Source organism: Rhinopithecus roxellana, chromosome 3 (assembly GCF_007565055.1).
Source record: "Rhinopithecus roxellana isolate Shanxi Qingling chromosome 3, ASM756505v1, whole genome shotgun sequence".
NCBI lineage: Eukaryota > Metazoa > Chordata > Mammalia > Primates > Cercopithecidae > Rhinopithecus > Rhinopithecus roxellana.
This window is the reverse complement of record NC_044551.1, coordinates 97,161,951-97,306,129: the sequence shown is the minus strand read 5'-3', so window position 1 is coordinate 97,306,129 and position 144,179 is coordinate 97,161,951. Positions and strand designations below refer to the sequence as shown.

At 38.3% G+C, this 144,179-nt stretch overlaps 1 long non-coding RNA gene across 1 annotated transcript; it reads left to right on the top strand.

The window, feature by feature from the left end:
- Positions 1-23,975: 23,975 nt before the first annotated feature.
- Positions 23,976-119,855, top strand: LOC104670752. Its single transcript, XR_749184.2, has 3 exons — positions 23,976-24,127; positions 60,863-60,981; positions 119,046-119,855. It is a non-coding gene; the product is annotated as an uncharacterized LOC104670752 (long non-coding RNA).
- The last annotated feature ends 24,324 nt before the right edge of the window (positions 119,856-144,179 follow it).

Sequence of the window (144,179 nt, the reverse complement as noted above, 5' to 3'; positions counted from 1 at the left end):
ATGTATAACTCCCCAGTGTAATCCCTCCCCCCTCCCCCCTCCCCATGATAGGCCCCAGTGTGTGATGTTCCCCTTCCCGAGTCCAAGTGATCTCATTGTTCAGTTCCCACCTATGAGTGAGAACATGCGGTGTTTGGTTTTCTCTTCTTGTGATAGTTTGCTAAGAATGATGGTTTCCAGCTGCATCCATGTCCCTACAAAGGACGCAAACTCATCCTTTTTGATGGCTGCATAGTATTCCATGGTGTATATGTGCCACATTTTCTTAATCCAGTCTGTCACAGATGGACATTTGGGTTGATTCCAAGTCTTTGCAATTGTGAATAGTGCCGCAATAAACATACGTGTGCATGTGTCTTTGTAGTAGAATAATTTATAATCCTTTGGGTATATACCCAGTAGTGGGATGGCTGGGTCATATGGTACATCTAGTTCTAGATCCTTGAGGAATTGCCATACTGTTTTCCATAATGGTTGAACTAGTTTACAATCCCACCAACAGTGTAAAAGTGTTCCTATTTCTCCACATCCTCTCCAACACCTGTTGTTTCCTGATTTTTTAATGACTGCCATTCTAACTGGTGTGAGATGGTATCTCATTGTGGTTTTGATTTGCATTTCTCTGATGGCGAGTGATGATGAGCATTTTTTCATGTGTCTGTTGGCTGTATGAATGTCTTCTTTTGAGAAATGTCTGTTCATATCCTTTGCCCACTTTTTGATGGGGTTGTTTTTTTCTTGTATATTTGTTTGAGTTCTTTGTAGATTCTGGATATTAGCCCTTTGTCAGATGAGTAGATTGCAAAAATTTTCTCCCATTCTGTAGGTTGCCTGTTCACTCTGATGGTAGTTTCTTTTGCTGTGCAGAAGCTGTTTAGTCTAATCAGATCCCATTTGTCAATTTTGGCTTTTGCTGCCATTGCTTTTGGTGTTTTAGACATGAAGTCCTTGCCCATGCCTATGTCCTGAATGGTACTACCTAGATTTTCTTCTAGGGTTTTTATGGTATTAGGTCTAACATTTAAGTCTCTAATCCATCTTGAATTAATCTTCGTATAAGGAGTAAGGAAAGGATCCAGTTTCAGCTTTCTACTTATGGCTAGCCAATTTTCCCAGCACCATTTATTAAATAGGGAATCCTTTCCCCATTTCTTGTTTCTCTCAGGTTTGTCAAAGATCAGATGGCTGTAGATGTGTGGTATTATTTCTGAGGACTCTGTTCTGTTCCATTGGTCTATATCTCTGTTTTGGTACCAGTACCATGCTGTTTTGGTTACTGTAGCCTTGTAGTATAGTTTGGTTAGGTAGCGTGACGCCTCCAGCTTTGTCCTTTTGACTTAGGATTGTCTTGGCAATGCGGGCTCTTTTTTGGTTCCATATGAACTTTAAAGCAGTTTTTTCCAATTCTGTGAAGAAACTCATTGGTAGCTTGATGGGGATGGCATTGAATCTAGAAATAACCTTGGGCAGTATGGCCATTTTCACAATATTGATTCTTCCTATCCATGAGCATGGTATGTTCTTCCATTTGTTTGTGTCCTCTTTGATTTCACTGAGCAGTGGTTTGTAGTTCTCCTTGAAGAGGTCCTTTACTTTATAATGTTTTAATTGACACTTCATGTATTTGCAATTGAACTCATTAGACAATGTGTTAATCAGTCCTGGCTGCCATAACAAAATACAATAGACTGGTAGGCTTAAAACAACAAACATTTGTTTCTCATAGTTCTGGAGGCTGGAAGTCCAAGATCAAGGTGCTGGAGGACTCTGTGTCTGGTGAGGACCCCTTTTCTGGTTCACAGATACCATCTTCTCAGTGTGTCCCCACATGGTGGAAAGAAGGTGAGAAAGCGCTCTGGAGTCCCGTTTATATGAGCACTGATTCCATTCATGAGGGCTCCACCTTCAGGACCTTATTATTTCCCAAATGTCCCACTTCCAAAGGCCATGACATTGGAGGCTTGGATTTCAACATATGAATTTTGGGGGACACAAACATTCAATCTATTGTAACAATCTCAAGAAAAGTTTTTATTTTCCCAGGTGGCTCAATGCTCAGTGATAAAAGACATTATGGTTTATATCACTATGTTTATAATATATTATTATGATATTTTCCAAATAGTAAATCAATGTACAAATAGGGTTTCTGTGTGCCTGTGGAATTTTTAGATGATAAGCAGTACCATCTATGAATGAAAGAATACAATTAATTTGAGTAGAGTTTTAGTATTAATATCCCACTCACCCTTTGAAGCTCACTTAAACGCCAGCTTCTCCACAAAACTTTCCTGAACTCCCCATAATCTCTTCCTTCTCTAAAACAAAGGTCTCTATAAAGGGCTACTGCCCCCTCCCTGGGGGTACTTTACACACCCAAAGGTGGTGTTAAGGGAATTATTTTTCAGATTCACCTTAAAATTCTTGGGAACACTCTAAGGATGCATCTCCCATGGGGGTACAGTTTCACCTTTTTTTTTTTTTTTTTTTTTTTGAGACGTAGTTTCACTCTTGTTGCCCAGGCCGGATTGCAATGGCGCGATCTTGGCTCACCACAACATCCCCTTCCTGGGCTCAAGCGATTCTCCTGCCTCAGCCTCCTGAGTAGCTGGGATTACAGGCATGCACCACCACGCCAGGCTAATTTTGTATTTTTAGCAGAGACGGGGTTTCTCCATGTTGGTCAGGCTGATCTCGAGCTCCCGACCTCAGGTGATCCACCTGCCTTGGCCTCCCAAAGTGCTGGGATTACAGGCGTGGGCCACCACGCCTGGCGGGTTTACCTGTTTTACTTCCCACTTCATGATTTACTGTCTCTCACTTTACTCAAGCAGGTACACACCTTAATAAGGAGCTCTGTGCAGATGGTGAAAACCTGGGGTGCCCTAAACAAAGAATTCATTCAAAACAGTGGTGTAGGAGTTCTTTGAGTGGTAGATGGGTTTCCAAGTTAGAAGGAATTCAAGAATTGACAGGCAAGGCAATAATAAAAATACTCTATTTACTCATGAGAACCGTTTTTCATACTTTGCATCTATCTGATTTATAAAAAAGAGTAGAGCTGATGCTACATTTTGTCTCATTTTTTTATCCATGGATCCATTAACTAATTTTTAAAAAGCATTCTCACCTAACTCATCAAAAGATGCATTTCCAGCAAAATTTTTCTTCTCAAGTTTTAAAATTGTTTCACAAAATTTGTAATATATTTATGTTATGTTGGTAAATTGTAAACTGAAATTGAAAATAAAATTGAAACTCTTAATGGTTTCAATGATAATCTGGAAGATATTCTATTAACTTTAGGTACAGCCACAAGAAATAAAAGCATTCTAGATTTTATATTTATAACTATAATTTTGTTGCAGAGTAGCAGGACAGGGTGACCAAATTCCGAATATAAAATATATTATACTAGAAGGAAATTCTGTGAGAAAGCAAAATAATAATGCAAGTTGAAGAAAGAAAAAAAATAGAGAGTTTAAGGTTTTCCACGAAGAATTTGTTCATATTTTGTTAAAATGGATGATGTGGGTATCAAATCAACAGATAAATTCTTTTCGATACACTTAAAAGAGTGAAATATTTGTTTGTATTTAAAATGTCAATATTTATAATGCATTGGAAATAATATCTTTTGCTAGTATTTAATCATTTGAGTTTTTTAGCTTTCATTGTAAACTGTATGTCAAGGGTAAAGTGTTTTACATATTTGGGGGATATTGAAATAAAAACATTTCCCAAAAACCTGTTGATATAACGAATAAAAAATAAAAGAGAAGAAAATTAGGAAGATGAAAGAGCTGCTTCATTCAGTTTTCCTAACAATAACTGGCAATGAGCAGATAGAAAAATGGAGAGCAAGACAGATAAATCCAAAAAGCACTACTTTTAAGGGGCCACTTGGAACAGAAATGTTTTTAAAAAGAAAGAAAACGGTTTAAAATTCCTACTCTAGCATTCTATGACATATATTGCTGACACGTACTCTGGATTTCAAATGTTTTGAATTGTCCTGGAAGGCAGGATAGCTTTGTGTGTCCACTTGGGGGCCCTGGTCCGGGAGTTGGCTGGCGGTGGAGCAGTGCAGGGATCTGTGTTTTTAGGGGAATCCAAATGCAGGCTGTGGGTCGAGAGAGCTGCCCGAATAAGCCTCCCTTGGTGCTGTATCCTCGCTGGGCCTGTGTGCCTTCCTCTTCTCCTTACGTCTGGTGCCTCCTGCAACTTCCAGGTATACCCTGGGATTTTCATTGCCTGCTCCCTAGTATTTAAGTCCTTTCAATATCTTTCTCATCGCTCATCCTCTACTGGGTGAATTCATAACATCCCTACCATCATTCTTACTCAGAGGACATCACTAGTCAATGACAAAAGCCCTCCCCATATTTTGTCATGTGTTCCGTTCAACCACTGCCTAATGACAATGATGGAAGTTACCCCTTGAGTTGAAGCTCGTTTGCCTTTCCAGGTTGCACCTTGTGCCTATTCCCCACCCTATAACCCCAGAATTGCCCCATTTCTGTATTATTCTATTTCTCTATCTGATTTGGTCGTACTTATGAGTATTTGTTGCTAGCATTGTAAGAAGCTATTTCCAGCTGGACATATGGCTCTCATTAAGCTTAGAATATTTGGATCTTCTCTTATTTTTAGTGGCTTTCTGTTCTGCAAGTTGAAGTATATGATCACTACAGTAATATAGGATAAAATATTTTAATCTTCTCAATCACTATGTCCATCGAAAGAATGCAACTTTTCAAGCCTAACTACAGGACAAATGGCATTTGCCTCTGAACTGCTAAAGAGACCCAAAAGACAAAAAGCAGGAGAACATGGGACAATAGAAACAATTATTTTTCTATTTTATTTAAAATACCTCATGCCTTAAAGATATAAAGTATATAATGTACATTACTTTTTAAATTGGCAGTAAGGCAGGTACATATTAATGGAAAAACAATATTAGAGACTACATTTTGGAGATGAAAATTTTCAATATTTTGGAGAATAAACAGTCACTGAAACTAAAGGACCATTTAGCAAAGACTTTTAGGTGACATTTCAGTGATAAGAATGATACAAAAAACAGACATTTTTCCTTTTTTTTTTTTTTTTTTTTTTTTTTTTGAGACAGAGTCTTGCTCTGTCACCCAGGCTGGAGTGCAGTGGCATGATCTTGGCTCAATGCAGCCTCCACCTCCTGGGTTCAAGACATTCTCCTGTCTCAGCCTCCTGAGTAGCTGGGATTACAGGCACACGCCACCACACCTGGCTAATTTTTGTATTTTTTAAAATACAGACAGAGTTTCACCATGTTGACCAGGCTGCGCTCAAACTCCTGACCTCAGGTGACCCGCCCGTCTCGGCTTCCCAAGGTACTGGGATTACAGGCATGTTTTTGTACTTCTAAGCATTGGAGAATACTCAAAATGTTCCTCAAATGCAGTCATAATTCTGTATAAAATTTTGTGGATACAAAAAAAACATTCTTAGAAAATTTTTTGAGTGTGGTACAAAGGCAGATGTCATTTTAAATTATTAATGGTTAGTAACATAATCATGTCAGAATTAAAGTTCTTTTTCTGAATGTGTAACGGCAACAATTGTCTTTATTAAGGGTATAGAGAGACTGAATACCAGAGCTTGTTATTATTAAAATTCTACTTTGATTTGGACACTTGAAAAAATATGATAAAATGTTTCTATTGTTTTTTTCCATTTGAATCTTAATAGTTGAATATAGAGAAATTTCATTTAGTGCAGCAATGCTGTGTGAGCTGAAGCGTGATTCGTGGAGCTATTGAAGCCTAAACCTGCTGAGTATCTGCTATGGGGCGACTTCCTGAACATTTTTTATAATTGGTCATGGCAGTGATGATTCCCATCTAAAAATGTTGTGAGGATTAAATCAGATGATGCATACAAAGCGCCCAGTGCATTCCAAAATTATCATGACACATGAAACATCAACGCAACTAAAAACTTGCAGTGCACCAAAATAGAGAATTGGTTAAATAGATTGGCTACTTCTCAAAGATGGGATATTATGCTTCCATCAAATGTTATACTGAAGACGAATATTTAATAATCTATGAAAATATTCACAGTATTGTTTTATGAGAAAAAAACAGGTTTTTACTTCAGATTATTTTATAATTGAATTTATAGGCATGATACTCCACAACTTTGTAACGGGCTAGGGGTTTTTGGAAAAGAAGAAAGCTAAAATTTCTGAATTGAGCAATGGGTTCATTGGAGGTACTGTTTTGCTGAGAAAGAAAAGAGAAGAAGAGCAAGTTTCTAAGGAAAGCATTAAGTTATGTTACAGAACCAGTAACCCTTCCTTCAGTTCTTCAAAGTAGGTCACGGAGGAGACACAGCTACGATGTTTTCCTTGAAAGCAAGCCTGCAAGGCTGAAGCCACTACCACCTTTCAGCTATAGAAGCTGGGGAGAGCTCAGGCAGCCCAGACACAGCTGTCTGGGTCCCTGCAACATGTGCTTGTTCAAGCCCCAGCTCTGTCACTTATCTTCCTGACCTTGGGCTGCTTCATTAGCTAATCTGCACCTCATTGTCCTCATCTGGAGGGTGCAGGTGATAGTAACAGCACCTACTCAGAGACCTGCCATTGCAATGCACTTAGAACAGTGATTCACAACCGGGACTGATTATCCCTCTGGCGTAATCATTTGGCAATGTCTGGATACATTTTTGGTCGTCACAACGCGGGCAGGGATGCAACTGGAATTGAGGGAGTGGAGGCCAAGGATGCTACTAGACATCCTACAGTACACAGGAAAACCTCCCCTCACCCACTAATGTCAATGGTGCCAAGGTTGGGAAATCCTGCGTAGAACCTGTCATAGACTAAGCTCAAAGAAAGTTAACTGCTATTATGTTATCAGCTTGTGTACCTCTGGATATTCGTTTCCTTGCTGACATTAACACAATTCTTATCTGAGCACTCTGAAACAGTATCCATTTTTGGTTAGCAAATAATTTCACTCTTCTTCCTACACATAAAGTACGCTCACCATCGCCCTCTAGAGAGAAAACACAAAATCCCACCCTGTCACCGTGTGCAGCTATGGTTCAGGATCTATGGGTAGGGCTGTGTTCTACTCATCAGTCCTACCCAGATGTGGCACTAATCTGGTTCCTGAGGACTAGAGAGACAAATCATCTGCTTCCCCTCACCATAAGCCCCAAGGCAGGAACCTCGGTGTTTCTTAAGCTGTGAGGGAGGACTTGCTTTACTTGGCTGTTAGGTTTTTTTTTCACCCCCTAATCCATCATGGACTAATATTTTTTAATAATTGACAAAAATGGAAAACTGGAAAAAATAAAATAAAGCAATATACAAAATACAAGTCTGATCTTTGATTATTAAATTCAATAGTCACAAAATTACGTTTCCATAGGTATAACGATAATAAACCTAGCACAAACAAACCAAAAAACTTAGAAAATTGCTTATTGAGAATGTATTTTGGGAAGACTAATATAGAGAATTACTGTGACACTCGTTATGCGTAAAACAGCGGTTCCTGAATAAAACACCTTTATGCTTGAATAAATATTGTGCATGTCAGTAAAGTTTTCCACGTGAAAAATAAACTTGTCTCTGGTTTGTTCATTTACATAATCTAGACTGGATTGGTGACAGCCCTTCTCAAGGGATAATGTGTATCTAAACTGTTCTTATGTTTTGTGCTAATGATTCTCAATCATAGGGACATTGCAGTCACAGAGGTATCTTTATGTAAGCAGGAGAAGAAATCATAAAGTATTTTCAGCAAGCTCAAAATACTCATTTTTAACTTTTATCTAAGTGAAATAAGTAACATATTCTCAAAATTCAACTTCAATTCTTCATCAGTAGTCAGTTTCAATAATTCATCTGGTAAAGATACAGTAAAATTTAAATTATTTTTTAGTAAAAGAAAGGGATTTTCTATTACATATCATCATGCACCATATAACAATTTTTTGGTCAACTACAGACAAGGTATACAATGGTACCATAAGATTATAATAGAGCTGGCTAGGTGCAGTGGCTCACGCCTGTAATCCCAGCACTTTGGGAGGCCGAGGCGGGTGGATCACAAGATCAGGAGATGGAGAGCACCCTGGCTAACATGGTGAAACCTCGTCTCTACTAAAAATACAAAAAATTAGCCGGGCATGGTGGCGGGCGCCTGTAGACCCAGTTACTCAGGAGGCTGAGGCAGGAGAATGGTGTGAACCCGGGAGGCAGAGCTTGCAGTGAACCGAGATCACGCCACTGCACTCCAGCCTGGGTGACAGAGCAAGACTCCATCTCAAAAAAGATTATAATAGAGCTGCCCTATACAGGTATACCGTTTTTTTTTATCTTTTATACTTTATTTTGTCTGTACTTTTATATTTAAATATGTTTAGATACACAGATACTTACCATTGTGTTAAAGTTGTCTACAATATTCAATACAGTAACACACTCTACAGGTGTGGAGCCTGGGAGCAATAGGCCACACATTGTAGTCTGGGTGGGTAGTAGGCTATGCCATCTACATTTGTGTAAGTACACTCCTTGATGTCCACACAATGACAAAATCACGTAACAACACGTTTCTCAGAACATACACCTATTGTTAAATGATGTGTGACTGTATTTTCTTCTGATGGAAAGCAAAACTCAAAATGAAAGCACTCATGCTACTTTCAACACGTGGCCTTCAAAGTCACTGAGAATAGAGAAAAAGAGAGGGATTGTGTGTGGAAGGATCATGGGCTAGATTTGCAATGCTGCACATCAATGACCCACATTTTGGGGTGAGAAGGAACTACGCAGGCCCACCTGGCTAAGCAGTATTAGAAACTCAAGTATTCAGGCCCACTGTTATGTGCAGTCTATGATAGAGAAAGATCTAGATTCTCTAGGGTTGCCTCCAGGGACCACTAAACCAAATCAAAATGAGAAGTCAGGGAAGGCTTCCTGAAGGAATTGGTTGCTGATTGTTATGAACTAACATTCATGTCCCCCCCATCCCCAGATTCATATACCCTAACCCTCAATGAATGGTAATTAGGAGGTGAAGTCTTCGGGAGGTGATTAGGTTTGCAGGAGGTCATGAGGGTGGAGCCCCATGGTGGGTAGGATTAGTGTCCTTGTAAGAAGAGGAAGAGACATATGATCTCTCTCTCTACCCTGTGAGGACACAGCAAGAAGGTGGCCATCTGCAAGCTGGGAAGAGAGCTCTCACCATTAACTTAATCTGCTAGCTCCTCAGTCTTGGACTTCTAGCCTCCAGAACCATGAAGAATAAATACCTATTGTGTAAGCCATTTGTTGTACGATATTTTGTTACAGCAGCCTGAGCTGACTAAGACACTGATCAGGTAAAGGAAATCGGGTAGGGGAGGAGGGGCAATGTGGGATGTCGTGTGTAAATTATCCCCAGTGACCCTGAGCAAGTGATGTAATCTCCGAAATTCTGTTTCCGTAACCACTTGTGTCCTCTGAGAACCAAATGAGAAAATGTATTCGATAATTCTCAGGAAGTAGAAGGCATAAAAAGGCTTGGATTATTAAGAGAATGATGTGACCTGTATTATTCCACTTACAATCCACATTTTGACACTCGTTGTACCACAAAGCAAACTGTATTTTTTTCCCTGCAGAATAAAGGTGACCGGCAGCTGCAAAACTGAAAAACCAGTTTTAGAATAAAACCAACTTTTATTCTAAAATTCAGTACATTCCCCTTGCAAAACAGTCACACATTTAGGTCAGATGTTATTAAGCCAGTGTCCTAACTGGGGGGCCTAAATCTGCAGAAAGGATTAAAGCTCTTGCCTTTTATCTAAGATGTTTCTCTAACTTTGCAGGTGCAAATCTTTAAGCTGCCTCTGGTAAGCAGCCCAGGGTTTATTGGGTTATTTGGCAGTTTTTCCTCAAGGAGGTAAGAGCTGGACATTAACTATAGCAAGATAAATTCTGTGCCTGTCAACCTTTTTGAAACTTAGTGAGCAATTTCAATAAGTCTAAACTTTATTTGACATTTGTTGCTTTTTCATTTCATTTGAAGTTTCTATTGGCTTTCTCTTCTAACACGATTTCCAACTCTAGAAACCACTTTCTGTTCAGTGAATTCGTAAGAAGAATGATAAAACGCTGCAAGACTGATTTAAACTAGATATAGAGAACCTCATAAATGTTTGAAATAAAAGGTTATTTTGCTCAAATTTTAGAGTTTTCTGGAAGTGATAAAATTTTGGTCACTACGTTAAAATTATGTTTACCACAAAGTGAATAACAAGTTGCAAATTTCCTAAACAACTGACTTCTCAATACTGCATAGACTCAATACTAGGTTTTTTTAGTTAAAAGAGAAAGATGTATTTATCTACATATAGATGGTGGAAACTTTTTATGTTTATGATTTAGGCTTAACTTGTTATTCCCAGTAAGTCATTCACTTTAGACTTGAATCCCCACCCCGCCACCCCCCCCCCAAAAAAACTGTATTCGAATGAATTTAGACATTAGGTACTTACCAAATTTTGATTATGTTTCAGATGTGTTTATGAACCTACATATCAAATACAGCTTTCAAGGAGACAAGTCTGAAAGATAATGTTCATGTTGTTTTATTTCCCATTATAAACATAAGAATCTTAATTCTAAGAGATAGAGTCTGCATAGACCAGGAATATTTATAATAATGATGCCAGTTAGGTTGCCTAAACCTAGCTTTGAGCTTGTAAAACCAGGGCCAGCTTTTCTTGAGTCCCCTGCTTGGTGCAGCAGCTCCCCTTCTTTGAGTGGCAGTGCAGGTGCCTACCTGTCTGAGTGAAAGAAGCAGACTGCGAGGAAATACCAGCAATCAGCAATGCTTCGTGAACATTTTAAAGTGTCAGCATGCCTTGACACTGTATTTTTACTAAACTGGTTGTAGTTTCCACAGAAGATGAATAATGCCAGATAGGCTAACTAAACCTAGAACTTCATTTGAAGTTCATTGAAGAACTTCATTCTCTCACTTAGGCAGGTAGGCATCTGCACCACCGCCCGCAGAAGGGGAGCTGCAGCACCAAGCAGGGGACTCAAGAAAAGCTGGCCCTGGTTTTACAAGCTCAAAGCTCAGAGAAAAGGCACAAACAGTAGACTTGGGAGAATGTCTATTAAGTAAAAGCATATCTGCTCTATGCTCCTCCTTTACTACAACTAGGAAAAATTCTTCCTAGTCCTTGGGGATAGGAGAGAACCAGAAAGATGGCCGTGAGATGCTAGAGGATCTCCAGGGAGGAACATAGACTCTGCCGTTTCCCCCCTTGTCCTACTCATCCACAGCAGAGAAGGTCACATGGTCTTTTCCAGAGAGCTCTGAGGAGGTGGCAAGACCCTGCAGTAATAATGCTACAAGCACATGTAAGTAGATGAGGCCCTAGGCAAAGTCAGTGTGGCCATGGCCCTGGGTTGAGCATGATCAATGGAAAAATTCCCAAGGGGCCCTGGAGATAGCTGCAGAGGCTGTTTGATGGGGTAGCATGCTAAGCAATGGCCCTGGAATCATAGAAGAACTGAGATGGGGAACCTTGTGTTAAGCCTGGGGAGTGAGGCCAGCAGTAACCTTGGATGGCCCTCCAGTGACCAGAAAGGATGACAAAACACGACAGCCAGATGGGTGGAAAACCAGTTTCTTCCCCCTAGCCTAGTAAAGAGCACAATACAGTCTCCTGAGCATGTAGACATAGATTTGGAGAAAAAGAGGTAGAGGTGGAGACATAAACTTGAGTTGTCTGAGATTGAATTTCTACTGCCTGATGGCGCAGAGGCTCCAAACAGAATTACATTCATTTAAAAAAATATAATTCATAGAGCACTTGCATTTGCGATTTGAGATTCCTATGTACCTACTTAAGAATACATTTTAAATAATGTGATATCAGTCCACAGTCCCTCCTCATGAGGGAGCATAGAGTAGCTTTTATTGAGGCTAAAGATGTTGTGTTGGTTGAGTCTGGACCCTGTCCTGATTGCTGGTATTTCCTCGCAGTCTGCTTCTTTCACTCAGACAGGTAGGCACCTGCACTGCCACTCACAGAAGGGGAGCTGCTGCACCAAGCAGGGGACTCAAGAAAAGCTGACCCTGGTTTTACAAGCTCAAAGCTAGGTTTAGGCAACCTAACTGGCATCATTATTATAAATATTCCTGGTCTATGCAGACTCTATCTCTTAGAATTAAGATTCTTATGTTTATAATGGGAAATAAAACAACATGAACATTATCTTTCAGACTTATCTCCTTGAAAGCTATATTTGATATGTAGGTTCATCAACACATCTGAATAAAGGTTCAAAGTGTCCTGGGCTGTTCCCATCAAACATGAGATGGTATGAGATGGCCATCTCCAGCTTTGAGCCTGTGTGATGAAATCTTAGTAAACATATCCCAGTATATGCACTCAAAGTCCATCATTTATGGACTGAACCTTTACCAATTGATTTCAGTGGAAGGTTTTGCTTTCATCCAAAATTCTATGCAAACTCCTGGCACTGGCTGTGTTTCCTCACTGCGTTTCTCTCTGATCTCAGGGATCTGTGTCTGCCAGCAGCTTCATTCAGTCTCTTTGTGAGAAGCGGTGCTCACTTGCTCTGACAGCTGTGTTCTCTCTGTAGGATCATCAGTCTGCTGCAGGCTGTGGTGATAGGATGGATTTTTAAACTCTTTTGGCAGAAGAAGTCATTTCCTGCTTGGAGAGAAAAATAAAAGTGAACCCCACATTGTGCAGAAACATGGACACCATGACACTTCCTGCACAGCACTTCAGCCACCCCCAACCCCCACAGTGACTCAGAACCTAACTGCCTCAGCCCTTCTTGACCTGGACCGTGTGAGCTACATCCTCCTCTAAGCCGATGTCACATCCACTCACATCTGGACTTAAAGACTAGGTCCAGATACTTGGATACTCAGCTTCATAGCCTTAAAAGTTCAGATTAGTTACTGCATTTCCCAACGTTATCTGCAGAGATTTTAATACAGGATATCATCAGTAATTGAAATGTGTGCACCATATATTAAAAAAAAAAACCTGCCCTAAAATCGCAAGTTAAAATCATTCCCTGCAGTTGTACTATAGAAAAAGGTGGTAAGTTATAGTCACTGATTATTGGAATGCAAAGATCATGCAGGTCTTGATTCCTTTCTGTGGCTTGACTTTAAGTCATGACAAGTTATAGAGACATTTCAGAATTTGTTGCTTGTCTCCCCAGGTAGAAAAGAGCCATGGGAGATCTTTGGCATATTTTGCATAATCCAAGGAAACAGCTTGTAGCTGTGGAAAGAGTCCTAGGGAGAAATAAGGCTACCTAAGCCTCCTATAGTCACTCATGTAGACCTTTCCTTCTTTCCTGTACGCCCACTGTCCATGGGCGTTTGGGAGTTATTACTAGATATCTTCACTTTTTTTGGTGACTTCATCCCATTCCTCTCTCTCCCCATTGCTCCAAGTTGCCACAATGCCTGGTATATTGGAAGAGTTCAGTAGGCATTTAGAAATACGATTGAACTGGAGATGGAGCTCTTGGTAGAGCCTGTGTCTCCCTAGACACAAGTGATGCAACCTTGACCAGTGGATGTGATGCGTCTCTCTGATGGTGAGAACATTGCCTACTCTTGAACAGCAGACCGTCCACCTGTCAGGTAGCTCACCAGGCTCTGACCCTCATGCTTTAGTGGGACCCCGTGATGATTTAGGAGGGCCAGGAAGACAGATTCATGCTCCAAATAGAAGATAATGGAAGAGCACAAACAGCTGGTTTCCACTGAAGGTAGTTCCTCCATTTAGAATCAGTTCATTTCTGAAGCTCCCAGCTTTGGCCAGACTCTAAGATGGTCTGGAAGGATGTCAGCGAAGTCAGAGGCAGAAGAAGCCAGGAAGGCAGGTGCTAGAACCGTAAACCTAAAGGAAATGTAGCCACATGGAGGAAGTAACACCTAACAAGCCTGTCTCAGAGCACTTGAGGTTAAACAAAAACTTTGCTAGTCCTCTACTGTAGCTTTGGCTCACTTCAGAGCTTTTGTCTTGTGGTGTGTGAACTAGGCATAGCTGGACCCGAAGCATAGAAAAGATATTGGGTGCAGCTATGGTTATTCTCCTTCTCCCGTGGGGGGTTTGGCCTCTACTAAAGGGGAACCATTTGTTCTTTGCTTAAGTTCTGTTAAAAAGTCCCAAGTTATTAACCTACTGTGGTCAGCCCACCCGGGGCACCCAGGATGGTCATGGCCATCCCTGTTATGACCTCATGGATGTTATCTGTGTTTGCAGTTTCTACATTTTGTTTATGATGAGTTTGGCTTTTTAAACATTAATTTTAATTTTTAAGAAAGATTGCATCAAAATGTTGTTTCTGTTGATTACAGGGTTTTTTGGCACTCTCATATTTTGTACCTATATTAGCTTCTAAGGGCTGCCGTGACAAATTATCACAAACAACTAGGTGGGTTAAAATATTAGAAATTTATTCTCTCATGGTTCTGGGGGCCAGACATTTGAAATTGTGGTGTCGGCAGGGCCACACTCCCTCTGAAGTCTCCAGGAGAGGATTTGTCCTTGCTTCCTGCAGGTTTTGGTGGCTCTTGGTGTTCATTGGCTTGTGGTGGCATCAGGCCAATCTCTGCCTTCATTTTAATCAAATGGCCATCCTCCCTGCATCTCAGTGTGTCAGCCTGCCATCTGTCTTCCTCTGGTAGGACACCTGACATTGGATTTAGGGCCCACTCTTAATCCAGGATGATGTCATTTGGAGATGCTTAATTCCATTTGCAAAGACTTTGACCAAATAAGGTTACATTCTCAGGTTCCGGGGGTTAGGACTTGGACGGGCTTCTTGGGGACCACTATTCAACCCACTACAGCACAAAGACCAGCAACCTCACTCTCCTCACCCTAGTCTTAGCCGTGCCCCAGGGATGTGTGTCCCTTGTGGATTCTGTCTCATGACTAGAGAGCCACAGCTGGTCCTTGTAGGTAGTGTGGAGTGAGTGGATGGGACACACACACAAAAACAATAGGGACTTTCTGTAGCCCTTTCCACCCCTACGGAGAGAGTATGGCAAGGAGGGAAGGGTGATAGTTTTCTATACTGAAGTTTTCCTTCAAGGTCTTCAAAGTAAGTTGTGCAAAAGTTACCAAAGTTCTGTCATTACATAACACACCTTTGGGTTTTGTTTGACATAATTTTATTTGTCCCTTGACTTGTTTTCTTTCAATATCTGCCTTCTTTATATATATATATAAAAACACACACACACACACACACACACACACACACACAACTATTGATTTTTTTAAACCACAGCTGCATGGCTATTATAAACTGAAATTCTTAAAGCATGATCTTCTTCCTATGATCGTGGGAAAGAGCAAACTACTTTAAAAACACACACATGCACAGCTTCTTGAAGCCATATGGAGATTTTATTCATGCAAATAGAGGCTTGGTTTCTTCCCAGTTTCCCACAAGGCACTCGGCAGCATTGGGAAGATCTTCGCCCCTCAATGGGACCTATCAGGATGGTCTGCTGCTCGTCTTGGCTTTGAGGTATGTTCTCCCTGATTTCTAGCACAATGGCAGCAAGGTGCTATACAATGTGAATAAGGACCACAATCAGTTCTGTTGAGAACCTGCATTTTTTAACTTAAAATAAAACATCAGATGAATCTGGATGTAAATTCCCACAATATTAGACAGGCCGTGTTATCTCAAAAAAAGAGATACAGTTTCAGAATGAAGTCATATATAAATACAGAAATACTATTTTGAATAAATCTGTAGGTGAATTTCCATGACATTAAACAAGTTATGTTATCTCAAAAAAAGTGTACAGATTCATGTGTTTGGGTAAACCTCTCATATTTAGTATGTTTAAAAATTGGCATCGTGTGAGAAAATTGTTTGCAGATTGCTAGACAGAGTGAATAATCTGACACCATATGGAGACTATTTATGAACCACAGCAACTTCCACACTGTTGATCATGTGTAATATAAACAATGTAACCAAAGTGAATTATTACTTTTCCATTATTTTCTTGTTCTATTACATTTAATGTTTAATTTGAGAGAAACTGTTTTTGAGATATTCTCTTATACACATCTTACTATTCATTAGCTAAGGAGAAATTGTGTTTGCCATTTTTTTACTTTAACACAAAACATGCTTTCCTTTTCCTAAGTATCGACTGATATTTCATAGAGAAGAGGATTAACTATCAGAACATTAAATGAATATGACTTTAACTCATGTAATGTAAGTCTTAGAGAATTCATTCTGAGGGAAGATGTCCAATAGAGACTGTGTAGAAATGGGTTCAGAGATGGACTAGAGTCAGAGAACAAGAGGATCCTGTTTTGGCATGCAGATGCTTCTCCCAAGCCACACGCTCACAAGTTGTCTGAATCGGGGGAGAAGGTATCGGTGAAAATTGCAAGAGCCTTTAGGTTACAACACAGCAAGTGCTAGGTTTTGAGCCTCTTAAGTAGTTTTTGAATCTATCCTCTCTTCTTCAGTTTCAATGCCACATTAAAGCCTGAACTTAATTGTTTGAATAGCATATTAGCTGCTCCCTGCTCTGTATGAATCCCCTCAAACTCAGCTTTCACACACCACCAGAATTATCTTTCCAAAAGGCAAATCTGATCGTGCCATGCCACTGATCAACATTTTCAATAGCTCCCTACAGAATAAAATCCTAAATCCATAGCATGACCCACAGGGTCATTTATGCGCTAACTCAGCCTACATTTCCAGTCTGTGTCCTACTCCTGTGGACAAATTGGATCATCAAAAATTTCGCAGTAAAGAGTAGAGACATAATAGTTTGCAAGTGGCGATGAGAAGTGAGAGGAAACACTTCTTCTTCTTCCCAACCCTGAGGCACCTGGAGTGCAGGAGAATGAGCAACATTTACATAAATGCTTCAGGAGAGTTGCGGGGGAGAGAAGAGGGCAGTCCAGTAGGATCAGGACCGCAACCAAATCTGGAGGGTTTTTTTTTTTTCTCAGCATTTTGTTTTCAGAGAAGGGGTTACTCTAAGTAATTCAATCTACCATTATTAAAAATATAATTCTATCTTTCTTTTTTCTTTTTTTTAATTTGACTCTTATTTGAAGTTCAGGGGTACATGTGCAGGTTTGTTATTTAGGTAAACTTGTGTCATGGGGGTTTGCTGTACAGATTATTTCATCCCTCATGTATTAAGCCTAGTGCCCATTAGTTATTTTTCCTAATCCTCTCCCTCCTCCTACCCCCCACCCTCCAATAGGCCCCACAGTCTGTTGTTCCCCTCTTTGTGTCCATGTACTCTCATTATTTAACTCCCCCTTACAAGTGAGAACATGCTGTATTTGCTTTTCTGCTCCTGTATAAGTTTGTTAAGGATAATGGCATCCAGCTACATCCATGTTCCTGCAAAGGACATGATCTTGTTGTTGTTTTTGGTTTTTTTGTTTTGTTTTTTTGTTTTTGTTTGTTTATGGCTGCATCATATTCCATGGTGGATAAGCATATATTTTCTTTTTTTTTTTTTTTTTTTTTTTTTTTTTTTTTGAGACGGAGTCTTGCTCTGTCGCCCAGGCTGGAGTGCAGTGGCCGGATCTCAGCTCACTGCAAGCTCCACCTCCCGGGTTCACGCCATTCTCCTGCCTCAGCCTCCCGAGTAGCTGGGACCACAGGCGCCCGCCGCCTCGCCCGGCTAGTTTTTTGTATTTTTAGTAGAGACGGGGTTTCACCGTGTTAGCCAGGATGGTCTCGATCTCCTGACCTCGTGATCCGCCCGTCTCGGCCTCCCAAAGTGCTGGGATTACAGGCTTGAGCCACCGTGCCCGGCCAAGCATATATTTTCTTTATCTAGTCTATCATCGATGGGCATTTGGGCTGCTTCCATGACTTTACTATTGTGAATAGTACTGAAATGAACATACACATGCATGTGTCTTTATAAGAAAATGATTTATATTCCTTTGGGTAGATACCCATTAATAGGATTGCTGGGTCAAATGATATCTCTGTTTTTAGGTCTTTGAGGAATCATCACACTGTCTTCCACATGACTGAGATAATTTACACTCCCACCAACAGTGTATAGGTGTTTGTTTTTCTCCACAGCCTCACCAGCATCTATTCTGTTTTGACTTTTTAGTAATAACCATTCTGATTGGTTTGAGATGGTATCTCATTGTGGTTTTGCAAATCTGGAGTTTTTAATAACACATACTTAACCCTTCAGAGATTTATCTCAAACTTTATTGTCATGCAAACTTTTTTCTTTTTGCTTTTTTAACAGATATATTTGAAAAATATAGCAGATGTTAAACTCCTCTCCCCATGGGGGAAAAATTTACAGGAGCTGATTGATTAAGCTCCTGTGAATTGCAGAGACTGGTATAAGACTTAAGAACTCAAAGATGAGTTCAGACATAGCCCCTACACTTAAGGAGTTCACGGAACCTTTACAAGCTTTGGATTTTTCAATGAGAAATTCACTTACTGCCAGAAATCATAGCTCAATATCTCCTGTCAGTTTCATATAACCAAAATCCTGGACAAAAGGAGAGAGAGGTTGGATATGATGAAAAGAAACATGTTCTGAGAGAAAGTATAATGAATGAGGTTTGGAAAGCAGAGGGCAGGCAAGGCTGGGTTTCCGGAATATGGATGAATGACAGAATGGAGCAGGCAATCAGTGGAGATCTCAGTATGCAGGCACAGGCAGGCAGCATGCACTGTCATTTTTACCTCTCTGAATCTTTCTCCACATCAATTTCCACTTTAGAGTAAGAGACAGTTTTTAGCATTTAATTGGCCCTACACCTCTGAAACCCTTACAGTAAGACTCTTAGTCCATTGAACTGTTGTAAGAAAATATCATAGACTGAATAACTTACAAAAAAACAGAAATGTATTTCTCATAGTTCTAGAGGCTTTAAAATCTGGATGCCACCATGGTTAGGTTCTGGCAAGGGGTCTCTTGCAGGTCGCAGGATGCCAACTTCTCCCTGTGTTCTCACATGGTAGAAAGAGGCAAGGGAGGTCTCTGGGGTCACTTATTTAAGGTCATTAACCCTATTCATGAGGGCTTTGCCATCGTGATCTAATCACCTTCTGAAAATGCCACCTCCTAATGCCATCATCTTGGAAGTTTAGATTCCAACATACGAATGTCGGGGGAACACAAGCATTCAAACCATAGCTTGACACTCACTGTATCTGCCCTGAGTCTGCATGAGATAAAAGACTACTTAAAAACCATCACTGGGGGCTTCTGGTTCTCCATGCATGTTCTTAAACAGATATTTTTCATATATGTAGTGCAATAAAAAGAAGCCAGGTATGATACTCAGTTGTCAACGAATGCCGTGTAACAATCCACCCCCGCAAACTCAATGGCTTATAACAGAGCATTTACTTTGGATATAAAGATATTATCTGGCAAGGGAATAGGACTACAGACCATTGCTGGGATGATCAAGTGTGATTATTGTGATTAATGTGATCAAATGTGATATTGGCACATTTGCAACTTCCTCAACATCTTCTCCCAACAAATATTTCCCAGTAAGGATTAGTAATGAAATCCTTACAAAGGGAAGGATTGCATGGCAGGTATGCTTGCAGTTCAGAACTTTATTTTCCACATGTCAACTTAATTTCCATTTTGGACCTCCCTTAGCAAGATAGCAGAAACAAATTTATCTTCTTTCAGGTTAGTCCTGGGATGATCCTAAGTCCTGGTTTGCCTGGGACAGTCCTGGCTTACCCTAGCATAATTATATGGATTAGTCCATTTTCATACTGCTATTAAGAAATACCCAAGACTGGGTAATTTATAAAGAAAAAGAGGTTTAATGGACTCACAGTTCCACACGACTGGGGAGGCCTCACAATCATGGTGGAAGGTGAAGGAGGAGCAAAGGCACATCTTACATGGTGGCAGGCAAGAGAGCATGTGCAGGGAACTACCCTTTATGAAACCATCAGCTCTCCTGAGACTTATTCACCATCACGAGAACAGTACAGGAAAAACCCGCCCCTATTATTCGATTAACTCCCACCAGGTCCCTCCCATGACACATGGGGATTATGGAAGCTACAATTCAAGATGAGATTTGGGTGGGAACACAGCCAAACCATATCATTATAAGTACTCTCAAATGTGTCCTGGTGTTCACATTTGGTCACCTTAGTGAATCACCTCCCCAGTCCTCATGCCATCTCAAAGTTCCAAGAGGTTGACATATTTTGGGAGGAAGGGAGAAGGGTCTAATTATTAAGTCACTCAGGTGTTCTCTGAAATATCCATAATTTTGACTTGTGTGGGCAATCAGGGCTGGGGACTGGGACTTTGTGTCCCATACTTGGGTAGTGGCATCTTTCCAAGTTTGTTTATGTCCTAATGCAGAGAGGCTGTGTGGGATCTACTGCTTCCCTGATGCAATGCCAAGAAATTAAACCCTAGTCCACGTGGGAGGCAGTCTGGTATCCATGCTCTCCTTGACTGTGGAAAGGATCTACTGATACTTCTAATAGACATGATATAGCAAAAGTGATGGGCTGTCACTTCTGACATTGGGTTATGGAAAATGCTGGCTTCCATCTTGCTTTCCCTCTCTTGCTCTCTTGCATGCTCACTGATGGAAACAAACAGCTATGTTGTGAGCTGACCTAGGCAAAGACCCACTTGGTAAGAAAGGAACCCTCAATCCAACAGCTCAGCAGAGCTGAACCCTTCTAGTGATCACGCGAATGAGCTTGGTGGTAGATCATTGCCCAGCCAAGATGCGAAATGACTGCAGCCGTGACCAACATCTTGATAGAGGCTTTGTAAGAGGCCCTGAACAAAGATCCAGTTAAAGCAAATTTAGATCCTGACCCACTAAAACTGTGATATCATAAGTCTTTGTTGGTTTGAGGTGCTAAGTCTTGGGGTAATTTTTGACACAGCAATATGTAACTAATGCAGCTCTTTCTGCTCTGGGGCCTTGCATATCTGTCTTGGGTCTTACTGATATAAAAAATTAGAGAGAAAAACCCTTCTTGAAATAACAATGGCTTTTATTTTTTGTATCTGATGCTGTCATATCTGGGGTCCTGCTAGCCGTGCTCCTCCCAGGGTTAGCCAATACCTACAGACAGTAAGCAACTTACCCATAGATGTGCTTTGTGAAATACAAATAAACCAATAAGGAGCCCATACCCCAACCACCTTTTTTATTGGACTGGCCTCTTATACTCTGGGCCACTATCCACTGGTCCTAGTCACCCCAGAGCCAAGTGCCGGACCAGCAGGGACAGCCCTTATGCCCCAGAGCCTGCTAAAATTATTCAGACTAGCCATCCTAAATCAGCTGACCCTGCTTAGCCTGTTTCTTCATTAGAAACCATGATAAAACCTCTTGCCCCATTTCCCCCCATCTCTCTGCCCCCAATCAACCCTGCCCTGTTTGGGCCCCCTACTTCCCTTTGGGAAAAACTATGAATAACAAACTGTCTTTTCAACAAAAATCATCTCCTGATCTGTTGCCATTACTAGACCTCAACTTTTCTATTAATTCACTATATTTTAAAAGTCTCCCCTTTTCTTCTTTCCTCCAATCAGGAACATCTTTTGTAGTTTTGTAGGTTTAGAGGGAAGCTTCATTTTCCCTCCTGCTTCTGGTCAAATATTTTGTCTTAACCACTAAATGTCAGAGATCAGAGGTCTCTCCTGCTCTTAGTCCTGTCTGTGAGCCTTCTTTAATGTAAAAGGGGGAAAAGGAAATATTGGGTAGAAAATGCAGACGTAAACACCACAAGATATTCTGCCATAGCTGTGCATCTGCCTTCAAGAATGAAGGTGAAGCTTCTCCAAAGACAGTCCTGAAAAAGAGGACCCCAGAAAATAACTGAACAGGAAATAGATACAGAATGGATCTTTACGAAGCAGGCTGGGCGTGAAGACGACCTTAAGCATTTACATGGCAAAGAGGACCATCAGAAGTTCAGTAAACTGATCAAAAATGCACAAACAAAGGGGATTCTACATGTAGGCTTTATTTTTAAAAGAACTAGTTTCTTCTGTGCTCCAGCACTAGGAATAAGCCTGTGACTAAAATAAGTTCTGCCAAATAATGTTGACTTTTGAATACCAAAAAGTTTTGAAAAAAATGCCCTTGGATATAAAATTAGAAGAAAGAAAACACACAAAGGCCCATTCTAAGTGCACATGTATTTTTCCATTTCCTCCCACCCCCTGCAGTAAACTTATATTGAGTAGTTCATTTAATAGAAGACTTCTTGAAAACCACAGACCATGTGGTAAGGTTTGTTTTACATGGGTCACTAATGTGGAAGGCTTTGATACCTTGTGTTGAAAGTCGAGCAGTCAATTAATTCCATGAGTGTGAACTTGGCATAGTATCCAATTTACCCTTAGGGGAAAACTGCCAGGATCCAAACACTGGTTTCTAAATAAAATAAAATACTCAGCTCTCTGACTTGAAGCAAAAGCATGTTGCTTTAATTCATGAAGCATGAACTGAAAATTCTGTCTTTTCTCTGTTCTCTTGTTTTCCTTAAAGGAATCCTGGGCATAACTTGACTGCAGAAGGATAGGAATTCTGCTTCCTCATTCTCTGTAGAAAAACGCATGCTCATTTTACTCGCATTCTGTATTAGTCAGTATATTATGGGTTATGCTTCAGTAACAAACAATTCCAAAATCTTAGTGGCTTGAAGCAGAAATTTATTTCTCCCTCACACTGTATAAATAACAGAGGTTGGTAGTCATTTTTGATTCTGTATAATGGCTTGTGATCCATGCTGATGGAACAGCCACATTTCAAATGTTGCTTGTGTCCATGCCAGAAAGGAAAAAAATAAATAAACATTCTGGAGGATCCAAAACCTGCAAATAAATGCTCGAGTTCTCACCCCATTGGCCAGTACTAGTATTATGGCCCCACTAAAGCATAACAGGGCCCCAAATTCAATCTATATAAGCTCAGAAGGAGAGGATAACTGGATTTAGGGGAGTTGTCCCAGTGACTACCACAGGGACATTTCAGAAAACCAACTTGAAGCACACAAATAGACATCAGGCTCTGTTGCCTTGCTCGTTGTCATGCTAGACCCCTGTTGACTTCAGTAGGGATGGTACCACATTCTAGAGGCTGAAAAGAGATCTGGAGCCAGCAAAGAAGACAGAGGGTTCATTGAGGAGACTTACATACAGGGCAGTTCAGTGGCAGCAGGCTGGACAGGAGAACCACAACCACTTGTAAAAAGCATATGATTTATATAGCATCTTCGCTTAGCATCCTCCCCCTAGCAACCTCCACCTGGCCGCTTTCATTTAACCCAAAACAACAGGCCTAGACCCCTGTACAGCCTGCATTTCACAAGATGAGCTAGGGATTCAGATGCTCCTCATAGACAAGGAATAAAATGCTGGGTTGGCCACTCCCAGATTCCTTAGCTGGGAACTCTGAGCACACATTCTTCTTAGACCACAGGGCCACTGTCAGGGTATACTTCAGTTAAGTTATTGCTGTCAGGTGTGTCTGCTTCATGCCTATGGAGAATTCTACTACTCTGCAAATGTTCCAGGCACTTTTTTTTTTTAATCTCCATCAATTAATCATTATTTCCTCTTTTGCTCATTTTAGAATCCTCTTTTTAAACACTAAACAAGTGGTCCTTATACATGGGTGCACATTATAATCACCTGGGGAAGTTTTAAAACATAGTAACCCTCAGACTCCACCCAAAACCAATTAAATCAGAATCATTTGGGTATGGGAGCAGCACCCAGTCATCAGCACCTTTTACATCTTCCCAGGTGAATCAAATGTGTGACAGAGTTGGAACGCACTGTTTTAATGCCTTAAATTAATAACCTGATTATGGCCTTCATTTCACTATTAACCCTTTGGGGGAGGCCTGAAGGGGAAGACACCAAGTCCCTGGACAAGGGGAAGACCCCAAGTCCCTAGACTCGACTCAGGCCTCACATGATTGAGTGAGAGGAACTCTGCTGTCAGACCCTACAATGCACTCTTCAGTGGAGGAGGATCACACATTCCAAACATACTCCATCAGGTGACGGCCCCTGCTTTTCTTCCCACTACCATACCAAACTGCCAGAAAATGTCATTTCTAGAGGGGAAAAAAGGAATAGAGTCAATCACTTGACTTTAGAAACAGAGAGTCATCCTATTCCAGTTCATTATTGTTACATAAGAAGCATCTCTGTAATTTAAAAGCTGAAAATATCAATTACTTATTTTCATGACAAATATGGAGACAACAGTGCCCTATGCAGCGTTATCCTGGTGCTGAATGACTTCACCTAAATAGCTCACTCACCTGGCTGGCCAGTTGGTGCTGTGAGTTCCTCTCCATATGGGCCTCTCCATGGGGCACCCTTACACCTCCTCACAATATAGTGCCTGGGCTCCAAAAGAGAGAATTCCAAGGGAGAGACTCTCAAGAGAATCAGACTGAAGATGTATTTTTTATGACCTAGAAATCACATACTGTCACTTTTGCTGGCAACCGCAAGTCTGCCCATATGCAAGTGCAGGGAACAGAGATACCATCTCTCAATGGGAGGAGTTTCCAAAACACGTAAGCAGAGTAAGTGGATGGGAAATAGTATTGTGGCCATTTATCAAAATGCATTCTGTCACATATTAAAAGTTATCCTTTAAATGAGAGGTAAAATTCTACTGTGATTTAAAACATTAGCTCTAGGATAAAACTTATAGGTTCTTCTTACTGGATGCAGAAACTTGGTTGAGTTTCTTACCCTTTGCTCTCAACCCTGCCCATGGCTTAATTTTCAGTTGTAAAATGGATATTCTTATTAGCTAATAAGAACAGTCCCAGCTCACATATAATGTGATCATAGAGCTTTCTTTCCCTGCATTCACTATATACCTATTATCCTGACACCCATATACATTAGCATTTGCCCTGTGTGTGTGTTTTATATATATATGTATATATAGATGTGTGTATGTATATAGATGTATATATGTGTATATATGCATGTGTGTATATATATGTGTATATTTGTATATGTATGTGTATATATGTATATATACACACATATGCATATATATGCACACACATATATGTATGTATATAAAATACATTTTAATTAAATTATAAAAACTTAGGGCAAATGCTAATGTGTATGAGTGTCACGATAATAGGTATATAATGAATGCAGGGAAAGAAATATCTATGATAACATTGTATGTGAGCTGGGTACTATTCTTATTAGCTAATAAGAATATCCATTTTACAACTGAAAATTAAGCCATGGGCAGGGTTGAGAGCAAAGGGTAAGAAACTCAACCAAGTTTCTGCATCCAGGATGTGCTAAGTAGACATTGATTTCATACTTTCAACTTCTTCTATGTCTTTTCTAGTATTATATATGAGATTCACATATGTAATGGATAGTTTTTACTGTAATATGTGTTTAAATCTATGAAATGACCACCAATATCCCATCTTTTTTGCTAATCTCTTCCTATAACCAATACATTCCTTTCAAATACAGAATATAGAATAGAATAATGGCCTCCCAAAGATGTGCATGTCCTAATTCCCAGAACTGGGAATAGGTCACATTATATAGCAAAGAGGAATTAGGGTTGCAGATATAATTATGGTTGCTAATCAGCTGAACTTAAAATACAGCCCTTAAAATATGGGCCTCTCCATGGGGCAGCCTTGCATTTCCTCACAATACAGTGGCGGTATCATCCTCTAGGATAATTTGGGCAGGCCAAGTGTAATAACAAATTACTGGGAGGGCTTAGTGTAATCAGTCATAATGACTGAACTAACTACTATTGGCTTTGAAAATGGAAACAGCCATTAGCCAAAGAATATGGGCAGCCTCTAGAAGCTGGAACACACAAGGAAATGAATTCTTTTTTTTTTTTTTATTTTTTTTTTAATTTTTATTTTTTATTATACTTTAAGTTCCAGGGTACATGTGCATAACGTGCAGGTTTGTTACATATGTATACTTATGCCATGTTGGTGTGCTGCACCCATCAACTCGTCAGCACCCATCAATTCATCATTTATATCATGTATAACTCCCCAGTGCAATCCCTCCCTCCTCCCCCCTCCCCATGATAGGCCCCAGTGTGTGATGTTCCCCTTCCCGAGTCCAAGTGATCTCATTGTTCAGTTCCCACCTATGAGTGAGAACATGTGGTGTTTGGTTTTCTCTTCTTGTGATAGTTTGCTAAGAATGATGGTTTCCAGCTGCATCCATGTCCCTACAAAGGACGCAAACTCATCCTTTTTGATGGCTGCATAGTATTCCATGGTGTATATGTGCCACATTTTCTTAATCCAGTCTGTCACAGATGGACATTTGGGTTGATTCCAAGTCTTTGCTATTGTGAGTAGTGCCACAATAAACATACGTGTGCATGTGTCTTTGTAGTAGAATAATTTATAATCCTTTGGGTATATACCCAGTAGTGGGATGGCTGGGTCATATGGTACATCTAGTTCTAGATCCTTGAGGAATTGCCATACTGTTTTCCATAATGGTTGAACTAGTTTACAATCCCACCAACAGTGTAAAAGTGTTCCTATTTCTCCACATCCTCTCCAACACCTGTTGTTTCCTGACTTCTTAATGATTGCCATTCTAACTGGTGTGAGATGGTATCTCATTGTGGTTTTGATTTGCATTTCTCTGATGCTGAGTGATGATGAGCATTTTTTCATGTGTCTGTTGGCTGTATGAATGTCTTCTTTTGAGAAATGTCTGTTCATATCCTTTGCCCACTTTTTGATGGGGTTGTTTGTTTTTTTCTTGTATATTTGTTTGAGTTCTTTGTAGATTCTGGATATTAGCCCTTTGTCAGATGAGTAGGTTGCAAAAATTTTCTCCCATTCTGTAGGGTGCCTGTTCACTCTGATGGTAATTTCTTTTGCTGTGCAAAAGTTCTTTAGTTTAATTATATCCCATTTGTCAATTTTGGCGTTTGCTGCCGTTGCTTTTGGTGTTTTAGACATGAAGTCCTTGCCCATGCCTATGTCCTGAATGGTACTACCTAGATTTTCTTCTAGGGTTTTTATGGTATTAGGTCTAACATTTAAGTCTCTAATCCATCTTGAATTAATCTTCGTATAAGGGGTAAGGAAAGGATCCAGTTTCAGCTTTCTACTTATGGCTAGCCAATTTTCCCAGCACCATTTATTAAATAGGGAATCCTTTCCCCATTTCTTGTTTCTCTCAGGTTTGTCAAAGATCAGATGGTTGTAGATGTGTGGTATTATTTCTGAGGACTCTCTTCCGTTCCATTGGTCTATAGCTCTGTTTTGGTACCAGTACCATGCTGTTTTGGTTACTGTAGCCTTGTAGTATAGTTTGAAGTCAGGTAGCGTGACGCCTCCAGCTTTGTCCTTTTGACTTAGGATTGTCTTGGCAATGCGGGCTCTTTTTTGATTCCATATGAACTTTCAAGCAGTTTTTTCCAATTCTGTGAAGAAACTCATTGGTAGCTTGATGCGGATGGCATTGAATCTATAAATAACCTTGGGGAGTATGGCCATTTTCACGATATTGATTCTTCCTATCCATGAGCATGGTATGTTCTTCCATTTGTTTGTGTCCTCTTTGATTTCACTGAGCAGTGGTTTGTAGTTCTCCTTGAAGAGGTCCTTTACATCCCTTGTAAGCTGGATTCCTAGGTATTTTATTCTCTTTGAAGCAATTGTGAATGGAAGTTCATTCCTGATTTGGCTCTCTGCTTGTCTGTTACTGGTGTATAAGAATGCTTGTGATTTTTGCACATTAATTTTGTATCCTGAGACTTTGCTGAAGTTGCTTATCAGCTTAAGGAGATTTTGGGCTGAGACAATGGGGTTTTCTAAATATACAATCATGTCATCTGCAAACAGGGACAATTTGACTTCTTCTTTTCCTAACTGGATACCCTTGATTTCTTTCTCTTGCCTGATTGTCCTAGCCAGAACTTCCAACACTATGTTGAATAGGAGTGGTGAGAGAGGGCATCCCTGTCTTGTGCCAGTTTTCAAAGGGAATTTTTCCAGTTTTTGCCCATTCAGAATGATATTAGCTGTGGGTTTGTCATAAATAGCTCTTATTATTTTGAGGTACGTTCCATCAATACCGAATTTATTGAGCGTTTTTAGCATGAAGGGCTGTTGAATTTTGTCAAAAGCCTTTTCTGCATCTATTGAGATAATCATGTGGTTCTTGTCTTTGGTTCTGTTTATATGCTGGATTACGTTTATTGATTTGCGAATGTTGAACCAGCCTTGCATCCCAGGGATGAAGCCCACTTGATCATGGTGGATAAGCTTTTTGATGTGCTGCTGAATCCGGTTTGCCAGTATTTTATTGAGAATTTTTGCATCGATGTTCATCAGGGATATAGGTCTAAAATTCTCTTTTTTTGTTGTGTCTCTGCCAGGCTTGGGTATCAGGATGATGTTGGCCTCATAAAATGAGTTAGGGAGGATTCCCTCTTTTTCTATTGATTGGAATAGTTTCAGAAGGAATGGTACCAGCTCCTCCTTGTACCTCTGGTAGAATTCAGCTGTGAATCCATCTGGTCCTGGACTTTTTTTGGTGGGTAGGCTATTAATTGTTGCCTCAATTTCATAGCCTGCTATTGGTCTATTCAGGGATTCAACTTCTTCCTGGTTTAGTCTTGGGAGAGTGTAAGTGTCCAGGAAATTATCCATTTCTTCTAGATTTTCTAGTTGATTTGCGTAAAGGCGTTTACAGTATTCTCTGATGGTTGTTTGTATTTCTGTGGGGTCGGTGGTGATATACCCTTTATCATTTTTTATTGCGTCTATTTGATTCCTCTCTCTTTTCTTCTTTATTAGTCTTGCTAGCGGTCTGTCAATTTTGTTGATCTTTTCAAAAAACCAACTCCTGGATTCATTGATTTTTTTGGAGGGTTTTTTGTGTCTCTATCTCCTTCAGTTCTGCTCTGATCTTAGTTATTTCTTGCCTTCTGCTAGCTTTTGAATGTGTTTGCTCTTGCCTCTCTAGTTCTTTTAATTGTGATGTTAGAGTGTCAATTTTAGATCTTTTCTGCTTTCTCTTGTGGGCATTTAGTGCTATAAATTTCCCTCTACACACTGCTTTAAATGTGTCCCAGAGATTCTAGTATGTTGTATCTTTGTTCTCATTGGTTTCAAAGAACATCTTTATTTCTGCTTTCATTTCGTTATGTACCCAGTAGTCATTCAGGAGCAGGTTGTTCAGTTTCCATGTAGTTGAGCGGTTTTGATTGAGTTTCTTAGTCCTGAGTTCTAGTTTGATTGCACTGTGGTCTGAGAGACAGTTTGTTATAATTTCTGTTCTTGTACATTTGCTGAGGCGTGCTTTACTTCCAATTATGTGGTCAATTTTGGAATAAGTGCGATGTGGTGCTGAGAAGAATGTATATTCTGTTGATTTGGGGTGGAGAGTTCTATAGATGTCTATTAGGTCCGCTTGGTGCAGAGATGAGTTCAATTCCTGGATATCCTTGTTAACTTTCTGTCTCGTTGATCTGTCTAATGTTGACAGTGGAGTGTTGAAGTCTCCCATTATTATTGTATGGGAGTCTAAGTCTCTTTGTAAGTCTCTAAGGACTTGCTTTATGAATCTGGGTGCTCCTGTATTGGGTGCATATATATTTAGGAGGGTTAGCTCTTCCTGTTGAATTGATCCCTTTACCATTATGTAATGGCCTTCTTTGTCTCTTTTGATCTTTGATGGTTTAAAGTCTGTTTTATCAGGAGACTAGGATTGCAACCCCTGCTTTTTTTTGTTCTCCATTTGCTTGGTAGATCTTCCTCCATCCCTTTATTTTGAGCCTATGTATGTCTCTGCATGTGAGATGGGTCTCCTGAATACAGCAGACTGATGGGTCTTGACTCTTTATCCAGTTTGCCAGTCTGTGTCTTTTAATTGGAGCATTTAGTCCATTAACATTTAAGGTTAATATTGTTATGTGTGAACTTGATCCTGCCATTATGATATTAACTGGTTATTTTGCTCGTTAGTTGATGCAGTTTCTTCCTAGCCTCGATGGTCTTTACATTTTGGCATGTTTTTGCGATGGCTGGTACCGGTTGTTCCTTTCCATGTTTAGGGCTTCCTTCAGGGTCTCTTGTAAGGCAGGCCTGGTGGTGATAAAATCTCTAAGCATTTGCTTATCTGTAAAGGATTTTATTTCTCCTTCACTTATGAAACTTAGTTTGGCTGGATATGAAATTCTGGGTTGAAAATTCTTTTCTTTAAGAACGTTGAATATTGGCCCCCACTCTCTTCTGGCTTGTAGAGTTTCTGCCGAGAGATCTGCTGTTAGTCTGATGGGCTTCCCTTTGTGGGTAACCCGACCTTTCTCTCTGGCTGCCCTTAAGATTTTTTCCTTCATTTCAACTTTGGTGAATCTGGCAATTATGTGTCTTGGAGTTGCTCTTCTTGAGGAGTATCTTTGTGGCGTTCTCTGTATTTCCTGAATTTGAATGTTGGCCTGCCCTACTAGGTTGGGGAAGTTCTCCTGGATGATATCCTGAAGAGTGTTTTCCAACTTGGTTCCATTTTCCCCCTCACTTTCAGGCACCCCAATCAGACGTAGATTTGGTCTTTTTACATCATCCCATACTTCTTGCAGGCTTTGTTCATTTCTTTTTCTTCTTTTTTCTTTTGGTTTCTCTTCTCGCTTCATTTCATTCATTTGATCCTCAATCGCTGATACTCTTTCTTGCAGTTGATCGAGTCGGTTACTGAAGCTTGTGCATTTGTCACGTATTTCTCGTGTCATGGTTTTCATCTCTGTCATTTCGTTTATGATCTTCTCTGCATTAATTAGTCTAGCTGCCAATTCTTCCACTCTTTTTTCAAGATTTTTAGTTTCTTTGCTCTGGGTACGTAATTCCTCCTTTAGCTCTGAGAAGTTTGATGGACTGAAGCCTTCTTCTCTCATCTCGTCAAAGTCATTCTCTGACCAACTTTTATCCGTTGCTGGCGATGGGCTGTGCTCCTTTGCAGGGGGAGATGCGCTCTTATTTTTTGAATTTCCAGCTTTTCTGCCCTGCTTCTTCCCCATCTTTGTGGTTTTATCTGTCTCTGGTCTTTGATGATGGTGACGTACTGATGGGGTTTTGGTATAGGTGTCCTTCCTGTTTGATAGTTTTCCTTCTGACAGTCAGAAGGACTGTCTGTTGGTCTGTTGGAGATTGCTTGAGGTCCACTCCAGACCCTGTTTGCCTGGGTATCAGCAGCAGAGGTTGCCAAAGATAGAATATTGCTGAACAGCGAGTGTACCTGTCTGATTCTTCCTTTGGAAGTTTCCTCTCAGGGGTGTACTCCACCCTGTGAGGTGTGGGGTGTCAGACTGCCCCTAGTGTGGGATGTCTCCCAGCTAGGCTACTCAGGGGTCAGGGACCCACCTGAGCAGGCAGTCTGTCAGTTCTCAGATCTCAACCTCCGCGTTGGGAGATCCACGGCTCTCCCCAAAGATGTCAGACAGAGTCGTTCGCGTCTGCACCGGCCCCCGCTGCTTCCCCTGTTGGTCTTCAGCTGTGCGCTGTCCCCAGAGGTGGAGACTACAGAGACAGGCAGGCTTCCTTGAGCTGCTGCGAGCTCCACCCAGTTCGAGCTTCCCAACGGCTTTGTTTACCTACTTAAGCCTCAGCAATGGCGGGCGCCCCTCCCCCAGCCTCGCTGCTGCCTTGCGGATAGATCGCCGCAGACTGCTGTGTTAGCAGTGAGGGAGGCTCCGTGGGCGTGGGACCCTCCCGGCCAGGTGTGGGATATATTCTCCTGGTGTGCCTGTCTGCTTAAAGCGCAGTATTGGGGTGGGAGTTACCCGATTTTCCAGGTGTTGTGTGTCTCAGTTCCCCTGGCTAGGAAAACAGATTCTCTTCCCCCTTGGCTTCCAGGTGAGGCGATGCCTCGCCCTGCTTCAGCTCTCGCTGGTCAGGCTGCAGCAGCTGACCAGCACCGATTGTCCGGCACTCCCTAGTGAGATGACCCCAGTACCTCAGTTGAAAATGCAGAAATCACCAGTCTTCTGTGTCGCTCGCGCTGGGAGTTGGAGACTGGAGCTGTTCCTATTTGGCCATCTTGCTCCGCCCCCCGGAAATGAATTCTTAAGAGCCTCTGTTGGGCATCTCACCTCCAGAACTCTAAGATAATAGATTTTTGTTTTTTTAAGCCACTAAGTTTGTGGTAATTTGTTACAACAGCAATGAAAAACTAGTACAGTTATTTATGCTTTTTAAAGCAGCTTTATTGAGATATAATTAATATGCAAAAAACTGCATATACTTAATGTGTACTGTTTGATGAGTTTGGACTGCTCACCTAAATAACAAACAGAGATAGATTCTTCAAGATAATGAGCTTACTCAGAAGTGCACAGGGGATTTGCAAATCTGAGATATGTGGGTTATGGGAACCACAGACATAGCCAAAGAAATTGAGGGAAGGAAAAGTTTCAGCAAAAGTTTCTATTATGGGCTTATGTGTACGAGAGCCTTCCAGAGAGGCTTTGTACTAATTCTTATCATAGGCATATGTGTGTGAGGGCCCTCCCTTCTTAAACTCCTGCCTTCACCTATTTTTTTGTTAGGATTTGATATAAGTAACACCATTTCCATCCTGAAAACTTACACAGGTCATATACACATACCTGTATCATCACCACAATTAAAGTAGTAGACATATTCAACCCAACACCTTCCAGTGCTTCCTTGCCTCTCTTTGTTTTTGTTTTCTGCATGTGTGTGTTGGGGGTGGGTGGAGTGGGGTAAGAATTTTATTTATTTATTTATTTATTTTTGAGATGGAGTCTCACTCTGTCACCCAGGCTGGAGTGCAGTGACGCAATCTCAGCTCACTGCAAGCTCCACCTCCCAGGTTCACATCATTCTCCCGTCTCAGCCTCCTGAGTAGCTGGGACTACAGGCACCCACCACCACACCCAGCTAATTTTTTGTATTTTAGTAGAGACGGGTTTCACCATGTTAGCCAGGATGTTCTCGATCTCCTGACCTGATGATCTGCCTGGCTCAGCCTCCCAGAGTGCTGGGATTACAGGCGTGAGCCACTGTGTCCTGCTTGTGTGTGGTAAGAATTTGAAACGTGAGCTCTACCATCCTGATAAAGTTTGAAGTGCACAATACTGTATTGAAACTATAGGCACGATGTTCTACAGCAGATCTTTAGAACTTATTCTAGAACTTGTGTAACTATAACTTCATACCCACTGAGCAACAACTTCCCATTTTCCCCACCTACCTGCCCCTGGCAACCACTATGGTATTCTCTGTTTCTATAAGTTTTATTATTATAGATACCTAATATTAAGTGGACTTGTACAGGATTTGTCCTTCTGTGACTAGCTTATTTCACTCAGCATAATGTCCCATAAGTTCATCTATATTGTTGCATATAGCAGGATTTCTTTCTTAAGGTTGAATAATATTTCACTGTATTTATGTATCACATTTTCTTTATCCGTTGGGTTTTATCCAACGTTATTATCCATTTGGGTTTTCTTTTTGGCTATTGATCTGTAGAAGTTATTTCTATATTTTGGAAATTAATCCCATGTCAGATATATGATTTTCAAATGTTTTTCTATCATTCCATAAGTTGTATTTGCATTTTGCTTATTTTTTTTTTTCCGTGCAAGCTTTTTGGCTTGATATAATCTCATTTGCTTATTTTTACTTTTGTTGCCTATGTTTTGGTGCCACATTAAAAAAATCATTGTCAAGACCAATGTCAAGATAAGAAGATATGTATCTTCCAATATATAAACATAGAATGCCTTTCCATTATTTGTGTCTCTCTTAATTGCTTGTGTTAATGTTTTATAGTATTTACTGGATAAGTCCAACTTCCTTGGTTATGTTTACTCCATAGTACTTAATTCTTTTTGATGCGATTCTAAATTGAATCATTTTCTTACTTATTTTTCTAGATGTTATTCTAAATGGAATTGTTTTCTTAATTTTTTTTCTTATTGGAATTATTTTCTTAATATTTTCTAGTGGTTTATTGTTAGTGTATAGAAACTTATTTTTGTGTGTTCATTTTGTGGCCTATGATTTTACTGAATTTACTAGTTCTAAAACTTTTTGGTGGAGTCTTTAAGGTTTCCTACAAATAGGATCATGTTATCTGCAAACAGAGATAATTTTACTCTTCCTTTCTGATTTAGATGCCTTTTATTTCATTTTCTTTTCTAAATGCTCTGGTTAGAACTTCCAGTACTATGTTGACTAGAAGTGGCATGAGTGAAGTGAATATCCTTGTCTTGCTTCTCATCTTACAAGAAAAGCTTTCAGCTTTTCACCAGTTATTATATATTAGCTTTAAGCTCAATATATATTGCCTTTATTATATTGAGATACATTGCTTCTATACTTATTTTCTTGAGCATTTTTATCCAAAAAGTGTATTAAATTTTGTTAAATATTTTTTCTGGGTCTATTGAGATAATCAAGTGATTTTTATCCCTTATTCTGTTAATGTGGTATATTACATTTCTTAATTTGTGTATATTAAACCATCCTTGCATTACAGTGATAAATCCCCCATCATTGTGGATGTGATCCTTGTGTGTGTTGTTGAATTTGGTTTGCTAGAATTTTCTTGAAAATGTTTGCACTTATGTTCATCAAGAGTGTTGGCCTGTGACTTTCTTTTCCTGCTGTGTCTGTCTGGCTTTGGTGTCAAGGTAATGCTGGTCTCATAAAATCAGTTTGAAAGAGTTCCTTCCCTTCAACTTTTTAGAAGATATGTGTTAATTCTGCTTTAAATGTTTGGTTGAATTTATAAATGAAACCATCTGTTCCAGGGCTTTTCTTTGTTGGAAAATTATGGATTATCAACTCAATATCTCTACTCATTATTGATATGTTTGGATTTTCTATTTCTTTATGATTCAGTGTTAGTAGGTTGTATATTCCTAGGTACTTATCATTTTCATTGAGATTATCAAATTTGTTGCATATATAATTGTTTATACAAGTCTTATATGATCATTTCTGCAGCATCAATTATAATGTCTTCTCTTTCATTTCTGATTTTATTTAAATGAGTTGTCTCCTTTTTTATTAGCCTAGATAAAGGTGTGTCAATTTTATCTTTTAAAAAAATCTCCTGGTTTTGTTTATTTTTTTTTCTATTTTTCTGGTCTTTTTTTATTTATTATTGCTCTAATCTTTGTTATTTTCTTCCTTTTACTAATGTTAGATTTATTTTGTTTATTATTCTTCCTGTTTTTCTTTTTCCAGTTCCTTGAGGTGAAAAGTTAAATTGTTTATTTCGCATTGTTATTTTTTCTTAAAGAAGGTATTTATCACTATAAACCACCTTAGAACTACTTTTGCTGCATCCCATAAGTTTTAGTATAATTTGCTTTTATTTATCTCAAGATGTTTTCTGGTTTCACTTTTTATCCCTGTTTCATAAGTATGTTGACCCATTTCATAAGTATGTTGTGTAAATTCCGTATATTTGTAAATTTTCTAATTTTCCTTCTGTTATTGATTTCTAGTTTGACATTATGGTTAGAAAGGATGGTTCATTTATTTTAATCTTCTTGAATTTGTTAATATTTATTTTGTGGTCTATCATGTGATCTGTCCTGGAAAAATTCCTGTGTGCACCTGAGAAGAATATAGAGTGTGCTGCTGTTGGATGGAATGTTTTGTTTATGTCTGTAAGATCTGTTTGGCCTATTCAAGTCTCCCACTTCCTAACTGATTTTCTGTTGGGATGTTCTATTTGTTATTAAAGTGTTATGTTGAAGTTTTCTACTATTCTTATATTGCTATCAATTTCTCTCTCAGTTCTGTCAATATTAACTTTATCTATAGGTACTCTAATGTTGGGTACATATATTTTTACAAACGTTGTATTTTCCTGGTGAATTGATCTTATCATTATATTATGTCTTTTTTATCTCTATGATGGTTTTTGACTCAATGTTTCTTTAGTCTGATATAAGTATAGCTACCCTGCTTTCTTTTGGTTACCATTTTCATGGAATATCTTTTTCTAACTCTTCATTTTCAGCCTTTGTGTGTCCTTACATATAAAGAGAGTCTCTTATAAATAGCCTATAGTTGGGTCCTGTTCATTATTCATTCAGCCATTCTATGTTTTTGATTGAGAAGTTTAATCCATTTAAAGTGGTTGATATAAAAAGCCTTACTATTGCCATTTTATTCATTGTTTTCTCTCTATATTGTAATTATTTTCCTCTCTTGTTATCTTCCTTTGTGTTTTATTGATTTATTGTAATGCTATTGACTTTTTTTCTTCTTCTGATGTGTATATTTGTATGTATATTTTTGATTACTCAAAAGCTTACATAAAACATCTTATTATTATAATACTATATTTTAAGCTGATTAGTAATTATAATTTCTTCTTATTTTTAAATTTAGTGACCATATACTGTTAATTGGAATTAGTGTGGTACATACATAATTCATAATTGCATCTAAATAAGCTGTGATATTTTATCACTCAAAATGGAAGCTGCAGCTGCCAAAAGGTATAAATATTTTGCATATTACAGTTAGAACGACCAAACTACTATGGTATTTCCTCTGTGCTCAAAAACTTCAATTCTTTTTTTCTTCCTAATTTCAAACTCCTCTGTCACCTGGACCAACATTCTGCCTCTCAATTCCCTGGTTTTTAACCTTCCGACTTAGGATGCATCACAATCACCTGCCATATTTGTAAAAAATGTCCATTCCTGGGTCCTACCCCTGAATTGCTGAATTATGCTTCTAATTCAGTAAGTCTGAACTGGAACACAGGAGTTTGCATTTTGGTAGGCTCTCTGGATGATCCTGATACAGTTTTATTATTCAAGGACAAGGCATCACAGTTTGAGGAACACAACTTTAGTTTCTCATCTTCTCCCCATTTCACGTGGCTACTAGAGTGATTCTTTCAAAATCCAAGTGACATTTCATTGCTGTTGGATTGAGTCCAAAGTTTTTAGTGGTGCATAGAAGAATCTTCAATGAAGGGGCCAATGACTGGCACCCTCCCCTCTACCCTGCACCCCTCTGTATTCAGGATGCATCTGCCAAGGATGTGTGGCATGGTGGCATGAGCTGCTTTGGTCTCTGCTGTGCATGCATACGGCCTGCAGAATCCACCATAGGGCAGAGCTTAGCAAGCCTTTAAAGCTCTCTTACATCTAAGAAATATCTGCTAACTCTCTGCCTGTTCTTCTGAATACTGCTTGCCCCACATGGGTTCACAATCTCATGCAAACAGAGCTGCTGGTCCTCCCTGTTCACTTACCACCAAGTTGCCCCTTTAACTGGCAATGCTCCAAATTAAATGACCCTCTTTGCCAGTAAGTGGACTCTTAGGGCCCTGAACCAGGAAGGGTGCCCTCACAAGGCACTGAATCTGTCAGTGCCTCATCCTTGATCTTCTCAGCCTCCAGAAATAAATTTCTGTTGTTTATAACCCTCCTAGCCTATTACAGCAGCCAGAAAGGATGAAGACACCATTTCTGCAGGAACAGTTAAGCTGGAGGGTTTTATGAATGTCCTGCCTGCCCTGGTTGAGCTACTACACTGACAGAGTTGGGAGGCTAGAAATGGCCCCTGGGAATAGAGTCACAGGTTCATTCCATTCTTAACCAAGATCCAGTAGTTCTCATGAATAAGCCCTTCTCAGTAAGTTGCATGCTTTTGATCAGATTCTAGAGTGCTGTGAAATGGTTGTGTTTGACCATTTTGTCCACTGTTAGAGTTGCTTTTGGGGGAAAGGATTTGAATTTCCCTAGGAGGAACCGCTCCCATAGCAGATGTTAAAGTCCCATGAACTCTTCAGAACAGCTTTTATGGGTGTGCACGCATGCACACACATGTGCGCACATTTGCACACGCATACACACACCCTGTATTCCCTTGGGCATGGCTATATAATACTATTAATCACCAGTGAAGCATGTGTTTGAAATTAATGTTTCCCCTGGTAGTGGGGAGGATCACACAGAAATATTCACCCTCTTCTCATCCTTGTGACCACCACAATTCATTTGCATGGTGACTGTTCAAGACAAGAAGCATTGTCTATCCTTTCAGTGCAAAATTCAAAGATCCCTCACCCCTTCACCTCATTATAATTAGCAGCACATTCCAAATGCCTGAGCTAAAGAGTGCCTCCAGCTCACATGAGTTTAAGGGTACTAAAATTGTACCGGCTCAAAGTGTAACAGACCCTCTGCAATACTGCTAGAGCTTCCAGGGTGCTTTGAAATATTTTCCCTTCAAAAAAATTCACGAGCTCACACTGAAAACATTCTGAGAAAGTTTCAACAGAATAAGGATAAAGGATTGTTTAAATATAAAACACTCAAATCTTTTTCATGTATTGTCTAAGCTGATCTGATTAGCTCATGAGAATAACTCCAAACTCTTGCCAGAACATAACAGGTTTTCTACATAGGTCTAGTTGGAAAGAGAAAGAAAAACTATATACAGCTGTTCCAAGGCTGGGAAATGCTGTGCAGATCTGACAGCAGCTGTTTGCATGCCAAATAGTTCCAGCAATTTCTAATTAAATCCAGCTCAGGAGAAATTTTATGATGTGTATCACATGATTTCTGTCTGTATCTGGGATGCTTTTTCTCCCCCTATTTAAAAGCCCCTCCAGTGAAGTCTGCCTATTTTCTTCATCTTAAAGGGCTAACTAATCTAGAGGCAAAAATATTGTTTTATTCACTGACGTTAGCACATCCACAGGAGTCCATTGCCGAAGTTCTGCAGGCAGGGGATCTTCAACTTCGTAACTCCAAACACTGAGCAATTGTGGATGAGTGGGGTGAGAGTTGCTCCCTTCTAATAGCTCCTCCACGATGTCTCTATTCAAAAAGTGAATGGCATGAACATTTGTGCTTTTCCAGCTTTGGCTTAAGACTCCTAACTAATAATCCTAAATTAACCATAAGAATAGGCTGGTATAACATTTTGCCAAACACATTCATGTATATTAACTTATTTACAATTTAAAGCAATCGCGTGAAGGAAACTGGCCAGATATTATTATCCCCATTTTACAAATCAGAACACTGACTCTCTCAAACACTAAGTTATTCCTGATAAATATTAATGTCACATAACAGTAGTTGTCAGGTAAGAACTTGGCAGCAGACTTTGCAGTCCCAAGGCCATTGCTGATTCCACATGGCCCACTCCCTCCCTCACCTCATCAGCTGGACAGACATATCCATCTGTTCCTACATTCAAACGGTGTCATTTGAATGTAGGAACCAATGGAACCAGTGTCCCCAAGAGTGTCTATTTATTCCACAGGAAAATTATGCATATATTTGGGGGTTTTTTTGTTGTTTTTTTTTTTTTTTTTTTTTTTTTTTATACTTTAAGTTCTAGGGTACATGTGCATAACGTGCAGGTTTGTTACATATGTATACTTATGCCATGTTGGTGTGCTGCACCCATCAACTCGTCAGCACCCATCAATTCATCATTTATATCATGTATAACTCCCCAATGCAATCCCTCCCTCCTCCCCCCTCCCCATGATAGGCCCCAGTGTGTGATGTTCCCCTTCCCGAGTCCAAGTGATCTCATTGTTCAGTTCCCACCTATGAGTGAGAACATGCGGTGTTTGGTTTTCTCTTCTTGTGATAGTTTGCTAAGAATGATGGTTTCCAGCTGCATCCATGTCCCTACAAAGGACGCAAACTCATCCTTTTTGATGGCTGCATAGTATTCCATGGTGTATATGTGCCACATTTTCTTCATCCAGTCTGTCACAGATGGACATTTGGGTTGATTCCAAGTCTTTGCAATTGTGAATAGTGCCACAATAAACATACGTGTGCATGTGTCTTTGTAGTAGACTAATTTATAATCCTTTGGGTATATACCCAGTAGTGGGATGGCTGGGTCATATGGTACATCTAGTTCTAGATCCTTGAGGAATTGCCATACTGTTTTCCATAATGGTTGAACTAGTTTACAATCCCACCAACAGTGTAAAAGTGTTCCTATTTCTCCACATCCTCTCCAACACCTGTTGTTTCCTGACTTCTTAATGATTGCCATTCTAACTGGTGTGAGATGGTATCTCATTGTGGTTTTGATTTGCATTTCTCTGATGGCGAGTGATGATGAGCATTTTTTCATGTGTCTGTTGGCTGTATGAATGTCTTCTTTTGAGAAATGTCTGTTCATATCCTTTGCCCACTTTTTGATGGGGTTGTTTGTTTTTTTCTTGTATATTTGTTTGAGTTCTTTGTAGATTCTGGATATTAGCCCTTTGTCAGATGAGTAGGTTGCAAAAATTTTCTCCCATTCTGTAGGGTGCCTGTTCACTCTGATGGTAATTTCTTTTGCTGTGCAAAAGTTCTTTAGTTTAATTAGATCCCATTTGTCAATTTTGGCTTTTGCTGCCGTTGCTTTTGGTGTTTTAGACATGAAGTCCTTGCCCATGCCTATGTCCTGAATGGTACTACCTAGATTTTCTTCTAGGGTTTTTATGGTATTAGGTCTAACATTTAAGTCTCTAATCCATCTTAAATTAATCTTCGTATAAGGGGTAAGGAAAGGATCCAGTTTCAGCTTTCTACTTATGGCTAGCCAATTTTCCCAGCACCATTTATTAAACAGGGAATCCTTTCCCCATTTCTTGTTTCTCTCAGGTTTGTCAAAGATCAGATGGCTGTAGATGTGTGGTATTATTTCTGAGGACTCTGTTCTGTTCCATTGGTCTATAGCTCTGTTTTGGTACCAGTACCATGCTGTTTTGGTTACTGTAGCCTTGTAGTATAGTTTGAAGTCAGGTAGCGTGACGCCTCCAGCTTTGTCCTTTTGACTTAGGATTGTCTTGGCAATGCGGGCTCTTTTTTGGTTCCATATGAACTTTCAAGCAGTTTTTTCCAATTCTGTGAAGAAACTCATTGGTAGCTTGATGGGGATGGCATTGAATCTAGAAATAACCTTGGGCAGTATGGCCATTTTCGCGATATTGATTCTTCCTATCCATGAGCATGGTATGTTCTTCCATTTGTTTGTGTCCTCTTTGATTTCACTGAGCAGTGGTTTGTAGTTCTCCTTGAAGAGGTCCTTTACATCCCTTGTAAGCTGGATTCCTAGGTATTTTATTCTCTTTGAAGCAATTGTGAATGGAAGTTCATTCCTGATTTGGCTCTCTGCTTGTCTGTTACTGGTGTATAAGAATGCTTGTGATTTTTGCACATTAATTTTGTATCCTGAGACTTTGCTGAAGTTGCTTATCAGCTTAAGGAGATTTTGGGCTGAGACAATGGGGTTTTCTAAATATACAATCATGTCATCTGCAAACAGGGACAATTTGACTTCTTCTTTTCCTAACTGGATACCCTTGATTTCTTTCTCTTGCCTGATTGTCCTAGCCAGAACTTCCAACACTATGTTGAATAGGAGTGGTGAGAGAGGGCATCCCTGTCTTGTGCCAGATTTCAAAGGGAATTTTTCCAGTTTTTGCCCATTCAGAATGATATTAGCTGTGGGTTTGTCATAAATAGCTCTTATTATTTTGAGGTACGTTCCATCAATACCGAATTTATTGAGCGTTTTTAGCATGAAGGGCTGTTGAATTTTGTCAAAAGCCTTTTCTGCATCTATTGAGATAATCATGTGGTTCTTGTCTTTGGTTCTGTTTATATGCTGGATTACGTTTATTGATTTGCGAATGTTGAACCAGCCTTGCATCCCAGGGATGAAGCCCACTTGATCATGGTGGATAAGCTTTTTGATGTGCTGCTGAATCTGGTTTGCCAGTATTTTATTGAGAATTTTTGCATCAATGTTCATCAGGGATATTGGTCTAAAATTCTCTTTTTTTGTTGTGTCTCTGCCAGGCTTGGGTATCAGGATGATGTTGGCCTCATAAAATGAGTTAGGGAGGATTCCCTCTTTTTCTATTGATTGGAATAGTTTCAGAAGGAATGGTACCAGCTCCTCCTTGTACCTCTGGTAGAATTCAGCTGTGAATCCATCTGGTCCTGGACTTTTTTTGGTGGGTAGGCTATTAATTGTTGCCTCAATTTCAGAGCCTGCTATTGGTCTATTCAGGGATTCAACTTCTTCCTGGTTTAGTCTTGGGAGAGTGTAAGTGTCCAGGAAATTATCCGTTTCTTCTAGATTTTCTAGTTGATTTGCGTAGAGGCGTTTATAGTATTCTCTGATGGTTGTTTGTATTTCTGTGGGGTCGGTGGTGATATACCCTTTATCATTTTTTATTGCGTCTATTTGATTCCTCTCTCTTTTCTTCTTTATTAGTCTTGCTAGCGGTCTGTCAATTTTGTTGATCTTTTCAAAAAACCAACTCCTGGATTCATTGATTTTTTGGAGGGTTTTTTGTGTCTCTATCTCCTTCAGTTCTGCTCTGATCTTAGTTATTTCTTGCCTTCTGCTAGCTTTTGAATGTGTTTGCTCTTGCCTCTCTAGTTCTTTTAATTGTGATGTTAGAGTGTCAATTTTAGATCTTTCCTGCTTTCTCTTGTGGGCATTTAGTGCTATAAATTTCCCTCTACACACTGCTTTAAATGTGTCCCAGAAATTCTGGTATGTTGTATCTTTGTTCTCATTGGTTTCAAAGAACATCTTTATTTCTGCTTTCATTTCGTTATGTACCCAGTAGTCATTCAGGAGCAGGTTGTTCAGTTTCCATGTAGTTGAGCAGTTTTGATTGAGTTTCTTAGTCCTGAGTTCTAGTTTGATTGCACTGTGGTCTGAGAGACAGTTTGTTATAATTTCTGTTCTTGTACATTTGCTGAGGAGTGCTTTACTTCCAATTATGTGGTCAATTTTGGAATAAGTGCGATGTGGTGCTGAGAAGAATGTATATTCTGTTGATTTGGGGTGGAGAGTTCTATAGATGTGTATTAGGTCTGCTTGGTGCAGAGATGAGTTCAATTCCTGGATATCCTTGTTAACTTTCTGTCTCGTTGATCTGTCTAATGTTGACAGTGGAGTGTTGAAGTCTCCCATTATTATTGTATGGGAGTCTAAGTCTCTTTGTAAGTCTCTAAGGACTTGCTTTATGAATCTGGGTGCTCCTGTATTGGGTGCATATATATTTAGGATAGTTAGCTCTTCCTGTTGAATTGTTACCTTTACCATTATGTAATGGCCTCCTTCTTTGTCTCTTTTGATCTTTGATGGTTTAAAGTCCGTTTTATCAGAGACTAGGATTGCAACCCCTGCTTTTTTTTGTTCTCCATTTGCTTGGTAGATCTTCCTCCATCCCTTTATTTTGAGCCTATGTATGTCTCTGCATGTGAGATGGGTCTCCTGAATACAGCAGACTGATGGGTCTTGACTCTTTATCCAGTTTGCCAGTCTGTGTCTTTTAATTGGAGCATTCAGTCCATTTACATTTAAGGTTAATATTGTTATGTGTGAACTTGATCCTGTCATTATGATATTAACTGGTTATTTTGCTCGTTAGTTGATGCAGTTTCTTCCTAGCCTCGATGGTCTTTACATTTTGGCATGTTTTTGCAATGGCTGGTACCGGTTGTTCCTTTCCATGTTCAGGGCTTCCTTCAGGGTCTCTTGTAAGGCAGGCCTGGTGGTGACAAAATCTCTAAGCATTTGCTTATCTGTAAAGGATTTTATTTCTCCTTCACTGATGAAACTTAGTTTGGCTGGATATGAAATTCTGGGTTTAAAATTCTTTTCTTTAAGAACGTTGAATATTGGCCCCCACTCTCTTCGGGTTTGTAGAGTTTCTGCCGAGAGATCTGCTGTTAGTCTGATGGGCTTCCCTTTGTGGGTAACCCAACCTTTCTCTCTGGCTGCCCTTAAGATTTTTTCCTTCATTTCAACTTTGGCGAATCTGGCTATTATGTGTCTTGGAGTTGCTCTTCTCGAGGAGTATCTTTGTGGTGTTCTCTGTATTTCCTGAATTTGAATGTTGGCCTGCCCTACTAGGTTGGGGAAATTCTCCTGGATGATATCCTGAAGAGTGTTTTCCAACTTGGTTCCATTTTCCCCCTCACTTCCAGGCACCCCAATCAGACGTAGATTTGGTCTTTTTACATAATCCCATACTTCTTGCAGGCTTTGTTCATTTCTTTTTCTTCTTTTTTCTTTTGGTTTCTCTTCTCGCTTCATTTCATTCATTTGATCCTCAATCGCTGATACTCTTTCTTGCAGTTGATCGAGTCGGTTACTGAAGCTTGTGCATTTGTCACGTATTTCTCGTGTCATGGTTTTCATCTCTGTCATTTCGTTTATGATCTTCTCTGCATTAATTAGTCTAGCTGCCAATTCTTCCACTCTTTTTTCAAGATTTTTAGTTTCTTTGCTCTGGGTACGTAATTCCTCCTTTAGCTCTGAGAAGTTTGATGGACTGAAGCCTTCTTCTCTCATCTCGTCAAAGTCATTCTCTGACCAGCTTTTATCCGTTGCTGGCGATGGGCTGTGCTCCTTTGCAGGGGGAGATGCGCTCTTATTTTTTGAATTTCCAGGTTTTCTGCCCTGCTTTCTTCCCCATCTTTGTGGTTTTATCTGTCTCTGGTCTTTGATGATGATGATGAGATCGCCGCAGACTGCTGTGTTAGCAGTGAGGGAGGCTCCGTGGGCGTGGGACCCTCCCGGCCAGGTGTGGGATATATTCTCCTGGTGTGCCTGTCTGCTTAAAGCGCACTATTGGGGTGGGAGTCACCCGATTTTCCAGGTGTTGTGTGTCTCAGTTCCCCTGGCTAGGAAAACGGATTCCCTTCCCCCTTGCACTTCCAGGTGAGGCGATGCCTCGCCCTGCTTCAGCTCTCGCTGGTCAGGCTGCAGCAGCTGACCAGCACCGATTGACCAGCACCGGCACTCCCTAGTGAGATGACCCCAGTACCTCAGTTGAAAATGCAGAAATCACCGGTCTTCTGTGTTGCTCGCGCTGGGAGTTGGAGACTGGAGCTGTTCCTATTCGGCCATCTTGCTCCGCCCCCGCATATATTTGAATACCTCTGTGACTCAAATTACATTTTTCTATCACTCAACAGAAATGTAATGTAGCTTAGTTCTATGTGGGGCTGATATGGATTGATATGGAGGCACGAGACAGATCTGAGAAAGCACTAGTAGTAAATACTAAGTAGCCGTAAATACTTAAAATTAAGTATTCTTGCCTGAATTGCACAAGATTCTTGTTTCTCTGGGACAGAAGTCCCAGAACTCAGCCTATAATGTACATTTTTAAAAGCCCTGAGGCCAATGGACTAAAAGAATCTAAGCCACACTAAAATAAAAATCTGTCTGTGAATAAGATTTTCATTAAGGTAAACAAAATAACAACCCATCACCCTCTGACCTGTTTATTCAGACTATTAATGCTTGTTTCCATGTGATACCACATTCCTAGACTATTGGTAAGTGTATGAGGGGCCTGTGGACACTTTTGCCCCATTATTAATGAGATCAACCAATATAAAAATATTTAATGGGACAAAATTTAATTAAAGTACTTGACTGCCAGCTTATTTGATTGTTTTCTGAGTTTATTACTCAGGGTAATTAATGCTAGCTGTTGCAACAGATAAACCCACAAACCAGTGACATAATACCAAAAACAGGTCTAGTTTTTACTCTCACAAAATGTAATGAAGTTTGGGCAGCCCTGGGTGGGTAATTCAGGGATTCAAACTGCTCCCATGGGATGTTTTAAAGCACCAAATATGGAAGTAGCAAACATCACTTACATGCACATGACAGTGGCCAGTTTCATTGCCCCAACTACACAGCAAGAGATTTAGGAGAATGTGGTCTTCCTGTATTCCCAGGAAAAGGAAGCAGTATGGGATACACAGAGCATTCTATGCAACAGGGCTTTCTCTGTAACCACATCATTCCAGAAGCACCAAAAACTCTATTTTGGACAAATATCATAACCTAAGGAGAGGAACTTTGTAACCTTGTCAACAGGAAGGGTCACAAACCTTAGAAGGGCTTCTCTGTTAAAGAGTTACTCTCAAAGCCTTAGACTCCTGCTTATAAAGACCGGGAAGAGACAAGGCCAGGCACGGTGGCTCATGCCTGTAATCTCAGTACTTTGGGAGGCGAGTGGATCACTTGAGGTCGGGAGTTTGAGACCAGCCTGATCAACATGGGAAAACCCCATCTCTACTAAAAATACAAAATTAGCCTGTTGTGGCGGCACATGCCTGTAATCCCAGCTACTTGGGAGGCTGAGGCAGGAGAATCACTTGAATCTGGGAGGCAGAGGTTGCGGTGAGCCAAGATGGCGCCATTGCACTCCAGCCTAGGCAACAATGAGGCTGGGTAGGCTTAGCTATCCAGACCTCTCACTTTATTTAATAATCCAATAGATTTTCTGCCAAAGATCTTTATATATGTATATACTTAATTATAGCTGAACTGACCAGGGGAAGCTTTTTCTGGATAGTTTGAATAAGCATTTTGGAATCTTAATTGTCCATGGAATTTGGGATTTTCACAAAGGACTACTCATGTTCAACAACGTCCAAAGGCATTGAATGAGCCAAATAACTCTCTCCCTTATAGCACTATTTATTCTTTTGGTGTAAAAGAGTAACAGTGGATGTACTCCTGTTCTTATGTCACAAGCAGTTGTTCATTTTTAACAGTTTTTCTCAGAACTGACGAAGAAAAGATACCAATGTGATACTGCCTGATTATACTTATCCCTTGGTCCATGTAGATGCCGTTTCTTATCTATGTAGTCATCATAGATATTAGAATCATGATCTTCCTGAATTCAATTTTTTTCAAGGCTTAGGAAACCAAGCTGTCTAGGTCAGTTCCAGAGCCTATGCAGTCAAAATGTTTTGTTTTCTAAATTTCTTCTTGCGGAGAGGACACATCCATATCCTGCCCTCTGTTATCCCCATTTCCATGACAAAAAAGTGAGACCTAAAATAATTTTACCAACCTTCCAGAATACATCAAAGAGTGAAGTATGAATAAAATATGGAATGCTAAATTCCAGTCATACATATTAATCTGTTTTGCAGCTTAGCTGCTCAACTTTTACAATGTGGATGTCTCAGGCTCTTTAGAAATATAGTATGCCTTCGGATTTTAAAACAAATTAAATAAGACCTGTCAGTTCTCAACAGCTCTTGTCATATGTTTACTATACATATTTCTTTCCCCAAGGGTGGAACAATGTATGTAAACCTAATAGAAACTGGATTTCAGTTTCTTATAAAGCACAGTCCATATCATGTTGACATAGACAATATCAAATTTTCTCTCATCTCGAAAACATTTCAGATTCTATGGCATATAAGCATGTCAAGAGACAATTTTCTGCCAATATGAGAGAGCTGAATGTTTCATGTTCAAAGTAGAATTTATTGTATCTGAAGACAATGCAGTGTAGCCTTGGGAATTTTGAATGTATTACAGACAAAATGAAAATGGTCAATAACGTGGATAACTGTATCTATTTCTCCACTTTCCAAGGTGCATAGTGTCCTTTTTGGCTTAGAAAATTATACATTAGAAACCAAAGAACACTGTTAGGTCATTTAACTACTTTGTGCACATTTCATATACTTTAAAATTCACTGTATATTATTTAAAAATAAAGAAAAACCTTACAAGTATCAGAAAGAAAGTGATGTCCAAATTTCTTTTAGTTTTATTTCTTTTTCATGATACATTCAATTTGATTTAGAATATATTAAGAATTAGCACAACTATATACATATAGGGCAGGGCAACATTTTGTAAGCCTTTTGTATGGAACACTTAATACCACTAGAAATAGATCCCATGGTCAAAAATATTGAGTGAGCTTGGATAAATAAAACTGAAAAGATTTATTTTATTGAAGGATTTTTCAGACCTCTTAATAAACTAATATATATCAAGGCTCAAATGTCTAGTCCCAAAATGCTGTATTTCCTAAACTTACTTGGCCACCATAAACTTTTTTTTGGCAGATTTCTTTAACATCTTGACTCACGCTAGTGTTCTATAGAAGAGAGACTGAAAAAGTTGCAATGGGGACTAAAAACTTCTCTTGAATTTCCTAGAAAATACATCCTTACTGTATCCGCACAGTGCTGAAGGACTTTAGCAGCTAAGTGGAAAAAATCAGAACAAATTAGTTCCATGTGGAAGAGCTGTGTAGCCATACCAAAAATTTATTGAGTTACTACAATGAAGTACCAATGCTATATATTTAAAATAAAAACCTAATAATGAAAATAATCTAATTGAGGCAAAATTCAAACTTTAAAAAGTAAAGTAACAAAATAGTTATATGCAAACTAAAATATGTATCTCACACATAACTCCCATTTCTTCCTTTTAGAAATGATTAGGGAGCCCTCTGCATAGTCTAGACTTTGAGCTAGTCACCAAGGGCACAGCAGTGAGTGCACACCTGCAGTTTCCTCTTGCACAAAGCTTTTGAAGGTCCCTGGTAGTGCCATCCAGCCATTATTTATATCTTTGCTCTTGGCAATATATGCCATCAGTCTTACTTTAGGTTTACCACAATTATACTTACCTACAGGAAGAGAAATGAACACTTCTCTTATTCCACATTCTACAATAAGAGAAAACAACATTTTTTACTAAAGAATTATACATGTAATTCAGCATGTAATGATTAAGTATTTTCTTCTGAAACCTTTTAAAAATACACATGTGGTACTCTCTAAGCAATTATTGCGGTGAGAGCCAAAAATGACATTTTTTATCTTAAGTTTCTGTTGAATTTACAAAACAACTTTTTGCAAGTTTCCTTTAGACATTTACCATCCAAGAAACCACGAAGCTACTATGCTTAGGAAATATCACAATATTCCCCCACACCATAAAGGAACTGCATTACTATACTATCTCCAGGCAGAGTCATACATTTTCCAAACAAAACATGAGTTAATCTAGAAGTTGGTTTTTGTTTTTTGTTTTTTGTTTTTTCAGTATGTAAACTTCCATTTTTTCCTTGCTTGCCAGGTTAGAGATGGAGCCAAGGAGACTATAATATTAGTGGAATGCAACTTACTCTTGTAATATAGGAAAATGCCATCCTTTCCAACAGGTTTAAGGTCAGGATAGGGTGGGAAAGGGGATGAAATTGGATTGAAAGCTCCTCTGGAGCAGAGGAGAAGTGAAGAATCCCAGTGGTAATGGAGGAAGATGCTTGGATGTGTTTGGAGTGGTCAGGGAGGAGCACATGCAAGAATGGCTGAGCATACATGTGTCAGTGCAAGGTGGGGATTAGAAGGGAAGCACCTTTAAAATATGAAAGCTGTTATTGGCTTTCTTATTATTTTTATTGATGTCTTCCTTCACAGCAACCATTAAACCCACCTTTAAAGCAACAATGAGTCAGACAGTTCATAGTCTCCTGATCTCTGACAGTGTGCCCCTGTCTGTGTATCTGCCTTACTAGTTCAGAGACCTATGCTTTCTTGACCAAGGTGATAGGATGTCTGCTTCCTGCTTCATGGTCTCTATCTTCTCCAACACTGCATTCCCTCTTCTCTTGGTAGAAGTTACAAGCTAGTGGTCCATGGGCCAAGTCTAGCACGCAGGTGGGTTTTGTTGGGCTTGGCTTTTTGTTCCCTTTAAATGAGAACCCAAATAAAACCAGGATATTTCACATAAAATCCAAGCTTTTGGCTTCTTTTGAAAAACTGGAATGTCTCACAACTTTGGCCTCAATATTCTTACAAGGTACAACCAGCTGGGACTGAGGAGCCTCAGTGCTCTAATTCTATCCAAGCCCTACCACTCACCTAATGTCTGCAGATGCACTCAGGCAGGCCAGCTCCATTCATAGAAGCCATTTGCTTGACCCTATTAGGCAATAACCACCCATCTCCATGAAAACTGAAACTCAACACACAGGGGTGACTTCATTGAGATAATTTCTCCATCCCTGCTAACTTAGGTCCTCTTCAAAGCTCACTCAGCAGTAAATGTTCCAGTCCTCATGTCTTCAACAGTCTCCTGAACCTCAACCCAAGTATTTTTTCTTTCCTGTTTCTTCACCATTTTTTTCTTCACAGATTCTCTCTTATCCACATAGAAAACAGTTTTTACCATCTTAGAGGAAAACAATGCTCTTTCTTTGACACTTCATCTCCCTCAGGCTATCTACCTTCTCTTTCAGCACCAATATTCCTGAAAGAATAATTGTGTCTTGCTCTTTGCAATTCTTTACCCTCCATTCAGGTTCAAACCACTGGCCCTCGAAGACATTAGAAACTACTTTGGTTAAAGGCAAAAAACGGCCTTCTATCTCTCAACCCAACAGACAATTTTTATTCCTCACTATATTAGCCTTGCTACAATATCTGGCACAGATGACTACTGACTTCTATTTTGAAATTATTTTATTTCCTAGCTTCCAAGGCAGGACTGTCTCCCTGTTTTTATTCTCATCGTTAAACTCCAATTTTATTGGAGATTGAAAATATCTTTAAATATTTTAATATAAAATACTACATGTTCTCTAGACTTAAACATCATTTCTCTAATTCTTTCCACACGCCTTTGAGTCAGACCTAATAACAGCATGCTCATTTTTTAAAAGATAAAATATCCTTAAAGAGGTTGAATAAGTTTTACAAGGTAATCATTCAGAAGAGGCAGAATTGGGACTCACATCTTGGTCTTTCCTGAAACAACACCCCAGCTGTTAAATACCACTCTGTCCTGCCTCTCCTTTCTCAAGCTTGTTGGTGACTTCTAGGTAGACCTCAGTACTTTTCTCTTCTCATCTTACATGTTTCCCTGTGCAATCTCAACAATGCCCATTGGTGCATCAATTGCCTCCATGTTGATGTTCTTAACCCAATGAACTTCCATTCTAGGTGTTCCTTTTAAGAACCAAATTAATGTACTATCCCTCATGTTCTTTATTTACCTTTATCTTAACATTTACATGGTTTCATTTAGCTTGCAGGAGTATATGACTATTGTCCAGTAGAACAATAAAATCCTTGGGGAAACTATATTCTATCATCTTACATCATCTCTGCCCAGCCTAGTGCCTGACCCATAGATATTTAATGAATATTGAATGAGTGAATTACAGGATATCTAATGGCTGTCTGTACATTGCTACTTAGATCCTCCAAAGCCCCATCTTCTACCTTGTCTATATCTCAAACTCAGGTTACTTCAAACTTTACTCTCAATCATTTAAGCCACTCTGACTCTGTCCTCTAAATTCCTTATCTCAGAGAATAATAATATCCAGCCAAAAATCTGAGTTTCAATCAGTTTCTTCACTCTCTTCCATATCAAATTGATCAAAACATTCAGTTAATTTATTTCCCAAATAGTCCACAACCCACCTGCCCACTCCCACGTATTCATGGTATCATCCATCATTCCATGTAGTACAATTGCAACAGCCTACTCACAGGCTTCCAGCCCCTTCCAATCCATTCTAGACAATGTTATTGGGGCGCTTTGTTTATCTCTCTTTGTCGCTCTCTCTCTCTCTTTGTTCTTTACCTTGCTCAAAGTTCTTCAAACTTCCCTATGGCCTACACAACAGAATGTACCTCCTTAATCAGGCATATACTAAGGTTCTTTATGAGCATCGTTTTTCCTCTAAGATGATAAAAACTGTTTTCTATGTGACCTTTGCTTTCTTTTCCAGCCTTCTATCCATCACACCTCTCCTAATACATCACGTTCAGTAGTTCTTGGCTCCTCCCCTTCATGAATTCTCTCCCACATCTTATCTCCCTAGAATATCTTATATGTTCTTAAGAGTCTCCGTGCAAGGATTATATTCCCTAAGCAGCCCTTCCTATCTCCTCTACAGAGATTTAGATAATCATTATAACTACTGCTTCACTTGTGTATTATTTATATTTTAGTGATGATTATATTATAAAGTACATAATTACTTGTCTATTTCTCCATGAGATTTGTAGAATGCTGAATGCTAATTTTCCACAATTACAGGAAAGATTGATGAGTAAGTTCTTCAGTAGTGGTTTGTGAGATTGTGGTGCACCCATCACCCAAGCAGTATACACTGAACCCCATTTGTAGTCTTTTATCCCTCATCCCCCTCCTGCCCTTTCCCCTGAGTCTTCAAAGTCCATTGTATCATTCTTACACCTTTGCATCCTCAGAGTTTAGCTCCCACTTATGAGCCAGAACATAGGATGTTTGGTTTTTCATTCCTGAATTACTTCACTTAGAATAAGAGTCTCCAATCTTATCCCAGGTTGCTGCAAATGCCATTAAATCATTCTGTTTTATGGCTGAGTAGCATTCCATTGCATATAGAGACCACAATTTTTTTATCCACTCATTGATTGATGGGCATTTGGGCTGGTTCCATATTTTTGCAATTGTTAATTGTGCACTGTAAACATGCATGTGCATGTATCTTTTTGTATAATGACTCCTGTTCCTCTGGGTAGCTATCCAGTAGTGGGATTGCTGGATCAAATGAAAGTTCTACTTTTAATTCTTTAAGGAATCTTCACAATGTTTTCCATAGTGGTAGTACTAGTTTACATTCCCACCAGCAGCATAGAAGTATTCCCTTTTTACCACATCCATACCAACATCTATTATTTTTTTATTTTTGACTATGACCATTCTTGCAGAAGAAAGGTGATATCACATTGTGTTTTTGATTTGCATTTCCCTGATCATTAGCGATGTTGAGCATTTTAGCATATGTTTTTTGGCCACTTGTATATCTTCTTTTGAGAATTGTCTGTTTATGTCCTTAGCCCACTTTTTGATGGGATTGTTTTATTCTTCCTGATTTGTTTGAGTTCTTGGCAGATTCTGAATATTAGTCCTTTGTCAGATGTATGGATTGTGAAGATTTTCTTCCACTGTGTGGGCTGCCTGTTTACTCTGCCAGCTGTTCCTTTTCCTGTGCAGAAGCTCTTTAATTAAATTATATGAACATAATATAGAACCCAGAAATAAACCCAAAATACTTACAGCAAACTGATCTTTGACAAAACAAACAAAAACATAAAGTGGGGAAAGGTCACCCTATTCAACAAATGGTTCTGAGATAATTGGCAAGCCACAGGTAGGAGAATGAAACTGGATCCTCATCTCTCACCTTATACAAAAATCAACTCAAGATGGATCAAAGACTTAAATCTAGGATCTGAAATCATAAAAATTCTAGAAGATAACATCAGAAAAACTCTTCTAGACATTAGCTTTGGCAAAGACTTCATGACCAAGAACCCAAAAGCAAATGCAATAAAAACAAATATAAATAGATGGGACTTAATGGTTATTTTTTTTCTCATTGACTCTTACAACAATCACATGGTGTGGGTAGTAATGTTTCCTTTAATGTTTCGACAGATGATAAGATTGGTGAGCTTCAGAGAAGGAAGCACTTGAATCCAGGTCTTGTGATTATTAACCTCATATCATTTCCATTATATTGTACCATATTTGAAGCATTAAGCAACATTAAGCAGTCAGACTCATGGTATACCTAAAGCATTAAGCATTGAGAGCCGAGTGCACTAGAGAGGATTCATATCAGAGGGAAAATAAAACAATATAGAAGATAATTTGTTTAAAGCCACTCTCCTCTATGCAAAGAGCAGTCCACAGAATAAACCCAGTTGATTGACAACATGAATTTCATTGTATATAATTAAAAGCTATGTGATCATCATCAAGTCAAAGTGGCTTGCGAACATAGAAAGTAACTACATTCAACTCTGTATTGAATACCTCCCTTCTTCCTTTGTCCCTCTGTCTCTGTACTTTAAGATCATCTGTGTGTATATAGAACAAAGGTAATGGAAAGCACCTTGCTTTTGTATCAAGAGAACATGTGGCATGATCAAAATGCAGAGCGAAGGAAACACGATTCCATTCAAAACACACCTTTTCAGTTAATTCTTACTTTCCATCACTGAATTTTGTCTTGTTTGTTTTTATAATGATTATATGTTTTATCTTAGAACATTTCCTTGTATCTGAGTCTTTATGTTTCTTTTTTTTTTTTAACAAAGGCAAGATAGGTAATGACTTTGTTGATTTAAGTACAGCTTTCTTTGTTAGAAATGCTGAAACCTAAAATAGTAAAATTTTCATGGCTACTTAGATAGTAATAGCCACGTGACACAATTCTGGATAATTAGTCATTCATGGAAGTCAGTGGGAGAATTTCCAAGAAAGCTTTTTAAGAAAGGAATAGACTCAGTTGCTGTGGCCCACTTTGCCTTTTTCTCCTTGTCTCTTCTGCTTCCTGAAAGGGAAAGGAAAGGCTTGGAGGCATGGCTGCCATCCTGCCACAGTGAGAACCAATGCTTCTTGCTCATTATGACAAGTAGAAAAGTAGAAGAAGCCTGGGCCCCTTGTGACATATGTAAGCAGCTATATTAATCCTGAACTCACCTATTTAAGACCTATTATCATATGAAATAATAAATCTAATCTCCCATTTGTTTATCCATGAAATCAGATTTTCTGTACTCTCAAATGAAGTTATTCCTGATACAAATGCTCTTATGCAAAGAGCACGCTTTCTCTTTACAACTGAATAGGAGAGGATAAATTTCAGGACTTATCCAAGGTATCTACTTGCTACTGCTTTGGACAGTAACGCAGTAGAACTAGATGAACTTGAAGAATTATTGAGACTACTTCTTCATTTTAGAATTTAGGAAATTAGAACTCAGAATCGTTTAGGAATTTTTTCAAGACAGTTCAACCATTGAAGCTTGAACAAGGGTACTAGTATCCTAAATTCCACCTTGGTGAGCTTTTTTGTAACTCTGAAATTAAAGAGAACTTTTGACTCTGAGACCATCAAAGTCCTCATTAGAGCCTTGTTTATCATTAATATACTTTTGCAAACTCAAGGTTACAAAGTAGGTGTTAAGAAGGCTTACAAGAAAGATAATAATTGTTGGGGGTGGAAAATTGAGCACATAAGGAAAATTGCTAATTAACCCAATATTTTGAAAACCTATGGAAGAATGAGGTGAGACTTAATTAAAAGTGGAAGATAAGCTCTATTGGAGCACAGGCCTTCTTTGCTTTGTTTTTGCCTCTATTGCTTGCACCTAGAACAACTTCATAAATGTAGAGGATATTCCATAAATGTTAATTAAATGAAACAATTACTAAAGGAATGGCAAATAACCATATAGAATATAGTTTTCGTATGACTAAGAAAAAAATCATCTTCCTAACACAAAAAATATTTTAGGCTAGTTATACAGGAAGGCATTCATGACAGTGAGCAATTACATATATTGACCATGAGAAAACTGCATAAGGGTCAGAGAGAAAGGGAGATTAATCACAAAGGAATTTAACAGGCAGTAGATTGCTCAACAGTAACAATGGAAGATTGACCGTGGTGAATTGATATCTCTAAAATGCTGTGGGAAAATAGCCATTAACTTAACTATCATTCAAGAATGAAGACCAAAAAACAGATCTTTTCAAACGAGAAACAAAAACAAGAGAATATGCCATAACATACAATGCACTTTTTAAAAAGTGCATTATAAACAAATAAAATGATTCCAGCAGGGAGGGTGGAGATCCACTAAGGAGGAGGAGCAAAGAAAATGGTCAACAAATGGTAATATCTAAACAAATACTATTTCAAACAATAACAATACTTGTTCTTAGAACTCTATTGAAATAGTGCACTAGCTAGCAATAACACTTAAGAGGGACTGGTTAGTTTTAAGCTATTCTAAGGTCCTTGTGTTATGTGAAAAGAGAATAAAGATAATGATTAACTTTAGGCTGTGTTAATCAATTACTAATGTTAACAATTTAAGGGTAACCACGAACATGATAGAAATACAATGTGTAAACTCCAGGAAAATAAAGAGAAAATTTGAATTTAAAGATACTAATCAATTGAAATGGCAGGAGAAGGGAAAAACAAATTTCAGGTTTATATATTATAACAAACAATGCATTAAAACACAGGCAGGTTGGAGTCAAGGCATGGGGAACAGATATACCAGGCAAAACCAACCAAAATAAACCTAGTATGGCTATTTAGTAACAGACAAATAGGTTTTATGCCCTAAAACATTCTTAGTGATAAAGATTTACCATGAAGATACATATATATATTTTATCTGTGTGTACATGTATGTATATATCTGAGATGCTATTATAGTCACTTAATGGCATAAGCTCCCCATATGTACATCAAAAATTGAGACTCACAGAGAAAAAATAAGATTCACAAACAAAAAATAACACCAACACAGTGGAAAAAGAGAGAGGTTACAAACAAACAGTTCAAATGAAAGAGCAGCAATGAGGCACACAGTTATTTAGCATCTACCAAATTGATAATTCCATGTAAAAGCCCAATTTCATAATCAATTTAAAAATATAAATGTAGCCATAATGTTTCCCATCATTCAGTCTTCATCTTTACTAATAAATTAAATATATGCCTTATTTTAAAATGCAATGCATATTTACTTTTATAATTTCTGTTTTTAATATGGAAACTACAGATTTTATTTTCTCTTCCTGTTTAGCAATTTTGATTTTGTTATGGTACTTTCCTTTTGTTTTTAACTGTACCTTATGTACCTTGTCTTCTTGTTTTCTGATATTCTGACTTCTTGATACCTAGCATGAGTTATTTTCCTGATGCTAGGTAGTATTTTGTTAATGTTAGAGTCGGGTTACCTGCCTTAGACATAATGGGTATTTCCTGTAGATTGTGCTATTTAAAAAAAAATTATAGTCAAAAAAAGAGAAAACATTTTGAATGTTTATTGGCCTTAAATATTTGATAAAATATACACATTCTTGAGAAAATACAACTTATCAAAGCCAAATCAACAAAAACAAAACTCTTAGTATCTTTGTAACCTTTAAGTAAATCAAATCAATAGAAATATAGCTTTCAAAATACCACCAGGTCCAGAAGCAAGTTCTGTGAAATATTCCAAAAGGAAATTATTTCAGTCAGTCTTATAAAAACTCTCCCAGAGAACAGAAAATTAGAGAATGCTTCTCAATTTATTCAATGAAATCTGTATTACTTTGATTCCAAAACAAGATAGAAAAGTCTTACCTACAGAATTTTGTGGCTAAACTACAAAATTACAGACTAAAAGTCAAAATCATTAACAAAATACTGGAAGCTGTATCCAATCGTGTAATACAAATAAATCTCGTTACTTGATAGCCCAGATAATCCAGGGGGTAGACAGTGAGGGTTTTCAACGGTGCCTGGGCTATGTGGAGTGGAGAAGCCAAGTGAGTAGAGCTCAGACATTCCAAAGTCCCTTCCATGTGTTTTCTCTCAGACCACCTTCATGACGGGTTTCCTCCCTCTCACTTTAAAGTTGAGAAAACCGAGACCCAGCCTTGGGAAATGATCTTCCCAAATTAGAGAACTAGGATGTAGTAGAGCTGGGATTCAAATTTCAGCCTTCTGATTCCATGTTTGGTTGCTTTCTTTACATAGCCATATACTAGGAAAGGTTGAATAGCCAGTTCCTCTAGGAAAAGTGCCCTCACTTGTAGCATTTGCTGATTTCTGTGGTATGAATGCTCTCATGGTTGACTTCAGGTTACCATATGATGTCACTAAACACAGAGTTGAGAAGAGCTGCACAGAGTTGGCTCCAGGAGCCAGGGCACACTAGCTCTGGCACAGTACTGCCTGTCAGACTTAGTTCTGGTGCCTTTACAGTCTTTATTGATTCATTCTTGCTTGTTCACTGGAGATGGTTGACTTGCTTCTTTAGCAAGTAATAACCCACAGGCATCATTTATTTCATAGATACTTATCAATTATCTATAATATGTCAGTCATTCTTTTAGAACTAAGAGCAGTAAGAACAAAAACAAAAGCAAAATCTTGCCCTTGGGGGCACATACCTTGTATTGTAGAGAGAAACAGAAACTAAAATAAAAAGTAAATTACATAATATATCAGAAGGAGATAATTGCTATGGAGAAAATCAAGTGAGAAAGTTGGATAAGTGTGACTGAATACTGTGCTTCGATTTTAACAAGCAGGGAAAGTCTTATTGGGAAGGTAATAAAGAACCCAGGCATGTGGGTGTCTGATGAGGGGCCTTCTAGGCATAAAGTGGAGCAGATGCAAAGACCTTGGGCATTATTGTACCCTGATGTATTCAGTGACAGCAAGGAAGACAAGCATGGCCAGTGAAGAGTGAGTGCTGCCAAGAATAAATAGGAGATGAAGTCACAGAGGCAATGGACACATGTGTCACTTTGGACTCTGAGGCAATTGAAGGTCTTCAGATTTTATTTGTAATTTCCATGTAAATTCTTCTTTATCAATTTTTTGGTTATATACCACATGTCACTTCAATATACAGTTTATTCCTTCCTTCCTTTGGGGAAAAGTTTTCTGTAAACTTATTTCTGTTCCATCAGTACAGTTCCCTAATTAAAGGAAACCAATTATTCCTATGTTGTATCATTTCTGCCTTCCATCTTTTTCATCTACTCTGTGATTATTCCTTATCTCTTTTTTTTTCTGAATTCAGAGTAATTATCTCAAGGATTTTCTCTTTGCCATTATTACATTCCTTTCCCTTTATGGTTAACTTGGTAACTCTGTAATGTTTTGTCTGGTTCTCAATTTTATCTCTTTATTTCACTTTCCATGTTAACATTATTCTCTCTTTTTTAAAAAAATTCATAGGCCTGTTTTATTGAATGAATCTTATTCAATTTTTCTTTGACACTAGTGGGAAATCTGCTTCTTTTTCTTGGTCTGTGTTTTCTTTCAAACTGAGTTTATTTTGTTATGCCTGCTGCATCTTTTTTTCCTTCCCTTCATCCTTCCTTTCTCCCCTTTTTCCCATTTAAAACATTTTGCTTTAATACATTTGCATATTTGTCATGACTTTTTTTTCACCTTGCTTATGCAAAATATGCAGAACTTATGAGCTCTAATATGGTTTAAGTGAATTATCTTCCATTTCCTTCTCTTCTTATATGGGATTGATTTGTCTTTTCCTACTCAAGCTATAATTTGAGGTCTAGGAGCTGCTGTCTGTTTACTTTTTTGAAGTTTCAGTGTACAAATTGGTGAGTGTAAGGGCCTAGTTGGTTGACTCATCAAAAGAGACATGAACTCTGATTTCCTTTCCAAAATTCCATTAAAAATCCTGCACAGGGACTCATTCCACCCACCATGGATGTAGACTCCTTCCATTCTCCCAGTTCAGCAAGGGACCAGAAAACTGCAAACCCTCACTGTCCTCTCTGCCTTTGCTCTGGTCTTATAGTGACATATAGGTGTTTCATACTTGAATATTTTTCTAATTTCCCAATATTTCCTACTCATTTCATTGACTCACATCTCTCCACATTAAAGAATAGGGATACATATTCATAAGATTTTATTAATTATCATTCTTTCATTGGTATTGCTTCTGCCTGATGATCTGACTATTGCTTAAACCCACGTAGAAACATTTTGAGATTTTTCCTTGGCTTCACCTTTAGAAATACTTGTCATAAAATTCAGTATTTTTCCTGGTTTGATTACTACTAGTAAATTTTTGGCTGCTTTTTTTTGGTTAACTTTTTAAATTTTATTTTGTTAAATATTGGAAAAATGTGTGTGACCCTGAATTACTTGCTGCCTTTAACCAGGTATTTATTACCTTTTACTGAAAGTATTTAGACAAGAAATTGTAATATTATTCTATATAATAACTGCTGTATGTATCACCAGATAACTAGTGATTATTAGAGATGGTGCCTTCACAATTACTTTTATTACCAGTATAGAAGAACTTGAGAGATAAGTAATAAAGCATTACCCCAAGTGCCTTGCATTCATAAGATAAATACATTCTGGGACTCTAATGTACAGTATGGTGACTATACTTAATAATGCTATAGTGTATATTTGACATTTGTAAGAGACTAGATCTTCTGTTCTCAGTACAAAATGAAAAAGGTTATTATGTGACATGATTGATGTGTTCATTAACTTGATTGTGGTAAATATTTCATAATGTATATGCATATAAAATCATCATGTTGTACACCCTAAATATGTACATTTTTGTCAATTATACCTCAATAAAGCTGCTTAAAAAAAAAAAAAAGGAATAGTGTTTGCCCACAGGTCTTTCTTTTTTCTTTGTGTCTGAGAAGAATCTGTTGTGCTCAGGACTGGGAATGTGGATATACTGGGCCCTATAAATTGACAAAAGGGATAGATAACTGTTCAGTAACAGCTCCCCTTTCTCCTCCCCCTCAATCACAGTGTTTCAAAACAGTCCAAAGGACATTTCTCATTACAATGACCCTCCTCATTTCCAAGTAGTGTAATAATACAGCAGATATTGCCTATCTATCTAAGCTAGCTGACGGCCTCTAAGGCTCATGGTCTAGCATATTGGTCTGCTCAACTTCTCAACAATTTCTCTTAACAGCTTATGAGAAAGGACAAAGAAAACAAGAGTGTGTAACTAGGCTGCACCAGGGAAAATGAACTGTTTATTGAATTCAACTTATTAAATAAATTTTCTCAATATTACTACAAAACTTTGAGGGCTTTTCCATGGGGTGTGGAGTGAATCTCCATTTGTCAGCCTTCCTGGTTTTAATAAGTGGTCTCTAGGTGTCTGGTTCTGAGCACATTCATCTTGAATATGAGTCAATTAAACTTACATTGTTTGGTGATTGGTGAATATCTATTTAGTACTCTTGGCATTATTAGGCATCTTTCTGAAATGAGAATTGCAAAATGGGCAATTTCCTAATCGGAAACATACTGCAATAACTCCAGTTCTCATATCATTTCAGGTCATATGTTAAATGACAGGGCTGAGACCTCTCCACAGCACATCTGATATTGGGATCGATGAAGATCAGATGTGCAAATCACAATGGGCTCCGGAAAGCCCTAGACTGTGTCATTCAAGGTAGGAGGATTTGCTTCTCTGGTAAGCTGTGGCAAGATCCTCTGTGGATTAAGACCTTTCGTTTCTCTTAAAGGATGAATGGATATTATAAGTCCCAAGGATTCAATAAAACCTTTATAGCCTTAGTATAGCAGAGTGTCCGTCAGCCAATTCTGTGATTTTACTGTGTTTGTCTTTTGCAAAACTCCATGTGAAACCTCAAATGTTCCTTTTACAAGTTCTTTTGTTACACACACATGTTTTTGGTTAAATTAGTGGTGGTTCAATCTGGAAAAGATATCTGTAATTAGAGTCTTATTTTTGAAGTTTAAAAGGGGTGGGGGAAGCACATATTCTATCAACTTTTCCTCACAGAAAAACTTACTCTATCTTCAAAAGCTGTGACCCAACACAGCAGTTTCTAGGATCCTCCAGAAGGAAAATTTTCACTTACTGCCATATTGTCAGAAAAACAGGAGGCTTCTAAAAGTTTTAAAGCATTTTCTTTCTCTCCTCAAAACTCAAGTACGTACTTGTTAAATAATAATTCATGTAATTTGTAAAGTGTGTTAGCTTTCAAAACCCACATATTATTAAATCTGATCCTCAAACCAGTAGTTTCACTTATGTAGGACAGGTATTATCATCATCATCATTTTTTTAAATAAAGAGAGAGGAGTAGAAAACGCATGTGCCCTGTCTTTTGTTGAACTAAAAGAGATAAGGTGAAAACATCCATAATGTAGAAAACTAATTCCTATTTATTTTTCTTGTGGATCCAAGCATCAAAAGATATGGTATGACAATGTCTCAACAGGCAGATGGCAGAAATATCACAACTTTAGCATTCCCAGAAATATTACTGGACTACAGAATCATGCAGTCCACGTAAAGAATCAGGCTACTTTACAGGCTGTGCCACATTCTTAGCAACTGAGAAGGAAGATGCTAGAGAAGGGGAACGCAGGGGTGAATTCTTTTTCTACTTTAAACAAGTCTTGCCACAGCTTTTTCTCCAATTCCCAACATAACCATTCTACCACTACTTCCCTAATACCATAGCTTGCCTAAGGTGCATGAAGCAGAAAACGGGTATCTTATGTCTTAAGCAAAGGAAAAGAGTATTATTCTCTCTGTTCTCTATGTCTCTGTTTTCTATGTCTTTATCTGTAGCATGCTCTTTCATGCCCTTTACATTTAATTCTTCAGTTGCAAAATAATACATAATTAAAAACTAAATATACCCATAACATTTTATTCTATGATCACATTTCTAAAACTTAAACACATTTGAAAACATTGAAACTACTTTTTAAAAACATATGCAAGGTTGGCATCTGTTTGTCATTTTTATAAAATATTAAACCATTTTTTTTTTTTTTTTTTGAGACAGACTCTTGCTCTGTCGCCCAGGTTGGAGTGCAGTGGCCGGATCTCAGCTCACTGCAAGCTCCGCCTCCCGCGTTTACGCCATTCTCCTGTCTCAGCCCCCCGAGTAGCTGGGACTGCAGGCGCCGCCACCTCGCCCGGCTAGTTTTTTGTATTTTTTAGTACAGAGGGGGTTTCACCGGGTTAGCCAGGATGGTCTCGATCTCCTGACCTCGTGATCCGCCCGTCTTGGCCTCCCAAAGTGCTGGGATTGCAGGCTTGAGCCACCGCGCCCGGCCGTAAACCAGATTTTTAAAGCAGGAGAAATATTCCTCTATTGAACTTATGTCATAAGTTGAGATGAGCTATGAGGTTAATAAAGTTCACACTATGATGGAAAAAAGCTCTATAAAAACCCTCAAATAAATTTCTAATTTCAGAAATCCCTCAAATAACAGAGTTGCATTTCTCAAAAAATGCTGAACCCTATGTAAGTGATATTTATTTTAAAATTCTGGTTATTACTATTAGTACAAGACTATACTGGCCCATAAAGGTATTTTTGTGGATATATATTTTTTGTGTTTAAAGCAGGATTTCTCAACCTCATCACCATCAATATTTGGGTCAGATAATTTTTTGTTTCAGGGAATTATCCTGTGCCTTGTAGAATGTTGAGCAGCACCCTTGAACTCTACTCTCTAAATACCATGGAACCCTAAACATGCACAATTGTGAAAATGAAAAACATCTCCAGATATTACCAAATATTCCCTTAGGGACAAAATCATCTCCCATCAAGAATAACTGGCTTAAAGTATACAAGAATGCAATAGTTCTAATATTCACTGAGTCTAATAATCTAACATGGAGCTACATACTCAATTCACCAAATATTAAGTAAACCTCTGGCATATTGAAGGCACTGTGGAGGGTTGCAATGGTGAGTATAACAATGTCTCCTGCTCAGAAGTATATAATCCAAGAGGCAGGAAGAGTCAAGTACAATAGCCCCCCTTAGCTGTGGTTTCACTTTCTGCAGTTTGTTACTCATGATCAACCCTGATCCAAAAATATTAAATGTAAAATTCCAGAAATAAACATTTCATAAATTTTAAACTGCCATTGTTCTGAGTAACATGACGAAATTTCATGTTGTTCTGCTTCATCCCACTTGGGATGTGAATCATCCCTTTGTCCAGTATTTTCATACGGTATATACTACCTACTCATTAGTCACCTAGGAGCCCTCTCAATTATCAGATTTTTTAAAAAGCAGTATATATAGGGTTTGATGATATCTGCAGTTTCAGGCATCCACTGGAGGTATTGGAATGTTTCACCCATAGATAAGGAGAAACTACAGTATACAAAAAAACAAGAACAAAAGCAAAATATGGTAAATGACATAAACATATGCAACTTCATGAAATTAAGTTTCAGAAAATCCCCTTGTGCATACATGAGTGCACACTTTTACAAACAGCCAGTTCACATCTTGAATGTTTTGTTGGTTAGAAATTTCTTCTGCCAGATACCCTAAATCATCTCTCTCAAGTTCAAAGATCTCTAGGGTGGGGACAAAGTGCTGCCAGTCTCTTTGCTAAAGCATAGGATGAGTAATCTTTATTCTAGTATCCAATAAGTTTCTCATCTTCATCTGAGACCACCTTACCTTGGACTTCATCATCCATATCACTATCTGCATTTTGGGCAAAATCATTGAACAAGTTTCTAGGAAGTTCCAAAGTTTCCCACATCTTCCTGTCTTCTTCTGAGCCCTCCAAACTCTTCCAACCTCTGCCCATTACTCGGTTCCAAAGGCACTTCCACATTTTCAGTTATCTTTATAGCAGCACCCCACTCTTAGTACCAATTCTCTGCATTAGTCCAAGTAGCATTAGGTAGTGCTATAAAACACTACCTGAGACTGGATAATTTATGAAGAAAAGAGGTTTAATTGACTCACAGTTCTGCAGGCTTAGCAGGAGGCATGACTGGAAGGCTTCATGAAACTGACAATTATGGCAGAAAGTGAAGGGGAAGCAAGGACCTTCTTCACATGGCAGCAGGAGAGAGAGAGCAGGGGGAAGCACTACATACTTTTAAATGATCAGATTTCCCACTCACTGTCATGAGTACAGCAAGGGGGAATTCCACCCCCATGACCCAATCGTCTCCAACCGGGTCCCTTCTCCAATTTGACCTGAGATTTGGGTGGGGACACAAATCTAAACTATATTACCAGTATAACAGATAAAATCCAGATTGGTGGACATAGCTTTAGGTCTGCTGACCAAGTGGACAGGTTTTCCTCCACACATTTCATCCTCTACAGAGGGGAAGCAGAAGAAAACTCCTCTCTGTGAAGACAGCTCTCAAAACAAAGAAGGGTAAAGCTAAGCTTAGAATGCCCACCAGCTATTATTCTGATATTTATCTATCAGGTAATTTATTCCATATTCTCAGTTAGAGAAAGTAAAGACATTGAAAGAAACCAAGAAAATCTCTCTTCATAGAAATCAGGAGTGAGGGAAAGACCTACCACTCTAACCATCATAAAGTGAACTTGTTCTGTTTTCTGATTCTTAAGTGGATGTGAACCATCAGATTTATTCCTGGTCAACTTTTATGGACAGTGAACAAAAATGTATTTTTATAAAATACTGTGATCTGCAAAGTCATTTCACATACTTTTTTCTATTTAACTCTCACAAATTCATCAGGTGGTTTATTATTAAATCTATTTACATGTCCTATCTATGGTCATATAACAAACAGGTAAGCCAGGAATTATGCCAGATCAATGGATTTTAAATCCAGGGAACCTATAAATATATACAACTATAATTTGTCTATATATAGTAAACAAATCTAGGCTTCCTTGGGCTGCAGAGGGAACGTACTGAGCACCTTCTATACTCTTGTAACAGAGGTATGGACCAATCCCTTTGGAATGAACGAAGATTGAGGGAGGGCATCAACAGGATATACATGCCATCTGCACTTTTGAATAAGTAGTATTTAATTAGGTCTTTCCAAGTAGAAGAACTGAAAAGAAATCACAAAAATTCTTGACTGGTGCCAAGGAAGACCCTGTAGAAGATGAAGCTGGCCAACTAGACTGGAGCCAGAGCTTGAAAGTTCTTATACGACAAGCTAAAAGTTTCCACTTTATTTTAGGATTTGGATTAATTGAAAGCCACTCTAGAATGTTTAGAGGATGGTTGGAAGAAAAAGAAACTAGGAATAGAGGGCCTAGGCAAGAGACTATTTGAACATGCTGGTGACAGGTGGTGAGTGGTAACAGGTGGTGAGTGGATAAGGGAAAAGAGATTGGACAGCTATTTCAGAAGATCTGACAGTGGATTTGGGGGTGACTGGATATGGAGAATGAGAATGTTGAGGCAACACAATTCCATTATGTGGGGCAATTTACACAGCAGGAGATACAGGTTTGGGCAGGAAAGGTGAAAGGAGTAAAATATTAGTTAGAATCTATTAATATAAAGTCCCTAAAAGATGAGCAAGTTGAGATTTGCATGGAGAAAATGGAAACATAGGTCTTGAGCTCAGAGGAGGGCCCACATCTGGAAAGAGTGCCTGGGGAATAACAACATCTCGACAGTTACTGAGTCAAGAAGGTGACTGAGAAGGAGCAAGTAAACTATAAAATTACATGTAAGAAAGTCAGTGCGGGTGAGGATGACTGGGAGAAGGCTACCAGAAATAGTTAGGGACAAGATTGTGGAAAAATGCAGAAATGCCAGGTAAGGTGGGCTCTGGGAGTAAGCCGTCAGATGATTGCTTTTCACTCTCTTTCTTCTAAGGTTTGCCAAAGAGATCTAAGATTCTCCATAAACTTATGTCATTTATCTGCAATACCATGGCTGGTTTTCTGAGTCAAAGTCCAAGGCCTGACATTTTCTTCATTCTGCAGAAGCTTCTTTTTTCTTTATTTAAAAAATTAAAGAGCCATTTTCTCCTTAAATTGATATCAGTGGAGAGGCAATTGTTCAAAATTCAAAACTATTTAAAACTAGTTACTTCCTAAGATGAATTCACCTATCTTAAAGGGAAATAAAAACAATTTTTAAAGAACCTCTTTACTATTTTTTTTTCTAGAAATGAATGTGAGGGTGAAAGTGAAAGCAAAAGGCAGACTATAGTGGATTGAGAGTGAATAGAGGATGATGAAGTAGAGTTCTGAGGAATTTTTTGGGTGAAAGGAAGAAGCAATGATACAAGCCAGTAGCTGTAGAGCATGGCAAACGACACTGAGGTATATGCTTTTTTAGACAAGGAGAAAAAGTGGCTGAATGATATAAATAGTCATGACAAAAAAGAGCTTTCTCATAAACAAAAGTCCAGAGTTCAGAATGTCCCTCTGTAAGACCATGTTCACAACTCTGGCCCCGTTCCTATTTAACTTGACTATATTTGCTATTCTACTTAGACACTTTTCTTTAATCTTGTAATTCATCCATTAACAAAAAGACCAGTCACCTTCTATTCTCAATCACTTAGCATTAATAAAATAAAATACTGTGTTTAAGGAATTTTCTCTAGTGTAAAGAACTATATTTAAACATTTCAGATTGAGTTCTATGCAGTAGAAATATAATAAAGTCCCTAAGGTCACTCATTACACTAAAAAGAGTTGTTGCTTTTCCTAGAATAAGTCAATTGGGTGGTTTCTTTAAAAGATGAATTTTAACAACCTTCTCCAAAGAGCTGGAGATGATCATTTGCCAAGTTACGAACATAACGGTGTTGAAGAATTAAGTCACTTTGGCTTATACAATTTTTTTAAAATGCCTTTTTGGGGAAATTTGGGTCTAAACTTGGAAGAAATATATAGATCAGACAAATCCACTGAGAATGGCAGGGGCTGATATCCTCTGCTTACTTATTCACAGATTCCCTAGCTTGCTTACTTTTTTGTTTTTCATTTAAATTTGGGATCTAGCTACCTAAAAGTTTCCATGAAACACATTACTGATGTTTCTGTGTGTGAGAAAGAGATATTTTTCCCTTCTGTTGTACCATCAACTTGGCTGCATGTCTTGAAATTCAAAACCTCATCTACCCATTGTTGCTATGTTTTTCTAGTCCTATAATATAGCAGATTAAAAACTAAACCTGTGGGAAATGTGAAAATTAATCTTACTTGAAAAACAGTGAATTAAAAAGCACTCTGCTGAGCATTTCTAAAGCACAAAAACCTGTCTAGAATAATGAAACAAAAGCAGAAAGAATTGAACTCTTGAGAGATGTGGGTAATGTAATGAAAATAGCTGAAAATAGATGGAGGATGGAAACAGAAGAATCATACAGAGCTTAACCTTCTGTCAAAACATTCTGAATTTAATATGTCCCAACAACAAGCATACGAGACAGCAGTTTACGGCCTGCTGCCTTTTAACATTTTATTGTGTTGAATTAATTCAACAAGCATCAGTTGAATACCCACCAAACATACTCCAGTTGCACTGGGGAATTCAGAATAAGAATTTTTTTTTGGCCTTCAAAAATCTTCCAAGCTAGGTGCACATGCTTTAGGATTAATTTGTATTTTCATTTCCCTCTTGATTTGCTGTGCTAGTTTTTCTGGTATTAAATGTGTACTTCAAACCCTTTTATCATTTTATATTTTATTTATATATATGTGTGTGTGTGTATATATATATAAAAAATGATAAAACATTTATCAGCAAACCTACTGCACACTGGGTTCCTCAAAAGCCCAATGGTCTAGGATGGACTTTATTCTATCAAAGGGAACAGAGTGGTAGGCATGCTTGAGGAATACATGAAAAAGAAAGAAAGAATGAATGAATGAACAACTGAAGAGAACTCAATTCAAAATTAATGTTAGAAAATCTAAAACAAGCTAAACACTTAAACATTGTTTATTGCCAGTGGAAAAAAAACTTCAATCAACTTGGTACATAAAATCCTACTTCTAACCAACTTTCCAGAAACTAAAAAATATGTATTTAACAAACAGCCTTGCATTCTTCTTCCCATATTACATTATGTAACCAGAGGTTTCCAAGATCCCCTTCAGACACATTTTCTTGTGTGAATAAATTTCCAGAATTGCAAAGTCGGCAGAGCCATGAATGTGTTCGAAATATAGCTAACGGAAGCTGTGGTTTCTAGAAATCACTGCAGTGGTATATGACATTATTTTGAAAATCATTCTGAAAATAATATATTACCAACTTACACAAATGAAGCCAAAGAGAAACCACCTTCTCTCTGCCTCCAAGAAACCATTCATCTTCACGTGAGGTGACCATCTTACCTTCCACTCTCCAGTTTTCATAACTCTTCCTGGGCACTGAAAGTAATTAAGAAATCTCCCCTTTCCTCTTGGGCAGGATTTCTGTCTCCATTTGGCCCTTATTAACTGCCCCAGGTTGCAACACTGAGAAAACTCACTCCAAGTCAACGATGTATAAACAAGAGCTGAAGGTATTACTTAACTATAAAAAAAGATTTCCTGTCACGATTTTGTGTCAGTTCATCTAGCTCTATTTATTGCATTTCAGTGATATATTCTTAAGACAGATTTGAGTCTTACAAATGGATAGATAGATGTACAAGTGGACATATAGGTATTCTAAAATCTTTTCAAAGGCCTGATTGAGTAGTTTAATTTAAATAAATTTAATTATTCATTATTATTTAAATACATCGATCTACTATTCTACTGTATTGAGCTGTGGGGCTTTGCTTACTGTGGTCTGAATTTTCTGCAGAAGACAGACTCCTGGATAGAAGTATTGAAAGCTTGTTTCTGATATTTATTGACTTTCAGACTTCACTTCTCACTTCACTTCTAGACTTCACATCCCAATCTCATACCTCAAGCAAAACTCTTAGGTCGGCCTCCTGCTCCTTCACCCTTCCCACCAGCAAACACATGATCTCATGAGAGCAAGAAAACCACAGGTATCAAAATAGTACTATGGCTGAGAACATAGCTGGGTCAGCAGGAGCTGGGAGCAGCCTCTCCCCATGCTGAGCAGTGAGGAAAGAGATCAAAGTCCATGCAACATCCAAGTAAAAGTTCCCACTAGGGGGTTTCCTGCACATAACCTTCTTAGTTTAAAATAACTCACCTGGGGCCTGTAAAACAGCATTGACTTTCCTGCACTGCTTCCCTGAATATGAGGAGCAAAACCCCGAGCTTCAAAGAAAGAAATAAGAAAAATTCTCAGAGTGCTTAGATCTGAATATTAGTAGAAAACTACAAAGATTTATTAATTAAAGATAAATTTTCTTTAACAGAAACTACAATCAACAGAGCTTGGGAATCTTGCTATAAAAACTTTTTGGGGAAGCAAATATGTGTTTGGATTACAAGTCTTCCTCATTCCCAACCCCAGGAATCTGCCTGGAGAGGGGAGGTGGGAAAGATTGAATCTACCATTACTCGAACATGTTTGCTCATGCTACTATGGAAAATTCACTTCCGAGTCTTCTGATGTCCCTGGGTTTCAAGACACTAGTAGACTTTCAAAGCAGTTTTATTTTAACAAACGTTGCCTTTTTCAAACCTCATAGTTTAGGACGTAAGATTTAACGAAAGAAGTAGTTATAATTGTGCATGAAACACTGCCTACTAAAGGTCGCTGACTTCCCTTTAGGAAATGGAATAGACAGACTTACTGATTTTAGCAAGGAAATCGATGTTTATTTTTCCACTCTGATGTGTTCCCTGTATGTTTAGCTATTGCGGTGATGACTGCGTTCATCAGCGAAAATAGCTTGCTCTCCGTGATAGCAAAATAATTTTTTAAGAGGTGGGTGGGGTTAATACAGCTCGTCCTGAAACTGACACCCCCGACGCTTTCTATCTGCCAACATCGGCGTGTGTTCAGGGCTCCTTTCAAACAAAGAGATTTCTGATTATAATCCTGAATTGTTATTGCCATGACTGACGCAAAAGGACATTTATTTTTATCCATGTGGTAGTTTTTTATAAAAAGATTTCCAATGAAAATTCTGTTTGTGATTCAGAATGTACCTCACTGTGACAAATATATAGCACTTTGAAATTTCAATTTTACAAGCTCATTAAAAATAAAGAAATTACTTGGTATGCTTCCTTCATTCTTTATTCTATCTACTTCTTCCTTATCTGAGAAAATAAGCATTAGTGAGAAGAAAAAAATCATATTTCAATTAGAAGTGTGTCAAAGCAAGATCATACCCATTTATATTTACACATAATACCTCCTTGTTTGTTTAATGAGCATATTTATCAATTGTTTCATTTAGTAGGCAGTTCTTATGCCAATTTGTGTGATTCTTTACTTTCTTTAAGTTACATAGGGGTTAGTACAAGAACATAATTAGAATTTAAGTAATCCTTTATCTTAAGTGAAACAACAGATACGGAAAGATAAATACTACATGTTCTCATAAGTGGGAGCAAAATAATGTGTAGACATGGACATAGAGTGTGGAATGAGAAAGAAACATTGGAGACTCAGAAGAGATATGTGTGGGAGGGAGAGTGGGAGGAGTGGAAGATGAGAAATTACTTAATGGGTACAAGGTATGTTCTGCCTGCGATGAATACCTTAAAAGCCCTGACTTCACCACTACATAATGTATGCAAGTTTGTACCCCATAACTTTATACAAATTTAAAAGAATTTAAATAATCTTATCATCATTTGTCTAGACTGTTCCACATGTAATAAGCCTTCCTCTTCTTCCTTAAACGTGAGCAGTCATCATTTGATGGTCCCACTACATGGGTGGCAACTATAAAATAGTGGGAAAGAATTCCTTAAATCATACAAGAAAATAGTTCCTTGACTTCATCGAAATGATGCATTCTTACTAAGTACTCTAGAAAAATAGTAGATTGATAAATATATAAACAATTTTTAAAATTTACTTATCAATTTTTAAACGAACCACTCTATGGCTGTCAGTTTTTGCAAAATCCACAAATGCAAGTGGAAGAGACCAACTGTCCAAAAACAAGAGAAACGTAAGGCATATAACAATTATAATCAGTGGTTATCATTTCTAATGAACCTGTGTCCACAGTCATTTTATGAGCTCTAGCGATAGAAGTTATTCTGTATTAAGGGAGCTTCAAGGTCAAGAGCTTAATTGCTTAAATGTTCTATTATTTAACAACACACAATGTTTTCTTCCCTTTCTGACATTCTTCAGCAGACTTATGACATTCTCAGTTCCCTGTCACAAAAGCAAACTTAATTAGTGTTTATCCTCTCTCCTGAGTTTACTCTCCAGCATCAGAGTTGAGTAAAAGATTCCGGAACCTAACAACTTCTAGTAAATTGACATGAAAGGAAATTGGTCATTAAAAGCCAATATTTTCGGGCAGAGGTCTCTGCTGAAACAGCTTCCCTTTTTGGGTCACCTCAATTAAAAGTTAATTCCTCTGCAATACACCTAGTAAGCAGTAATCCACTCTGGTTTATAAATTGACGTAAATCTGAACTGATGGTCCTACTTCCTGTGTTTAGAGAAAGGTCAAGGGGACAATTACAACGTCAGCCAACTTTGTCTAATCTTCGCATTTTTAACAGGAAGTCTGCAGGAAATGTTAATTGGGAAAATATAATGCCTGACAAAGAAAGTCTTCTTCAGACTATTTGCCCTTGCCCTTCCAGTTCTCAGAGGCTCCTATGGAAATACATAGTAACAATTCAAAATAGGAATTTCAGTGTCCCACTGATGTGCTGAGCATCCATTTTAGTTCCTAGACCAGCTGAGAGTTCACTTTGACAAGAACATCATTTTTCAGATACCACATGTTTTGGTCCAAGTTTCCATTGTATTAAAAAAAAAAAAAAGAGGGAGGGTGATATTAGCAAGATGGCAAACGAGGAACTTCCAGGCCATTGTTCCTTCATGAAAACATTATGCAAATAACTAGAAATTGATTAAAATAATTTTATAGGAGCTCTGGAAATTTAGTCAAAGATCTATGGCAACCAAGCAAATGCTCAATCAAGAAAAGCCACTTCAAAATGCTAGGACATTTTGTGATATTCTACTTGTCCTTGTTCCACCTCTTAGCTGGCAAGGCACAGCACAGTTTGGGTGAAGTGGTGGCTTGATCTCCAGTTACCTTCCACCAGCAAGAGCAGAACTGAGCAAATTTGCAATGTTCTAACCTGTCTATAAGCTAACTGAGAGATTTGTGTCTATGTCACCTCACTTGGAGTTCAGCCACCCAAAATTGGCTGGGATGTTAAGCTACGGAAAGTCATGTTAAGCAGAAGACTTAGCTTATGAAAACTACAAACGAAGGAAAAAAAAAAAAAAAAAAAAAAAACTACAGACCCTTAGATGCCTGAAGTAATAGATTGCTGATTGAAGGATTAAACAGAACAGCTAAGGCTCCAAGAAGAAGCACAGGTGAGACTCTTAGGAAAATTAAGACATTTAAAAGCAGCCATGTATAAAGAGGAATTAGAAAAACACAAACACAAGCTCGGGGACATAAGCCTGAAAAGGGATAAGAAGACCTTAAGTTTTTAGTTGGAATGATTTGTGAAAGGTTTCCCCTGCACAGAGCTAGTGTGCAAAGATTGGAATAGGTGGCTGTTTTTAACAAATGCCTCCTTTTCAACAAAAGCTCAAAGGTATGCAGCAAAACAAAAAAGGGCCCATTTTATGAAACAAAATAAATCTACAGAAGCCATCCCTGAAGAAACACAGGCATTAGATTTACTTGAAAAAGACATTTAAATACTTATCTTAAATATGCTCAAAGCGCTAAAGGAAAACGTGGACAAAGAATTAAAGGAAACTATGAAATGATTTTTAAAAAAAGAGTATATCACCAAAGAAAAATTATAAAGACCCAAATAGAAATTCTACAGCTGGAAAATATAATAACTGAATTTTAAAAGTCACTAGAGGTGTTCAACATCAGACTCTAACAGGCAGAAGAAAGAAGCAATTATCTTGAAGACAGTTTATTTGAAATTATTTAGTCTGAGAAATAAAAAGAAAACAAATTTTAAAAAGTGATGGGAGCCTGAAGGACTTATGGGACATCATCAAGTGGATCTAGTCCATGTTGTAGGGATCAAAAAAGAAGAGAAAAAAAGAGAAGCAGATAATTTATTTGAAGCAATAATGATGAAAAACTTCCAAATGTGAAAAAAAAAAAGGATATTCAAACACAAGAAACTCAGCAAACCCCAAGGAAAACAAACCCTATCCTAAGGCACATTATAATCAAACTATTGAATGCCAAAGAAAAGATAGAATTATGAAAGCAGGAAGAGAAAAGCAACAAAACAAAGGATCTTCGATGACCTCAGCAGTTGATATTTCAGCAGAAATCTTGCAGACAAGAAGGCAGTAAAATGATATAAAGTGCTGAAAGAAAAAAAATCTGTCAACTGAGAATTCCATATCTGGCAAAACTGTTGTTCAAAAATGTGAGACAAAGATATCCCAGATAAAAAAAACATTGAGGGAGTTCATTACAATTAGAACTGTCTTACAAGAAATATCAGAGAGTCCTTCAAGTTGAAATTAAGGGACATTAGAGAGCAATTCAAAGTGATATGAATGTATAAAGTTCTTGTAAAGATTAATACATGGACAAATGTTAAACCAGTATTAATGTAATCTTGGATAATTACTCTTTATGCTTCTGCAAGATTTAAAACGCAAAGGCATAAAAATCTTTATAAATCTATGTTAATAAGTTCAGGATATACGTAATCAGTGACAACGTAAAGGGAAGCATGAAGCTATGAAGGAGTACTTTTTGTATGTGATTGAAGTTAAGTTGGTATCAGCTTAAAATAGATTTTATAACTTTCTGATGTTACTTGTAATGTCCATAGTTGCCACAAAGAAAATATCTATAAAATATATGCAAAAGAAAATGAGAAGGAATCAAAAGTGTCATTATAAAAATCAACTAAACACAAAGGAAGACAGTACAAGTAGAAATGAAGGACTAAAAAGCTATAAGACATGCAGGAAACAAATAACAAAATGGCAATAATCAGTTCTTCCCTATCATAATTACTTTAAATGTAAATAAATTAAGCTCTCCAATCAAGAGACATAGATTGACAGAATTGATTTTTTTAAAATTCAACTATATTCTGTCTGCAAGACACTCACTTAAGAGATAAGGACAAGCATATGTTGAAAGTGAAAGGATATAAAAAGGTATTTTGTGCAAATACAAACCAAAGACAACAGGAGTGGCTATACTAATGTCAGATAAAATAGACTGTAAGTAAAAAATTGTAATCAGTCAGACATGGTGGCTCATGCCTGTAATCCCAACACTTTGGGAGGCTGAGGTGGGCAGATCACTTGAGCCCAGGAGTTCAAGAGCAGCCTGGGCAACATGGTGAAACCCCATCTTTACAAAAAATACAAAAATTAGCTGGGCATGGTGGCATGCACCTATATCCCAGCTACTCAGGAGGCTAAGGTGGGAGAATCCCCTGAACCTGGGAGGTCAAGATTGCAGTGAGCTGTGATTGTGCCACTGAACTGCAGCCTGGGTGACAGATGAGACTCTGTCTCAAAAAATAAATAAATAAATAAATAAATAAATAAATAAGTAAATAAATAAATGAAAAAGAAAAAAATATTACCAAACACAATAGACAAATAGAAAACTAAAGAAAATCAATGAAACAAAAAATTGGGTTCTTTGAAAAGACTGACAAAATTGACAAATCTTTAGCTAATTGGCTAAGAAAAGAAAGAGCAGTCTCAGATTACTAAAATTCAAAACAAACATTGAAACCTAAGAGAATATTATGAGACTAAGATATTGAATGACTTGGATGAAATGGACAAATTCCTAGAAACACACAATCTACCAAGACTGAATCAGAAAGAAATAAGAGTCTGAATAAACATAATTAGTAAGAATATTTAATTAATTAATTAATCTTCAAACAAAGAAAAGCCCATGACCAAATGGCTTTTCTAGTGAATTCTACCAAATATTTAAAGTAGAATTAACACCAATTATTCTTAAACTCTTGCAAAAATATTAGAGGAGGGAACATTTCCTGACTCATTAGATGAGGGCAGAGTCATCCTGATACCAAAAAGCAGAAAGAAAACTACAGACCAGTATCCTTAATAAACATTGATACAAAATTACTCAACAAAATACTACCAAACCAAGTACTTTAGTACAGTAAAAAGATTATACTGTGACCAACTGGGTTTTATCCTTGGAATACAAGGAGACTTTTTACCATATGAAAATCAATCAAGTAACACACCACATTAATAGAATACAGGGAAAAAAACATGTGATCATCTCAATTGATACAGGAAAAAGCATTTGATGAAGTTCTATACCCTTTCATGGTTAAAAAAATACTCAACAAACAGAATATAAGAAAACTACCTCAACATTATAAAGGTTACATATGAAAATCCCACAGCTACCCTCATAAACATTGGTGAAAGTCTGAAACTTTTCCCTAAGATCAGAAACAAGGCAAGATGCCCAATTCTACCACTTCTGTTGAACATACTATTGGAAATTCTAGCCAGAGTAACTTGACAAAAAAAAGAAATAAAAGGCATCCAAATTGAAAAGGAATAAATAAAATAATCCCTGTTCACAGATAACATCATTTTATAAGTGAAAAACCCTAAAGACTTCACAACACAACTGTTAGAACTAATAAATAAAATCAGGAAAGTTCCAGGGTATAAAACACACAAAAATCAGTTGCATTTTTATACACTAACAACAAACAATTCAAAGAAATTTAAAAAGCAATTTCATTACAATAGCATCAAAAGACAATGAAATATTTAGGACTAAAATTATTTAAGGAGACAAAAGATCTCTACACTGAAAACTGTAAAATACTGCTGAAAAATGTAAAGAACACACAAATAAATGGGAAGACATTCATGTTTATGAATTGAAAGACTTAATATTGTTAAGGTGGCAATGCTACTCAAATAATTCTACACATTTAATGCAATACCTATCAAAACTCCAATTATATTTTTGCAGAAATAGGAAAACCTATTCTAAAATTTATATGAAAACTCAAGGTACCTCAAATAACCAAAATAATCTTGACAAAAAGGAACAAAATTGGAGATCTTACACTTCCTGATTTCACAACTTACAACATAGCTACAGCAATCAAAACTGTGTGGTACTGTCATAAAGGCATATAAACCAATGGAATACAATAGAAAGCCTACACATAAACCCTCATGAATGTGGCCAAATGACTTTCAGCAAGGGTGCTTCCCCATTCAACAGTCTTTTCAACTAATGGCTGTGGGAAAATTGGATATCCATAAACAAAATAATGAAGTATTATTTTTACATAACATCTTACATAAAAATTAACTCAAAATGAATTAAATACTTTAATGTAAGACCTGAAACTATACAGCTTACAAAAGAAAACATAGGGCAATGATTTCTTGAATCTGATATCCAAAAGCACGGGCAACAAAACAAAAAAGAAATAAACCGGACTTATCAAAATTAAAATTTTCGTGCACCAAAGCACACTATGAACAGAGTAAAAAGACAAGCCACAGAATAGAAGGAAATATTTGCAAATTATATACCTCATAAAGAGTTAATATCCAGAATATATAGAAAACTTATACAACTCGGCAACAAAAAACAACCCATTTTGAAAATGGACCAAAGATGTGAACAGACATTTCTCCAAAGAAGATACACAAAGAGCCAATGAAAAGATGCTCAACATTGCTATTTATAAGAGACATATAAATCAAAACCACAATGAAATACTACTTCACACCTGTTAAGATGGCTATTAATAAAAATAAAATGAGAAAATAGTGTTAGCTAAGACATGGAGAACTTGGAATCCTCATGCACTGTTGGTGAAAATGTGCAATGGCACAGCCACTATGGAAAACAGTTGAGTGGTTCCTCAAAAAACTTAAAATAGAATTACCATATAATCTAGCAATTCCACTTGTGGGTATATACCCAAAAGAATTGAAAGTAGGGTCTCAAAGAAATATCTGTACACGTCTTTGTAGCAGCATTATTCACAATAGCCGAAAGGCAGAAGTAACCCAGGTGTTCATCAATGGATTGACGGTTAAACAAAATGTGTTATATACAAACAATGGAATATTATTCAGGTATAACAAATGAAGTTCTGATATATGCTGCAACATGGATGAACTCTGAGAACATTATGCTGAGTAAAATAGGCCAGACACAAAAGGGCAAATACTATCATGATTTCGCTTATAGGAGTATTTAGAATATGTAAACTCATAGAGACAGAAAATAAACAGATATTACCAGGGGCCAGGGGAAAGGAGAACGGGAATCATTGCTTAATGGTTAAAGGGTTCCTGTTTGGGGTAATATAAGATTTGGAAATAAACAGTAGTGATGGTTTCACAACATTGTGAATGTAATTAATGCCACATAAATTACATGCTTAAAAATTATTAAAATGGTAAATTTATGTTAATATATTTTACCATGATTAAATATAACCCCCCAAAAAATCCACCAAAATGTCCGCACTAGTTCTGGCTAAGGGTTGGGTGCATACGTGCGCTCAACTCTGTGAGAATGACTGGAGATTGGCTGCTACAAGGTCAAAAGAGAAAGATACTGAAGATGACCACTACTGGAAGACATTTGGATTTTCAACCCAGCCAGAGTGGAAAGATCTGTTTACCCCATAATTAATTTAAAAATCATCTGGCTGATGGAGCGCCATTGTATGATCATAGCTCACTGCCGCGTCCAACTCCTGGGCTCAAGAGATCCTCCCAACTCAGCTTCCCACGTAGCTAGGACTGAAGTCACCACATCCTGCTAATTTTTTGCTTGTTTGTTTGTTTGTTTGTGGAGACGAGGTCTCACTACGTTACCCAGGCTTTTCTCGAACTTCCAACCTCAAGCAATCTTCCTACCTCGGCTTCCCAATGTTCTGAAATTACAGGCATGAGCCACTGCGCGAGGCCCCAGTTCTATTTTTTTTAACAGGGAAAAATTCTCCTTTTGTAGGGCCATGAATAGCTTTTACAATTCCATCTACTCAATGATGGAGTCTATTCAACAGGTTTATTGAATGCCTAATAGGAGCCAGGCACTGTGCTCAGCAATGACAATACCATCGTCACAAGACAGGCATGGTCCCTGTGTCCACGGAGCTTATAGTCTGGTGTCGAAATCAAGCCTAAGCAGGTAGTTTTAAATGTGGTGGATGTAATGAGAGGGGATGTTCAAGCTGCTGTGATGGAGCACTCACCTGCCTTGCCGGATGAACATTAAAGCCAAGGTTTGAAAGATAAATGTGAGTTCACCGGATTAAATCTCAGGGTAGAGAAAAGTCTTCAGAACTTAAAGAACAACAAATACAAACAGCCTGAGGCAAAAGCATTGGAACCCAAAAGAAGACCAGTATGGGTCTTCTGGAATGAGACAAAACATGAAACAGAAACAAAGACAGAAGTTACGCAGAGTGGCAGAGCAATCCTTATAATCAAATTTCATAATTTCACTTATCTGCTGATTTAATGATTGTTTTCTGTGAACCAGTTGAAATTTCACCCCAGATAGAATGAATATAGAGATGTTAGGATTCAAATTGATAGAGTGCCCTAGGATTACCCATTGGAGCAATTCTTCTTGTTTTGAAGGACATTAGAGTGAATGAGATGGAAGTGTCAGTCTTCACATGGGGACACTCCTTCTCAAATTTCTCAGCAGACTAAAATCCTGAAAGTTTCTGCAGTGGTTACTAGACCACAAACAAGCCTCCACACTCTTCTAAGCTGTGGGGAACATTGTGGATGAAGTACCAAATGTCAACCCCCTTGGCAATGGATACAATCAATTTCACTAGCTGCTTAAACAATTTATGTGAATTGAGGATTACTCAAGTGGAAAACAATCCAACAATGATTACACTTAAGCCTCTTTCCTTAAGATTTATTTGTTCCAATTTTCTTTTCTTCATTTAAATTCAATTTTACCATGCTTCATTGAATGAATTATCTAGGAATACTTGAACTCTGATTGTACTGTATTGCCTTTTGTCACCATTGTATCGCCATTTCTTTATTCTTTTAAAATAACTTTTTCATACGTATAGTATGTGGTATGTGTTTGGACAACATAGACTATGTCAGGATGGATATACAAGACACTAGGCACAGCCGTGCCTTTGAGGAAAAGAGCAGAGCAGCCACTTTGGTGCATAATGCTTTTGTGTGGTAGAGATAAAAAGGACTCTTTTTCTCGGAGCCATGAGTTATGGCTTAGGCAGCAGTGCTCTGGCTAGATTACAACCACCACTCACTGCCTCAGGCAGGTGCCATTGTGCAGCAAATGACTTGAACAATCTTACATGGCAGGCTTGGAAATGAGGAACTGAGGAACAAGGATGTGAGGGAGGCTTACGTTTCATTACTGAATAGGCTTTTGTATGATTGCATGTGCATTTCAAATTAGAAACCAAAAAGTAATATGTGCAAAATTATGGCTAGATAAGAGAAATAAGTTCTGGTGTTCTATATCACTGTAGGATAACTGTTGTTAAAAATAATATATAGGTTCAAATAGCTAAAAGGATAATACTGAATATCCCCAACATAAAGAAATAATAAATGTTTGAGATAACAGATATGCTAATCATCCTGATCTGATTGTTATACATTATATGTGTTGAAACATCCCTATGTACCCCACAAATATGTATAATTATTATGTGTCAATTACAAAAATAAATAAAATAGTTTTAAAATTATCTAGTTGAGACAAGGAAAGGACCATTCTCAGGAAGGAGGACCATGTCCCAGAGGATGTCAACTTTAAATCCACTCTAAGGAAGCCTAAAATCAAACCCTAACATAATCTGCAAAGAAAGAGTTTGAAGGTTGAATCCAACCAACCTAGAGGGCCTTGGAAAATATTTCTATCTTGTTATAGATCTTCTCTAACAACACATAATGCTAAGCCTACCCAAGTTCAAATTTAGTAAATCACTAACAGATCCATGCAACAGAACTAACATCAGTGTTCTTCAAAAAGGACAAATGGACTCTGATGTCCTACAAAGTAGCATCCACAGTCTACTACACAATAAAAAAAAACTTGATATGCAAAAAGAGAGGATTAAGTGTTACCCCTAGTGAAGAAAAAAATCAGTCATTAGAAGCAAACCTAAAAACTGGACCGGATATTGAACTTTACGGTAAAAACTTGGAAGCACCTATTTTAAGCATACTTAAAGAATTAAAGGAAAATATGCCTGAAAATTTGAAGAAAATATGGTCTTAAATGAGTCAGCAAATAAAAAATCTCAACAAAAAACAGGATTTTTTAAAATGGTAATTCTAAAACACAGAAAGTAAAAGGAATAAAAATTTTAAATTTACAACATGGCCTCAATAGCAGATTGTAGATAGCACGAGAGCCAATGAACTCAAGAAACAATACACAGAAACAATGCAAGATTAAAGAAAAGGAACAGCCTGTATTTCCAGCTACTTGGGAGGCTGAGGCAGGAGAATCACTTGAACATGGGAAGTGGAGGCTGCAGTGAGCCGAGATCATGCCACTGCAGTCCAACCTGAGTGACAAAGTGAGAGACTTTGCAAAAAGAAAGAAAGTAAGAAAGAGAGAGAGAGAGAGAGAGAGAGAGAGAGAAAGAAAGAAAGAAAGAAAGAAAGAAAGAAAGAAAGAAAGAAAGAAAGAAAGAAAGAGAAAGAGAGAAAGAGAGAAAGAGAGAAAGGAAAGAAAGGAAAGAAAGGAAGGAAGGAAGGAAGGAAGGAAGGAAAGAAAGAAAGAAAGAAAGAAAGAAAGAAAGAAAGAAAGAAAGAAAGAAAGAAAGAAAGAAAGAAAGAAAGAAAGAAAGAAAGAAAGAAAGAAAGAAAGAAAGAAAGAAAGAAAGAAGAAAGAAAGAAAGAAGAAACAGAACAGTATCTTGGGATCCATGAGACAATATCTGTAATAGACACAAAGACGCGCTGCCTAGTTCCCCTTTCAAGGAAGGGCTTCAACTATAGCTATAGGAAATAGGATTGGCACACAGCCTCCAGCTATCAGTTCCTTCAAGACCTGCCTTATCTATAGAGAGCTGCTTTGCCTAATTCTGTTTTAAGCAGCTTGCATCTGGTGACTAAATAAGGCAGAGGTACAAAGTTCCAATTATTTCAGCCCAGCTGGGCAATATTAACTCCAGAGTTCCCTGCTATTTGGGCCAATGTTTTGTCTGCCTGGATTTTGGTTCAACTTCTTCCTCTACCCTATTGAACTTCTTCCCCCTTATTTTCCCGTGGATTAATCCCTATTAAATATTTTGTATCACACACTCTGTCTCAACATCTGCTTTCAGAGAGCTCAACTTCAAAGAGTTAGTACTGACAGTGTTCTGAAAAAGCAGGTGATAAGATGAAGTTTTGGAGATGAATCATTCATTGCTCAGATGACAATGAGAATCCTAAGCTGGTTTTGGTGGAAGACCACGTGCCCTGGGCATGTGGAAGTGGATCAAATGTTGAACCTTCACCAGTAATAAATTAGAATGGTCTGCTATTGGAAGGCAATGGATGAGAGGATGCAATGGATCAGGATTTTCAGACTCATGGATAAAACAGTAGATATAAACATAACAAGATAGAAGGGCTATTGCTAAGTGGCATTAATGCCCTACTGGAATACAACTAACAACTGACTTATCATAATGGGCAATGAAAACCTATTACAAAGAAGCTTTCATCTCCTGCAGCAGCAGAGCAGAAGATTATTAAGCCCGGGAATTAAGAACCCAAAAGGCTGAACTTCAAAGAATTTTAAAGGCTCAACTAAGGTAGATCTGATAAGCCTAGATCTGAAACCCTGTTTGTAAAAATCTTGGATCCTGACACGTGGGATGGGTACATCTGTTTGATGCTCCAAAGATTTTGACTCTCTAGACTCACTTGAATCGTCTGAGTATGCATAAATTATCCACTCTTCTCCAGTAAGAGTTAGCACTCCATCCCATGCTGGAAGACAATGCAGAGTCCTCCCCCTCACAGCAGGTGCTCCACTCAAAATCTTCCTCCACCTCAAATTTGGGCCATTAAGTCTATAGGGGTAAATCACAGCATAGCTTAGCTGTGGATGAGCTGATTCTGCTAAAGGAGGAAATGGGCTATACTTTAAGGGAGCTGAAAGATTTAGCCAGCATGTACTGGCAAGATCTAGGAGGCATGTGTGTGGAAATAGACTCTGAGAATGTTAGATTAAGATATTCAGAATATGAAACTGGGTAGGAAAGAGTGTGCTGACATGGGAGTGCTCTCCTGAGATGCTATGTTTTAAAACCAGGCAAAGACCAAGGGAGACAGTGCAAACTTGTAGGAAAGTTGACTCATAGAATTCTGAAAGAAGCCATCGCCCTCTGATGAAGTTCAAGTGCCATAATTGTCATGGAAGATGGTAGAAAGGGATTAAAAGGCTTAGGAAAGTAAGTGTGCTGGGATGGATACATACATATAATGGGAAAATCCACCAGATGATTAAGCTCCATGGAAAAGATCAGAGGATACACTATTCCCCAGGACCATAAGGAATGCACTGGTGAGAGAGTCACCAGTATGAATTTTAAAAAGTTCAGCAGCCACTCTCCTTTGTAGACCAGGGTTCATGGTAAGAGGCACAGTTATGGAAGAACTCTACTCACTGATCGTAAAGGGGAAAATAAGACCTGGTAATAATAGAGGTCAGGTGATGACATTTAATCACCCAGAAGTCATGAGGTCACATTTATTGCAATAGCAGGCAAAGCCAGAGTGGCAGCCATAGACAGTTGAGGAGATCATTAATAGAATATGACATTCTGAGGGACAAAAATCAATGGACATCTGTCCAGGGCATTACTCAATGAAAAAAAAAAAACAAAGGATGGGCCAGGCGTGGTGGCTCACACCTGTGATCCCAGCACTTTGGGGCCGAGGTGGGCTGATCATGAGGTCAGGAGATCAAGACCATCCTGGCTAACATAGTGAAACCCTGTCTCTACTAAAAATACAAAAAAATTAGCCAGGTGAGGTGGCAGATACCTGTAGTCCCAGCTACTCGAGAGGCTGAGGCAGGAGAATGGTGTGAACCCAGGAGGCGGAGCTTGCAGTGAGCTGAGATTGCGCTACTGCACTCCAGCCTGGGCGACAGAGCGAGACTCCATCTCAAAAAAAAAAAAAAAAAAAAAAAAATGGATGAATGATTAGCAGACTAATGGTAGGGTAGTGACCCCAATAAAATACTATGAGCCCTTGCCCAGTGCTCCAGCCTGTCAGCATTTTCAGTCTCAAAACCCACTGGCTAAATAGGTGCTCAGGTGTCCAGAATGAAGGACCCTGAAAATTCATGGAAATATACATGGTAATTGATTCCCCAGTCCTTCCCCCAAAGGGACCTATAGCCATTTTTAAGTAATTGGGCAATAGAGAAATTATTGTAAATTGAAAAATACAGTAGCCTCAACCTAAGAAAGGAACAGTGACTAGCTACTTTAAGGGCAATTAGTATAAATGTGAATTTTATTGAGGATTTCTTAGGATTAAACAAGAGGTAAGTTATTTTGTACTTTACCCAAAAAAACTTGATAAAAATCTGTTTGAATATGTCTTTCACCACGTTGTTGCTGGTCTCATCCCCCATCTCCTTGTATTTACTCCTCCTTGCTTTTTGGGCAGGGTCTGTGGGTGGCTAGCAAAACAGTTTCAATAAGATGAAACCCCCAGATGTAGGCAAACCCTGAGAACTTGGTGCCCCTCCCTTAGGTTTCTAGGAGGTGGATAGGAAAGCATTGATTCTTAATTTCTTTTTTTAAATTGTTGTTGATGAATGTAATATTCATGTATTAATGTATGTATTAATACAACAGATTTGATTTGTGACTTTGCATTTTGTGACCTTGCTAAATTAGCTAGGACTTTTTGTTGTTTGTTTGTTTTAAAATTCCCTAGGAGTTTTAAATCCATGGGATTCAGGCCTCACCAGGAAGGACATAAATGTAGGCAAGCCAGCTCTTTCAACAGCAGCAGAGCCTCCGGGAGCTGACTGCTGGAGGCCACCTGGTGACCCCATTCCCTACAGCTAGAAGCAAATTCTTCTTTGAAGGGGGATGTGAGGAGCACATTTCTATACCTGCCACAGTCCAGCCCTTGTGCAGGTTGGATCCAGTGCTCCATATACATTTGGGGAGCAGCTACTCAAGTATTCTGGTGGGCCCCTCTCCCTGAGAAGAAATTTAGGAGGAGGTTAGTGAAAAAGAATTATTGCTCCCTCCACTGCAGTCATTCTTAGGGCCTCCATTGATATTTCCACTTTTAATAATAGAATGCCATCAAAGAATGCTGACCCCAGTGGTGGCTATTCCTTACTCCATGTAAGAGAATCAACAAAGCAAGCCCTAGGAAATACAAACCCTGGCCTGAGGAGGTAGATGAACACTGAGATGAGAAGTCAGAAGCTTGAAGACTGTATCCCAGAAGTCAGAAGACTGTATCCCAGTCTTACCTTTTCATTACAGCTGTGTAGGGTTTCCATTCAAGGAATCAAAGCTCTGCCCATGTGTGGGTTGGGATGCCCTTCCTTACTCTGACCACACTATTCAGTGTCCTCTGGAAGAAGTACCTGAATGATCTGAGCAAGAATTCCCCATGTCTTATCACTTGGTACCTGGAGCACCCTTCTGCTGCCTCTTCTTGTGGTTTTCATCCCCAAGGTTTATTAAGGCTGCAGTGGAGACAGGATTCTGCCTGACTAGCCTTCCTTTTGAAAAATCAGCACCTGTTACAGACTGAATTGTGTCTCTCCCTTACACCACCAAGTTCACATTTGACATGTTGGAGCCCTAAAGTCCAATGTGACCATATGTGGAGATGGGGTCTTGAGAGGGGTAATTAAAGTGAAATGAAGCCATAAAGGAGACCTGATTCAATAGGACTGGTGTCCTTACAAGAGAAGAAAGAGACACCAGAGAAGTAGCCATGTGAGGACACAGCAAGAAGGTGGACATCTGTAAGCAAGGAGAGAGGCCTCAGGAGAAGCCAAACCTGCAAACACCTTGATCTTGGACTTCTAGCCTCCAGGACTGGACAAAACACATTTCCATTTTTCAAGCCTCTCAATCTATGATATCTGATTTTAGCAGTCCTAGCAAACTGTAATACAATACCCAGTCTCCTCCTATGGTGCAGATGCTAATAATCCTCATTTTAATGCTGCCGTTCCAATTGTGGGCATGTGATCATTGCTCACTCCATCACAAAATTCCATCCTAGGCCTCAGAGAGTGGTTCAGGATTGAGTATTCAACCCAAGCCAGGCCAATCAGAACAGTCCTGGGTTTTGCCCTAGGACACTGGGAAAGGGGCACTCTATTTTCCTCTTAGATTGCTTAGCCAATGGACTATAAGCCTGCAGCTGCTGGGATTCATCTTTTCCATCATGAAGGAAGGGGCTGTCTGAAAATAAAGCCAAGACAGAATGCACAGAGCCAGAAGATGGGGAGAGACTGGTTCCAGACATTGCTATGGAAGCACCTGGCTCCATCCTCACCTCCTGTTACCTACCCTAGACTTGATGTTGTGTAAGCCAACAAACTCCCTCCATGCCTCAGACACTGAGTTTCTTTCTCTCACAACTAAAAAAAATCCTGACTAAAGCAGGTGCCTGCGTCTTGTCCTACAATGTGAGTGTTTGAATATGATTTCTATTCTCTAGATAAATGCCAATATGTTGTTTAAATATTTTTAGCAATTACCAGCCTCTAAGTAAAAAAAAAAAAACTTAAAAAATATTGTAAACTTAGTTTATCTTCATCCCTCATAAACTACTAAGCTTTTGCATAAACCCACAGGATATAACCATTCTATTCAGAAAAACATGCCACATTCCAAAGGTGAGATGTCCAATTTCCCTCAAACTCCTCTGATCACAAGTGAGGGTTCATCTGCCTCCAATACCAGCTCTGTTGCAGCTGCTTCCTCTATGAGGTATGTGAAAGGTTGCAGACACTCCATTTTCTGGAAGAAAATGTCAAAGATGAGCTAAACCTGCAAAGTAAAACCATCATCATTTCTCTCTTACTATTGACTTAACCAGTCAGATGTACTTCATAGTAAAATCATGATCCCCTTTTTTCCCTCATTTTAAGAAAGATTTCACTTTGGATTGACTTGAAACAAAGTTGGAACACATTTTCAGTAAAGTGCTTCAGGATGGCAATTAGGTTCTTTTTCTCCTGCTTCCCATGGTAGAATGAACACATTTCTTGAATGAGGTAAATCTTGGTAAGCAACTTTACATATATTTTTAAACCTGAAACATTATAAGGAATGCTCCTTGGGTACAGGATCACTCCATCTGAAAGAAAGCCTATAGAAGTATAGACTTTTTTTCAAACAAAAATAAAAATAAAATTTTCTTTGTACCAGCGTGTGTCACTCTTAAATACATCAAGGATGCTGACATGACCACGAAATGCATTTTTCAATTAAAGGTTGAATCCCATAGGGCCTAAGTATATACAATTATATTTAAATTCTCTTATATAACTCCAAACCAAACTCCAAACACAACCAAGTTATAACCATGCCATTAGGCAAAAGAAAAACTTGAATAAAAGAATGGAGCATATCCAATTCATTTATATACAAAACCTATTAAACAACTCCATTTGTATGTCTAATATCCATTTCAAATTTAATATGTCAAAAATTGTACTCCTGATTCAACCCAGCCAAGAACAAAAGAAATAAAAAGAAAATTAAAAACAGAAAACAAAAATAATCCTGCATTCTTACATTCTTTCTCATCTCAGTAAATGAAAAAACAAAAATTCTATTTTACCAGTTGTTTAGACTAAAAAAATGGGTTGGCATCTACTTCAACTCCTCTATCTCACAGACCATAACCAAGCCAACCCACTCAACAGGCCTATGTAGAACATACGAGAAACCCAGATCCCAAATCTGATAGTTTCTCTTCAGTTTCACCACAACCAGCCTTAACCAAGCTGCCATGATGTGACATCTTGGTTGTTTTTCCCAGCTGCCTATCAGGTCTTCTTGCCTTAACCTGCTCTCTTACAGTCTACCCTTAACATAGAGCCATAATAAAGTTTCTTTTGAAACTTTTATTGGATTACACCACTACTATACTCAAAATTCCACAGTGATTTTCCATCTGAGAGTAAAATCCAAATTTTTTAATCTCGGCTGCATGATCATACATAATCTGTACCCACTTCAACTGTCTGATCTTTTTTTCTGTACCTCCTACATATCTCTAATCTCATTTTTTGCTACTGTCTCTATGAAAGCCACCATATGGTGGCCTTCACGTGGGTTGTATAACACCACGGGGTGGCAGCCCTGCTGTTCACTTCATTCCAGCTACACTAACCTCTTGGTGGTTCCCCAGACATACCAAGTGATGCCCTGCCCACAGCCTTTTCATGTGCTGTTCCCTGTGCCTCACATAATTTCCCCTAGATAGGTGCATGGATTACTCATCACCATATGCAGATAGAATCTCAAATATCACCTTTGCAGAGAGATTGTCCATGACCATCCTAAAAAAAAAAAAAAAAAAAAAAAAAAAAAACAGCAGCTCCCTGCCTTAGCACTCTGTAACCTCCAAGTTCTTCTCATCAACATTTATGTTATATATCATATCAAATGGAGCAGAGAATATCTGCATTTTTTACTACCCTATCAGGCATACCGAAGACCATTTTCAGCCCTTAGTGGATGCTCCATATTTTCTGTTGAATTAGTAAATATAAAGAAGCTTCCACAAAATTATTATTAAAATACTTAAAACTCAAAATACATATACTAGTGGCCCTAACACATACTTCCACTTTATCGAAGATTGCATTTCATTTATTCATAACCCAAAAGGTGTGGCCAAGTAAGGATAATTTGGTTTTCAGATGCAGCATTATACATGGGATGTCTATGGCCCAAGACTGATTTCCCTCCCTCCTTCCCTCCCTCCGTCCCTTCCTTCCTTCCTTCCTTCTTTCCTTCCTTCTTTCCCTTCTCTACTTACTTCCTCTATGTTCTTTTTTGTTTATAATAAATCAGTACATATTTTATTATAGAAAATGTAAGTAAATATTTCAAAGGTTGAATTGTTGGACTTGTATGCATTTAATTTTCTTGATACTATTGCTAAATTGCTTTCCAATTTATATTCCACTTTACACTTTCACTAGCGATACTTGAGGGTCTTTTTTTCTGCACTCAATACAGCCCAGACAATCATTTATTTTACTGTGTTATCTTGATGACCAAAAGTTGAAATGACATGGATTTTAAATTTTTATTTTCTTGATTGCCAGTGGGGCACAATTTTCCTTGTTAAGAGGGTCAGGAGACAAACTGCTCTCTCCTCTTGGAATTCTGTTTTATGGTTCACAGGGTGTTAGAACTGGAAAGGGCTCAATTCCTTTATTTTACAGATGAGAAGACAAAGCCAGCAAAGCAAAGTGCCTTTCTTCTAAGTCATTCACCTAATTTGTAGCAGGACCGAGACCAGAATGACGAATAACTTGACTCTAAACTAACTCTGCCCATTTGCACCCATTAAAAAGAGGTTATTATTTTCAAGCTTCTATAATGAGGGAAGAATTTAGAAAATACTTAAAGTGACAGTCAGGGTTCTTACAAGTTGCAGCTATTGGAGAAATTGAACAAATCTGATGGGTCCTTTAAGTAATAGCACCAGGAACTCAAGGACAGAGAGTGTCAAGAATACACTGAGTTGAAGGACATGGTCTTTTCAACATGTGCAATAATAGAAGACTTTTTCTATCCTGTGAACCTACAGAAGGCAAACAGTTCACCCAGTTCTGCCACTTGGCCATGTGCCCCAGGACTGTGTGATTAGCAGTGCACTTGGACTGTGTCTAAGCAATCACAGCAATGGAACTTCAGTTTCAAAATCAGCTCCTGGGCCTTTGTAATTTCCTCTCCATTACCATTTCTTTCAATCTCCTAGACAGAGGAAGGAATTCCCCACCCAAAGATATCTTCCTGGCTGACTTGGTCTCTGCTTTTTAAATGCATTCTCTCACCAATTCTTGTTGGTCTTGAGCAAAGAATGATTTATCACAGGCCACCTCTACAGCATATAACACAGATACAGTCTCTGTCTGGAAGACATTAAGATCTAAGTAAAATGGGCTAAAGAGTTTCTTCACAGAGAGGATCTCTATGAGAGTGATATTTCCCAGGGGATTCTGGAGGGAGATTGTGTCAGTATGCCCTGCAAGAGGGACCTGGGCATACGACACTGTATAGAGACCTGAAGAGAGTGAAACTGCTGAGGTTCATTATTTCCCAAGATTTGTCAATAACCTTTATCACTTGGTGTTCTGGAATCATGCAGCGGGAGAGGAGAGTAAAGGTCATTTCAAAGTCATTTACTTCAGCCAAAACAGGTGATCCATGGTCTGCTGTACTACTTTTCTGCAGGAGACAAGAGACCCCAACTGTCTCATACTTTTTGCTACCTAAAAGATCAGCCCTCTGTGAAGGGAGACTTGCAGCCATCTCCCAGGCTGTCCTGGCACACAACAGAAGCTTGCAGTCATTAAAGCCTTGGACCCAGACCTCCCAGGTTAAATTGATTATCTGCCTACCCTCAAGGTCTCTGGACCAACCCAACCTTGATGTCATCTGTCAGAGAAGCCTAAACCTCCCAGGTCATCCTTGGCCTCTGTACTCCCCTGAACCTGACCCATCTTTTCAATCCTCTTTACTTTTGGCCCTTGAGCCATGCCTGGTGCTCTGTTATCTGAAAATTTATATATATCCTCAACCTCTCTGAAAATTTCGTTTATCTTCTGTGCTATCCTCTGGCAATACTAAAATTCCTTTGCTGTCCTATTTAGTGGATGCTGTTCAGTGACTGTTCATGTCTTTCAACATTGACTTTTGGACATGGCTATTCATGTCTTTCATGGAGTTGGGATAAGTTGCTTCATGCTATTCACTGCTGTTTCCAAGTCATCTTATTCCTCTTTATTTCAAACCTTGCTCTACCTGGGGAGTTTATGTCATTTGACTTTGCCACTCAGCAAACCTTCTGTCATCATCTATCAACATCCCAACCACATCTCTTATTCTTTGATAATGACTCCAGTAACACTGTATTCATTTTCACTACTAATTCTTTCCAAAAATATATAAAATCCATTGAGCATATGACCTTTCTGTATCCATGTTTATCTGCATAGTTTTATGTCTTTTGTTACCCAATTTAAATTGCATGGTCCATCATTATAATCTTTTCACGAACACTCTTAACTCCTTGACTCCACTTCTTCCATTCATAATCAAAAGGTAGAAAAAGAACTCCCCCAATTCCTTCCCTGAAATGGAGTGGCTGTTACTAGATAAAACTATAAAACTATGCTGTATGGTCGCACTTTAAATTTATGATCACATATTTCAGAGGACAATTTACCACGACTCATCATTCCTACTGGACTTGCCTAATATATTTCCTTTCTCACTTTCCAAATGGCTATTTCTTATTTTCTTCTTCTTTCAAAACACTCTTTGCCACTTCTCCCTACACGTACCTCTCAGCTGATGAACATAATTCATATTGCATAAACTATTAAAAAATGAACTTTCTCATTTCTACTTCTGAATTAACTAATTTTCCATGGTATGTACCTGACATATTGTCTTCTCTCTTATTACATTTAAAAGAATGTCTCCACTCTAAAGCCAGTTCCTCCACCAATGCTGTGGATACCATCATCTCTCACCTTCTCAAGGTCTTTAATCCTATGGCAATTTAGTCTTCTACCCAATCAATTTCTCCTTTGTTTTTGAGTAAGTCACACTAGTATACAAATAAGCCTTGGTATATATAAATTAGAAAACAAATCTCTTCTTTGCCCTTTCATCTCTTTCCATCTACCTCCCCATTTATCTCTTCCCTTTGAAACAAAATTTCATGGAAGGATCTGTACATTGTCACCATCTCTAATTCTTTGTGTTCCGTTAACCCCTCAATGCACCACAATAACCTACCATCTGCACTACTCCAGTGACATTGCTCTTACTAGTGTCAGCAATAACTTCAATGTTGCAAATCCAAGAGTTGCTTATGCGTTCCTATTTTACTTTTTTTAACTGCTTTTTTTTTATCTGAATAGTTTTGGGGGTACAGGTAGTGTTTGGTTATATGGATAAGTGCTTTAGTAATGATTTCTGAGAGTTTGATGCTCCCATCATGTAAGCAATGTACACCATACCCAATGCATATTCTTTTATTCCTCACCTCCCTTCCAGACTTCCCCCCAAGTTCCCAAAGTCCACTGTATCATTCTTAAGGCTTTGCATCCTCATAGCTTAGCTCCCACTTATAAGTGAGAATAAACTATGTTTGGTTTTCCATTCCTGAGTTACTTAGAATAATTGTCTCCAATTCCATCCAGGTTGCTGCAAATGCCATTATTTCATTTCTTTTTATAGCTGAGTAGTATTCCATGTGGTATACTCCAATGTAGTGTATATTCACTACATATTCTCATTTATTTTGCTATTATCTTTATTGTTTCATTCCTTCTGCTAGCTTTGAGCTTAATTTTTTCTTTTTCTAATTCCTTGAGGTGTAGCATTAGGTTATTTATTTGGAATCTTTTTTCTTTTTAAATGTAGATGTTTACTGCTATGAAATTTCCTAGAACTGCTTTTGCTACATCCTGTAAGTTTTGTTATGTGGTGCTCATTTTCAATTGTCTCAAGTTATTTTCACATTTCTCATTTAATTTATTCTTTGGCCCATTGGTTGCTCAGGAGCATATTAATTTCTATGAATGCATAAATTTTCTAAGATTCTTCCTGTTAATGACCTCTAGTCTCATACCACTGTGATCAGAAAATATTTATGTTATAATTTTAATCTTCTTAAATTTGCTAAAACTTGTTTTGTGGCCTAATATATGACCTATCCTGAAGAATGTTCTGTGTACATTTGAAAATAATGTGTATTCTACTGCTGCTAGATGGAATTCTCTGTATGTATCTATTAGGTCCATTTGGTCTAAAGTGTAGTTTAAGTCCATTGTTTTCTTACTGATTTTCTGTCTCAATGATCTGTCTATTGTCAAAACTAATGGATTGAAGTCTCCTAGAGTTATTGTATTGCAGTCTATGTCTTCTTCCAGGTCTATTAATATTTGCTTTATATATTTAGATGCTTTGGTGTTAGGTACATATATATTTATAATTGTTATATCCTCTTGATGAATTGACCTCTTTATCATTGTATAATGATCTTCTTTGTCTCATTTTACCATTTTCTATTAAAGTCTGTTTTATCTAAGTGTAGCTACCCTTACCATCTTTTGGTTTTTATTTGCATGAATTTTTTGTGTCCTTTCACTTTCAATATGTATGCATCCTTAAAGGTAAATGAGTCTTTTGTAAGCAGCATATAGTTGGGTTTTGTTTTTCCTTCTTTTTTATTTAATCCATTCAGCCACTCTGTTTCTTGATATGAGATATTGGTTCATTTACTTTGAAGGTAATTATTAGTAAACAAGGACTTACTATTGCTATTTTGTTCATTGTTTTCAGGTTGTTTTGGAGATCTTTTATTCCTTTTTTTCTGTTTCTATATTTCTTTGTGACTAGATAGTTTTCTCTAGTGGTTATGCTTTGATTACTTACTTCTTATCTTTTGGGTATCTACTATAGGCTTTTGCTTTGTGGTTACCATGAAGCTTACATAAAACATCTTCTAGTTATAACAAGCTATTTTAGCTGATAACACCTTAACTTGGATTTACTTTACAACTTTACTCTATCCCCTCACACATATTTTATGTTTTAGTGCCACGATTTATGTCTTTTTGCATTGTTTATCCATTACATTATGGTGGTATTATTACTTTAAATACGTTTGTCTTTTAACCTTCATACTAAAAAAAAAAGTGATTTATTTAACATCTCAGCAACATTCATCACAGTTGACCATTTCGTTGGTCTTAAATGCTTTCTTCTTTTAGCTTCATGACATCACACTCCCTAATATCCTGGTTTTCCTTGTACCAAAGAAACTTTCTTCTTCTTAGGTCTTCTTTTATGAGTTCTCATACTCTGAAAGATATGGATATCCCAGAGTGACTGAGGAACTGGTTCTGAGAACTCTTTTCTCGCGATCTACTTCCTTCTCCCTTTAATGATTTAAAAATGCTATCTACATGTTAGGGACTCAAAAACTAAGCATTATATATTACATACATTTAAAATAGGCTTACTTGGTCATAAACGAATGCACAAGTTTCCAATATGTACAGGAGTGCTGTGAACCTGGAGAGAAATAATGCCATCACCCAGGAATGTCTTTTTCTCACTTCTCAGGAATACCAAATGGAATAATAAGAATAATTAACTATCTAGTGCACATGTTTTCTACCAACTTAGGGTTTTTATTCAGTGAAATCTCTGATACTATATGTGATAAAGTATATAAAGTTGTGTACATGCATGTGTTTATATGTGTATATGTGTGTCTGTGTGTGTGCGTTTCCTCAGAGAGTGTTCATAGTTTTTATCAAATTCTCTTTGGAATTTGGGGTGGGTTTGTTTTCTGAAGCAGATAGTTTAAGATTTTACTGATGTGAGCTGTTGCCATTGTGAGTTTATCTTTGTGGCCACTGTTTATCCCAAGCAAATACTCCCAGAGTTAAATTCATCAGGTGTAAATTTTACTGTGTATGGGATAGTGCCTATATTTCATTTTTGTATGTCTATGCTTACTAATTATTAATTATATAAGTTGAATAAAAGACAAATAGTTTTATTACTGCTTTGCTAATACCATTCCACTAAATTTAAAACCACTGATCATTGATTTTGCATATTGATCTTATATCCAGACACCTTAAAAATTCTTTTATCTGTTCTTACACATTTTCAACAATAGAAAATTATTATTTTAACAAAAAAAGTTTCTTGATGATATTTTTGCCCATACTAATTTTTACACTTTAAATAAACTTGTTAAAACACTTGCAAGAATATTTTCAAACTAAAATCAGGAAAATGGAAATTAAAACAATAAGATCATTTTTGCTGATAACTTGCATTTATTTTTAAGTTCAATAATAGCTAATGTTGGCAATGGTGTAAACAACTAGCTTTATATAGCAAATTGGCCTAAACTTTTGTGAGGCAATATGGCAGAGCGAATAAATATTTAAGTGCCAAACATGTTTACCCAAAGAGTTATACCTTGAGGTATATATAATATAGAATTTCTGGGAGATATACATGAAATGATATATGGATCTTCATGGAGGAGATGACACTTGAGCTGAGACTGGAAGGAAGATTAATAAAATTTTGTATGAGAAGAAGGTCAAAATAAATTTAAAAATAAATGTTGTTTCGCTTTGTTTTTTGTTAAAAATCAACCTGGGCAAAAGGAGGAATTGGTTGACTCACATCACTGGAAAAGATCAGATAGGGCTGCAAAAAGCTGAAATCAGGGGCTTGAGGTTACAGGGTGTCTCAGAGCTGGTTTCTGCTTCATACCAGCTGTCAGCTTCATTATCTACTGCGGTGCATGAGCTTTCTCCTTAAGACTGGGAGCAGCTCCTAGACACATATCTTCCTGGTTTGCCACCTGACAGTAAAGACCACTCTTCTCCAAGTTACAAGTGGAAAATTCTAAGGGAAAGACTGATCAGCCTGGTTTGTGTTTTGTTACCTCTGTCCGGTCTCTGGCAGAAGATAGGTAAATTGGCAGAGTATTATCACTGGTCAAGGAATAAGCAGTTCCTTGAAAAGAGCTGAGTCATCCTCAAAAAGAAAGGGGTGTTAGACAATCCAACAACAAGTGCATACTTCAAAAGGAAAAAGCCAGGAGAGGTACCTTAGTCATATGGCACTTCTTCAGTCTCACTTACAGAGGAGATACCATAATCTGCTTCCACAAAATTCCTTGTAAGTGCTTTGGGACTTTGTATTTGAAGGTTTCTCCTTTGCTGCTTATCCTAGACGCATGCCAGAGTGAGCTAAGTGAGCTAAGCATTTTTTGCTACAAATGGATCTTTTCATTGAAAACAAAATATTTGCATAGAGCATAGCATATAATAATAGCACAGCAGCATTGGAAGTTATGGGTGGCAAAGAGCTTGGCAGCTGTTTGTGTCTGCTATGGCATTAATTAAGTATTGTAGCTCTGGTGTTTATTGGTATGTGGACAGTGTTTCAAACCTTGCAGAGTTTGAACCACCAATTTTTGCTGTAATATGCTCTTAATGTCATGAGAATTGTATCTGGTCTCTTTTGCTCTTGTACCAGACTCATGCAGATTTCATTCTAAGGTACCATAAGGGTTAGAAAGGTGAAGGCCACAGGGACAGAGAGCCCACTCCCCACTGCAGGGGTCTCCTTTTGCTTTTCAAAGTTAAAAAAAAAAAAGCTTTATTGTTTTGATCATAAATAAGATCTCTCTTCTATAATGTTCCCTGAGGCACACATCTTCCTAAAAATATATCTCCTTTATAGTAAAGCCATTTGAGAAATTCTTCTCTTTCAAGAAAATCTCAACCTCCTTAGGATATTTTTTGTCCCTCTAGAAAGTAATTCAGAATTATATATTAAACTTTCTGTTTACCTTATATTTAAATAACAGTTAAAGCAAATTAAAAATGACTAGATTTTGTATGTAGTGCCATACAATGATTACTACTGCGAAATAAGGATCTTGGCCAGGCGCAGTGGCTCATGCCTGTAATCCCAGCACTTTGGGAGGCTGAGGTGGGTGGATCACTTGAGGTCAGGAGTTCAAGACCAGCCTGGCCAACACAGTGAAACCCCATTTCTACTAAAAATACAAAAGTTAGCCAGGCATGGCTGCGGGCACCTGTAATCCCAGCTCCTCAGGAGGCTGAAGCAGGAGAAACTCTTGAACCCAGGAGGCGGAGGTTGCAGTTAGCCGAGATCACACCATTGCACTCCAGGCTGGGCAACAGAGTAAGACTCCATCTCAAAAAAAAAAAAGATCTTAAGAAATCACAAGATCCTTGTGGACTATCAGAAACTAACTAAAATCATGCTAATTTTGCTCAATGTATGCATTGTCAATACATAATCTTTAAATAATCAAAATATTGGCTTATCAGGATATACTAATTTTAATATTCTACATAAAAGAATGTTTTCTATGATTTTATTTAAATACAATTGACACTTTTTTTGTCATGAGTGTTACACTGACAATTCATGAAATATTACTTCATGATAACAAGTGAGTGTCTTGTCAAGGACCAAAATTGGTAGAAACATTAGCAAAGAGCATAGGGTGCACAATCTGCTCAACAGACTTTGTTGGCCAATTGTAAGTGAGGTGCACATTTGATCCTACAACAAAGGTAGATTTCACAGGCACCATTCAAGTACTTGAGAACACCTGTTTAGCATAAGGCAATGTGGGATTGTATTTCATTTACCAAAGTTAATTCAATGCCATCCGTCAGCCATTTCTTGAATATCTACTATGTGTTCTGAAGTCATTTCCTTTTCATTTTATTGAATCATCCATTCTTTTTATGTTGACTTGTTCATGTCAATTTTTCTCAGAAGGATGTTTCTGTTTCTTCATCAGGTGATTGTGTCTGAATAGACTCAGCCAGAGCTCAGCTCTCAGTAGCCACTCTCCTATTCAGGAGCTCATGTCTAAAACCAAAGGAAAGACTCAAGTAGCTAGAATCAATTTGATAAGAACCCCTGCATACTTTGTCTGAGGTTTATAATCTTTTTGAATCACCACTAAAGTATGTCCTTGGAAAAATAAAGAAAAGACACCAATCAGGCAAAATTGTTCCAATTATCCATTTCACATTAGCTTTGGAGGTTTGGTCGTGGTGGTTATGACGGCCTTCTTCTTCTGCATCATGGGATATAATTTCTGTCCCAGCCAAACAGCCTACTTTCCTTTTTTTAATTTTTATTTTGGACACCTGTTTCATTTCCCGGCCAGTGTCAGTACTCCACAATAGGCTCACTTCTCCAGCATCCTCCCTCCAAGCACATGACTCCACTTCAGGTGGTATTTAAAAATCTCTGCCTCTTCCGACTTTTAGCATTTCCCCAGCACTACCTCTGATTACTTTCCCTGCCAATGTGTCTATTTGTTCTCTAAAGGAAAGCAAGTAGTGGCACAATTCTAGTTATTTTCAGATTATCTTTAATGATGTCGTTTTATTTTGGTACATAACAAAGAATAAAAGTGAACTACATGAATCATGTAACCCTACTTGAAATAAGGACCCAATGTGAATTAACTCCTAAATCCTTTTAACAACTAATTATATGTTGTGTTTATTGCTGTTTTTGATAGTATAAACTTCCTAGTATGCCACTCCCCCAAAGGAGACATTTTTAATAGTAGAGATACATTTGACTTGGTCAAAAGTTATCTGGAAATGAACCATTCAACAATATGTCATGTAATAATAGATATTTCAGGTACCGAGATCTTGTCTCTTGAAGACATTAGTATCCTATGGAATTCAGCCATCTCCCATTCATAATGAGTTTCCTCTTAGCATCCTATGGAATTCAGCCATCTCCCATTCATGAGTTTCCTCTTAGCATCCTATGGAATTCAGCCATCTCCCATTCATAATGAGTTTCCTCTTGGCATCCTATGGAATTCAGCCGTCTCCCATTCATAATGAGTTTCCTCTTGGCATCCTATGGAATTCAGCCGTCTCCCATTCATAATGAGTTTCCTCTTAGCATCCTATGGAATTCAGCCGTCTCCCATTCATAATGAGTTTCCTCTTGGCATCCTATGGAATTCAGCCGTCTCCCATTCATAATGAGTTTCCTCTTAAAGAAGTGATTGGCCTTGGAATTATGGTTTTGGGAACAAACGACAGCCCTTTACTCAACAAACCTAATCAAAAACAGCAAACTGAGGTATTGCATCACTAATAGTTTAGATTTCATCAGACTTATGCCACTTGCTATAAAAGTTTTTCTTTTAACTATCATTATTATTTAACATTGCCTGTGTTTTTAGCCAATGTGCTAAAGCAAGGCAAGATAAGTATTATTCTTGGAAAATAATTATTATTTTAAAATAATAAAATTTCCCTATCTAGAAAACTCAGAAAAAAATAGGGAAAACTTTTGGAACCCATAAAATATATTCAGTATTACGAGGTTAAATATGACATTGATTTAACAAATTAATAGTTTTGTTTTATGTTAGCAATAATCAGATAGTATAATGAAATTAAACCCATTTATAATAGCATCAGTTATAAAATGTACAGAAATTTACTTTATGAGAAATGTGCAAGCTTGATATAAAGAAAAAATTTAAACATTATAGCAAGTCATCAAAGAAGAATTGAAAAGGTAAGAAATTATATCATGTTCCAACACAGATAATCTCAATAATATAAATCTGCCACCTCATCTAAAATGCATTCTGTAAATGTAATACAATTGCAATCAAAGTTCCAAAGGGTTTGTTCCATTGGCAAATTATTCTTAAAGTTCATCAGAAAGATTTAATCTCAGATTCAATGGTAATTATAAGTGAATTAGTCTGAAAGCATGATGACAAGATTATTAGATTTTAACTGCTCCATGCAGCCATTTATGTGATAATTATGTAAGGAAAAACTTAAATATTGTAATGAAACAGATGGGGGTATAAGGAGAACAGATGTTGAATTCTTACGCTATCTTTATCTCCTCTCAACTTTCCTCTTCTGTTCTTTTCAGTAATCAATGAATCATCTCGGGTGACATCTTCTAGTTTTGATGCTCCTAACCTCATCTGTGCATTGCTGAACCAATTTCTTTAAAATTTTCTACATCTCCATTCCCTCCATGCTTCAAAACATTCAAATGACTGCTTTCTTAACCTTGCGCAAGTGCTTCAAAATTTGCAAAATTTTCAGTGAAATTTAAATGACCACATACACAGTCTTTAGGTGTTACATCATAAAGTTAGACTTACTTCACACTAACAAACAATGAAATCTTAGGTGTGTTTTTAAAACCTCACTAAGCCTCAATTTCCTTAATGAGCTTTATAATATTGTCTCATAGAATTGTTGTGCCGATTATAAAACAATCTATTGAATATCAGTTAAAGCTTTCGTATTTATAGATGTAGAACACTGAATGAAATGAAAGATAGCCCTTCTCTCTTATCCTGAGAAGCTGGGTGGACATTGTGCTATGAGTTCTGCATCTCTTCCCTTGGCAGTTTAGATCTTTGAAGTGAAAACAGAAATTTTCAAGCACCCCTAATACCCAGGATGTCTCAGCATCTCAGTGGGCAGAAATAGATGATCATAGAAGTAAGAGATTTTGAGAATTCTTCCTTAGGTTTAAAGGGTAGTGTATCAGTCTGTTCTCACCCTTCTATAAAGATATTACCTGAGACTGGGTAATTTATAAACAAAAGAAGTTCAATTGACTCATAATTCTACATGGTTGGGGAGGCCCTGGAAACTTACAATCATGGTGGAAGGCTAAGGGGAAGCAAAGCACCTCTTACATGCAGGCAGGAGAGAGAGAGAAAGCGCAACAGACACCACCACTTATAAAACCATTAGATCTTGTGAGAACTCATGCACTACCATGAGAACAGCATGAGGGAAACCACCCCCATGATCCAATCACCTCCCACTAAATCCCTCCCTTGACATAAGGGGATTACAATTTGATATGAGATTTGGGTGGGGACACAGAGCCAAACCATATAAGGTGGTGAATGGGACATTTCACGTCCATGAATAGTGGGAGCAGTTCCTGGTTTCCACAAGGAAACCTTCAGAACCTTAAATGGGAAAAGCCACAAAGTACTTTTTCCTTGACAAAGATTCTTATGCCAGTGCTTGACACAGAATATCAGAGTTACTTGTCTTCAAGGAGCCCCATGAGCTTGGAAATTGAGCACAGCAAAGTGAACTCAAGGCCAGCAGACTCATCTCTAGATGTTCTGTTCTGGGACTCAGGTGTAGTCTGAGAAAGGGGAAGAGTTCCCATAAAACACAACCAAGAGAGAATTTTCCATCACCTGAGTGAGTAGGATTGGGGAGTAGATTTAAATTATATTAAAAAATTGCTTACATCTGAAAGTCATGGAATAAAGTTTCATGCATATTACATAAAACATAATGAAAATAAGGCATTCAGCAGTAGCAGGCATAAATAAATGCCCACTCCATGGACATGATAGTAGCAGAGACATATAAAAGCCTACTCCATGTCAGAAATTATTATCATTTTTTATTATTTATATTTCATTCATGACACATCTTTAGCCAATACCATGCAAGCCACACATGTTCCCCATTGTGGCACCTCTACTCCAGGCAATATGGTACATCTATTCCAAGTAGGCTGTTCCTTTGTAGCTCTCACGGCTATTTACTTACTACCATCTTTGTCCTTGTTTTCACTATCTGCATTCCCAGTGCTAGGCCTTTCTGTCTCTGACATTCTGTGTGTATCCATTCTTTATAGCCACATTCAAAGTAAACTTCCCGCAAGAAAACTTTCTTGAATAACCCTTGATATTCTCCACTGTCCCTAGGGTTTATTTATAGAACACATGGTATCAGCAGATGCTGACCAGGCCTACTCATGTCCCTTCACTCCTCACCATTTCTACAGGAAGCTGTGACTCGGCCTGAAGGATTTCTGTGGTCAATGGAACGTGCCCAGCTCATGTGTAGAGCAGGAGGAAGTGCTCCTGCTCCAGAATTCCCCAGAAACAGAGCAACCCTCAAGCAATGACATCTGAAAGTCAAAGGACAGATACTTCAGCTCTGTCAGTATGTTGTATGGGACAACTTAGTCCCTACATAGTCTAAGGGGTACGGCATGACTCATCTCCTACAGCAATAAATAACCTGCTAATAAATGCACTCCAGTTGGCATCCTTTCTTTCTCTCCCTCACATTCCCACATCCCTAAAGGTACTTTCTGGTAGATACTTTCTATCATCTTCCCACGTACTCTCTCCACCCAAATTCTTGTTTATAGGTCTGCTCGTTAGAGACAGAACAGAAACAACATCACCTCCCACTTTCTTACTTGCTGCCTTAAAAATAATGATTTCCCTTCCTTAATTATTATCTTCCCAACAAGATTATGAACTCCCCTGGTGCAGAGCATACTGCTGGTCTGTGAGCTATTTGTTGGTCTGTGAGCCATTTGTCACTGCAATGAGATAAGTACATAAATCAAGAGTAAGTGTTTAGAAATTCTTATAGCAATTTTCCATTGCCAAAACATCCAAACATGTGATCAGTGGGCTTACCCAGTGAACAAGCAGGGACCAGTTAGATGAGTCCCATGGTGCACGTTGTCTGCTAGTCACGTGCAGGATAACCATGTAGCAGACATGAAAAGGTGCGAGATTTTATAAAAGGGTCCTTCCCCACAGATAACTTCAAAATCACCGCTCTAAAGCATCTCTAACAGTTCTGGGCATCAACTGACGTGCACAGTAATTTAATTTAACATTTTGTTTTGTGGACACCTTAGGATAAATATGTAGTCAGCTCAGTAGATAGGTTTATTTTTATTTGCCATCGATTCTTACACAGATTTATCCCAGGATGGACCATTTTCATATTTGTCACGATCATGCACCAGGCTTTCCAAGTGTAAGTTTTACATGGTGGGAACTAAAACAGAAACTGACAAAATTCTGAAGTGCTAAAAGAATCTGGAAACCCTGACAACTTCCCCCACACCTTCCATTCTCATTTAAACTATTGATACTAAGGTAGTCTTATTCACATTAGTGTTTGATCTCAGGGTAGATTTCAAAACAATGCTTCTGCCATTTCCCCTCCTCCTTCACTAGGAAGTCTCAGAAGGATATGAAGCATTTGAAAGCCAATCAGCTTTCACAGTTGTATCTCCAGGGCAAGTGTGAGGACAAATGGAAACAAAGCCAAACAAGGAATCACCACATTCATTTTTCAAGTCATATATGGCCTGGCACAGTGGCTCATACCTGTAATTCTAGCACTTTGGGAAGCCAAGATGGGAGGATCACTTGAGGCCAGGAGTTTGAGGCTACAATAAACTGTGATCACGCCATTGCACTCCAGCCTGAGTGACAGTGAGACGCTTTCTCTATTAAAAATAATGACAGGCTGCTCTGTCTATGGAGTAGCCATTCTTTAATCATTTACTTTCTTAATAAACTTGCTTTCACTTCGCACTGTGGACTCGCCCTGAATTCTTTCTTGTGCAAGATCCAAGAACCCTTTCTTGGGGTTTGGATTGGGACCCCTTTCCTGTAACGTATTTCTGGCAACCGCAGAAGGGACTACAGCGCAGAAACCCTGACCCAATGGTTAAACGTTGGTGTCCTGTAACTTTATTCTGGTGAACACCGAAGCGGCTATAGTGTGGAAACCCCTGACCCAAGGCTAACTTTGGGTAAGTGGTGGGTTCCAGTAACATAGTTCTTACAAACCACAAAAGGCACAATACTGAGAAGACCCCTCTGACCCAAAGGAAATAGACTGCAGCAGCACTGATTGGTTGACTTTGGGTAAGTGGTGGGGTACCTGGGTAAAGAATGAGATTGGGTTAGAGACCCAGCTTAGGGGAGTTAGAATCTTTTCTACCACAGAGTGGGTTAGAGGCCCCTCTTAGCAAAAGGCGAGGGACCGGGCGCGGTGACTCACGCCTGTAATCCCAGCACTTTGGGAGGCCGAGGCGGGCGGATCACGAGGTCAGGAGATCGAGACCATCCTGGCGAACACGGTGAAACCCTGTCTCTACTAAACAATACAAAAAACCAGCCGGGTGAGGTGGCAGGCGCCTGTAGTCTCAGCTACTCGGGAGGCTGAGGCAGGAGAATGGCGTGAACCCAGGAGGTGGAGCTTGCAGTGAGCCGAGATCGCGCCACTGCACTCCAGCCTGGGCGACTGAGCGAGACTCCGTCTCAAAAAAAAAAAAAAAAAAAAAGGCGAGGAAGCTTGACCGATCTTGGGTTAGAGGCCCCACATAGGAGGGTTAGGGTCCCCTCTAAGATTTAGGGGGTTAGAGGCCCCTCTCGGTAAAGTCCCTCTGGGCTAAGAACAGGTTTGGCATTATGGACGTCAACTGCTATTCTTTTTGGAGTAACCTGTCTTGTACGCTTTGCTTATGGCTGTGGGTGACTGGGTTAGGTATGTACAGGATCGTGGTACATGGGGAGCTTTTTCCTCCCTAAAAGGGGAAACACGAGAGCTGATGGGACTGCTGGGAAAAAATCCCTTCACAACAGCAGCCTCAGCCGCCTGAAATTTTCAGTGTCACCGCAATGGTTGGGTCTTTCTCTGGCCTCCCTAGGCATTTCACCTTCCCCACCCTGCCACAGACAATGTTTTTCTCTCTCTCCTTTTCCTTTTTTTTCTCTTAGGGCAACCACCATGCCCAGAGACCACGTGTTGAAACTCCAAGTCAGAGGTTGGATTAAAGATGAAGGGGCCTATCTGGGGGCAAATTTAGGCCTTGCCAATTTGGTATTGGGTGCTAAGCAGAGTAGCTAATGTCTATGTTTTATCATAAGTATTTTGCTTTGGCCAGAATGAAAAAATAATAATATTCCCTATGGTGCAGCTTGGTCCCCAGGGCGATGGTGCCCCAAGTCGGCAAGCCGGATCACTAGGGCTGCTCAGGGAAGGGGAACCCAGAAGCATGGCATGTTGGCAAAAGGATAAAAATTTCTCAGCAGTCAGATTTCTGGCTTCTCTCTCTCTGTGCAAACAGTTGAATGAATGGAAAAAAAAAGATCAGTGTGTATCTATCTCCTCTGTAAAGTTTTGATTAATGTGAAAAAGAATTCTAAGGCTAGCCTTAAACTGGTGTATTTTGTACTATGAATTCGTTTTTCCATGTCGAGGGGTACTTAAGGATAAAAAACGGGCTTAGAACCCTGTAAGCCCACTTTTCAAGATGACCCTGGTCAGTAACAAACTTAGCTACCGGTCCCTGGAACAAACAGAAAAACTGAATGAAGTCTCCACATTGTTTTATTCCCTTGGGAGCTTCACCTTTTAACCACGTGGCAATACTTTCTTTTGGTCTCCGCCTTCGGGGAACAAGAATTTTAGGGTTCATATCATAGTTAGCTCTAAAAATTATATTAAATAGTTAAAAGTCTTTGCAAGCTCAGAATTAACTACTCTGACTCATTCTGGGAAAAGAAGTAGAGACTGCCCTTGCTATAGCTCACTAGCTAAGGTTTTGCATTTTCACAGTGGCTGTCCAGGTTCCATTCCCCACCTAGGAAGTAAGTAGTTATAGGTTTAATAACTGCATGACCTTGTCTAGTCTATTCTCTGTGGACTGTCTTAAATTTTCCTTTCTCTAAGCAGCTAGGAGGCGACCTTTGGTGAAGTTCAAAAGCCAGAAATAGTGGCCATTTGTCATATTAAATTCTAAAAGGACTTTATTAAAGAGTGCTATGGTTAAAATCAGCTTAATTAAAAGTGGATAAACAAGCTATCAATACATTGTGAAGGCCTTTATGTTTTTCTCTTCTTGGAACTTATCTTTCTGGAAAAAGGTTTTTTCTTCTCAGTCGACTGAATTATTTTTCTCCTTTTTTTTTTTTTTTTTGTCTTACCACTCTTAATGCACAAATGAGAGGTCCTAAGGTAACTTCTCGTAGCCTGGGAGTCCTTGGGAAAACAGAGGAGGTGCCACAGACCCCGTTTTGGGGAAAAAAAACAACAACAATGAAACAAGCTGTTTTCTTCATGAAACCCCGGGAATTAAAAGCAGATAGATCCCTCTCAAAATCAAAGGCTCTGTTCTGTTTTTCATTGTGTTATCTGATGGTTTTGAGTTTTGGGGGTATCAGAAATTACTTCACATTATGAGAGAGCTTTGGTGTGTAATAACTAACTAAGGAGGAAATATATTTTAAGGGATGGCTAATAGTAGTTATGAAGGGATACTTAACTCTTTGCATACTTGGATCAGAGAACCATGCTTTTGGCCACCTGGAAGATAAGGAAACATTCCCACCCCCACTGGGAAACGAGACTCCCATGAGGGATGGCTGATAGAAAATGGGCTGATTGACTTTGGGTTGCCTTGTAATGAAATGCAGAGTAGAAGCACTGCACTGTCTTCTCCTGTATTATTTCCCTCCTTTCAGGAATTCAGGAACCAGTCTAAAATGGCATCCTTAATTTTGGGGATCTGTCTTTGCCTTCAGCTGCTTATTTGCTGCTTATTTAGCCCTAGAAATGCATGCTTTCCTGACCCTGTTTTTCCAAGGGCTCCACCGTGAAGTCTATAATCCAATTAAGCAACTGGCAAACAAAAAATCTTACAAGTGCTGAATCTTCTGACTGTATATGTGTTGTATGTTTATATATAAAAGAGCTCTCATTAATTCGCTTAGAAAAATAAGCACTTAAACCAAATATTTTGTCAGAACAATAGAAACCTTAATGCTTTCTGTTCACATAACTTTAGTAATCTTTTGGAAATAAAGACAGTTTGAATGATTATTGGTAAAATAAAATGTCTTGAAAATGTAGACATTTGGTCTAAATTAAGGTCAGATATCAGATTTGTTAAATGCTTTAAGGTCAAACTGTTTCTTTGACTTTTGAAAATTGTTCAATTTACCTACCTTAAAGCCATTAGATTCTAGATAAGGCCTGGGACATGTGGAGTTAGCCACACCCCCTAGCTATGCTGGAGAGTCAACTCTTATCTGCACTTGTGCTTGGTGTGTCCTAGGCTAGGCTCCATACCTAGTGAATAATTAAAATTTCAAATTTACTAAGGTTTCCACCAAAAATAAAAGTTTCTAAGAGTTAACATTATAGGGGCGGAGCAAGATGGCCGAATAGGAACAGCTCCAGTCTCCAACTCCCAGCGCGAGCGACACAGAAGACCGGTGATTTCTGCATTTTCAACTGAGGTACTGGGGACATCTCACTAGGGAGTGCCGGACAATCGGTGCTGGTCAACTGCTGCAGCCTGACCAGCGAGAGCTGAAGCAGGGCGAGGCATCACCTCACCTGGGAAGTGCAAGGGGGAAGGGAATCCCCTTTCCTAGCCAGGGGAACTGAGACACACAACACCCGGAAAATCAGGTAACTCCCACCCCAATACCGTGCATTAAGCAACGGGCACACCAGAAGAATATATCCCTCACCTGGCCGGGAGGGTCCCACGCCCACAGAGCCTCCCTCATTGTTAACACAGCAGTCTGCTGCGATCTATCCGCAAGGCAGCAGCGAGGCTGGGGGAGGGGCGCCCGCCATTGCTGAGGCTTAAGTAGGTAAACAAAGCCACTGGGAAGCTCGAACTGGGTGGAGCTCACAGCAGCTCAAGGAAACCTGCCTGTCTCTATAGACTCCACCTCTGGGGGCAGGGCTCAGCTAAAAAACAACAGGGGAAACAGCAGAGGCCTGAGCAGACGCGAACGACTCTGTCTGACAGCTTTGAAGAGAGCACTGGATCTCCCAACACGGAGGTTGAGATCTGAGAACAGACAGACTGCCTGCTCAAGTGGGTCACTGACCACTGAGTAGCCTAACTGGGAGACATCCTCCACTAGGGGCAGTCTGACACCCCACACCTCACAGGGTGGAGTACACCCCTGAGAGGAAGCTTCCAAAGTAAGAATCAGACAGGTACACTCGCTGTTCAGCAATATTCTATCTTCGGCAACCTCTGCTGCTGATACCCAGGCAAACAGGGTCTGGAGTGGACCTCAAGCAATCTCCAACAGACCTATAGCTGAGGGTCCTGACTGTCAGAAGGAAAACGATCAAACAGGAAGGACACCTATACCAAATCCCCATCAGTACGTCACCATCATCAAAGACCAGAGACAGATAAAACCACAAAGATGGGGAAAAAGCAGGGCAGAAAAGCTGGAAATTCAAAAAATAAGAGCGCATCTCCCCCTGCAAAGGAGCGCAGCCCATCACCAGCAACGGATCGAAGCTGGTCAGAGAATGACTTTGACGAGATGAGAGAAGAAGGCTTCAGTCCATCAAACTTCTCAGAGCTAAAGGAGGAATTACGTACCCAGCGCAAAGAAACTAAAAATCTTGAAAAAAGAGTGAAAGAATTGACAGCTAGACTCATTAATGCAGAGAAGATCATAAACGAAATGACAGAGATGAAAACCATGACACGAGAAATACGTGGCAAATGCACAAGCTTCAGTAACCGACTCGATCAACTGGAAGAAAGAGTATCAGCGATTGAGGATCAAATGAATGAAATGAAGCGAGAAGAGAAACCAAAAGAAAAAAGAAGAAAAAGAAATGAACAAAGCCTGCAAGAAGTATGGGATTATGTAAAAAGACCAAATCTACGTCTGAATGGGGTGCCTGAAAGTGAGGGGGAAAATGGAACCAAGTTGGAAAACACTCTTCAGGATATCATCCAGGAGAACTTCCCCAACCTAGTAGGGCAGGCCAACATTCAAATTCAGGAAATACAGAGAATGCCACAAACATACTCCTCGAGAAGAGCAACTCTAAGACACATAATTGCCAGATTCACCAAAGTTGAAATGAAGGAAAAAATCTTAAGGGCAGCCAGAGAGAAAGGTCGGGTTACCCACAAAGGGAAGCCCATCAGACTAACAGCAGATCTCTCGGCAGAAACTCTACAAGCCAGAAGAGAGTGGGGGCCAATATTCAACGTTCTTAAAGAAAAGAATTTTCAACCCAGAATTTCATATCCAGCCAAACTAAGTTTCATAAGTGAGGGAGAAATAAAATCCTTTACAGATAAGCAAATGCTTAGAGATTTTGTCACCACCAGGCCTGCCTTACAAGAGACCCTGAAGGAAGCCCTAAACATGGAAAGGAACAACTGGTACCAGCCATTGCAAAAACATGCCAAAATGTAAAGACCATCGAGGCTAGGAAGAAACTGCATCAACTAACGAGCAAAATAACCAGTTAATATCATAATGGCAGGATCAAGTTCACACATAACAATATTAACCTTAAATGTAAATGGACTGAATGCTCCAATTAAAAGACACAGACTGGCAAACTGGATAAAGAGTCAAGACCCATCAGTCTGCTGTATTCAGGAGACCCATCTCACATGCAGAGACATACGTAGGCTCAAAATAAAGGGATGGAGGAAGATCTACCAAGCAAATGGAGAACAAAAAAAAAGCAGGGGTTGCAATCCTAGTCTCCGATAAAACAGACTTTAAACCATCAAAGATCAAAAGAGACAAAGAAGGCCATTACATAATGGTAAAGGGATCAATTCAACAGGAAGAGCTAACTACCCTAAATATATATGCACCCAATACAGGAGCACCCAGATTCATAAAGCAAGTCCTTAGAGACTTACAAAGAGACTTAGACTCCCATACAATAATAATGGGAGACTTCAACACTCCACTGTCAACATTAGACAGATCAACGAGACAGAAAGTTAACAAGGATATCCAGGAATTGAACTCATCTCTGCACCAAGCGGACCTAATAGACGTCTATAGAACTCTCCACCCCAAATCAACAGAATATACATTCCTCTCAGCACCACATTGCACTTATTCCAAAATTGACCACATAATTGGAAGTAAAGCACGCCTCAGCAAATGTAAAAGAACAGAAATTATAACAAACTGTCTCTCAGACCACAGTGCAATCAAACTAGAACTCAGGACTAAGAAACTCAATCAAAACTGCTCAACTACATGGAAACTGAACAACCTGCTCCTGAATGACTACTGGGTACATAATGAAATGAAGGCAGAAATAAACATGTTCTTTGAAACCAATGAGAACAAAGACACAACATACCAGAATCTCTGGGACACATTTAAAGCAGTGTGTAGAGGGAAATTTATAGCACTAAATGCCCACAAGAGAAAGCAGGAAAGATCTAAAATTGACACTCTAACATCACAATTAAAAGAACTAGAGAGGCAAGAGCAAACACATTCAAAAGCTAGCAGAAGGCAAGAAATAACTAAGATCAGAGCAGAACTGAAGGAGATGGAGACACAAAAAACCCTCCAAAAAATCAATGAATCCAGGAGTTGGTTTTTTGAAAAGATCAACAAAATTGACAGACCGCTAGCAAGACTAATAAAGAAGAAAAGAGAGAGGAATCAAATAGATGCAATAAAAAATGATAAAGGGGATATCACCACTGACCCCACAGAAATACAAACTACCATCAGAGAATACTATAAAGGCCTCTACGCAAATCAACTAGAAAATCTAGAAGAAATGGATAATTTCCTGGACACTTACACTCTCCCAAGACTAAACCAGGAAGAAGTTGAATCCCTGAATAGACCAATAGCAGGCTCTGAAATTGAGGCAACAATTAATAGCCTACCCACCAAAAAAAGTCCAGGACCAGATGGATTCACAGCTGAATTCTACCAGAGGTACAAGGAGGAGCTGGTACCATTCCTTCTGAAACTATTCCAATCAATAGAAAAAGAGGGAATCCTCCCTAACTCATTTTATGAGGCCAACATCATCCTGATACCAAAGCCTGGCAGAGACACAACAAAAAAAAGAGAATTTTAGACCAATATCCCTGATGAACATCGATGCAAAAATCCTCAATAAAATACTGGCAAACCAGATTCAGCAGCACATCAAAAAGCTTATCCACCATGATCAAGCGGGCTTCATCCCTGAGATGCAAGGCTGGTTCAACATTCGCAAATCAATAAACGTAATCCAGCATATAAACAGAACCAAAGTCGAGAACCACATGATTATCTCAATAGATGCAGAAAAGGCTTTTGACAAAATTCAACAGCGCTTCATGCTAAAAACGCTCAATAAATTCGGTATTGATGGAACGTACCTCAAAATAATAAGAGCCATTTATGACAAACCCACAGCTAATATCATACTGAATGGGCAAAAACTGGAAAAATTCCCTTTGAAAACTGGTACAAGACAGGGATGCCCTCTCTCACCACTCCTATTCAACATAGTGTTGGAAGTTCTGGCTAGGGCAATCAGGCAAGAGAAAGAAATCAAGGGTATTCAGTTAGGAAAAGAAGAAGTCAAATTGTCCCTGTTTGCAGATGACATGATTGTATATTTAGAAAACCCCATCGTCTCAGCCCAAAATCTCCTTAAGCTGATAAGCAACTTCAGCAAAGTCTCAGGATACAAAATTAATGTGCAAAAATCACAAGCATTCTTATACACCAGCAACAGACAAGCAGAGAGCCAAATCAGGAATGAACTTCCATTCACAATTGCTTCAAAGAGAATAAAATACCTAGGAATCCAACTTACAAGGGATGTAAAGGACCTCTTCAAGGAGAACTACAAACCACTGCTCAGTGAAATCAAAGAGGACACAAACAAATGGAAGAACATACCATGCTCATGGATAGGAAGAATCAATATCGTGAAAATGGCCATACTGCCCAAGGTTATTTCTAGATTCAATGCCATCCCCATCAAGCTACCAATGAGTTTCTTCACAGAATTGGAAAAAACTGCTTTAAAGTTCATATGGTACCAAAAAAGAGCCCGCATTGCCAAGACAATCCTAAGTCAAAAGGACAAAGCTGGAGGCGTCACGCTACCTGACTTCAAACTATACTACAAGGCTACAGTAACCAAAACAGCATGATACTGGTACCAAAACAGAGCTATAGACCAATGGAACAGAACAGAGTCCTCAGAAATAATGCCACACTTCTACAGCCATCTGATCTTTGACAAACCTGAGAGAAACAAGAAATGGGGAAAGGATTCCCTATTTAATAAATTGTGCTGGGAAAATTGGCTAGCCATAAGTAGAAAGCTGAAACTGGATCCTTTCCTTACTCCTTATACGAAGATTAATTCAAGATGGATTAGAGACTTAAATGTTAGACCTAATACCATAAAAACCCTAGAAGAAAATCTAGGTAGTACCATTCAGGACATAGGCATGGGCAAGGACTTCATGTCTAAAACACCAAAAGCAACGGCAGCAAAAGCCAAAATTGACAAATGGGATCTGATTAGACTAAAGAGCTTCTGCACAGCAAAAGAAACTACCATCAGAGTGAACAGGCAACCTACAGAATGGGAGAAAATTTTTGCAATCTACTCATCTGACAAAGGGCTAATATCCAGAATCTACAAAGAACTCAAACAAATATACAAGAAAAAAACAAACAACCCCATCAAAAAGTGGGCAAAGGATATGAACAGACATTTCTCAAAAGAAGACATTCATACAGCCAACAGACACATGAAAAAATGCTCATCATCACTCGCCATCAGAGAAATGCAAATCAAAACCACAATGAGATACCATCTCACACCAGTTAGAATGGCAATCATTAAAAAATCAGGAAACAACAGGTGTTGGACAGGATGTGGAGAAATAGGAACACTTTTACACTGTTGGTGGGATTGTAAACTAGTTCAACCATTATGGAAAACAGTATGGCAATTCCTCAAGGATCTAGAACTAGATGTACCACATGACCCAGCCATCCCACTACTGGGTATATACCCAAAGGATTATAAATTATTCTACTACAAGACACATGCACACGTATGTTTATTGCAGCACTATTCACAATAGCAAAGACTTGGAATCAACCCAAATGTCCATCTGTGACAGACTGGATTAAGAAAATGTGGCACATATACACCATGGAATATTATGCAGCCATAAAAAAGGATGAGTTTGCGTCCTTTGTAAGGACATGGATGCAGCTGGAAACCATCATTCTTAGCAAACTATCACAAGAAGAGAAAACCAAACACCGCATGTTCTCACTCATAGGTGGGAACTGAACAATGAGATCACTTGGACACGGGAAGGGGAACATCACACACTGGGGCCTATCATGGGGAGGGGGGAGGGGGGAGGGATTGCACTGGGGAGTTATACATGATATAAATGATGAATTAATGGGTGCTGACGAGTTGATGGGTGCAGCACACCAACATGGCACAAATATACATATGTAACAAACCTGCACGTTATGCACATGTACCCTAGAACTTAAAGTATAATAAAAAAATGAAAAAAAAATTAAAAAATTAAAAAAAAGAGTTAACATTATAACACGTAATTAAAACTACTAAAGAAACAATTTTGCATGGAAGGTGTGTAAAGAAAGTAAAATGTGTTTTGGTGAAAGATGATAAGAAGTCACAGGAATGTGGACTTTTTTTCTGCCTAGATTAAGGTGTTAAAGGACTGTTTTAAGTAAGAAAATAATCTAAAGATTTAAACAAGTTGTGGAAGATTCATAAAAATTAATTGTAAGAGATTTTGTGTGTGAACATATTGGCTAAATTTAAAGGGGGTATTATTCAGTTTTTCCATAAATTAAACATTGGAGTAAAAGCACAACAGGTTTTTTTGATCAGCTCTTTCCAAAAAAAAAAAAAATTGTAAAGGGTTATACAAGGTTTATAAGACTCTTACCTTATGGTTACACATTAGAATTGGGTAAACATGTCTATAAGGTTTTATTAAATATTGAGTTTAACATTAATAGTACGTTAATGTAAAAGTGAAATTTGGCTTATTTGGTATAAAAGTCACACAGGAAGCCTTATCAAATGTGAAATTATCAAATTTCTTGGAACTATATTTACATAAATGTGTTATTGGTATATGGTCCAAAGTTATGGGAAACTCCTGTAATTCTAATATGACTTAGTGTACATTGTCAATAATTATAATTATATAAAATTTTGTGTGCCACAGAAGCTACCACATTTCCTTATCAATTGTGGCTTTAATAGTGACTGTCCTAAAACATTTTGTCATCCACAGACAAATGTCTTGTTTTAATCCTCTTTAGAAGGTGGTTTATAATCAACTATAGAAGTCTAGCAGGTGTTCTTAAATGCAGGTTTCTAATTGAAAATTATAACACTAGAATAGAGGAAACAACTTTCAGAACTCTCATGAAGAGCTAGAATGTTCACAAATATTAAATAGAACAGGAATTAACTGAATTAACTGAACCAATAGAGAACTGAAGTAATCTTTTTAACTTTGCTTAAAACATTGCTGACCCTTTATTTTGTTTCTCAGAGTTAAGGAAACTTTTTTGGAGCTATTTACAGCTTTCAGCAATTGAGTAAAGTATACTCCTGTGAACAAAATTTAGAGCATATTTGTTTCTCTATGCCTGATTTCTCTGGAATTTGGAAACTAGTTGTGAGTACCCTTTTAACCTATGCCAATATAGTTATTAGCATAGGTGCAATAAGAATCTGTTTTCTTTTGTAACAGGACACAATTTGGAGAAATTGATTGTTTTACCAAGGTTTTGACTGGAATGGTGTGTTTTCCTTTAAGGAATCAAACTTGACTTGTAGAGCCAGTAAGAGTTCCCCAGTTCCTTGGGGAACTGGCCTCATACCTTGCCTACACAGTCCCTGTATGGGGTTTCTGACCTGTGGTAAGTATAGAATGTCACTTTCTATCAGGTCCAGGAGCCCCAAGTTATCTCGGGACCTCAAACGAGAGAAATTTACCCAACTCATAGGTATTTGAAGGTACAAACCCATGGCAGAACTCAGCTTTAAAAAAGTCTTATCTGAGATTCCTTATGAAACAGAGTTCCTTCAAAGCCAATTTAAAAACCTATGTGAAAAATAATTATTCTTGCTGCGCTTTATACAAATAATTAGACCAAATATAATAAAGCAAGTCAGTCTTACCATGATTTGTCTTTAGTTAAAATGGGAAACTGGAGTTAGAAATATTATGTTCAAGAACTGCGGTACACTTGTTATTTGTTAAATTCTAGTCTCATTAGTTGTTTTTAAGTTTGTTTCTGCAATTTAGGATAACCCTGCTTATTCCTGTGAACCAATCAGTGATCTCTGACTGCTACTCAGAAGAAACAAGAGGGATGGGCAATGTAAAAATCTGGATCAGTATTCTAATTCTGGGCACATTACAATCAGTTAACAACTGCATATAAGCTTAGCTCCAACAGTTGCCCAGTTCATAAAAAGCCTTCTAATTTTAGTTTACTTGGAATAACTTTACTTATTTTGCTTTACTTTTGTGGAATATATTGCTGTTTTACTCTTTGTGTAGGAATACAGAAAAAGCTTACTGAATGTTTTCTTAAACTAAACACTTATTAATCTTCCAGATATCACCTCTTGTCGAAACTCAAGAGTCAGGAATGGCCCTCGCCATACTGATGCTTTCTGAATGAGCTCCTCTCTACTCTGACTGCAAGAGACCCTCATAAGTAGGTGGGAATATCATCGCCCCTAGTCAGCCTGAAGAAGTTACAGAAGATGGATCTTTGTCCCTCTGCAACCCTTAGGATTAAGAATCTCTTATAAAAAGAAAGGGGGGAAATGTCAGAGGTATGTGAACCAGAGCAACTCCATCTTCAATAGGAGCCGAGTAAAATGAGGCTGAAACCTGGGCTGCACTCCCAGACAGTTAAGGCATTCCAAGTCACAGGATAAGATAGGAGGTCAGCACAAAATACAGGTCATAAAGACCTTGCTGATAAAACAGTTTGCAGTAAAGGAGCTGGCTCTAAAACCCACCAAAACCAAAATGGCAACGAGAGTGACCTCTGGTCTTCCTCACTGCTAAACCTCACCAGTGCCATGACAGTTTACAAATGCCATGGCAACATCAGAAAGTTATCCTATATGGTCTAAAAAGGGGAGGTATGAATAATCCACCCCTTGTTTAGCATATCATCAAGAAATAACCATAAAAATGGGCAACCGGCAGCCCTCGGGGCTGCTCTGTCTATGGAGTAGCCATTCTTTTATTACTTTAATTTCTTAATAAACTTGCTTTCACTTTGCAAAAAGAAAAATGATAATAAGATAAAGGCATATATGAGGACTCCAACCTAGTTATGACACAGGAATTCTATGTAATAGAATAAGAGTCATTCATCAACAGACTCAAAGTTAAGCTATCCTAAAATCCCAGAGGGTTCATGACAATAATGTAGTAACATTGCCAACTGCTAAGTGATATTCACTTTTCCTTTTTTTCCTCAATGACAGAACTCCTATGTGGAGGTTGGGTTGCAACGTGCCTAGCTATCAAACTTATGCTTCTCATTTTTATTTGGAAATAGGCATAGCTAAGGAGACATATAAGGGAAAAAATGGGTGGTGTTCTTAAGCAAGCTCCTTTAATAGAGGCCACCTTTTCACGTGGAAGGCTCCTCTTGCCTTTCCCCTCTTCCTCCAGTCTGGAATACAAATGTAATGGTTAGCACTCCAGCAGCCTCTTTGTGAATATCAGGATACAGCTGATACTTTTGGAATGGCAGAGCAGTGAACTGGAAGGGCCTTGAGCCCTGATGAACTACAATATTTTACCAAGACTGATTGCATAACAAACCACTCCTAAAACTTAGATTAAAACAAACTCACTTGTTTAGCTCCACTTCTGCATTTTGACAGTTTGGGTTGGGCTAAACTAGATGATTTTTTCCAACCTGGGATAGTGTTGATTGATCTTGGCTGCATTCACTCATAGGTCTTTAGTCAACTAGTAGGTCAGCTGGAGTAGCAAGTTTTTGATGGCCTCAGTTGGGACAGCTAGGACAATAGAAGCCTCTCTGCTTATGGTCTCTTTCCAGCAAGCAGCAGAGTCCCAAGAGAAGAGCTATGCAAAGACTTTGAGGCTCACACTTGGGACTTGCTTATTGTCACTTCTGTCACAGACTATTGGTCACAAGGCCACTCTGGAATTGTAGGGTGAAGAAATAGACCTCTGATATGGTTTGGCTGTGTCCCCACCCAAATTCTCGTCTTGAACTGTAGCTCCCACAATTCCCACATGTTGTGGGAGGAAGCCAATTCCCACATGTTGTGGGAGATAATTGAATCACGGGGGCAGTTTCACCCATACTCTTCTCATGGTAGTGAATAAATCTCACCAGATCTGATGATTTTATAAGGGGTTTCCCCTTTAACTTGGCTCTCATTCTGTCTTTGCCTGCCACCATGTAAGACATAACATTCCTCCTCCTTCATCTTCTGCCATGACTGTGAGGCCTCCACAGCCATGTGGAACTGTGAGTCGATTAAACCTCTTTCCTTCATAAATTACCCAGTCTTGGGTATGTCTTTATTAGCAGTGTGAGAATGGACTAATGGGGAATGTTGTAACAAATTGTGACCAATTTTGCAATCCACCACACACACTAATCTTGAACTGACTAAAATCTGTGCTTCTTACTACTTAGAAAATAAACCCCTTGTCTGGTTTATGATTTTCTTTGTACTTTATCAGCAGAATTAGCATAATTTCTACCTGACACAAACACTGTGAGAAGCAGTCAGACATTACTCTTTTTTTAAAGACAGAATAGTAGCTCTCAACCCATGAAATTAGCCTAGTCTGGCTTGAAGAAATGTTTTATTCCAGGCTGAAAATAGATTTACATGCAGAAGTATACACAAAGGGAAGGCAAAACAAGAAAGCTAAGTTATCACTTGATGTGCTGCAATTCCAAGAAAGAAACAAATACTAATCTTGTATGCACACTCCACCACCACTTACAAAACCACCACCACCACCACCACACATGATATTTAGTAGGGAAAAAATGATTTCTTCTGTGGATTAGATTGATAGTCTTTGTGTTGTATCCCTCAGAGTCCAGGCAAGGGAGTTATGAGACAATCATGTAAGGGTAATTTGAAGAGAATTTAATAAAATAACTAATTTAAAAGGCCTGGGCAGCAGGGAGGGAAACAACAATGGTTCATGCTGTACTTTGGGCCCTGGGACTTGAAAGAAACAGCTTTCATGTATTAGTCCATTCTTACATTGCTATGAAGAAATACCCAAGACTGGGTAATTTATAAAGGAAAGAGGTTTAATTGACTTAATTCCGCATGGCTGGGGAGGCCTCAGGAAACTTACAATCATGGCAGAAGGCACCTCTTCACAGGGCAGCAGGAGAGAGAATGAGTGCTGAATGAAGGGTAAAGCCCTTATAAAGCCATCAGATCTCATGAGAACTAACTCACTATAATGAGAATAGCATGGGGAAAACCATCCCCATGATTCAATTATGTCCACCTGGTCCTGCCCTTGACATGTGGGGATTATTACAATTCCAGGTGAGAGCTGGGTGGGGACACAGAGCCAAACCATATCCCTTCTCTACCAGCTTTAGGTTTGAAGAGATGAAGGGAGCTGGCAGCTACCAGAACCCAAAGGCAGGTAGAAGTCTTGGTGGAGAGGACTTTCCTTTAGGAGATGCAACCAACCCATAGTGACCTTGCAGGCAAGTTTCTGGGCAAATCAGTGCCCTGATCACCCTCTTGTCTCTTTCCTATCACCTGCTGCTGCTCCCTGATAGCCAACGCAATAGAAGTCAGAGGGCAGACAAGCTGATTGGTGTGGTCTATATAGGTCAGTGTCTGAGAGCAAGAACGGGATAGAGACGCAGAGTTTTGGAAAAACAATCAAAAGACATCTGGGGGTAAAAAAAGAGACATCACCTCTTAATGGAAGGAGCTGCAAAAAAAGTGTAGCCATTATTGCAAACCACCAGTGGGCCTCATATTGAAATAACTACTATTTCCTATGTTTTTGTTAACGTTTTATTACTACTTATATTAGATAGCTAGGGCTGCCACAACAAAATACCACAGACTGGATGACTCAAACAAAATGTACTGTTGCACAGTTCTGGAGGTGGAAAGTCCCCAGTCAAGGTGTCAGCAGAGTTGGCTTCTAAGGCCTCTCTCCCTGTCTTGCAGATGACTGCCTTCTTGCTGTGCCCTCACACGATCTTTCCTCTGTAGCCACATCCCTGGTGTTTCTTTCCCTTCTTATAAGGACACCACTGCTGTTGGATTAGGATATCACCCTAATGACCTCATTTAACTTCACCAGTTTAAAGGGCCTATCCCTAAATACAGTCACATTGGGGTGAGAGCTTCAACCTATAAATGTTGGAGGACACCATTCAGTCCGTAACATTACTCTATGTCCTCGATTTCTGGTTCAATCTGAGCAAAAGGGTTCCTCTCTGAAGCTTTTAAACTGTAAGCCCTCCCAAACTGCTGTGGCTGGTAAATGCAATTCTGAGAAGATAAGAAGAGGCTGTTTATGAAGGAGCAAGAAGGGTATGACATTCCAAATAGTAAATTCATTTCAAACATCCTGTCAAAGTTGAAACCCAAAAATCTTTTAAGAATAAAATTCTGCTTGGCATTTGGTACCAGGAAAATTTCCTCACTAGGATGTCTTGGAAGTTCCCTTAGAACTCTGTGGGCTTGAATGACTTACTGTTATCTCCTTTGGAATGGGACCACTACACACACACACACACACATGCATGCAAACACACACACGCGTGCACACACACGCATGCACACACACGCATGCACACACACACGCATGCACACACGCATGCACACACACACGCATGCACACACACACGCATGCACACATACACAGACACACACACACTCCACCTCAAAGCATTGCATGGTAATTAAATGCTGTTTTCAAACTAGCATCTGTAACTCTAAAAGTATAGAAAATCAGATTTTTTTGTTTAACACAAGAGCCTCAAATTCTGTCTTCTTCCTGTAGATAAAGGAAAATATGATAAATGGAAGACAATGTTAGATTACTTATCTTAAAATACTGAGTATAAAAGATTTCGTATCTTCCCTTGCAGATGTGTGACATGAACAAAAAGCTCCCCATGGTGGAAAGAGGAGTCAGAAAACACCTAGACAATGAGAGCAAGATGGAGGACCCAAAACGGTGCCCTGGCATAGGCAGGTGGTGAAACCAGCCATCTGGCCCTGTGCCCTGTCCTCAGAAGTGCCCCTGCCACCCCAGCAGGTACATTTGCAGGTGAAGATTTTCTTTCATTTTAGTGTCCTGGAAACCAAGTATTTTCTGTTGGTGGTGTCTCTCTTGCACCAGGTGAATATTTGCCTGGCTTACCTGAGACTTAGACCATCCGAATTCCAACCTCCACTGACACAAACTAGGTTGGTTCACAACAGGCTGCCATAAAATTTCTCATTTTTTTTTCTGTGTTTGAAATGTGTAACTTTTGATTTATCCTAAGTAAGACTTCCTGAGTAGGGAGCTCTGAAAACTTCCATTAAAAAATAATGGATTTGTGAAACTTTTGAGCAAAGTATCATGTCACTTCTAAATCTTTGAATTTAATTTCTTCTTTTAGGGGACTCTTGGAAAGGGAAAATATGATCTTACTACATTGACCATGCAAATTCTGAGGTTCATATTGAATCTAAAGTCATTAGAAAATGTAAATCTCAATAAAATCCCTAATACTAAATACTCATATATATGTATATATTGCCCATAGACATGTAGTATGTATTCATGTATCATATATGTATAGGTATATATATATTCATATGTCATATATTAAAACATATATGAATTTATAAGACAAAGCTAGAAATTATTGACATATGTTATAACTAAATAAAGAAAATCTTTGACAACCTAAAACATGTCAATATAAACTCTCAGAATTTCTGGAAAAGTTAAATTTTCATTAACCCTGTCTCCTCTCATAGCCAAACTGTGGTGATCTTCATGGATCTTACAGATAAGGAATTTGCTCCAAAGAAGGTTGTTATTTAAACTTACAAATTGGCATAAATATATTCATTGCATTAGTAATCAAAGTACCCAATGCAAAAATGATTTTCTACTTGGAAACTGTGCCTTCCAAATGGAAAAATTAAATAACTCAATTGAAGGATAAAATATTTATTTAAAAAGCAAATATTGCAAATGCATGAAGTTGCCAAATATACTAACCATAGTTTTGATGAGCTGGAAATCTTCAGGAAATAAAAGTTTGGGTTTCTCCCCACATAAAATATTAATGGCTAGATTGTTGAGACTTTTGTTATTACCTAGGGCCCTCCAGTGGCAGGACACTTGTGTGTTGCCTAATGTTGGTTTATGATTATTTTAAGCATTATTGAAGTATACCAAGGACCACGTTCACTCCTTCCATTAATGCATTCATTTAAAAGATATTTGTTGCACACCAACTACATAAACGTTCCTTGAGTTTCAGCACTGTAAAAAAAACAATGATACTTGCCCTTTTGGATCTTATAATCAAGACACAATTTTAAAAGCACAAAATATATAATTAGATGATACAGTACATTAAATGATAATAAGAACTATGGAAAAGAGAAAAAGGAATGCAGCATTGGAGGCCTCTGGAGTGTGAAGGGGGTGGAGATACACTACAATTTTAAATAAAGAACCATTACAAGGTGATACTTAAGCAAAAACTTGAAGGAGTTAAGAGTCATGTGGATGTCTGTGAGATAAGCATTTATGGAGTTTGTCAAAGAAAGATGTCACTTGAACCCCACAGCCAGAGACCTTACCTAAATCCACTGATCTATAGTACTAATGTCCTCAACTGTCAAGGCCGTCCATTCTGAGTCCAGACTCCCTATTGTGGAATGACATCATCCACAGCCATTTAACAACAACTTAGCTCTCAGATCCAAGAGATAATAATCTACTGTTGTGCCAGTTTTCAGAAACTCCTTATAGACCCCAAACTACACAAACCTAGTTGAAATACCTTAAACTTCACCTAGAGTTTGTAGACAGTCAACTCTAAGCCCAAGTTCAAGAGTTATCCATCAACGTCCTTGACTATTCTAAGGGGACTTTTGCCACTTAGGTGATACAGAAAATAATTTCCAAAGGATCAGTCCTCCACCTGGCTTATGTTAATGAGAAAACTTTATAACTTTGTTTTGTTTGCATCTAGGTTTGAATTTGTCTTAGGTTGATCACTGTTCTCTTAAAGTAATTTTCAGTTGGCCAGGCATGGTGGCTCACACCTGGAATCTCAGCACTTTGGGAGGCCAAGGCGGGTGGATCACATCATGTCAAAAGTTTGAGACCAGCCTGGCCAACATGATGAAACCTCGTCTCTACTAAAAATACAAAAATTAGCCGGGTGTGGTGGTGGGCGCCTGTAGTCCCAGCTACTCAAAAGGCTGAGGCAGGAGAATCTCTTGAACCCAGGAGGTGGAGGTTGCAGTGAGCCGAAATTGTGCCATTGCACTCCAGCCTGGGCAACAGAGCAAAAACTCGACTCAAAAAAAAAAAAAGTGATTTTCAGTTTTAGCCACCTTTAAAGAAAATCAAGGAACAACAAATTTGGAAACAGAATGAATGTACCAATAATCCATTATCTAAAGGAGCTGATCTAATCACTTTTCTCAATGGATAATCCATCACTACTCCTGGCCTGCCACATCGCCCGTTGCCATCCTTTGTCACAGGGCCCTTGCTAGTTGTCTTTCATCCATTAAAGAAAGTTGATTGTTCGCAATGTGTGGAGCTGTGAGCAAATGCCCCAGCGGAAGAACAACAATCCTCCATTCCTCCTCATCTCTCTGGAGGGGTCCGAAGTCTCAGTTGCAGGGTGAAGAAGATCCACTGTCATGGACTAATTAAAAATGATTCCTGCTGAAAATTAGGGGCCCATATTTTTTCTGCTACCACATTTTGTCCATTAGAGCTCAAGGACCTAAGAATGACATAGTCCTTCATTCCTCATCTCATGATACAGAGTGATATATAGGTTTCCACATGCTAATCTTCTTTCGTGTGCCAACCAATGCTGAAGGGACACTATTTCACCTGAATTGAAATGAATAAAAATTAAGCCCCAAGGGGTAAAAAACCTCCCTGGTAGTTCTTCAATATTGCAATAACCTTACCTGATGCACTATTATTTTCCCACACCACTGTGGGAAACACGTAGAGTTATCCATCCTTCAATAAGCAACTCCCTAGATTGTTATGTTTTGCCAACAATGATACTAGTATCTTAGAAACTAATTGTGTCTTGGGTTGTACTTAGAAAGAAACGTTTGCAAGGTGTTTGGGGAAAAGAAAAATGTAGCTGTACAAAAGAAGTTTTGATAGGTATGGTACCTGGTGTTAAACCAAGAGATATATGTTACTTAAGGTATTGAGCTAATACTGAGAATAAAAAACTTGTTGGATATAAGAGCAATGTTCATAAGTGATGTTAAACTTATACCTATAAAAAATTGCAGATACCTCTTATAAGATGGTAAACAAAATGTATGAATGTGTATTTAGAAAAAAGATGTAAAAATCATAAAGTATATACTTCAGAACCAACTTTGAAATAACATCATACCAAAAAGGGCATCAAAATGTATAACTATATAAAAACACGAAATCTTCTTACTATTTTTTTAAAGACATTAATCCTAAATTATTTTAAGTGATAAGTTCCTTTAACCCTGTATTTCCAATTCCATTTTTAATCAAATGAAATCTTATATATAGCCATGAATATGCAAGACTTCATAGTTAGCCATACTAGTATAGAGAATTCTAAAAATATGAGGTGAGGTGTTTAAACAGGTACAAGAAAGGGACAGAATTCCAAAGAGTAACAATATTAAGAAGAAATTTGTTAAGTTGAAGACTGGAAATATTCACTCAGAGTTTGACGACCAAGCAAGCATTCTTTTCAGGCGGTCTAAAGAATTTCCCTTAAATTCAGATGGATTTCAAAGGTTCATTGTTATTTCCCATGGAATATAAAAATATTACATGCTAATTGACTGTCATTAGAATTGGTATCTGTGACTCCAAGAAGTTTTGATTGGCAGAAAAGCCCAGACACATTTCATCTCTTCTTTATGTGGCCAAAGAAAAAGTTAACAAATGAATGACCCTTGAAGGTAATGTGTAGAGGATTTGTATCACCAATTCCAAACCAGAATCACTCTTCATGCAGTAACAAGCCTAACTAATACTCCATATTTATGCCTCAGGTAAGGCAACAGCTAGACTTTTGTGATCTTATCTTTAAAATGAACTTCATCACACTTCATATTCCTGAAGGCACAGGGTGGGGTCAGGACTTCTGTATATGATGCTATAAAGCTCCTATATGCTAAAATGCTGTAAAGTTCCAGGACCTTTGATTCCACACTTTAAAAACTGCAAAATACTCCCATTGACCAGAAAAGTAAAAAAAAAAAACTGCTGTGCCTGGAAAGCAATATTCCTGATTACCTGGCTGCCCACTGAAACACCCCTCAGCTGATTCGTTCTCTCATTACCTGCCAGTGTGAGACTCTAAACCAGTAGAAAGCTTCCTCATTGCAATGAAAGTGTACTCATTTTTTTATGATCTAAAAGGTGCTTCCTCTCTAGCTATCCTGATTCTACCCAGATATGATCATCCGAATAAGGATCCCAATTTCTGGAGCCTGTGACTATGTGACCAGACAGCAAAAGGGCCTTTTCAGATATAGTTGTTAACTATCTTGAGATGGGGAGGTTATCCTGGATTAACTGGGTGGGCCCCATGTAATCACAATGATCCCTGTTAGTGAAAGAAGGAAGCAGGAGAAGCAGTCAGAGAAGGACATTTACAGATGGAAGCAGAGGACAAAGCTATATGATTGCTGACTTTGAGGTTAGGAAGATGAGCCAGGAATACTGCAGCCTCCAGAAGGAACCAGATCCTCCCCTAGAGCCTCAGGAGGAATGCAGCCCTGCTGACACCTTGATGTTAGCTGATTTTAGACTTCTGACTCACAGAACTTTAAGAATAAATGTGTGTTTTAAACCACTAAGTTCGTGGTAATTTGTTACAGCAGCAATAGGAAACTGATAAACCAGCCTTCAAGGTTCAAGTCTCACTTCCTTGGAAGTTTGACCAAAGCACTCTAACTCACTCTGCTTTTTCTTAAAAATTACCTTGAATATCTATTTGAGTGTTACCATTACACCTCCAATGTAATACGTCTGGTAGCAGTAAAATTGCATTTTGTTATATAAGTGAGAAGCTTGTGCTGAAGATCCACATAATGCTGGGAACAGGCAAGCCATTAAATGGATAAAAGCACTTACAGTTTGTAACATAAATAGGAAAAAAGACATGTCTGTCTCTTTTCACCCTGTTTAGGAATACTTTGCCTACTCTAAAGTCAAAATGATATTCTGCTATGTTTTCTTCTAGACAATTTTTGTTTTGCTTTGTGATTAATTTTAATTAATTTTATATATTACATGAGGCAGGAATTGAAGCTTATTATTTTTCCTTACAGATATCCACTGCTCCAGAGCTTTTTGTTGAAAGGTTCCTTTTCCACATTGAATTAATTTGGTGTCTTTATCAAAAAAGAAATTTATATATGGATCAATCTATTTCTGAAGTCTCTATTAATTAATCTACATGCCTATCTTTAGACCAAGATCACACGGTCTTGATTATTATATCCTCATAGTAAGTGTTAAATCAGGTAGGGTAAGTCCTCCAAATTTGTTCTTTGTTTTCATTCTTCCTGTTTTTTTATGTGTATATGTGTTTCTAAATATACTTTAGAAACAGTTTCTTAAAAAAGACAAACACCCTGCCGGTATTTTTAATAGGATTACATTGCATCTATAGATCAATTAAGGATAATTACATTTTTATAATATTGTACATAATCATGTCTCTACAGTTTTTTTTCCCAACAGTATATTTAAAAATATTTGAAATAGGCCAGGCACAGTGGCTCATGCCTGTAATCCCAGCACTTTGGCAGGCCAAGGCAGATGGATTGCCTGAGCTCAGAAATTCAAGACCAGCCCGGGCAATATGGTAAAACCCCATTTCTACCAAAAAGATACAAAAAATTAGCTAGGTGTGGTGGCATGCAACTGTGGTCCCAGGTACTCGGGAGGCTGGATGGGAGGATCGCTTGAACCTGGGAGGCAGAGATTTCGGTGAGCTGAGATTCCATCACTGCCCTCCAACCTGGGTGACAGAGTGAAAAAATAAATAAATCCAGCTCAAAAAATAAAAAATAAAATAAAAAGTAAAAATAAAAATATTTGAAATACACAGAAAAGTTGAAAGAATTCTTTTCAATCATTAATATGTGCTGAGTTTTGTCATACTTTCATTGCACATATAAACATGGTTATGTTTTCCTTTCCTTTTATTATTAGTGTGGCAAATTCCATTGAATGATTTTTGACATGTTAAGTCAACCTTGCATTCCTGGGATAAACCCCACTTAGCCATGATGAATTATTCATTTATTTGTATTCTTGGATTTAATTTGTAAATTTTTGAGAATTGTTGAATCTAATTTCAAGAGAGATAATGGTCTATAAGTTCCTTTCCCTGTAATGCCCTTTTTAGGTTTTGGTATCAAGGATATATGTCCTGATGAAAGGAATTGAGGAGCGTTTTGTTTGAAGGAATGAATCTGTGAAGCCTATGGGCCAGGCAATTTTTTGAAAGATAATTTTTAACTAAAAATTCAAATTTATAAATAGACACAGGTATATAGATTTTTAATTTCTTGTGCTTGTTGTGGAAATTTTTCCATCACATCTAAATTGTTGAATTTATTGGCACAAAATTATTCATGATACTCCTCTGTCATCTGTATTGCTTGCAGGATTGGTAGTGAAGTGTTATCTTTCATTCCTGATATTAGTAGTTTGTGTTTTTTCTCTCTTTGTGTTTTGTTTTCTTTTGCTTTCCTTGCAGGGGAGAACAAATTTAGATAGGGTATTCTTACTTTTATTATTTTTATATCAAATTTATTGATTTATTCATGTTTTACTCTTTTATTTATCTCTACTCATATTTATTACTTCTTATTTTTGTAACTCTGTGTTTAACTTTTTATTTTTAATTTTTGTTTCTTTTTTATGGTTTATTTTTATAGCCTCTTACTCTACATATTTATGGCCATAATTTTGCCTTTAAGTAGTGCTCTGGCTGCATCTTATAAATTTTGATATATTGTGTCTTCATATTATTTAATTCATACTTAATGAATGTTTATTTCATACTTAATGATTATTTAATTCACACTTAAAGAATGGTTGCTTGCTTCCCAATATTTTCTTATTTTGTAGATTTATTTTATTAATTGCTAATTTAATTTCCTTATGTTCAGAATACTATATTGTGTATTTCAATTCTTACATACTTACCAAAACATGTTTTATGATCTGTCATGTATTCTATCTTGATGAATGTTCCACATGTATTAGAAAAGAATGTGTATGTTATTGAGTACAATGTTCTAGATGGTTTTGTTGCTTGTCATTATAGTTGTTCATCAGTCTGAATGCTTTTATTTTTGTGTATGTCTTCTAATTATTATTGACAGTGGAGTGCTAAAATCTCCAACTATTACTGTGAACTCTTCTGTTTCTCTTTAAGTTCTGCCTTTTTTTATATCATAGTGTCTCTGTTATAATATGTGTATACATTTCATGTTTTTATGTTCCTGATGAATTGATCCTTTTGTCACTCTGAAATGACCCTCATTACCTCTAGTAAAGCACATTTCCTTGAAGTCTAGTTTGTGCAGTAATGTGTGAATTTGCCTGGTGTATTGTATTTTATACTTCTCCATTGGCTTTGTTTTATATTTATTGGGACTCTCTCATAAACAACATATACTTACGTGTTGCTTTTCTTACCTAGTCTGACAACCTACCTTCTACATAAAGTTTTTAGCCTATTTAACTTGAACACAATTATTAATGGAATCTTGTTTAATTCTATCAGCTTGCTATGTTTTCTTGTTATTCCTTCTGGGTTTTTTTTTTTTTTTAATTCTTTTAGTCCTCACCACTACTTTCTTTTGGATTAATCAAATACTTTTTTAGTATTCTATTCTATCTCCTCTATTGGTTTTTTATTGGCTATATATGTATTAAGGGATCACATTATACATCTTTAACTTATCATAGTAAGTCTTAAATTGACATTATATCACTTCACTATGACAGAGTCTTACAACTGTCTAGTTCCATGTGCAGCCTCTTCCATCTTTGGCTACTATTGTTGTTTTCTTTCTATATATCTCACAAACCCGTCAGTACACTGTTAAGGTTTTTGCTATAAAAAGTCAATTCGCTTTCAAAGTTAATTGAGTACTTCAGAGTTCACTTTAATGAGTACTTAAGAGTTGTTTGGGAGGGGCGGAGCAAGATGGCCGAATAGGAACAGCTCCAGTCTCCAACTCCCAGCGCGAGCAACACAGAAGACCGGTGATTTCTGCATTTTCAACTGAGGTACTGGGGTCATCTCACTAGGGAGTGCCGGACAATCGGTGCTGGTCAGCTGCTGCAGCCTGACCAGCGAGAGCTGAAGCAGGGCGAGGCATCGCCTCACCTGGAAGCGCAAGGGGGAAGGGGATCCGTTTTCCTAGCCAGGGGAACTGAGACACACAACACCTGGAAAATCGGGTAACTCCCACCCCAATACTGCGCTGTAAGCATACAGGCACACCAGGAGAATATATCCCACACCTGGCCGGGAGGGTCCCACGCCCACGAAGCCTCCCTCACTGCTAACACAGCAGTCTGCCGCGATCTATCCGCAAGGCAGCAGCGAGGCTGGGGGAGGGGCGCCCGCCATTGCTGAGGCTTAAGTAGGTAAACAAAGCCACTGGGAAGCTCCAACTGGGTGGAGCTCACAGCAGCTCAAGGAAGCCTGCCTGTCTCTGTAGTCTCCACATCTGGGGACAGCGCACAGCTGAAGACCAACAGGGGAAGTAGCGGGAGCCGGTGCAGACGCCAACGACTCTGTCTGACAGCTTTGGGGAGAGCCGCGGATCTCCCAACGCGGAGGTTGAGATCTGAGAACGGACAGACTGCCTGCTCAGGTGTGTCCCTGACCCCTGAGTAGCCTAGCTGGGAGAAATCCCCCACTAGGGGCAGTCTGACACCCCACACCTCACAGGGTGGAGTACACCCCTGAGAGGAAACTTCCAAAGGAAGAATCAGACAGGTACACTCGCTGTTCAGCAATATTCTATCTTCGGCAACCTCTGCTGCTGATACCCAGGCAAACAGGGTCTGGAGTGGACCTCAAGCAATCTCCAACAGACCAACAGACAGTCCTTCTGACTGTCAGAAGGAAAACTATCAAACAGGAAGGACACCTATACCAAAACCCCATCAGTACGTCACCATCATCAAAGACCAGAGACAGATAAAACCACAAAGATGGGGAAGAAGCAGGGCAGAAAAGCTGGAAATTCAAAAAATAAGAGCGCATCTCCCCCTGCAAAGGAGCGCAGCCCATCGCCAGCAACGGATCAAAGCTGGTCAGAGAATGACTTGGACGAGAGGAGAGAAGAAGGCTTCAGTCCATCAAACTTCTCAGAGCTAAAGGAGGAATTACGTACCCAGCGCAAAGAAACTAAAAATCTTGAAAAAAGAGTGGAAGAATTGACAGCTAGACTCATTAATGCAGAGAAGATCATAAACGAAATGACAGAGATGAAAACCATGACACGAGAAATGCGTGACAAATGCACAAGCTTCAGTAACCGACTCGATCAACTGCAAGAAAGAGTATCAGCGATTGAAGATCAAATGAATGAAATGAAGCGAGAAGAGAAACCAAAAGAAAAAAGAAGAAAAAGAAATGAGCAAAGCCTGCAAGAAGTATGGGATTATGTAAAAAGACCAAATCTACGTCTGATTGGGGTGCCTGAAAGTGAGGGGGAAAATGGAACCAAGTTGGAAAACACTCTTCAGGATATCATCCAGGAGAACTTCCCCAACCTAGTAGGGCAGGCCAACATTCAAATTCAGGAAATACAGAGAACGCCACAAAGATACTCCTCGAGAAGAGCAACTCCAAGACACATAATTGCCAGATTCACCAAAGTTGAAATGAAGGAAAAAATCTTAAGGGCAGCCAGAGAGAAAGGTCGGGTTACCCACAAAGGGAAGCCCATCAGACTAACAGCAGATCTCTCGGCAGAAACTCTACAAGCCAGAAGAGAGTGGGGGCCAATATTCAACATTCTTAAAGAAAAGAATTTTCAACCCAGAATTTCATATCCAGCCAAACTAAGTTTCATAAGTGAAGGAGAAATAAAATCCTTTACAGATAAGCAAATGCTTAGAGATTTTATCACCACCAGGCCTGCCTTACAAGAGACCCTGAAGGAAGCCCTAAACATGGAAAGGAACAACCGGTACCAGCCATCGCAAAAACATGCCAAAATGTAAAGACCATCGAGGCTAGGAAGAAACTGCATCAACTAACGAGCAAAATAACCAGTTAATATCATAATGGTAGGATCAAGTTCACACATAACAATATTAACCTTAAATGTTAATGGACTAAATGCTCCAATTAAAAGACACAGACTGGCAAACTGGATAAAGAGTCAAGACCCATCAGTCTGCTGTATTCAGGAGACCCATCTCACATGCAGAGACATACGTAGGCTCAAAATAAAGGGATGGAGGAAGATCTACCAAGCAAATGGAGAACAAAAAAAAGCAGGGGTTGCAATCCTAGTCTCTGATAAAATAGACTTTAAACCATCAAAGATCAAAAGAGACAAAGAAGGCCATTACATAATGGTAAAGGGATCAATTCAACAGGAAGAGCTAACTCTCCTAAACATATATGCACCCAATACAGGAGCACCCAGATTCATAAAGCAAGTCCTTAGAGACTTACAAAGAGACTTAGACTCCCATACAATAATAATGGGAGACTTCAACACTCCACTGTCAACATTAGACAGATCAACGAGACAGAAAGTTAACAAGGATATCCAGGAATTGAACTCATCTCTGCACCAAGCGGACCTAATAGACATCTATAGAACTCTCCACCCCAAATCAACAGAATATACATTCTTCTCAGCACCACATCACACTTATTCCAAAATTGACCACATAATTGGAAGTAAAGCACTCCTCAGCAAATGTACAAGAACAGAAATTATAACAAACTGTCTCTCAGACCACAGTGCAATCAAACTAGAACTCAGGACTAAGAAACTCAATCAAAACTGCTCAACTACATGGAAACTGAACAACCTGCTCCTGAATGACTACTGGGTACATAACGAAATGAAAGCGGAAATAAAGATGTTCTTTGAAACCAATGAGAACAAAGATACAACATACCAGAATCTCTGGGACACATTTAAAGCAGTGTGTAGAGGGAAATTTATAGCACTAAATGCCCACAAGAGAAAGCAGGAAAGATCTAAAATTGACACTCTAACATCACAATTAAAAGAACTAGAGAGGCAAGAGCAATCACATTCAAAAGCTAGCAGAAGGCAAGAAATAACTAAGATCAGAGCCAAACTGAAGGAGATAGAGACACAAAAAACCCTCCAAAAAAATCAATGAATCCAGGAGTTGGTTTTTTGAAAAGATCAACAAAATTGACAGACCGCTAGCAAGACTAATAAAGAAGAAAAGAGAGAGGAATCAAATAGATGCAATAAAAAATGATAAAGGGGATATCACCACTGACCCCACAGAAATACAAACAACCATCAGAGAATACTATAAAGGCCTCTACGCAAATCAACTAGAAAATCTAGAAGAAATGGATAATTTCCTGGACACTTACACTCTCCCAAGGCTAAACCAGGAAGAAGTTGAATCCCTGAATAGACCAATAGCAGGCTCTGAAATTGAGGCAACAATTAATAGCCTACCCACCAAAAAAAGTCCAGGACCAGATGGATTCACAGCTGAATTCTACCAGAGGTACAAGGAGGAGCTGGTACCATTCCTTCTGAAACTATTCCAATCAATAGAAAAAGAGGGAATCCTCCCTAACTCATTTTATGAGGCCAACATCATCCTGATACCAAAGCCTGGCAGAGACACAACAAAAAAAGAGAATTTTAGACCAATATCCCTGATGAACATTGATGCAAATATTCTCAATAAAATACTGGCAAACCGGATTCAGCAGCACATCAAAAAGCTTATCCACCATGATCAAGTGGGCTTCATCCCTGAGATGCAAGGCTGGTTCAACATTCGCAAATCAATAAACGTAATCCAGCATATAAACAGAACCAAAGACAAGAACCACATGATTGTCTCAATAGATGCAGAAAAGGCTTTTGACAAAATTCAACAGCCCTTCATGCTAAAAACGCTCAATAAATTCGGTATTGATGGAACGTACCTCAAAATAATAAGAGCTATTTATGACAAACCCACAGCTAATATCATACTGAATGGGCAAAAACTGGAAAAATTCCCTTTGAAAACAGGCACAAGACAGGGATGCCCTCTCTCACCACTCCTATTCAACATAGTGTTGGAAGTTCTGGCTAGGGCAATCAGGCAAGGGAAAGAAATCAAGGGTATCCAGTTAGGAAAAGAAGAAGTCAAATTGTCCCTGTTTGCAGATGACATGATTGTATATTTAGAAAACCCCATCGTCTCAGCCCAAAATCTCCTTAAGCTGATAAGCAACTTCAGCAAAGTCTCAGGATACAAAATTAATGTGCAAAAATCACAAGCATTCTTATACACCAGCAACAGACAAGCAGAGAGCCAAATCAGGAATGAACTTCCATTCACAATTGCTTCAAAGAGAATAAAATACCTAGGAATCCAGCTTACAAGGGATGTAAAGGACCTCTTCAAGGAGAACTACAAACCACTGCTCAGTGAAATCAAAGAGGACACAAACAAATGGAAGAACATACCATGCTCATGGATAGGAAGAATCAATATCGTGAAAATGGCCATACTGCCCAAGGTTATTTATAGATTCAATGCCATCCCCATCAAGCTACCAATGAGTTTCTTCACAGAATTGGAAAAAACTGCTTGAAAGTTCATATGGAACCAAAAAAGAGCCCGCATTGCCAAGACAATCCTAAGTCAAAAGGACAAAGCTGGAGGCGTCACGTTACCTGACTTCAAACTATACTACAAGGCTACAGTAACCAAAACAGCATGGTACTGGTACCAAAACAGAGATATAGACCAATGGAACAGAACTGAGTCCTCAGAAATAATACCGCACATCTACAGCCATCTGATCTTTGACAAACCTGAGAGAAACAAGAAATGGGGAAAGGATTCCCTATTTAATAAATGGTGCTGGGAAAATCTGCTAGCCATAAGTAGAAAGCTGAAACTGGATCCTTTCCTTACCCCTTATACGAAGATTAATTCAAGATGGATTAGAGACTTAAATGTTAGACCTAATACCATAAAAACCCTAGAAGAAAATCTAGGTAGTACCATTCAGGACATAGGCATGGGCAAGGACTTCATGTCTAAAACACCAAAAGCAACGGCAGCAAAAGCAAAAATTGACAAATGGGATCTAATTAAACTAAAGAGCTTTTGCACAGCAAAAGAAACTATCATCAGAGTGAACAGGCAACCTACAGAATGGGAGAAAATTTTTGCAACCTACTCATCTGACAAAGGGCTAATATCCAGAATCTACAAAGAACTCAAACAAATATACGAGAAAAAAACAAACAACCCCATCAAAAAGTGGGGAAAGGATATGAACAGACATTTCTCAAAAGAAGACATTCATACAGCCAACAGACACATGAAAAAATGCTCATCATCACTCGCCATCAGAGAAATGCAAATCAAAACCACAATGAGATACCATCTCACACCAGTTAGAATGGCAATCATTAAGAAGTCAGGAAACAACAGGTGTTGGAGAGGATGTGGAGAAATAGGAACACTTTTACACTGTTGGTGGGATTGTAAACTAGTTCAACCATTATGGAAAACAGTATGGCAATTCCTCAAGGATCTAGAACTAGATGTACCATATGACCCAGCCATCCCACTACTGGGTATATACCCAAAGGATTATAAATTATTCTACTACAAAGACACATGTAGACGTATGTTTATTGCGGCACTATTCACAATAGCAAAGACTTGGAATCAACCCAAATGTCCATCTGTGACAGACTGGATTAAGAAAATGTGGCACATATACACCATGGAATACTATGCAGCCATAAAAAAGGATGAGTTTGCGTCCTTTGTAGGGACATGGATGCAGCTGGAAACCATCATTCTTAGCAAACTATCACAAGAACAGAAAACCAAACACCGCATGTTCTCACTCATAGGTGGGAACTGAACAATGAGATCACTTGGCCTCGGGAAGGGGAACATCACACACTGGGGCCTATCATGGGGAGGGGGGAGTGGGGAGGAGGGAGGGATTGCATTGGGGAGTTATACATGATATAAATGATGAATTGATGGGTGCTGACGAGTTGATGGGTGCAGCACACCAACATGGCATAAGTATACATATGTAACAAACCTGCACGTTATGCACATGTACCCTAGAACTTAAAGTATAATAATAAAAAAAAAAAAGAGTTGTTTGGTATTTAAAGCACTGTAGTAAATATATTAGAATAAAACAAATAATCTTGTTAAGTTAGAATTTTAAGTCAAAATGTTTTCTCTTTTAGCAAGTACAGTCATACTTGAGAATATTATAGAGGTAAGACAGGGAATTATACCAAAAATCACCTGGGTATAGATTCATATGTCTTATCTTTTCACCCATTGGTCTGTTGCAGCACAAGTTGTTCCTGAGGATATCATTTTCACTGTAGAGTATAAAGTTTATACAAATTTTAGAGAGATGTTCTAATTTAATGTAGTTTATTATTTTTCCACAGAATGTTTATCAAATTACTTAATGAATACCTTATGAAATTATTCTATGAGATACAGAAATTGTAAATGATTTTTCCAGGAGATTTTAATGAAATCCTTTAAGGAAAGACACTGGAGTTGCCTTGTCTTCTAGGAAGCTTATTGGCCCCATCTCAATGCATCCTGTGCGCACAAGGGGGCAGAGTTAAACTAGTGGTGAGAGCACAGATCTTGAGCTTTCCGGTTTGCGAATAATTCAGATTTCATATTTGATTTTCCAACAATCATTTTCTAGGTAGAGTGTGTTACCGTTCCATTGAAATGTATTTGCCTATCAGAGACAGTCTAGTTAACGAGATGAAAACTGTATGTCAGAAACAAATGGTCCATGTTTACATGGTCATTCTTCTTAAATGTTTCTTATTTAAATATTATATAACTCTAACTCACCATTCTTTGTCTCTGAGAAGAGTGACCATGTAAATAAAACTTAATGACATATTCAATAAAATAAGCAACTAAAGAGGATACAGATCGTGGTTCTCTTCCATTTCAGTACCTGGGTTACAAAATCATCTGTACAACAAACCCCCAAGACACAAGTTTACCTATATAACAAACCTGCACATGTACCCCTGAACTGAAAATAAAAGTTTAAAAAGTAATAAATAAAATAAAAAGCTTTGTTTATCATCTTTTAAAAAAAGATAAAATTCAAGAGAGCAAGATCTGAAAGTAAGCTTGAGAGTTTCAATCAGAACTAAATATGCTGATTTCTCAAAAAAATCCCAAGGATTTCTCAAATATGCCTCTGTTTCTCAAAGGCAAAATTCTTCATGTATCTCCTCTCTTTATCCCACCAGCATTTTGAATAGGAGTGCTCACTATGATGCTGGTCATCATTACCCATTTTAAGCATTAAATGCATGATCATGGAGGCACTAAGGGAGACTTGATTTTCTGCTTAAAAATATGCTTCCTTTACCTATTAAGGATGTAAGTGTAGATTACAAAGAAGAAAGTATTTTCTTCAATATCTGTTGCTAAGACTTCAAATGTAAGTAACCATGGGAAAAATAATTCACTGGCTTCAATTCACACAGAGTAAAATGGACTGAAATCAAAGCCCTTCTTTAGTCCATGTTTTAATAAAACTGAGAGGGAGGACAGGCTGAGAGGAAAGAAGTTCCTACCTGCCAAAGGAGAATTGAGGCAGAGACCAAGAAAATGGGAAACAAGCCCAGAAATAGAAACAAGCAGATGCCAAGACCTACTTATATCACAGTTTTGCCTTGGGAACAACCTACCAAGCAGCCTGCTTTATCCCTCATTCATTACAGGCCTCCTTTTAGGAGGAGATAGTTCATTGGAAATCAGTATGGAAATCTGATATGTCTGATTTTTGACAATAGAAAGAACTAGTATTTACTCCTCTTAACTCAAACTTTTATGTGAAATTTTTCATTAGGCACCAGTAACCTGAGTGATAAAGTGACTAATTTTTAAAACTGTGAAGAAAATTACACATAAAAATGTAATGAATATGTCACTAAAAAGTAAGACTATAAATATATAAAAGTATGCCACACTCCACCACCCTGTGTTTTGTAATTTTAATCATGTTTCCTTTGTTCAATTAAAATAGTATTTTCACAAGGGTAACTATCTCAAACAATAGTTAATATTCTGTTACTAACTCAGGGGAGCTTTTATAATGCAAGCCTCATAATTCAGTGTCATAAGCAGAAGAGCTAAAAATCAACAGTACCTTCAAAGACAAAATAAATGAAGCATAAATGAAGAAAAGCGCCTACAGAAAATTCAAATGGAACTCATAAACAAGCATCACGGCTTCTGATTCTTAATTATCCACTGGTTAATAAAAATTATTTCCTGTCCCATTTTCGTATTCCAAAATGTATTCATACGGAAAAGTTTCACAATTACCATAGTCTTTCAGTAATTTTAACATTTTATAAATCCCATCCAACTGCTTTAAAAAGCAAACTGATTAGACTTGTCACTGTGCCAGGAAAACTAGATGATTGAGTACTTTTCACTAATTACTTTAGGAAGATCTCATTTGATATAAAATAATTTATTAGATTACATTCTTTAAACTTCTAATATTTGGTCTTTAATAGCGTCCTGTATCTTTTTCTTCCATATCGAAACAAGCTGCTCTCTTAATTCTCCCAACTAATATAGTAATAATCATGTCAACACTATGACTAAAACTGTATTCAGACAAGGTATTTACAAAGAGAATACCACACACAGGGCATGGAAATAAGAATTATTAAAATGATATTCTCCCTTTCCGGACCCTTGTTCTTACCATTGTCATTTTTGTCCTCGTGCTTGACGTCACCATAAAATCAGCAGGCAAACTACCATGATGCCATTGTACAGCACGAAACGGAAGCTCAGAAACATTCAGCTATGCATCTGAAATTACAGGGCCAGTGGAAAAGCTAGGGCATCAGCCTAGGTTCTCTGTTATTTGAAAATACTGCTAATAATAACTAGCATTAACTAAGCTCTTACTGTGTGTCAAGCATTATTTAAATGTTTTGTGGATCTCACTACATTCAATCCTCAAAGCAGCCCAATTATCTTTATCTCCATCTTACAGAAGAGGAAAAAGAGGCATAAGGAATGGAGATGTCTTAGTAAGAGAATGATGAAGATAGGGTTTGCTTCCTATGCTTTGGCTATGGTGCTCCTTAAAACACTTTTTAGTCCCAAATACTGCAGAAAATTTGCCTTTTTCATTTCTTTCCTGATTTTCTGTTCTCCTCTAAATCTATACTATAATGAAATCCTTGAGGGTGCCAGTCAAATGCATCAATTTACCTTCTTCTTTTCTTTGTTCTCTCATATGGGGATGGAGCCCCAGCACTTGACATCAGAAGGCTGGAATTCCAGTCCCAGCTGCCCTGTACCCAGACTCCTCTAGGCCTCAGTTTCCTCCAGTGTAAAGCTCTACTTAGCTCTAAACTGAAGCAGTTAAAATCAGTGATTTATAAAGTCTCTTTCCATTCTAATGTTCTAGGAGTTATGCTTCTAGAATTTATTCCTTTTTGGAAGACAGGTGTTTTTTGTTGTTGCTGTTAGTTTAATCATGCTGTGGTGGTGTGCAACTTTTAAATTACACAATTACTGTACTAAGCAGGAATGTGAAACGTATTTGATTCAACAAAACTTCATAGAGAACATAGCATCTGAAATTATAGGGCCAGTGGGAGAGCTAGGGCATCAGCCTAGGTTCTCTGTTATTTGAAAATACTACTAATAATAACTAGCATTGACTAAGTTCTTACTGTGTGCCGAAACTGTATTAGAATCACAGCTGCATAAGACAATATACAATAAACCAGCCATAAACTATCCATTCCCAAAATGGGAATGAGAAGAACATCAATAAGACACCATCAGATAAGATGTTCAGAGCATAACTTCATTTTAATGAAATCCAGAATTAGGTTTGGGACTGATGACGTTTACTTAGATTGTCTCAAATGCAAACTCATTTCTGATGTAAATGTATGGATAAATGTGACAATTTAGGCTATTATACTAGGTCAGAGAAAAAAGTCATGTGTCCATAAAATAACTAAAATTTCCATTTATTTTTAGTTATTACATCTTTCAATCAGGAACAGTAAGAAAGAGAACAGGTTAGAATCCATTTGTACTGATCAAACTTTGCCTATTACAAAAAGGTTTATAAAAAAGACACTGCATTATTAAAAACAAGAAAGAAATTGGAAGTCAAAGAACTAATTTGAAATCCTGGCGTCTTCCTAATTGCTCTCCTTTAAGCAAATTCTTTAATTTTCTAAATTTGTTTTCTTGTTTGTAATATGCAATAACTGTACTGTCTACCTTATAGAGTTCAATTCTGGCTCACTTTTATTTTCTTTATATATTTGGCACCTGAGAGATCTTTCTGAGTATCATGCTTTTAAATGCCATCTATACACTAACTTCAAGCTTTATTTCCCAGCTGTACTTCTCGCTGTCTTCCAAATACTTATAGCTGATTCTATGGCCGACATCTCCATTTTGATATCTACTGGACATCTCAGACTTAACGAATTTCCAAATCAAACCCTTTGCCTTTCCTGGAATATTCCTTATTTTTAGTAAATATTAACTCCAGTTGCTCAGACCAAAAACCTTTGAATCATCCTTGACTCCTGTCTTCTCACACCTCAAATCCATTGGCAAATCTTTTTGTTTCTACCTTCAAAACATATATGAAATCTGACAACTTCTCACTGACTTCATTTCTAAAGTTGGTTTTGTTACTAAGAAAAAAAGAAGTCTCAATCTAGGCCTCAAGAGAGGTTTCTTGGATCTTAGGCAGGAAGGAATTTAAGGCAAGTTACAAAGTGCCATGAGAAGAGAGAGTTTACTGAAAGCTACCCCATTACAGAGTAGGGTGTCCTCAGAAAACAAAAGGAGGAGTGCACCATTTTAAGTTTTTCTTATAAAGACAAAACTAAGCTGTCCCTACGTGCACATGGGCTGACAGCATGTCAAAATTTATTATTCTATTGATTTAAAGAAAATGATCCTTGGCATTCTACTGTTTGAATACATCAAAGCATAACTACAATTATCTTGAAAACATATATTGTTACGGGTATTGGTACATCTGGACTTTTTGCTTTTGTAGGGGTGTGTTTTTGTAGGTATCTTAGGCTGTTTCCTCAGCTATAAACATCTTAAGACCATGGGTCATGACTGGCAAGGAATGTACCTTGTTAGTCTTTTTTTCTTTTTTTTTGAGATGGAGGTTTGCTCTTGTTGCCCAGGCTGGAGAGCAATGGTGTGATCTCAGCTCACTGCAACCTGTGCCTCCCAGGTTCAAGTGATTCTCCTGCTTCAGCCTCCCCAATAGCTGGGATTACAGGTACACACCACCACGCCTGGCTAATTTTTTATGTTTTTAGTAGAGACAGGGTTTCTTTCACCATATTGGCCAGGCTGGTCTTGAACTCCTGACCTCAGATGATCCACCTGCCTTGGCCTCCCATTGGTATTTTGATAGGGATTGCATGGAATCTGTAGATTGCTTTGGGTAATATGGACATTTTAACAATATTGATTCTTCCAATTCATGAACATGGAATATCTTTCCATGTTTTTGTGTTTTCTTTGATTTCTTGCCTCAATGTTTTCTAGTTTCCATTATAAAGATCTTTCACTTCTTTGGTCAAGTGAATTTCTAAGTATTTTATTTTGTTTTCAGCTATTGTAAATGTTATTACTATCTTGATTTCTTTTTCAGATTGTTTACTGTTATCATATAGGAATGCTAATGATATTTGTATGTTGATTTTGTATACTGAAACTTTACTAAATTTATCAGTTCTAATAGTTTTTGGTGGAATCTATATTTTGCAAATATAAGATTATATCATTGTAAACAAGGATAATTTGACTTCTCCTTCTCCAATTTGGATGCACTTTATTTATTTCTCTTATCTGATTTCTCTAACTAGGACTCCCAGTACTGTGTTGAATAACAGTGGTGAAAGTAGGTATTTTTGCATGTTCCAGATATTAGAGAAAAGACTTTCAGTATTTTCCAATTTAGTATGATACTAGCTATGGGTCTGCCATATATAGCTTTCATTATGTTGAGGTATGTTCCTTTTATATTCAGTTATTTTAGGGTTTTTATCATGAAGGGAGGTTAAATTTTATCATTCTTTTTCAGTATTAATTGAAATGTGCATATCAATTTTGTCCTTCATTCTGTTGGTATGATGTATTACATTGATTGATTTGCATGTGTTGAACCATCCTTACATACCAGGGATAAATCCCACTTGGAGATGATGAATGACCTTTTTAATGTGTTGTCAAATTTGGGTTGTTAGTATTTTGTTGAGGATTTTTGCATCAATATTCATCAGTTATATTAGTCTGTAGTTTTCCTTTTTGATGTGTCTTTGTCTGATTTTGGTATCAGGGTAATATTGTCTTTGGAGAATGAGTTTGAAAGTATTCCTGCTTCCTCTGTCTTTTTTTGGAATAGTTTGAGTAGAATTGACATGAGTTTTTCTTTAAATGGTTGGTAGGATTCAGCAGGGAAGCCATCAAATACTGGGCTTTTCCTTCGGACTTTTTTTTTTTTTTTTTTTTGCTAAAAGACTTTATTACAGTTTCAATGTTGTTACTTGTTATTGACCTGTTTAGGTTTTGAAGTTTTTCATGGTTAAATCTTGGTAGGTTTTGTCTAGGATATCTGTTTCTTCTAGATTTTCCAATTTATTGACATATAGTTGCTCAAAGTAGCCACTAATGATGCTTTGAATTTCTGCAGTATCAGTTGTCATGTCTTTTTTTCATCTTTGATTTAACTTATTTAGGTCTTCTCTCTTTTCTTCCTTAGTCTGACAAAAGGTTTGCCAATTTTATCTTTTCAAACAACCAACTTTTTGTTTCATTGATCTTTGCATTGTTTTCTTCATTTCAATTTCATTTATCTCTGCTCTAATCTTTATTATTTTTTCAAATTTTGGGTTTGGTTTGCACTCACTTTCTTAGATCTTAATTGACATATGTTTGTATAGTTTTCATAATTTCTCTTGTTATTGATTTCTAGTTTTATTCCATTGTAGTTAGAGAAGGTGCTTGATATTAATTCAAATTTTTGAATGTTTTAAGATTGGTTTTTTGATGTAACATATGGTTTATCCTTGAGAATGATCCACGTGCTGAGGAGAAGAATGTGTATGCTACATCCATTGAATGAAACGTTCTATAAATATCTGTTGGGTCCATTTGGTCTATAGTGCAAATTAAGTTCAATATTTCTTTGTTGATTTTCTATCTGGAAAAATCTGTCCAATACTGAAAGTGGGGTGGTGAAATCTCCAGCTGTTATTGTTTGGAGTCTATCACTCTCTTTAACTCTAATATTTGCTTCATATTAGGGTGCTCTTATTATTCTATAGTGACAATCTTTGTCCCTTCTTACAGTTTTTGTCTTGAAATCTATTCTGTCTGATGTAAGTATAGCTGCTCCAGCTGTTTTTTGCTTTCCATTGGCATGGAATATCCTTTTCCATCCCTTTATTTTCAGTCTATGTGTGTCTTTTAGGTGAAGTGTGTTTCTTATAAGCAACAGGTCATTGGGTCTTGTTTATTTTTCATCCATTCAGCCAATCTATGTCTTTCAGTTGGAAAGTTTAGTCCATTTACATTCAGTGTTATTCTTGATAAGCTAGTATTTACTTCTGCCATTTTGTTATTTGTTTTCTGGTTGTTTTGTGGTCTTCTCTTCCTTTATTTCTTTCTTCCTATTTTCCTTTTAGGGAAGGTGATTTTCTCTGGTGGTATGATTTAATTTCTTGCTTTTTTAATTTTGTGTACCTCTTGTATGTTTTTTTATTTGAGGTCACCATGAGGCTTTCCAATGCTATCTTATAACCCATTATTTTAAGCTGATAAAAACTTAACACTGATTGCATAAGCAAACTAACAAGAAAAAATAAAACTAATAAAAATTATACACCTTAATTCTTACCTCTGCTTTTTAACTTTTTGTTGCTTCTATTTATGTCTTCTTGGATGGTCTATATCTTGAAAAGTAGTTGTAGTTACTATTTTTGATTGGTTCATTATTTAGTTTTTCTACTTAAAAGTATTTTGCACATCACAGTTATAGTGTTATAATATTCTGTGTTTTTCTGTGTACTTACCACTGCCAGTGAGTTTTGTAGCTACAGATGATGTCTTATTGCCTATTCATGTTCTTTTTTTTCTAATTGAAGTACTCGCTTTAGCATTTCTTGTAGGACAGGTCTGGTGTTGATGATATCCCTCATCTTTCATTTGTCTGGGAAAGTCTTTATGTCTTCTTCATGTTCAAAGGATATTTTCACTGACTATATTATTCTAGGGTAAAAGTTTTTTTTCCTTCAGCTCTCTAAATGTGTCATATCAGTCTCTCTTGGCCTATAAGGTTTCCACTGAAAAGTCTGCTACCAGAAATGTTGGAGCTTCATTATACATTGCTTCTTCTCTTTCGCTGCTTTTAGGATCCTTTCTTTATCTTTGACCTTTGGGAGTCTGACTATTAAATGCCTTGGAGGTTGTCTTCTTTGTGAAGACAAAAGATGCTTGATATTGGTGTTCTTGGTGTTCTATACCTTCTTGTACTTGGAAATTGATACCTTTTCTAAGCTTGGGAAGTTGTCTGTTATTATCCCTTTGAATAAACTTTCTATCCCTATTTTTTCTCTACCTTCTCTTTAAGGCCAATGCCTCTTATATTTGCCTTTAGAGGCTATTTTCTAAATCCTGTAAGTATGCTTCATCGATATTTTTTCCTTTGTCTCCTCTGACTGTATATGTTTGAATAGCTTATCTTCAAGCTCGCTAATTCTTCTGCTTGATCAGTTCTGCAAGTAGGAGATTCTGATGCATTCTTCAGTATTTCAATTGCATTTTTCAACTCCAGAATTTTTTTTGATTCTTTTTAATTATTTCAATCTGTTAAATTTATCAGATAGAATTCTGAATTCCTTCCCTGTGTTATCTTGAATTGCTTTGAGTTTCCTTAACACAGCTATTTTGAATTCTCTGTCTGAAAGTTCACATATATGTTTCTCCAGGATTGGTCCCTGGTGCCTTAGTTAGTTTGTTTTGTGAGATCATGTTTTTTCTGGATGGCAATGATGTTTGATGTTTACCAGTGTCCAGGCATCAAAGAGTTGGGTATTTACTGTAGTCTTCACAGTCTGGGCTTGTTTGTACCCATCCTTCTTGGGAAGGCTTTTCAGGTATTTGAAAGGAATTGGGTGTTGTGATATAAGTTGTATCTGCGTTAGGGGGTATCCCATACCCAGTAATGCTGTGGTTCTTGCAGACTTGTAGAGGTACCACCTTGGTGGTCTTGCATAAGTTCCAGAATAACCATCTGTATTTCCAGGCAGAGGCTGATTCTTTTCAAAAAACTGGGAAAAGAACAAAGACAGTCATTTTCCCTAGCTTTCTCCCAAAGAAATGGGGTCGGTCTGTGCTGAGCCTCTTTGGGCTTGGGATGGGGTGACACAATAACCTTGTGTCCACCACTGAGACTATGCTGCATCAGAACTGAAGCCAGCATAGCACTGCCTCACCCAAGGCCTGCTATAACCACTATCCCACTACCTGATTACTGCCTGTGTTCGCTCAAGGTCCTGGCACTCTGCAATCAGCAGGTGGCAAAGCCAGCCAGGCTTATGTCCTTCCCTACAAAGTGGTGAGTTCCCCCAGGCCCTAGGCAGGTCCAGAGATGTCTTGGAGCTACACACTGGAGTCAAAACCTTAGAAGTGTACCTGGTGTTCTAGTCTACTGTGGCTGAGCTGGCCCTCAAACCATGAGATACAGTTTTTCCCCCTTCCCTCCCATTTCCACAGGAAGAAGAGCCTCACTCTGTGGCCACCTCCACCACAGGTCTACCAGGAGTACTGCCAGACCACTGCTGATACTCATTTAAGGCACAAGGGCTCTTCAGTCAGCTCGTGGTGAATGCTGCCAGGCCTGAAACATACCCTTCAGTGCAGTGGGCTCCCCTTTGGCCCTAGGGAAGGTCCAGAAATGCCATTCAGTATCCAAGGCCTGGGATTGGGGACCCTAAAAGCCTGCCTAGTACTCTACCCTCTGTGGTCAAGCTGGAACCTGAAAACAGCACATCTGAGCCTCACTCAAGGCCAACCATGTACTACCTGGTAATTACCACTGGTTATTCAGGGCCCAAGGGCTCTTCAGTCAGCAGGTGATGGATCCTACCAAGACAGGATCTTCCCTTCAAGGCCATGGGTTCCCTTCTGGCCCACAGTGTGTCTAGAAATGTTGGTCCTGGAACTAGGGCTTAGAATAGGGGCCTAACGACTCTGACCTCTGCCCTATCCTACTATGGCTGAGCTGATATCCAAGATGTAAGACAAAAGTCTCTTTACTCTTTCCTCTCCCCTCCTCAAATGGAAGGAGGGGGTCTTTTTTGGAGCTGTGAGCTATGTTGCCCTGGGTTCGGGGAAGGGTGGTACCAGCACTCCCTTAGCTGCTCCGGCTGGCGTGTCAGTAAGTCTCATTCTCCCCAAATCCGCTAGCTCTGAACCCAGCTCAGCACTAGGACTGGTAGCCCTTGTGGCCTAGAGTGCCTTTCAAGTTTATTTAGAGCCCCAGAGCACTTTATCCTGCAGTGGTGAGACTTGCCAGAACTCACATTCTGACCACTGGGATGCATTATTCCCCTCTGGCTAGGGTTGGTCAGAATGCTCCCTCCATGAGTGGGCAACTGCTGAGTTCAGC